Genomic DNA, 144,179 nt, shown 5'->3' with positions numbered 1-144,179 from the left:
TTGTCTGCTGGCTTAATTACAATTTGGGGATCTTTACCCAAGTTGTACATAGCCTGTCTTTCTTTCCTAGTCAAATTATCTTTTTTATTTGTTTTCATTTGTTTAATATCATTAATAGTGATGTACCGAACTGTTCGCAGGCGAATAGTTCCTGGCGAACATAGCGTGTTCGCGTTCGCCGCCGCGGGCGAACACATGGGCGGTTCGATCCGCCCCCTATTCGTCATAATTGAGCAAACTTTGACCCTGTGCCACACGGTCAGCAGACACATTCCAGCAAATCAGCAGCAGACCCTCCCTTCCACACCCTCCCACCTCCGTCCCAGCATCCATTTTAGATTCATTCTGAAGCTGCATGCTTACTGAGAGGAGGGAAAGTGTAGCTGCTTTTCATTAGATAGGGAAATTGATAGCTAGGCTAGGGTATTCAGTGTCCACTACAATCCTGAAGGACTCATCTGATCTCTGCTGTAAGGACAGCACCCCAAAAAGCCCTTTTTAGGGCTAGAACATCAGTCTGCTTTTTTTTTGTGTAATGTAATTGCAGTTGCCTGCCTGCCAGCTTCTGTGTCAGGCTCACAGTGCATACTGTGCCCATTTGCCCAGTGCCACCACTCACTCACTGCTGGTGTCACAATAGCTTAAGCTTGCATTTATAACCAAAAATGTTTTTTCACTGTAATAGATTGAAGAAGAGCAGTTAGTTGTCTGCCAGCTTCTGTGTCAGGCTCAGTGGATACTGTGCCCATTTGCCCAGTGCCACCACTCATATCTGGTGTCTCTGTAGCATGCTTTTAAAAAGAAAAAAGTTTTCCAGTGTAAGCTAATAGCAGTCAGTGTCCTTAAAGCGGGTGTGTCAGGCCTTCCTTCAGCGTGTGCCCTGCAGAACCCTGCCAGCGTACTTTGACAGTTGCCACTCATATCTGGTGTCTCTGTAGCGTGCTTTTACAAAGAAAAAAAGTTTTCCAGTGTAAGCTAATAGCAGTCAGTGTCCTTAAAGCGGGTGTGTCAGGCCTTCAGCGTGTGCCCTGCAGAACCCTGCCAGCGTACTTTGACAGTTGCCACTCATATCTGGTGTCTCTGTAGCGTGCTTTTACAAAGAAAAAAAGTTTTCCAGTGTAAGCTAATAGCAGTCAGTGTCCTTAAAGCGGGTGTTTCAGGCCTTCAGCGTGTGCCCTGCAGAACCCTGCCAGCGTACTTTGACAGTTGACACTCATATCTGGTGTCTCTGTAGCGTGCTTTTACAAAGAAAAACAGTTTTCCAGTGTAAGCTAATAGCAGTCAGTGTCCTTAAACCTAGTGTGTCAGGCCTTCCTTCAGCGTGTGCCCTGCAGAACCCTGCCAGTGTACTTTGACAGTTGCCACTCATATCTGGTGTCTCTGTAGCGTGCTTTTACAAAGAAAAACTGTTTTCCAGTGTAAGCTAATAGCAGTCAGTGTCCTTAAAGCGGGTGTTTCAGGCCTTCAGCGTGTGCCCTGCAGAACCCTGCCAGCGTACTTTGACAGTTGCCACTCATATCTGGTGTCTCTGTAGCGTGCTTTTACAAAGAAAAACAGTTTTCCAGTGTAAGCTAATAGCAGTCAGTGTCCTTAGAGCGGGTGTGTCAGGCCTTCCTTCAGCGTGTGCCCTGCAGAACCCTGCCAGCGTACTTTGACAGTTGCCACTCATATCTGGTGTCTCTGTAGCGTGCTTTTACAAAGAAAAATGTTTTCCAGTGTAAGCTAATAGCAGTCAGTGTCCTTAAAGCGGGTGTGTCAGGCCTTCCTTCAGCGTGTGCCCTGCAGAACCCTGCCAGCGTACTTTGACAGTTGCCACTCATATCTGGTGTCTCTGTAGCGTGCTTTTACAAAGAAGAAAAGTTTTCCAGTGTAAGCTAATAGCAGTCAGTGTCCTTAAAGCGGGTGTTTCAGGCCTTCAGCGTGTGCCCTGCAGAACCCTGTTAGTGTACTTTGACAGTTGCCACTCATATCTGGTGTCTCTATAGCGTGCCTTTACAAAGAAAAAACTTTTTTCACTGTTATAGATTGAATAGCAGTTAGTTGTCTTCAAGCGGGTGTGTCATGCCTACAGCGTGTACTCTGCAGACCTTTGCCACTGCACAGTGCCACTCATATCTGGTCTATGTTTCAGGCAGGCAGCATTACACACATGGACGCACGGTGTGATGATGATGATGTTGTACCCGCTGCAGGGGGAAAGTTCAGATGGGGAGACAGAGAGGAGGAGGAGACAAGTTGGAAGCAGGGGGAGGTCGTCGCAAGGAGCTAGTGGCATAGTCAGACAGCATGCATCGGCACCCGGGGTCAGCCCGACAGCACGCCAATCAACGCATGCTGTGTCCAGCACCAGAATGCCGTCATTGCAGAGCTCAGCAGTGTGGCATTTTTTTGGTGTGTCTGCCTGTGACAACAGCGATGCCATTTGCAACCTGTGCCAAAATAAACTGAGTCGTGGGAAGTCCAACACCCACTTGGGTACAACTGCTTTGCGTAGGCACATGATCGCACATCACAAACGCCTATGGGATCAACACATGAGTACAAGCAGCACACAAACTCAAAGCCGCCATCCTCCTCCTGGTCCAGCATCTTCAGCCACGTCAACCACTGCTGTCCTCCTTGCCCCCTCTCAACCATCCGCCACTCCGTCTCTCGCCTTGAGCAGTTCCCGCTCATCTGCCCACAGTCAGGTGTCTGTCAAGGACATGTTTGAGCGTAAGAAGCCAATGTCACAAAGTCACCCCCTTGCCCAGCATATGACAGTTGGCTTGTCCGAACTATTAGCCCGCCAGCATTTTTCGTTGATATGCATTTTTATTTCTTCTTAGATAACAAAAAAATTCTGAGACGGCATTGGCAGGGCTATTCACTTGTGTGATCTGTCATGAATTGTCATTTGAATGTTAATTTGAACTGTGGGGCACAAGAACTTGAATCGAAAACATCTTTAAGCCAACTATGTTTTCACTAAGCTTAGTGAATAACTAACATTAACAAGTCGGATTAAACACACTCTGCACTCGAGGTATGATCTGTTTAAATGACCCCACTCGGGCCCTAAATGGTAAAACGTTTCACATGGGCATACGAAAGGTACACACGGCAATTAAAATCAGAAAATATGTAAAACATTTTTAGATATACTGGAAATTAGTACACCAATACGATTAAGCACTGTACTTTCTGTACTTTCAGGATTCATGTTTGCACGTTTTTTTTAAGAATTTGACAGGAATCTATTTTTGAAGTTGTTCACCTCCTCTTGACACGATCAATGACCTGAGAGTCTCCGTAAGCAGGGTTGACCTGTTAGTTCCGTTGTCCATTCAAGTTGTGCATGATGTCCCGGCTAGGTTTCCATGGACAAATGTTGGAGCCTCGGCGTTGCCCCAATATGAAGGGAGCGTGGAGTTTGTTGGAGGCTTCGATGTGAGTAGCGAGTCCGGGGGGAGACCCAGTTGCCCCAGGATTTCCTCTGCCTCCTGCATGTTGCGTACGGTATGCCTGGCGTACGCATGGCGACTTCTCGCTTCAGTAGTTAGGACACGCCCCCCTAGCCCGCCAGCTTTTACCATACAAGCTGGTGGAGTCTGAGGCGTTCAAAAAATTTGTAGCTATTGGGACACCGCAGGGGAAGGTACCCGGCCGAAATTTCTTTTAAAAAAAGGCAATCCCCAACCTGTACTCGATTGTGCAAAAGGAAGTAATGGCATGTCTGGCACACAGTGTTGGGGCAAGGGTCCATCTGACCACTGATACCTGGTCTGCAAAGCATGGTCAGGGCAGTTATATCACCTACAATGTGCATTGGGTAAACCTGCTGACGGCTGCCAAGCATGGAATGCGTGGCTCTGCAGAGGAGTTGGTGACACCGCCACGACTTGCAGGCAGGCCTGCTGCCATCTCCTCTACTCCTCCTACTCCATCCTCTTCCATAACCTCCTCGACTGAGTCCTCTTCTACTGCTGCGTTTTGCTCCACATCAACGGCACCCCCCCAGCTCCCCAGGTGCTATTCCACCTCCCTATTCTGCTGTGTGTCAGTGTGTATCAAGGTCTTTGAGGACAGGTGTGAATCCATATCTGCCAAGTGACCCTATGTAGGGGGAACAGTCTTTATTCTACTCTGTGTCAGTGTGTATCATGGGCTCTGAGGACGGGGAACAGTCTCTATTCTGCTCTTTGTCAGTGTGTATCAGGGGCTTTGAGGACAGGTGTCAATCCATACCTGCCAAGTGACCCTATGTAGGGGGAACAGTCTCTATTCTGCTCTTTGTCACTGTGTATCATGGTCTCTGAGGATGGGAAACAGTCTCTATTCTGCTCTTTGTCAGTGTGTATCAGGGGCTTTGAGGACAGGTGTCAATACATACCTGCCAAGTGACCCTATGTAGGGGGAACAGTCTCAATTCTGCTCTGTGTTAGTGTGTATCATGGTCTCTGAGGACGGGGAACAGTCTCTATTCTGCTCTTTGTCAGTGTGTATCAGGGGCTTTGTGGACGGGGAACAGTCTCTATTCTGCTCTTTGTCAGTGTGTATCAGGGGCTTTGAGGACAGGTGTCAATCCATACCTGCCAAGTGACCCTATGTAGGGGGAACAGTCTCTATTCTGCTCTTTGTCAGTGTGTATCAGGGGCTTTGTGGACGGGGAACAGTCTCTATTCTGCTCTTTGTCAGTGTGTATCAGGGGCTTTGAGGACAGGTGTCAATCCATATCTGCCAAGTGACCCTATGTAGGGGGAACAGTCCCTATTCTGCTCTGTGTGAGGAGGAGGAATGGGAAATGAGTAGCTCGGCATCCAACCTTGTGCAAATGGGGTCTTTCATGCTGTCGTGCCTGTTGAGGGACCCTCGAATAAAAAGGCTGAAGGAGAACGACCTGTGCTGGGTGTCCGCGCAACTAGACCCCCGGTCTCTATTCTGCTCTGTGTCAGTGTGTATCATGGTCTATTAGGACGGGGAACAGTCTCTATTCTGCTCTTTGTCAGTATGTATCAGGGGCTTTGAGGACGGGGAACAGTCTCTATTCTGCTCTTTGTCAGTGTGTCTCAGGGGCTTTGAGCACAGGTGTCAATACATACCTGCCAAGTGACCCTATGTAGGGGGAACAGTCTCTATTCTGCTCTTTGTCAGTGTGTATCAGGGGTTTTGAGGACAGGTGTCAATCCATATCTGCCAAGTGACCCTATGTAGGGGGAACAGTCCCTATTCTGCTCTGTGTGAGGTGGAGGAACGGGAAATGAGTAGCTCGGCATCCAACCTTGTGCAAATGGGGTCTTTCATGCTGTCGTGCCTGTTGAGGGACCCTCGTATAAAAAGGCTGAAGGAGAACGACCTGTGCTGGGTGTCCACGCTACTAGACCCCCGGTCTCTATTATGCTCTGTGTCAGTGTGTATCATGGTCTATGAGGACGGGGAACCGTCTCTATTCTGCTCTTTGTCAGTGTGTATCAGGGGCTTTGAGGATGGGGAACAGTCTCTATTCTGCTCTTTGTCAGTGTGTATCAGGGGCTTTGAGGACGGGGAACAGTCTCTATTCTGCTCTTTGTCAGTGTGTATCAGGGGCTTTGAGCACAGGTGTCAATACATACCTGCCAAGTGACCCTATGTAGGGGGAACAGTCTCTATTCTGTTCTTTGTCAGTGTGTATCAGGGGCTTTGAGGATGGGGAACAGTCTCTATTCTGCACTTTGTCAGTGTGTATCAGGGGCTTTGAGGACGGGGAACAGTCTCTATTCTGCTCTGTGTCAGTGTGTATCAGGGGCTTTGAGGACAGGTGTCAATCCATATCTGCCAAGTGACCCTATGTAGGGGGAACAGTCTCTATTCTGCTCTGTGTCAGTGTGTATCAGGGGCTTTGAGGACAGGTGTCAATCCATATCTGCCAAGTGACCCTATGTAGGGTGAACAGTCCCTATTCTGCTCTGTGTCAGTGTGTTTCAGGGATCCTTAGGATAGGTGTCAATCCATATCTGCCAAGTGACCCTATGTAGGGGGAACAGTCCCTATTCTGCTCTGTGTGAGGAGGAGGAACGGGAAATGAGTAGCTCGGCATCCAACCTTGTGCAAATGGGGTCTTTCATGCTGTCGTGCCTGTTGAGGGACCCTCGTATAAAAAGGCTGAAGGAGAACGACCTGTGCTGGGTGTCCACGCTACTAGACCCCCGGTCTCTATTCTGCTCTGTGTCAGTGTGTATCATGGTCTCTGAGGACGGGGAACAGTCTCTATTCTGCTCTTTGTCAGTGTGTATCATGGTATATGAGGACGGGGAACAGTCTCTATTCCGCTCTGTGTCAGTGTGTATCAGGGGCTTTGAGGACAGGTGTCAATCCATATCTGCCAAGTGACCCTATGTAGGGGGAACAGTCTCTATTCTGCTCTGTGTCAGTGTGTATCAGGGGCTTTGAGGACAGGTGTCAATCCATATCTGCCAAGTGACCCTATGTAGGGGGAACAGTCCCTATTCTGCTCTGTGTCAGTGTGTATCAGGGATCCTTAGGATAGGTGTCAATCCATATCTGCCAAGTGACCCTATGTAGGGGGAACATTCCCTATTCTGCTCTGTGTCAGTGTGTATCAGGGTCTCTGAGGACAGGTGTCAATCCATATCTGCCAAGTGACCCTATGTAGGGGGAACAGTCCCTATTCTGCTCGGTGTCAGTGTGTATCAGGGATCCTTAGGATAGGTGTCAATCCATATCTGCCAAGTGACCCTATGTAGAGGGAACAGTCCCTATTCTGCTCTGTGTCAGTGTGTATCAGGAATCCTTAGGATAGGTGTCAATCCATATCAGCCAAGTGACCCTATGTAGGAGGAACAGTCCCTATTCTGCTCTGTGTCAGTGTGTATCAGGAATCCTTAGGATAGGTGTCAATCCATATCAGCCAAGTGACCCTATGTAAGGGGAACAGTCCCTATTCTGCTCTGTGTCAGTGTCTGGGGGGAGTATCTGCAGTAATACAGAATGTCTGGAGGGAGTATCTGCAGTAACACAGGGTGTCTGGAGGGAGTATCTGCAGTAACACCGGGTGTCTGGAGGGAGTATCTGCAATAACACAGAGTGTCTGGAGGTAGTATCTGCAGTAACACAGGGTGTCTGGAGGGAGTATCTGCAGTAACACAGAGTGTCTGGAGGGAATATCTGCAGTAACACGGAGTGTATGGAGGGAGTATCTGCAGTAACACAGGGTGTCTGGAGGGAGTATTTGCAGTAACACAGAGTGTCTGGAGCGAGTATTTGCAGTAACACAGGGTGTCTGGGGGAGTATCTGCAGTAACACAGAGTGTCTGGAAGGAGTATCTGCAGTAACACAGGGTGTCTGGAAGGAGTATCTGCAGTAATACAGGGTGTCTGGAGGGAGTCTCTGCAGTAACACAGAGTGTCTGGAGGGAGTATCTGCAGTAATACAGAGTGTCTGGAGGGAGTCTCTGCAGTAACACAGAGTGTCTGGAGGGAGTATCTGCAGTAAAACAGAGTGTCTGGAGGGAATATCTGCAGTAACACGGAGTGTCTGGAGGGAGTATCTGCAGTAACACAGGGTGTCTGGAGGGAGTATCTGCAGTAACACAGAGTGTCTGGAGGGAGTTTCTGCAGTAACACATGGTGTCTGGAGGGAGTATCTGCAGTAACACAGAGTTTCTGGAGGGAGTATCTGCATTAATACAGAGTGTCTGGAGGGAGTATCTGCAGTAATACAGAGTGTCTGGAGGGAGTATCTACAGTAACACAGGGTGTCTGGAGGGAGTATCTGCAGTAACAGTGTCTAGAGGGAGTATCTGCAGTAACACAGAGTGTCTGGAGGGAGTATCTGCAGTAACACAGGGTTTCTGGAGGGAGTATCTGCAGTAATACAGAGTGTCTGGGGGGGAGTATCTGCTTGTAACATTTATATGCAGTAAAAAAAAAAATTTGAAAAAAAAAATGGTTGCAGCTTCCGAATGAATCTAAAATGGATGCTGTCCAGTAGGTGGGAGGGTCTGCTAGGGAGGGTGTGCTGCTGATTGGCTGGAATGTGTCTGCTGACTGTGAGGTACAGGGTCAAAGTTTACTCAATGCTAAAGAATAGGGGGCGGACCGAACATCGCATGTGTTCGCCCACGGTGGCGAACGCGAACATGCTATGTTCGCCAGGAACTATTCGCTTGCGAACCGTTCGGGACATCACTATTCCTGTTGAGGGAGAAACTGATGAACATGAAGAATCATTAGCGAAAGAAGATATTCCATAAGTAGTTGGCCTTAACCCCTTAAGGAAAGATGACGGATATATTCCATCATGATTCCCTTTTATTCCAGAAGTTGTGTCCTTAAGTTGTTAAGGAGGGCATGTCTGACACAGTTGATGATAAAATGTGGTTTATCAGACCAAAATCTGAAAATTTGAATTCCTTCCTATTGTTTCATCCATGTCAACCAGTTGTCCTTTCTTTTAATTCAACAAAGTTATATCAGAGGATGGATGGAAAGAAGCGTCACTGGTTGACTTATTCACATGGACATGGTGCCTTTTTCTGCATGGTGTGTCTAGCTTTCAGCAAAAAGACAGACGACAGTGCTTTTATTGATGGTTGCTTTGATGAAAAGCACATGTACCAGAGAATTGAAGAGCATGAAAGAAGCAACCTCCACAATAATAGCTCTGAATCATTTTTGATGAGGTCAAAGAATATGGACATATCTAGTTTTTTCTTTGAGAAACAAACAACAGCCAGAAAAGAAGAAGTGAAGAGAAAACGTGCCATCCTAGAGAGGATAATTGAAACCATAAAGCTGATTGGAAAAAGAGACCTAAGCTATCGGGCAACAGCTGAAGCAGCATATACGTTAGATAATGAAAAGTTGGACCATGGAAACTTCCTTGAGATTTTGCTACTCTTAAGCAAGTTTGATCCCTTGCTGAAAAATCACCTTGATACAGTTATTAAAAAAAGTAAAAAGCAACATCAAAGTGCAACAAGTAGCAAAGGACGTGGTGGCTTTGTTACATTAATTTCAAAAACTACAGTCAACAATATCATCTGTGTAATTTCAGCACTTTTAAAAAAAAAAGGTATTGCACAAGAGATCAGAGATGCCGGCATGTTCTCAATACAGCTCGATACAACACAGGATATAAACGTCTCAAACCAGTGTTCAATAATAATTCGGTATGTCACAGATGTGGTCCATGAACGTCTGGTTGCTGTGGTAAATTGCACATCCACGACAGGGAAGGTTTTGTGTGAACTGGTTTGCAATGTATTGGAATCCATGGAAATTGATGTTACGAACTGTGTTGGGAACTCAACAGATAGAGCTTCTAATATGCAGGGTCAGTACAATGGATTCAGCACATGGCTGAGAAATAAAGCACCTGGCCAGATTCATGTGTGGTGCTATGCACATGTACTAAATTTGGTGATGATGGATGTCACAAAGATATCTGTTCAGGCAATATTGTTGTTCGGCTTGTTAAACTCCTGTGCTGTATTTATCCGTGAATCCTACCTTCGGATGATTGTATGGCATGAAAAGTCTCAGGAAGAAAGATTTCGATCTCTTTCTGTGATTGGAGAAACAAGATGGTGGTCCAGAGATGCAGCACTTACAAAGGTGTTTGGTTCGTTTAATGATCCAAGTCAAGCCTTGTATGTAGATTTGATCCAGACCATGGCAGAAATATCATGTTCTGATCATTTTAATGCTGACATCAGATACAAGTCTGGAACTTACTTAGAATCCCTCAAAAAATTCCACACACTTATAACGGCACAGCTGTACTTATTTGTTTTCAAGAATACCACTCCACTATCCTTGTACCTGCAAACACAAGGTATGGATGTATTGCAGGCATACCGAATGGTGACAGAAACGGTAAACAACTTGCAAGCACATGATCGTGATTCCCAAATGATTATAGATGCTGCAAAGAAGTTTACAGTCTGGGCAAACAGCAAGTTGGATACAACCGACTGCAAAGTTTTGATTGAGGAAGACTTTCCATCACCTCGAAGAATACCACGTAAGAAAAGAATGGCTGGTGAGCTTGCAGTAGACGAACCAATTCTGATAGCAAGTGATCAGTTCCAGGTGGAGGTGTACAATGTGACCTTGGACAAGATCATTAATAGTCTGCATAGCCGATTTACAACACATGGTCAGTTATTTGCAGATTTGGCATGTTTAGATCCCCAAAATTTTGAAGATATTTTACTAGACCTTCCCAGCAGTGCATTAGAACGACTGAGTAGCCTTGTAATTAAATTTGACTCCAATGCAACTAAAGAGAAACTGCAAAGTGAGCTACTTGATTTTGCATCAAAGTGGCAAAGATTGAAAATGTCACTTGATGAAGAATATACTGATGCTAACAATGAAGGTTAAGATGAAGACACCATCCATTCTCATCTTATCTCTGAAACTGAAGAACAGCCATACTCCAATGTTGGTGATAAAAGTGGAAAGTGCAAAACTTGTAAGAGCTGTATAGCCTGCTGCTACAATGTATTATTGTGTTACAACTTATACAGTCTAACGTATAGTTCACTTTTTAATGCATATAAATTGACACTGACACTTTCCTCTTCGCAAGTAGCATGTGAGAGGTCTTTTTCAAAACTTAAATACATCTTGAACAGACTGAGAAATTCCCTCTCTCAAACACATTTGGAGGCCTTTATGCTAATGTCCGTGGAGAAAGAGGCCTTGATTGGACTAAGCAATGAAACCATCATTGATGTTTTGGCTTCGAAAAGCAGCTTGCTACAAGGGATGTTGCATACATAACTTACAAGCATGTCAGTAAATTACAATGTTGGTCAATATTTCTATTTCTGAATTTTGACTGGATTAGTTTTGTTTTTTGTTGTTTTTTTAAGTTATAATTACTTTTAAAAGTTGTTACATATTTTATCCTCTAAAACTTTAGAAAACAGTTTACACATTGCAACCTCCTAAAGCAGGGCTGTCCAACATGCGCCCTCCCCAGATGTTACTGAACTACAACTCCCATAATTCCCTGGCCATCTGTTTCATTAAAAGAATCATGGTAGTTGTAGTTAGCAACATTTGGGGGGTCACAGGTTAGACAGGTCTGTCCTAAAGGGTAATGAGCCCTGTATTTATCAACTGTTAAAATAATTTATTTGTTTTAAAGCACTTTTTTGATTAATGCTTGTACATTACATTTTGAAAACTGTTGGGTTGCTTGCCATGGTACTGGTACAATTTTACTGTTCTAAAATTGGAATAGAAAGCTAGCCAGCAATATGTTTCAAGGTATTTAAACTTTATTGAATTCCAAAGGTTTTCGCACATTTTGTACTGTTACAGAATTAACAGCAAGTTTATTATAACTGTTAAAATATTTAATTACTGTCTAGTATAACATTTGCACTTTTTGTTACCTCTAAAAATTTATTTGCATTTACTACTGTTTTGTGTGTTTAAGTAATTTATATATGTTAAGTTAATACATTTTGGAAACCATTTGTGTTTTCTATACTTGGAAGTAAAGCTCTTTGATTATTCTTTATTTGGACAATTTTGATGGGGCAGACACAATTGCATGGGATAATGGTCTACTATGATATTTGGAACAATGGGGGTTCTACATAAAGAGCTATTGTGGGGCAAAGTTCTAAATGTAGTCTAATCACCCTAGCAATAAATGGTCTACTCTTGATGATTGCTCCATGTTTACACTTTTTTTTTTACTCTTTATGTATAAGGCTTTGTGTGCTTTTATATCTCATCTATAAATAATTCACCCTTCAGATGTGCTTTAAAATGCATGATTTTACCTTTTATGAACAAGAAAATTACGTTGTGCCGGTATAATTACGCAATGCTATGGGGCTGGTATGTAATTTTTTCCAGGGCTGATTTTCACACCCAGTCCGGCCCTGGCTGACTGCCTCAATGAACGTAAAAACCCAAGGGGTTTGATAGAGTCCTAACCTCAACATCTGAGGAAAGGGATTTAGGGGTGATTATTTCTGATGACTTAAAGGTAGGCAGACAATGTAATAGAGCAGCAGGAAAAGTACTCATGCCATTGTACAGAACACTGGTGAGACCTCACTTGGAGTATTGTACGCAGTACTGGAGACCGTATCTTCAGAAGGATATTGATACTTTAGAGAGGGTTCAGAGAAGGGCTACTAAACTGGTTCATGGATTGCAGGATAAAACCAGGAAAGGTTAAAGGATCTTAACATGTATAGCTTGGAGGAAAGACGAGACAGGGGGGATATGATAGAAACATTGAAATACATAAAGGGAATCAACACAGTAAAGAAGGAGACCATATTTAAAAGAAGAAAAACTACTACAACAAGAGGACATAGTCTTAAATTAGAGGGGCAAAGGTTTAAAAATAATATCAGGAAGTATTACTTTACTGAGAGGGTAGTGGATGCATGGAATAGCCTTCCAGCTGAAGTGGTAGAGGTTAACACAGTAAAGGAGTTTAAGCATGTGTGGGATAGGCATAAGGCCATCCTAACTATAAGATAAGGCTAATTAAAAGTATTTTGAAATATTGGGCAGACGAGATGGGCCAAATGGTTCTTATCTGCCATCACATTCTGAGACCTACGACAAGGCTCCAGGCTCCAGTGGGTGAACCTCTCTTCTTTCAGAGAGCGAAGCAGGAACAAGCTCTTAAAAGAGCTTAGTGATTATAGTCAGGGGAGTATACAGCGTATAGCAATCCCGAGTGTAGATGCAGCCTTTTCCCCCACACATGAGACGAGGCTTTATGTTTAGGGTAAAACAGGAACTCTGCTTTAATGGGGCACACTGGCCTTTTATGCAAGTTTCCCAACAAGGTTGACGCCCAGGTGGACCTTGTTGGGCACAGGACACAAAGTATGCAAGCCAATAAAACCAATGTGACAATGAATGACAATTCCACATACAGTACACAATCCCTCCCCTCTGCCTGTGATACAATTAACCCCTTAAGGACACAACTTCAGAAATAAAAAGGGAATCATGACAGAATATTTCCGTCGTGTGTCCCTAAGGGGTTAAGACAGATAATGTATTAACTCAATTAACATTAGGCAGAAAAAACACACATTTTTATAAAGTACCATAAGTACCCCAAAACACAACATATCCCCATAAATCTTACATGATATCCCAGATCTGGGTGAACAACATATCCAAAAATCACCCAGATCACATAAGGGGTGCAGAAATTTTATGGAAGTCATATTTTTTTCCCAGGCGAACCCAGGATTTTATGACCAAAACAGTTCCATAGATTCGCGGCTAAGTGCCGCTGGAGGACTGACCGGGAACCGCGAGGTTTTCATGCCGAAAATAGTTCCAATGCATTCTCAGCTAAGTCCCCCTGAAGTCTATTCGCGGTTTTAGTCCATGCGAACAAGATGGCCGCTACCACGTGTTAGAATGTTGAATGGCGGCCACTTCAACTCTTCGGGAGTATGAAGAACCAATGTCTGAAGGTTTATAGGCACTTATGTACAGGTTTTCCTACAAGGTTACCACCCATGTGGACCTTGTGGTACACAGGACACAAAGTTTCAAAAACCAATCAGGACAGTCTTGTACATTTAGGCACTCCTCTGCTTGGGAGATAATTGAGCAAGATACTGTATTAACTCAATTATCCCCAAGCAGAAAAAACTAATTTTTACACATTCCTCATAACATCAAAATTATACATTTAATTCATATAAAACTTGCCGAACAGGCATAATTATGGGAACAACATATTTAAAAATTATAGCAATCGGTTCAGGGGTTCGGAAGATAGATGGAAGTCACATTTGACCGACCGCAAGCATGGCTTTCATGCCCAAAACATTTCCACAGATTTGGGCTGTGCAACCAGTTTATTCCCCATAGTTCACATACTATTCAAATGCACAAACGGGAGCCGTTTGTGTAAATAGCCAATGTTAAAGTGGCGTTCACTGTCGAAGTGGCGAAGTTCCAAAGAAGGTAAGGTTCAGCGGTGTTTGTGCCGTCGCATGTCCGCTTTTAGTTCCATGAGCTCGACGGAAAACACCGCTGACCGCGTTCGACTAAACAAGATGGCCGCTGCCACGTGTTCGACTATACGAACAGCGACCAACCAGCCGTTCGTCTATTAGCTGGCAGTTAACCACCAGCCTGGGAAGTAAATTGGCTGCACACTCCACTTGCGTGTGGTCCAGCTGTTCGGTTGTTTGTTCGGTAAATTCCATTTACCGAATGTGGCGAAACCAACCTCACCACTGGGCACTGGAGAAGCCTGGTTGCCAGCCTCCTGCCTCATGACTACGGTCCCCTCTCATCAGCCCATGCTAAACTTAAATCCCATTGCGATTTGACTGTGTTTGTGGGATCTGAGCGCTGTTTAGATATATTGAGCGCTCAGATCCAAGCCATCTGGGGATAGGTTGAATGTGGGGGTTCTGTTCAGTATGATAGGCGTTAGGTATTTTTGTGTATTTTTGCTGTTGTTGTGAATAGAGAGATTTTCTGTATCTGGAGATTGTTGGCTTACCACACCCAGTTAAGCCAATTATCTCCAGGATAGAGGACTCTGTGGAACTGGTTTTGGGCAGAAAAGCCATGCTTCAGTCGGTCACAAAGGACTTCGACCTAACTTTTAAACCAATGGAAGGAATTGCCTGATTTTTGAGTATGTTTGTATTTGGAGTATGCCGATTCTGAAAATGTAAGTTTATGTGAATGTGATGTATAATTTTAAAGTTATGAATATTGTGTAAAACTGTGTATTTTCCTGCCTGTGATAATTACGTTATCCCATTGTGTTCAGTAATTATATCACAGGCAGAGGGGAGGATTTTGCTGGAATGAATGGGAGTGTTTATCTGTGTTGTATACCAAGTCTGATCTCACCTCGTTGGGGTGAGCCCAATCTTGCATGGTCCTCAAAGTCGTAGATGTCTCAAAATCGGGTCTTCATAGTGCTCCCAAACTATGGTTCTGTGAAAGACTCCCACAACAGGCCAGGGCCATCATAATCATACCCCTCCGGGTTGTCGTGCTCCGCCGTCTAGAGTGTATGCCGCGTTGTATACCACCAGAGCGCCTGGTAGACATCCTCTAGCCACAGCTCCTGCCAAACCCGGAGCTTGAGCTCCTTCACCCACTCCTCCAGGGGCTGCTCTCCCAGGAGGGGCATCCACAGGGCCAGTCGCATCTGCAATCACTGCTCCTCGCTGGGGAGTCCCTCGCCCCGCCGACGCTGTATGTCCTCCAGGGCCTCATACCAGATGCCTTTCTGGATTGCATCCCGCTCATCCATGTCCTCCTCCTCCTCGTATAGGAATGCTGTTCGGGGACAAGCTGGTTCCATACTGCTGTGGCCAGGCGTGCTGTACGGTGACAAGCGTTGCCCTACTTTGTAACTCCACGAAACAGTGTCTGTGAGCTACTTCTCCTCACACTAGGATGCCATCCCACCGCTGCCACCTCTGTAACAGATCACCTGGCACCCCGACTGGGTACCTCCGTTGATGGATTCTCCTAGTGCTTCCCAAGGGCTCCAAGCACTCCACTTGACACCATAAGCACTGTAGACCCCACAAACCGCCACAGCTTGGTTGGGGTCTCGCCGTCTCCTACCCACCCTGGTCCTACAACAAGGCTCCAGGCTCCAGTGGGTAAACCTCTCTTCCTTCAGAGAGCGAAGCAGGAACAAGCTCTTAAAAGAGCTTAATGATTATAGCCAGGGGAGTATACAGTGTATAGCAATCCCCAATGTAGATGCAGCCTTTCCCCCCACACATGAGACGAGGCTCTATGTTGAGTGTTTAAGAGGAACTCAGCAGTCTAAGGATTTATTGGCACTTATATACAGGTTTTCCCACAAGGTTACCACCCACGTGGACCTTGTGGTACACAGGACACAAAGTTGCAAAAACCAGGACAGACTTGTGCATTTAGACACTCCCAAATCATGCACACAAACCCTCCCCTCTGCTTGGGAGATAATTGAGCAAGATATTGTATTAAACATAGAAACATAGAAACATAGAATGTGACGGCAGATAAGAACCATTCGGCCCATCTAGTCTGCCCAGTTTTCTAAATACTTTCATTAGTCCCTGGCCTTATCTTATAGTTAGGATAGCCTTATGCCTATCCCACGCATGCTTAAACTCCTTTACTGTGTTAACCTTCTTTTTAAATATAGTCTCCTCCTTTACTGATAGAAACTCAATTATCCCCAAGTATTAACTCAATTATCCCCAAGTAGAAAAAGCATTTTTACACATTTCTCATAACATCAAAATTATACATTCAATTCACATAAAACTGAATTTTCCGAACAGGCATAATTATGGGAACAACATATTTAAAAATCATACCAATCGGTTCAGGGGTTCGGAAGATTGATGGAAGTCACATTTGACCGACCGCAAGCATGGCTTTCATACCCAAAACGGTTCCACAGATTTGGGCTGTGTGGCCGGTCTATTCCCCATAGTTCACATACTGTTCAAATGCACGAACGGGAGCCGTTCGTGTAAATAGCCAATGTTAAAGTGGTGTTCGAATTTTCAAACACCGTTCGACTACTGTCGAAGTGTCAAAGTTCCAAAGAAGGTAAGGTTCAGAGGTGTTCGTGCCGTTGCGTGTCCGATTTTAGTTCCATGAGCTCGACGGCAAAACGCAGCTGACCGCGTTCGACTAAACAAGATGGCCGCCGCCACGTGTTCGACTATACGAACGGCGACCACCCAGCCGTTCGTCTTTTAACTTGCTGTTAACCACCAGCCTGGGAGATAAATTGGCAGCACACTCCACTTGCGTATGGTCCGGCTGTTTGGTAGTTTGTTCTGTAAATTCCATTTACCGAGCCACATAGTAAAAAGACACGAACAAGCCTTTTTAACCCCTTAAGGACCAAACTTCTGGAATAAAAGGGAATCATGACATGTCACACATGTCATGTGTCTTTAAGGGGTTAAAGGGGGAAAACTAAGTTTTAACGTAGGGGCCATAATCCTGAGGCAAAAGGCGAACAAATAGGCCCCTCCAGAACCCAGCAACGAGGTTATTTTTGCCACAGTCTCAATTTCCAATTAACAGATTTCCTTGTTCATTAAGCTATGCAACATCGTACTCCATGTGGAACATGATGATCATTTGCACAAAGCAAAGACTCAGTGCTTTCCTATGGGGAAGGTCCAAAGCGTGTGCAGTGTTCGCTGTGCACTCACTTTAGGTTCCCATATCGCTATGACTTCAGAGGAGGATAAGTGCAATCCAGTGACAGTAGACCTCAGTGCTGGAATCAGATAAGTGAAAAAAGGGTTTCTTTGGGTGGCAGAGGGGCATTATAGTGTTACCGTCTTACCCTGAAAATAAGACCGGGGATTATCTTAATTTTTACCCCGAAAACGCCCTAGGACTTATTTCAGGGGGAGAAACGTGTGCTAGAAAGCAGGTCTACGTTCGGGGGAATTCCCCCGAACATAGACCAGTTCACTAGGGCATGAAATCCTGCAAATCTATGTTTAGGGAAACTTTCCCGAACATAGATTAGCTTATTTGCTAATAGAATACCGCAAATCTGTGTTCCGGGAAACTTCTCCAAACACAGATTAGTTTACTCACAAATGGAATCTTGCGTATCTATGTTCGGGGAATATTCCCCAAACATAGATTAGCTAAATAGCGACTAGGGACTAAGGCTTATTTTCGGGGTAGGGCTTATATTACAAGCATCCCATGAAAATAAGCTAGGTCTTATTTTCTGGGGATGTCTTATTTTCGGGGAAACGCGGTAGGAATACAGTTTTGTATTTCTGACACTATAGTGTTTGTTTAAACAGTGATACTTGTTCATTGCTTATTCTGTCTTCTGGCATCCTGACCTAGGCTTGTCAGGATCCTTTCCTGACAACCAAGATTATGTTTCTTTTATTCTGTTCATTGCAACAAGTTCCAGTTTTCCACCACTAGTGGCCTCCCTAACCACTAGGACTGTATCTTCCTTCTCTCTACCTCACCTGCCTGGACTGATTAATTATTAATACAGGGTTCCTGGCTCCTACAAACTTACCTACTTTGTTACCAGCCTATTGAATACAAACCTGATCTACACTACTAACCTACTTTACCTTACCAAGCTGCTTTATACCTACTTGATCTACGTTATGAACCTTTGTTACCAACCTGCTTCATTACCAACCTGATCTACACTACCAACCTGCTTTATATTACCAAGGTTCATTATACCAACCTGACTTACGCTACTAACCAGAATTGCAAAGACTAATGTACCTGCATTATCAGTGCGCTTTCCAAACAAGGGGGCTGATTCCTTAAACATCTATTTTACTTGCAATTACTGAAACCTTACTGTTCTATTATGTTTTACTTGTCTCTCTAATTAACCTATACTTTCAACTATAGGATTTCTTACTATCCAATTATATCCTGTTAATAACCTGTCTGGGGCATATTGCCTAAACCCTCTTTTCGGTTATCTTTCCTTATCCTTACCTATAATTTTGTTTATAGATACTCCTTCCTATTTCCTATGATTCAGTTTATAGGTTCACCTTCTACCTATTGCCTATAATTTCGTTTTTAGGTTTTCCTTCTACCATTGCCTATAATTTCGTTTATAGGTTTTCCTTCTACCATTGCCTATAATTACATTTGTAGGTTCTCCTATTTTCCTTCTGTTTATAATCTAATTTATAGGATTTCCTGCTACTTTACTATGTCTAAACCTTCTAATAAAGAACCAAACGTTAACCCTGTCCAAAGTCTCTTATCTGACCTGCTTAAAACCATGACAAAGCTTGTCTAGTTTGTCACTATCCAGTATTTCAAAGGTGTGTTTGCTTAAAACAGGCCACTCTATGGTCTGGTAATACAAACTTTCCATCCCTTTCCTACTTCTGCATTTAGGTATCTAACCGTATAATGGTGAATTAAATTATAAAGGAAGTTGCAGCTTTCATACCATAAATTAGTTGTTGACTTCACACTTCTTCAATGAATAACAACCACAGCTGTCCAGTGAATGGGAATTGATACCGTAAAAAAGGGGAAAAAAAGAGCATCATGAAAGATCAACCTCTCATTAGTGCATTAGATGCACTATTAACAGAACATCTAAAATTAATTAGGAAAATATAGCATATATATCTGACAATTAACAGTCATGTTGGATGGCATGTTAGAAAAGGCTAAATATCAGAAAAACTCTAAAACTTTTACAAATGTAAAAGAAAACCGTCATTTTAATCTTCAGTTAGTTTGCTCTACAGACTGTTATTTCTTCCATATTCTGAGAAATCAAAGGGGTGGCTAGATTCATCCAATGTATGTCAAGATGTCTGCACAGAAAATGTTTGCATAACTTGTTAGTAATGGAGGTATTGTGTGGTAGAAAAATATGAGTATAGCCAGGTAGAAACATATAGGAGACACATATATGTGGCCACAGTGGTATTAGACGTTAAGAACTATAGACCCTAAAAGGTATCCTGTGTAAGTCCTTCAATGCTGCTGTCACCCTAACCTCCTGTCGCTTATACAGGAGGGAAACAGTAAAAACATTATAAAAAAAAACAAGGGCAATGCTCATTGGAATGCAGAATTGTGCACTAAGGGCCACACAACTGGTTTATTTGAAGACCTAGATAAATACAAATGGTTCAGTTTTATCCCTTCATCAGTGCTAATGACCTTAAATTTATGAGGGGGTAAAACCCAAACTTTTGTATTTATTTATGTCCTTCAATAAACCAGTTGTGTAGCACTTAGAATTTAAGTACATGCTGGATAGTGTTCTAATAAGATTTCAATGCCAAGCATCTGTGTTCACATGACTGTGTGCCTGGATATCTGTATGACTGTGTCAGTGTACCTGTAATTCTGTGTCTGTATGATTAGGAGCCTGTGTGTCTGTGTCTGTATGATTGAGGGCCTGTGTTTCTGAGTCTGCGTGCATGTGTGACAGCATATAATCAATATTTGTCTGCATTTTTTTTAATTCCTGGTGAGGACCCAAAAGATATTTTAGCAACAGGGCCTCTGTTAATTAATTCCACCATTGGTGAGAGACCAAGAGGGAATAGTTAGGCTAATTCTACAATGCCAGTTCAGCCATGCTACACAAGTAATTATGTAAGATACAATTCTTTTTAAAATTAGATGATATTCAGTTAATGTGGGGGCAGGAGAAGAAGATTTTTGGGGTGGGCATGTATATGAAGCAGTAAAAGAGAGAAAGAACAGACAAGAATAATGCAATAAATGGCAACAGACAATTCTTGAAGTGTGCTTACTGGAGACTTAACGAGACTCTTCTTAATGACCCACTGGTTCTTACGGACACGAACAACACACTGACAAACTATTTTGCAGAAAATACGATGCCTGAGGTACCCGCCCCGACCATTTAGGAAGTGCACAAGTGCACCATTAGGGGCTTCTTCATGGCCAGAGGTGCCCAGATTAAACGGGAGAGGGAAGCAGGAGTACAACAGCTTACAGAGGAGATCCTCAAACTAGAACGGACCCACAAACTGAAGCCCACCCTGATCATCTTCCAAGAACTGGCGGCCATGAGAAGGGATTTAGTCACCATCCTCCCCAACCGATACCACCAATCCCTCCTACACACCAAGGCGCACTTCTACTCACACAGCGACCTACCCATACCTACTACAAGATGTTTGCGGATATTCTCTACCCACAGTTTATGAAGGCCTTTAACTCTCTCATGGAAGGACAGCGGCTCGACACACAAACGTAGGCCACCACCATCACTTTGATACCCAAAGAGGGCAACGACCTGGAGCAGTGTGCCAACTACCAACCCACATCCCTTCTGAACTTCGGCTTGAAGATGTTCGCGAAGTTATTGGCTGGCAGACTAAACCCCTATCTGTCAGATCTAGTGAGACTGGACCAGGTGGGATTCATCCCCCACAGCGAAGCCGGGGATAACATCACACGAGAGCTGTCATTGATACACCAGGCAAGGAAGACGGGTGAAGGCCTCCTCTTGCTATCCACGGACACAGCGAAGGCATTCGACAGGGTGAGCTGGGACTTTCTCTTCCACACTCTAAAAGCCCTAGGTTTGGAACCTCAGATGCGTGCCAGAATAGAGGTCCTGTATGATAACCCGACGGCCAGGGTCGGCATCAACAGGGCGTACACGGAACCCTTCCACATCCGCTGTCTGCTCTCATCGCTGCTCTTTGTCCTGGCACTTGAACCATTCATGCAGGCGGTGAGGAGGAACCCGGACATCCAAGCAATTCAGGTGGGGACTGAGATGCATAAGGTAGCTGTTTACGCGGATGACTTCCTGTTTTTTGTGGCGTCCCCGGAGATTACACTGCCTAACCTCATGCAAGTTCAGGTGCTACGGAGACCTATCTAACTTTAAAAATAATTACACTAAGTCGACATCTTGGGGCTTTCGGTCAGGGTGGCCACTGTGAGTGGGAACTTGCAATTCCAATCGTCGGAGAAAGCTGTTACGTACTTGGGGATGTGGATAACTAGGGACCTCACTCAACTGTACGAGACGAACTTTACTCCACTGCTGGCCACGTTCCAGAAAAACCTGGCAGATAGGATGCTGCCACACATCCTGGCTGGGACACAATGCGATGACCAAGATGAACATTCTACCACGCATCCTCTACTTGTTCCAGACGCTCACCTTCAGGATCCCAACTGCGTACTTCACATCCCTAAAATCACTTCTAATAAAATATATATGGGGCTCTCAGAAACCCTGGATACGTTACCATATTCTGACCAGACCAAAGGCGGAGGGGGGGACTGGCAGTCCCTTACTTTCTACTATACTTCCACTCCACCCACCTGCAAAGAGTACTAGACTGGGTCAAGGGAGGGGTAACCAAACTATGGAATAAAATTGAGCGACACCAAAGAGAAGGCTCCTTGCAAACTTTAGTTTGGATGTCACATGGAACACGTAAGGTCTTAACGAACCAACAGTCATGTGTCAAACTACTCTAGAAATCTGGCACGGACTGGCCCCCAAACTAGGCCTTTCATCCTTCCTGTCCCCTCTGCATCCCCTCACCAAAAATTCTGCCTTCCCACCGGGCTTAGGGAACAGACCACTCACATGCTTTTTCCCGCATGCTCAGGTTCAGGTCCACAACATGATTAAAGATAAAAGACATAAGACCCTAGGGGACTTACTGGGGGACATTCATGCATATGTTCAAGTATCCAGTGGAGCGCTAATCTAATTGGCTAAACTCACCCTTGAATAAAGGGGTATGCCAGACGAGAAAATCTAAAAGGAAAAATATAAAATGGATACAATGGTGCAGTATATCTGGACTGGATGTTTTTAAAAAGAGCTGTATATGTAACAAACTCACATGATTCAGAGCCAGACAAAGATAGGCTCAGATCATAAACGCAGGGGTATTATACAGCAAATACCAGGCTTCTTCAATAGCTTTGTGGTGGTCCTCAGAGAAAGGGAGAGAAAGGGAACAATGGACCAAAGTCCTAGTGTATTATCTTCAACCCAATCTGTCAATAAAACAAATACAAGTGCTTGCTCACCTTTAAGAGAGCCAATTCAAACTGGGCTCTCAGTGTGATAGGTAATGTGCCTTTAAGAGGGCACTGCTCTTCTTTGTTTAGCAGGAGAATAGATGCAGGACGTAGGCTCATGTAGACAATCTAAAATTTATTGTAGTAAAACACTTACATAAAATACAAAATAAAAGTCCCATAAAATAATGGTGAGTCCTCGTCCGAGACGCGTTTCGCCTTATAGAAAGGCTTTTTCAATCGGTATCCTGCTTGTAAAATCCCGCCGGTTTAAATAGCCCGAAAATCTTTCCCCATTGGTGCTTGTAGCCTTCCGGATCAACCAATGAAGGAGGGGGTGTGTTCGTCATCTGTTGTGAGTGTTCGTAATTACGGAAGTGACGTATCGTACTTGCCGCAACGTCACTTCCGTTTTATTCGTAGCCGCCATTTTGGTTATTGGCAATTTGCTTGTATCACGTTTACATGCCCAATATTCAATACGTAATGTGGACATGAAAAAAAAAAGGGTGAAAAGAAGGAGTCAGATATAATATGCTAGCTTCATGGACATTGTAACCCATAATAAATAAAAGAAAGAAATCGAAAGAGAGACAGAAGGTCTCACTTCAAGATGTATCCAGACCGAAGTTATATCTTTACATTCCATCAAACAACAGTGTTCTCTGTATAGGGCAACTTGCCTTATTACCCCCCTGTATAAGATACATGGATATATATGGGTGTTATCATTATCGTTTCTTCCCTTAAAGAGATACACATAGGTGTTATCATTATCGTTTCTTCCCTTAAAGAGATACACATCAAATCATTCTTTATACAGAATCTGAAAATAAACTCAAGTTCATGTGGTCCTTATATAGAAATTAACCCTATCAGCCCTGTACATGGGGTACATAAGTATAAAAAATGATCTTTAATATAGTTGTTATTTTTAAAGGGGTACATGACCAATTTTGTATATCAAAAGTATATAGATGGACTAAATTACAGGCATTTTGTTTATTCACAGTGGGAGACATGTGCAAAGGCTGAGAGGAGAAAGGATGATGGAATAAAATTATAAAAAATGGCAGAGTTCAAAATCATAATTAAGACCTCTAGGATGTAGAGTGTCTAATTGAAAAATCCATTTCATCTCAGCCTTGCCCATTTTTTTTCACCAAATCGTCTCCTCTCCAATCTGTGACAACTTTCTGAATGCCCATAAATGACATACCTTTTGGATCACTGTTGTGTACGTTTTTAAAATGGAGCGATACACTATGCTTCGCAAATCCATTTTTTACATTTCTGACATGCTCCTGTATCCTCACCTGCAAGGGGCGTATAGTCCGCCCAATATACAGGAGGCCACATGGGCACCTCAGCATGTAAATTACCCTTTTAGTATGACAAGTAATAACATCCTTTATTTTATAATTCTTATTAGGGTTATTGGGATCTGAAAATTCCCTGACTGTTCTTTTATGGTTGTTAGTATTCCTGCAGGCCCCACAGACTCCGCATCCATAAAAGCCTTTAGATTCGTTGAAGGGGTTCAAAACTTTAGTTTTAGTCGAATTGTTATTAGAAAGGCTATTTCTTAAATTGGATACTCCCCTGTAAATAATCTTAGGCCGTTCTGGTAAGAGGATATTTCATGTCTCATCGTTTTTAAGAATCGGCCAATATTTATGAATTGCCTTTTTAACTTGTTTACTCTGTACATTAAAGTCGCAAATAAAGGCCAGTTCCTTATCTGCAGAGGTGGTCGGTTTCGCCTTATATTGAAGAAGGGTTTCTCTCTCTCTAAGGCTTATCTCATCGTGAGCACTATTGAGTAGTTGGTTATTGTAGCCCTTATCTGAGAAATCCGTCATGATTTTTTGAGCCTGTTTATGAAACATGGCAATGTCGGTGCAGTTACGTCTTATTCTAAGCAGTTGCGCCTTTGGTGCATTAAGTAACCAGGGTGAGTAATGGCAACTAGTGCCTTCGATGTAACTATTTACATCGACCTTTTTAAAGAAGGTGCTAGTCTTGATGGTGTTATTTTCAATAAAGATGTTAAGGTCAAGAAATTCAACAGATTTTTTACTGCTGTTTCTGGTGAGTTTAATCCCCCAATCGTTGTTCTCAATATGTGAAAAAAACACATCTAGGGATTCACTGCTACCCTTCCAAACGAAAAAGATGTCATCAATATAGCGATGATAGGACACCAGGCCTGCACCCCATCTACTATCACCAAAGATGAAAATTTGTTCCCAGTATGACATGAACAAATTGGCGTAGCTGGGTGCAAACCTGGTGCCCATCGCCGTGCCACAGACTTGCAGATAGAATGTCTCGTTGAACCAAAAGTAATTATTGTGGAGGATCCAATTTATTCCCTCCAAAATAAAGTCAATCTGGGACTGTGGAAAAAAATTTGTCGCTTCACATCCCTTGTTGTGTTGTATGATAGTATATAATGAATTAACGTCGGCTGTAACCAGCCAACATTCATCATCCCATACAATGTCTTTAAGTACCTGAAGGACATTAATGGTGTCCTTCAGGTAGCCTGTACAGTTCTTCACTATGGGCTGTAAGCATTGGTCAATATACTGGGAAAGCCTACTGGATATGGATCCAATCCCTGAAATAATTGGGTGCCCTGGGGGCTTGGTGATGTGTTTGTGGATCTTCGGTAAATAATAGAAAACCGGGATCCTAGGATGATGGATACTCAAAAACTCTGCTTCCTTTTTATTCAGAATACCCTCTTGCTTGTCTTTATCTATCAATCTGGTATAGCTGGCCTTAATTTCGCTGGTCGGGTCCTTGTTTAAAATGGTATATGTTGTACTGTCTCCCAGTAGCCTATTGGATTCTTCAATGTAGTCACTCTTCTCAATAAGAACGATGCCCCCCCCCTTTATCAGCCGGTTTAATAACCAATGTGTCATCATTCTTGAATTTCTTTAAGCTGTCTCTCTCTTGAAAGGTGAGATTGTATTCATTTTTACCAATAGGTTTAATACGTTTAATGTCTTTCATAACCATTTTATTGTTTTTTTTTTGGTTATGAAAGACATTAAACGTATTAAACCTATTGGTAAAAATGAATACAATCTCACCTTTCAAGAGAGAGACAGCTTAAAGAAATTCAAGAATGATGACACATTGGTTATTAAACCGGCTGATAAAGGGGGGGGGCATCGTTCTTATTGAGAAGAGTGACTACATTGAAGAATCCAATAGGCTACTGGGAGACAGTACAACATATACCATTTTAAACAAGGACCCGACCAGCGAAATTAAGGCCAGCTATACCAGATTGATAGATAAAGACAAGCAAGAGGGTATTCTGAATAAAAAGGAAGCAGAGTTTTTGAGTATCCATCATCCTAGGATCCCGGTTTTCTATTATTTACCGAAGATCCACAAACACATCACCAAGCCCCCAGGGCACCCAATTATTTCAGGGATTGGATCCATATCCAGTAGGCTTTCCCAGTATATTGACCAATGCTTACAGCCCATAGTGAAGAACTGTACAGGCTACCTGAAGGACACCATTAATGTCCTTCAGGTACTTAAAGACATTGTATGGGATGATGAATGTTGGCTGGTTACAGCCGACGTTAATTCATTATATACTATCATACAACACAACAAGGGATGTGAAGCGACAAATTTTTTTCCACAGTCCCAGATTGACTTTATTTTGGAGGGAATAAATTGGATCCTCCACAATAATTACTTTTGGTTCAACGAGACATTCTATCTGCAAGTCTGTGGCACGGCGATGGGCACCAGGTTTGCACCCAGCTACGCCAATTTGTTCATGTCATACTGGGAACAAATTTTCATCTTTGGTGATAGTAGATGGGGTGCAGGCCTGGTGTCCTATCATCGCTATATTGATGACATCTTTTTCGTTTGGAAGGGTAGCAGTGAATCCCTAGATGTGTTTTTTTCACATATTGAGAACAACGATTGGGGGATTAAACTCACCAGAAACAGCAGTAAAAAATCTGTTGAATTTCTTGACCTTAACATCTTTATTGAAAATAACACCATCAAGACTAGCACCTTCTTTAAAAAGGTCGATGTAAATAGTTACATCGAAGGCACTAGTTGCCATTACTCACCCTGGTTACTTAATGCACCAAAGGCGCAACTGCTTAGAATAAGACGTAACTGCACCGACATTGCCATGTTTCATAAACAGGCTCAAAAAATCATGACGGATTTCTCAGATAAGGGCTACAATAACCAACTACTCAATAGTGCTCACGATGAGATAAGCCTTAGAGAGAGAGAAACCCTTCTTCAATTTAAGGCGAAACCGACCACCTCTGCAGATAAGGAACTGGCCTTTATTTGCGACTTTAATGTACAGAGTAAACAAGTTAAAAAGGCAATTCATAAATATTGGCTGATTCTTAAAAACGATGAGACATTAAATATCCTCTTACCAGAACGGCCTAAGATTATTTACAGGGGAGTATCCAATTTAAGAAATAGCCTTTCTAATAACAATTCGACTAAAACTAAAGTTTTGAACCCCTTCAACGAATCTAAAGGCTTTTATGGATGCGGAGTCTGTGGGGCCTGCAGGAATACTAACAACCATAAAAGAACAGTCAGGGAATTTTCAGATCCCAATAACCCTAATAAGAATTATAAAATAAAGGATGTTATTACTTGTCATACTAAAAGGGTAATTTACATGCTGAGGTGCCCATGTGGCCTCCTGTATATTGGGCGGACTATACGCCCCTTGCAGGTGAGGATACAGGAGCATGTCAGAAATGTAAAAAATGGATTTGCGAAGCATAGTGTATCGCTCCATTTTAAAAACGTACACAACAGTGATCCAAAAGGTATGTCATTTATGGGCATTCAGAAAGTTGTCACAGATTGGAGAGGAGACGATTTGGTGAAAAAAATGGGCAAGGCTGAGATGAAATTGATTTTTCAATTAGACACTCTACATCCTAGAGGTCTTAATTATGATTTTGAACTCTGCCATTTTTTATAATTTTATTCCATCATCCTTTCTCCTCTCAGCCTTTGCACATGTCTCCCACTGTGAATAAACAAAATGCCTGTAATTTAGTCCATCTATATACTTTTGATATACAAAATTGGTCATGTACCCCTTTAAAAATAACAACTATATTAAAGATCAATTTTTATACTTATGTACCCGATGTACAGGGCTGATAGGGTTAATTTCTATATAAGGACCACATGAACTTGAGTTTATTTTCAGATTCTGTATAAAGAATGATTTGATGTGTATCTCTTTAAGGGAAGAAACGTTAATGATAACACCTATGTGTATCTCTTTAAGGGAAGAAACGATAATGATAACACCCATATATATCCATGTATCTTATACAGGGGGGTAATAAGGCAAGTTGCCCTATACAGAGAACACTGTTGTTTGATGGAATGTAAAGATATAACTTCGGTCTGGATACATCTTGAAGTGAGACCTTCTGTCTCTCTTTCGATTTCTTTCTTTTATTTATTATGGGTTACAATGTCCATGAAGCTAGCATATTATATCTGACTCCTTCTTTCACCCTTTTTTTTTTTTCATGTCCACATTACGTATTGAATATTGGGCATGTAAACGTGATACAAGCAAATTGCCAATAACCAAAATGGCGGCTACGAATAAAACGGAAGTGACGTTGCGGCAAGTACGATACGTCACTTCCGTAATTACGAACACTCACAACAGATGACGAACACACCCCCTCCTTCATTGGTTGATCCGGAAGGCTACAAGCACCAATGGGGAAAGATTTTCGGGCTATTTAAACCGGCGGGATTTTACAAGCAGGATACCGATTGAAAAAGCCTTTCTATAAGGCGAAACGCGTCTCGGACGAGGACTCACCATTATTTTATGGGACTTTTATTTTGTATTTTATGTAAGTGTTTTACTACAATAAATTTTAGATTGTCTACATGAGCCTACGTCCTGCATCTATTCTCCTGCTAAACAAAGAAGAGCAGTGCCCTCTTAAAGGCACATTACCTATCACACTGAGAGCCCAGTTTGAATTGGCTCTCTTAAAGGTGAGCAAGCACTTGTATTTGTTTTATTGACAGATTGGGTTGAAGATAATACACTAGGACTTTGGTCCATTGTTCCCTTTCTCTCCCTTTCTCTGAGGACCACCACAAAGCTATTGAAGAAGCCTGGTATTTGCTGTATAATACCCCTGCGTTTATGATCTGAGCCTATCTTTGTCTGGCTCTGAATTATGTGAGTTTGTTACATATACAGCTCTTTTTAAAAACATCCAGTCCAGATATACTGCACCATTGTTTCCATTTTATATTTTTCCTTTTAGATTTTCTCGTCTGGCATACCCCTTTATTCAAGGGTGAGTTTAGCCAATTAGATTAGCGCTCCACTGGGTTCTGTTTGTTGTGACCCCTCTGTCTCACTTTCATTACCCCACTTTTTTGCATGCTATTGTGTTAAGGTTTGGAGGTACCTACACGTGTGTGAGCTGCTTAGCGGAATCAGGTTCTTCACCACACTATATTTGAAGCGCCTAAAAAGCACGGTTTATTTGTTATTACTTGTCCATATGTTCAAGTATGAACAACTGAAAAGGTACCTCACCCACATACCTCAACAACCAGATCGGCATAGGGTTCTCACCCCCTTCAAATAAAATTGCATAGACCCTGCCCCACAACCACACGCAGTCTCTTACCTGTACTCCCTACTCCAAACACAAGGGAGTAAACCGGCACCTAGCTACATGGGGAAGTGGGAAGAGGCCCTTGAGAAAACCCTCACAGACACCCAATGGGGGAAAATTTGGGGCCGTTCGTGCAAATAGTCAAAGTTAAAGTGGCGTTCGATTTGTCGAACACCGTTCAACTCCCTTCGAAGTTGCGAAGTTTGGAGAAGGTAAAGTTCAGCTCTGTTCGTGCTGTTGCGTGTCCGATTTGGGTTCCATGAACTCGACGACCAAACACAGCTGAATGCGTTCGACTGAATTAAAATGGCCTCCACCATATGTTCGTAGGTCGAATGGCGGCCACTTCGACTACTTTGGCACTTCGGCTGTATCCGAAGTGCCACTGCGAAAGTGCAGATCCTTTCCAATAGTTTTTAAAGGGCCTTGAACAGTGTCTTAAATTACAATAAGCCCACAGGACAAGAGGCTGGCAAGCAGGCCTCTCCAAAACCCAGTGGCGAAGTGCAACTCGTCACAATCCCCGTTTAGCCTGGATCTGAGTGCCCAGGTTGTCCAAATAGTGCTCAGATTCCATAAACACAGCCGAATCGCCACCGGGGCAAAGTTTTGACCGACCCGCACCCGAGGCGTCTGCTCAAATGAGTTCTAGAGATTCAGTGGTAGTGGTCGGTCACTTTCAGGCGTTGCATACGAACAAACTATCGAAGTGTTCCCCTGGCTCATAGGTAGCGTTTGTTTGCCTTGTTCGTCCGAACAAACCTACCGAACAGCACTTTCCTCGCTTGTCGAGGAAAGATGCAGGCGTTTGTATGATTTCACCAGTGTTTGTGCGGTCGAGTGTACGACTTATAGTTCCAGACCCTTGATGACCAGATCCCGCTGCCTGTGTTCATGCGACAAGATGGTCACCATTTTCTCCAACACGTGGCGTTCGGTTATACGATTGGCAGCCACACAGAGAGAGCACTTAAGTCTGTGGTTTCTTTGATGTTTAATGAGCCAGGGGGTGTTCGGTATTTGGTAGATTCATCAATGGGATTTGAGGTTTCATGAAAGAGGATGGAGAAAAGATTATTGGGAAGAAAGTAATGAGTTACAAAAATATTTATCAAACATTAAGTTAGTTTGATGATTCTTGCTATGGGCGGATGGTCTCTACATACTACAGGCCCATCTGTTGGTGGAATCATGCATCATTAATTCAGAGGGTGGATTTTATGGGTGGAAAGAAGGTTTGCATTTGCATCACTAGTCCAATCCACCACCTTGACCATATATATATTTTAGTATTAATTGTTGTCAGAGTTATAATTAAACAGTAAAATTGTATACATAGCAGGTGAGTACAATCGCAGAGATATAAATAAAGAGCATACATAAGCATAAAATAAAACTGGATATCACAAAAAGGAACAACTCATCCAATACTTACTGATGGAAAATAACAGTCCCACAGGTTAGCTCTTATGCTCTATGTGAAAGTGGCACACTCACTTACTTGCAGTATCCAGATTAAAAAGAGTTTACTCAAGCGGCTCTCAAATCTACTAAGTCCTACCATGCATATAGCTTATAAAAATCTCAATGTTATTAAGTGGGAAATTTTGACTTTTGTAGTGAAGCACATTCCCTAGGACACTGAACATGAAGTCTATGACATTATAATTGGTTTTGAAGGTAAGGAGCACCTCAAGGAGCCAGTGCATCCAACCTCATTGTGATCTCCTTAGACACTGTTTGTAACTTCCCGGAACCATGAGGTGTGTTAATCTTGTAGCTTTGAGTGTAGAATACATGTTTGCTTAGAAATGAGAAATTTTAGCAGTTTATCTCTGGGCTAGGCATGGAGGTGTCTGCTTCCGGTGCCATTATATCCTTCTTTAAGACAGCAGTCATCTTGAAAAGCAACAGGTAATTGGTGTTTTGTTTCACTGGGCTCAAGCTTTATTCAACAAAATAGTATAAAAAGAGCAACAATCTAAGAGTACATGTTAATGTCATACTTGTGGGGTGCCAATGAGCCTGTTGAGTGGGCAGGTGTCCTTGGCTGTTTCTCCTTTTTCTCTTGTGAGCGTTGTGGTGGTTGAATGTTCACAAAGTGTTGTCTATTTTCCATGGTGGTGAACTCTCTCTGCTCCTGATTTATGGTTGTGTTGGGGGGAAAGGAGGGGGAAGGGAAGGATAATTAGGGGGTTGTTAGTGAGAGTTCCGTGTTAAGGGGGACCCGGGCTCGTCCGCACATCCACCCCAGCTCCGCGAGCGTCCCTGTCCTGTTAGTGTCGGGCGATATATACAAACCACAGTTGCCACATTTCCACGTGTTTAGTTTCTCTGCCTGTTAGGGAGGCATGAAGTGCCTCCGCGCCCTGGTTGTCTTCCACTCGCCGGATCCATTCCTTTTTCGTTGGGATGTTGGTTGTTTTCCAGTAGGCCGGTATTGACGCTTTAGCCGCATTCAAGAGGTGTAGAAGTATTGATTTTTTTAATAGCTCGAGATCGTTTGTTGAGAGGGCGAGTTCTGCAGACCAGTCTGGGACATCCCCCAGCACCATAGTCACCTCAGTTTTTACCATGTCCCAATATGGGAGTATTTAAAAGAAATACAGTATTACCAGTGGAACACACATATGCTAAAATAAACCAAGAGATTCTCATACACCTTAGTGAGTACCCTTCGCCCTCACAACAAACAGAATATACATACAATATAAGGTGGAGTATCTTCTTGTTTAAAACTAATTTAAAACAACCTGGAGATAAAGCAAAATGAACACATAATAGTGCAATATTGTCTAAAATCTCCTATAAACGTCAGGGAAATATGTGGAAATAAACTCACAAGGCAGGAGCCTGTAAAGTAAGGCTCAATCTTCCAGCGTTGTGGGATTTAGGTTTCCACTCCCTTCTTTCTACTGCCCAGAGGTGATGAATAAGGTGATGTCCTCTCACAGGTAAGTTGAAATAGTAAAAAGTGCTTTATTGAATAAAGTGCACAAAAAGTATAAAAAACACAAGACCTTACGATTAAGGGAAATCTTGTAGAGATTGTCTCTGTTAGCAAAACGCGTTTCGCCTCCTATGGAGGCTTCCTCAGTTGCTGTGGGTCCTTGCTGTAAGTTTTCTTTATATGTGGTTTCAATTTCGCGCCCTTTTTCCGGCTTGAGTGCTCGATCGCGGCATTTTTCACTTCCGCGTTCCACAGGTGGAACGCATTCGTTCAGTCATTTCCGGTTTCGGCTCTTGCGTTCCAACGGTGGAACGCATACGTTAGGATTCCGATTTCTCTGTATTGGGACGTGCTTCTGCGTTCTATTTGGTTCCATTTTCGGCTGGCAATCCGTTTTGCCCTTAATGAGTCCCATAAAAAGCTGGCAGTCCATTTTAAATAATTTTCATTGTACAAATAAGTCTCTCAAAACGAAGTTTGAATGGAAAGAATAAAATATAGTAAATGTATATTCTGGATACAAAATTTACATAAATATAATATAGAAAAACTTATAAATGACCAGGAAATATAAAATTATACACTTTAAAATTACTGTATAGATCTGGTTAAAAAAGAAAACTAAATGGATAAGACATATGAATGAAAAAGTGCTGATAGTAAGGCAAGAATAAAATGAGCTTAAGAACATTCCCAAAATAGACTTAAGATCAAAAACCTTTATATAAAAAACTTGCTTTGAAAGGAATTGGATATTTAAAAGTGACAAACCTCAAAATCTAAATTGAGGCCATGGGGGATAAGGGTTTTAAAAGTATATATAAATTTCATTTCTTCTTTCCCTAATGCTTTCCCTTTAAGCAGTATGTGGATAAAGGAAAAAACTTAGGAATCCTTACAGACAAAGAGGCAGACTATCTGTGGATAGACAACCCCAAAATACCGGTCTTTTATCTATTACCTAAAATTCATAAAGACGTAATCAATCCCCCAGGAAGACCAATTATATCTGGCATAGATTCCATCTCTACTAGAATTTCCGAGTATATAGATACCATCCTCCAGCCAATTGTCAGAAAAAATCCCACATATCTTAAGGATACTATTCATGTCCTACAGATTTTAGAAAAAACAAAATGGATAGAAGGCAACAGATTAGTCACATGCGATGTAACTGCGCTATATAGTATCATACCCCATAATAAAGGAATAGCAGCAGTGAAACATTTTTTAGAAAAATCCGATTTTAAAGAAGAGCAAATACAGTACATCTTGGAAGGAATCTCACTGATTTTAACCCATAATTATTTTTGGTTTGAGAATACTTTTTACCTACAAATCTGTGGAACGGCAATGGGCACCAAATTCGCCCCAAGCTATGCCAACCTATTCATGGCATTTTGGGAAGAAGCATTTGTACTCCAAGGACATCCATGGGGGGCGAGTTTGGTGTCCTATTGCCGTTTCATAGATGATATCTTTTTTATATGGACTGTCACTTTAGAGGCTTTACAAGAATTCATTTTATATCTTAACACTAACAACTATGGAATCAATTTAACTAGCACTTATAGTGAACATAATATTAATTTTTTGGACCTTGATATCAGGATCCAAGATGCCATGATAGTTACCAAAAACTACTTTAAACCAGTGGATGCCAATAGTTATATCGACACCAATAGCTGTCACCATAAACCCTGGCTAAGCAACGCCCCTAGGAGCCAATTTTTAAGGATTCGCCGCAACTGTAAATTAGACAGTGATTATTTAGAGCAAGCCCGGTACATTAAACAGCAATTTATGGAAAAGGGATATAACGAAACATCTTTGAATCAAGACTTAGAAGATGTAGGCAAACTAAAAAGAAGCCAACTTATCCAATACAAACCAAAGAAAATACAAACCAACACTAATGAAGTTCCTTTCATTTGTAACTTTAACGGACATAACAAACGTATACATAAGACCATAAATAAACATTGGCACCTATTAAAAGACGACCCAATTTTATATAAAATTTTACCTTCAAAACCTAGGATCACATACAGAGGAGCAAAAAATTTTAAAAATATACTAGTTAAGAGTCACCTAAAACCCACAAAACCTAAGCATTTTATTCAGGATCTTAAAGGATTCTATGGTTGTGGCACATGTCTCCCATGCAGAACAACTAAACAAACAAAAAGACATCTAGAAAATTTGGAGAGTATTATTCAGAAACCGTACACTATAAAAGACCATCTCCCGTGCCACTCCAAGGGCATTTTATATATTTTAAAATGCCCTTGTAATCTGCTCTATGTAGGGAGAACCATTAGACCTCTCAAAGTTAGAATCGCCGAACACATTCGGAACATTAAAAACGGCTTGGAAACCCATAGTGTGTCGCAGCATTTTAAAGAAACTCATAATCAAAACCCAGAGAATTTATTTTTCTGTGCGATTAAGGAAGTGAAACGAGACTGGAGAGGGGGAAATTATATTAAAACATTAGGGAAAGAAGAAATGAAATTTATATATACTTTTAAAACCCTTATCCCCCATGGCCTCAATTTAGATTTTGAGGTTTGTCACTTTTAAATATCCAATTCCTTTCAAAGCAAGTTTTTTATATAAAGGTTTTTGATCTTAAGTCTATTTTGGGAATGTTCTTAAGCTCATTTTATTCTTGCCTTACTATCAGCACTTTTTCATTCATATGTCTTATCCATTTAGTTTTCTTTTTTAACCAGATCTATACAGTAATTTTAAAGTGTATAATTTTATATTTCCTGGTCATTTATAAGTTTTTCTATATTATATTTATGTAAATTTTGTATCCAGAATATACATTTACTATATTTTATTCTTTCCATTCAAACTTCGTTTTGAGAGACTTATTTGTACAATGAAAATTATTTAAAATGGACTGCCAGCTTTTTATGGGACTCATTAAGGGCAAAACGGATTGCCAGCCGAAAATGGAACCAAATAGAACGCAGAAGCACGTCCCAATACAGAGAAATCGGAATCCTAACGTATGCGTTCCACCGTTGGAACGCAAGAGCCGAAACCGGAAATGACTGAACGAATGCGTTCCACCTGTGGAACGCGGAAGTGAAAAATGCCGCGATCGAGCACTCAAGCCGGAAAAAGGGCGCGAAATTGAAACCACATATAAAGAAAACTTACAGCAAGGACCCACAGCAACTGAGGAAGCCTCCATAGGAGGCGAAACGCGTTTTGCTAACAGAGACAATCTCTACAAGATTTCCCTTAATCGTAAGGTCTTGTGTTTTTTATACTTTTTGTGCACTTTATTCAATAAAGCACTTTTTACTATTTCAACTTACCTGTGAGAGGACATCACCTTATTCATCACCTCTGGGCAGTAGAAAGAAGGGAGTGGGAACCTAAATCCCACAACGCTGGAAGATTGAGCCTTACTTTACAGGCTCCTGCCTTGTGAGTTTATTTCCACATATTTCCCTGACGTTTATAGGAGATTTTAGACAATATTGCACTATTATGTGTTCATTTTGCTTTATCTCCAGGTTGTTTTAAATTCGTTTTAAACAAGAAGATACTCCACCTTATATTGTATGTACAATATGGGAGTATGTCACGGAATTCCCACCATATATGTAGTAGTGTGCCTCTGTCCTCCTGGCATCTCCAGCATGTTGGTGGCACCGCCGGGAAAGTCTGATGTATTACGGTCGGTGTTTTATACCAGAGGGATAGCAGCTTGTAATTTATCTCCTGGTAGTAGGAGCTCATGGAGCTTTTGTGTTGCCATATCAGAGCTTTATCCCATTGTGGCATAGTGAATGTCTTACCTAGGGACTCCTCCCATTGTCTCCGGAAGGTGGTATTGTTTGTTTGAGTATCCGTTATTAGTTGTTGGTATAGCGTTGAAACGGCATGGTCCAGTCTGGTTCCTTGTTCACATAGTCCCTTGAACCATGTTAATTCCCTGTGTAGGCGCTCTTTATGTGTGAGCGTGATATAATATTGTTTCAGTTGTATGTATCTGAGAATAGTCATGATGGTCTTTGGTCTACCCTCCAGTTGCGATTCTAAGTCTCGTATTCCGCCAGCTCGTAGAGCTCTGCTTATGGGGATATATTCCCCTTCTCCCAGGAAGCTCCAAGCTCTGGCTGGCAAGCCCTCACCTATTTTACTATTGTGAGTAACTGGGAGCATTGGGCTAGGTGTGGGCGAGATGTACGACTTTTCCCTCAGCGATTTCCATCCACGTAATGTTTGTGCAACAGGTCCCTCGTTCTCCTCCCTTTTCTGGGGTTGCAGGGCTCCCCCCCAAACCATCGACTCCAAGGCCCCATCCGCGGCTTCTCTGTCTAGCGTCACCCAATGTTTGTGTGGGGGTTCATGTGCCAGTCTAGGATACGCTGTAGTACCGTGGCCTGATGATATTTTCGGAAGTCTGGTAACGCCATGAATCTAGTTAGGCACAGTATGTCGAGTCTTAGTCTAGATCATTTGCCTCGCCACGTAAAGCGTATGACTGCCGTTTTCAGTGAGGAAAAGAAGTTTGCTGGCGGCGTGAGGGGTATGGTCTGCAGGAGGTATAGAACCCTGGGGAGCACGTTCATTTTATGCACGGCTATGCGTCCATCCCATGTTACATGGGGGAAGGCCCACCTGGTTAGGTCCGCTGTTATCTTGTGCAGCAGGGGCAGGAAGTTATGTTCGTACAGCTTTCCGCGGTCTGTGGTTACCCAGATGCCCAGATATTTAATTATGCCATGGCACCACTTGAAGTCGAATTCCGATCCAAGCTCCAAGTATTCTGATGTGGGGAGCGTGAGGTTCAGCACCTCGCATTTTGATAGGTTGAGCTTGAAACCTGATATTTTGCCGTAGCGCTCGAACTCCGCTAGAAGGATCGGTATAGTTATTCTAGGGTGCTTGATAAAGAAGAGCAAGTCATCGGCGTATGCTGCAACTTTATGAGTCGATCACCGTCCGTCATGTCCCTGTATGTTTGGATTCAAGCGGACCGCTTGCAAGAGAGGTTCCAGGGACAGGGCGAATAATAGTGGGGAGAGGGAGCATCCCTGCCGCGTTCCATTGCTGATCGCGAAGTCAGCAGTACGGGCTCCGTTGACCCGCACCGAAGCCCGCGGAGTGCTATATATGGCAGATATCCAGGTGAGGAGCTTCTGTCCCATGCCCATCTCTTTTAGCTTGGTTATCATGTACTGCCAATTGACTTGGTCGAACGCCTTCTCTGCTTCAGTTGATAACAGCAGAAGGCGCTCTACCCACGGTCCCACCGCAAAAAGAATTTGCACAAGTGTAGGTAGGTTGACGCAGCTCAGGCCCCGTCCAAAGATAAGGCAACAAGCAAGGTGTAGTTCGGTCCGCTCCACCGAACCCTTCTCTGTGCATAAAATGTATTATCATGTTCTATATTTACACGTAGCTCACATATAGCCAAACTGTATAAAACATTATGAAAGAATAATAACAGGGTTTGAATCAACAGTCCCGTATCCCCCCTCCCCTTCTCTTTACACCCGCAGTACATCATATGGTATTGAAATTCCGGACCCTCTCCTCCCGTTCTGGATCACCCCGTCCTCTGAGTGTTGTGCTTTATAGTGTCCTATGTGTGTAGAGATCTATATCTGTCATGAGTTCCCTTGCCTTCTCCTGGACCTTTGTCACATTGGTCCTCTTTCGCATACCCAAACCCTAATCCTCTGGCCCCTCCGTCCGTAGGGATTCCCGTGTCATTAATGAGTCTCCATTTTAAGGTGGGCTATCGTGTTTCAGGGTGGGGCTATCTGTCTGTATGCAGCTGTGTGTTTGGCCTACGTGGGTGGGTGTCAGGGGTCCGCGGGCAGCTAGGAAGGGAGGCTGCTCGCAACTTGCAGCACTCACCCTCAGTCCATCGCCGCCCGCGGTCTCCCCTCCTCCTACCTGTCGGCGAGCGGCGTCTCCTCTCCGCCGCTCGCCGCTCGCATCCTTCACGCCTCCCAGCGGCAGCATGTATAACGCTGCACGCTGGGAGGTTGTTAATTTATGCAAACGCCGGGGTCACGTGAGTGACCCGGCGTTAAAGCAACAGTACCACAATCACAGTGGGAGGCTTAGATATCTCCCACGTGTGATTGTTAATTCTGATTGGAAGTTATCCAATCAGAATTAAACCTAGGGTATTTATACTTACCTTTCCTGTTCCTCCCTGCCCTGTTGTGGTCTTTGCTGTATAGTATTGATTCTGAACTTGTGTTTTCTGGTTACGTACTCTCTGGCTTGTTTAACTGACTTTGTGACTTTCTCCTACCCCTTTGACCTCGGCTTGTTTATCGTTATCCTGTCTTCTGGTTCCCCTGACTCCTGACTATTCTGTGTGTGCTTAGCCCGGCCACTCTAAGGTCCGGTACGGCACCTTTTCTGCGTGTGTGTGTCTGTTAGCGTGTTGGGTTCCCGGAATTCGTGACAGTGGGGGGGGGGGGGTTTCTTGCCTATCTATCTATAGTCAGGGTGGTGTCTAAGGTGACCGTGGGTCCGCGTATTGGTCCCCCCTATCTGGCTCCCCTCTGTTGATCTCATGTACTTATGCCATAGGGCAACCCTATATGGGGCTCCACTCCCTCCCAGTCAGTTTCGCTTTTCTGTAGTCAGTGTGGTCTGCCTGGTCAGGGTGGTTTCCTGTTGTTTGAGGGTAGTGCTCGATTAAGTTGGCTTGGGTTGCCCCGGTCCCCATCTATCGCTGTCAGTGTCTGATGTCTTATGGTCCCCATGCGTGTAGCGTGTTCTTTTCCATCTTCCCCCTTTCCCCTTTTCCTAGTACCCCTCCCTGTAGATCGTTGTCATATCTTAAGTTGAGCTAGTATTCAGGTAGTAGCACTTTTGTAATATTACTAACAGGTAGTAACATATCACATTAGGCTGATCAGGGACTGAGATCGGATTGAATGAAATGGTGGGGGTCGTCCTTCACCAGCAGCGTGGGGTATTTGTGTGAGAGCTATCGATGTGCCCTCCCCCTAGCTGCCCCTTAGATATTGTTTGTATACCCCTTGATGTCCAGGAGTCCCGTTTCTTGCATCATGGGGTAATATGTCATTGAGGTGAGTGTAGGTGAGTCCCGATCTCCCAAGCCCACCGTTGCCCCACCCAAGGCTTGTACCCCCCATCCTTGCCACATGGAGGGGCTATTCCTCTGCATGGTCTGCAGAATAGGAGTAAGAGAGGATTTCTGTGTAGCCTGGTATGTCCCGGTCCCCCCTCCCAAACACAGCAATTTTACCCCACCCCCCGAGCCTCCTGGGGCGTCACGAGGTCGGGCCCAGTGACATCATATGTCCTTTAGGGTGCACACGGTGTTATGTGTGCACATGTCAGGTGCGCTAGTCTTGTGGGAACCTTGGGTAGCCAGCAGGGTAAGTATAGGGTAGCGTTAGTCAATGTCCCCGGGTGTGTGTACGGCGTGGTGGCGCCGTTTGCGGTTATGGGTACTTACTCATTCCTCCGGGGCCGTCGGATTCCTGTGCCCTTGGAAAGTGCGTCCTGGTGGTGAGCGTGTTTCTTGCCTCCTAGGCGGTTTCTGGGGTCTTGGCAGTGGACCCACCGGCCCCAGGATCCAGTTGAAAACTGATGTGGGCGGTAGGCCCAACTCTTCCATGAAGCGAGGAACCTCTTCCGGCCATCTCAACGGCACCCATCTGTTTTGGTGGTGGGCGAGTAGGGCGAACGGGAATCCCCACTTGTAGGTGATATTGTGCTCTCATAGGGCAGTTGTTACCGGTCTAAGCGCTCTGCGTGCCTCCAGTGTGATGGGGATAGGTCGTTATAGAAGGAGACCTGTGCTCCCCTCCCCTGTACGGCCAAGTAGGCCTCTCACAGGCTTTTTTCATTATTGCTTTCTTCACTGGGAAGGAGTGCAGACAGCACACCAGGTCTCTTGGGCCTTCTTCCAACGATCTAGGTCTCAATGCCCTGTGTGCCCTCTCAAATTCAAAGCATTGGGGGGTCGCCACTTGCATCAGTGTGTGGAAGAGTTCTGTAAGGACTTCCTCTGTGTTTTCTTCCCCTTTTGATTCAGGTACTCCACGTATCCTTATGTTGCATCGCCGCCCTCTGTTATCTAAATCTTCGGTGTGTCTGCGCATTGCTAATAGGATTTCGACCTGTCGGGCCACTGCTGTGTCTGTCGCAGTGAGTTTGATGGCATGGGCCTCAGTGGCCTGCTCCAACGTGTGGATGCGGCCTGTGTGAGCGGCAACTTCTGTTCTGATTCCTGCCAGTTTTGAGCGCATCGTCTCTTGCAGGGTAGTGGTGAGACTATGCAGGTCTGTTTTGGTGGCCATGGAGGCAGCCAGGCTCTTCAGTTCTTCCCCTATTCGCTCCAGGATAGTGCCGTCTGATCTCACTGGGGAGGAAGGCGTCATCTTGGGGCTTCCCGTGTCGCTGCTCCCGCTGGGTTGGGGCTGTAAAAATCCATCAGAGGGGCCTTGTTGTGTCCCTCTCGGAGTCTGGGGGGCTTCCGGGCATCTATTGCGACCCATTTAATGTGCTTTGCTGACGATTAGGTGATGTAACGGGTCCGGCGGAGCGATTATGCAGCCATGTTGTTCAGCGTCCGAGCCACGCCCCCCGACTATATTATTGTTGTGATACGTTTTACTATTACATCCTGCAATACCTCCCTTCACTGCTGGGCCACCGGGTGATCGATCCCCTGGAGCGATCACTTCCAGGTTGTCCCACATGGCGCCCGGCAGTGAGGCAGAGCATTGGAAGCTATCAGGCAGGTTTCCAGTGTAATGTACGTGTTTTATGTGACAAATATCAAAGATTGAGATATTACTTTGTTGTTGAGGTCATTAATCTGCCTGAGCACTTACAGAACAACAGGAAGTATAAACTTTATATCGCAAAAGTGGTTTTCCTTTTTCCTGATATCAGTGTTAGATTGTTAACAGAGTTTGCTTTTGTTGTGTGTCTGCTTTAGTAATGATACTATAAAACATCATGTAAATGTCAGCATCGTAGGCATCTGTAAGCACAGAATTTTCAGACCCTCTTCTCAAAAACAGCATTGTATATGACAAGTCCTCATTATAGCAGAGGCTATAGGGATATAATAAGAATATTAAGGAGGTCAGAAAGTGGGAAAACTGGGATGAGAGTTGTAGGCGCATAGTGGGAACATTGGGATGAATGGTGCTAACAAAGTATAATTTAGGGGGTGCTAAGGTTTCACAAATATTTTTATAGGTTTGTGGATATATTTTCAGCTAAATCGGCCCCATGATGCCCCAAACGCCTCCTAATTTCTTAATGTATATAAAGTGCTCTATTTAAGAAGCGTTCAATAAAAAAAGAGTAGCTTACACATTCATCCTCCTGCTCAGCTACCTCGCGCGCCACTCAGTGGAGCCGGGTGACGTCAAATCCCAACTCCCAGCATCACTGCGGGGCACAAGGGAGCTGGGCAGGAAGAGCTCAGAGGGTTCTGTCGCGTTCCCCCCCGCCAGCCGCACTGGGAGCATTTCAAAGCCTTGGGGGGCCCTGCATGGGCGAAGGAACCCAAAAAAATCTGGGGGGGCTGGCATTTTTACTCGCCGGGTATATTCTTATTCCGTAAACTACGAGTTGTTTACCCCATTGTACAGCGCTACGGAATTTGCAGTCGCTATATAAATGATTAAATAATAACATTAAACGGTCACTACAGGGAATGGGGTTTTACTTACCCGGATACAGCGCCGGGATCCTCCTGATGCCGCGCCCCCTATTTCGTCAAAATGACGAAATAGGAGGGTGCGAGCAGGGAGCAATAAAATGCTTCTATTCAGAAGCGTCATTGCTCTCTGGTGCGCATGCGCAGCTTTGCCGCACATGCGCAGATACTTCATAGGGCGGCATTCATGTCTCGACTAGGAGGCACCTCTAGTGGCCATCTGAGTGCCCACTAGAGGTATTCCTCAGCATTAATGTAAATACTGCCTTTTTACGAAATGGCAGTGCTTACATTAAAAAGCCTGCAAAGACATGCTATTGACACCAGAACTACTACGTTTAGCTGTTGTGGTTCTGGTGACTATAGTGTCCCTTGAATATAGAGAGGAAAAAAGAATCATCACAAATGTAAGAAATAAAATGTCTGTATCATTACTCTAAAAATTATTTTAAAAAAATACAAAATATGCACATTCCTAGCTTAATTTTTAGCACGACATATGACACAAACATTTTGTACTTTGCAGATTACTTTTTCTATTTTTTTTATACATATACAGATTGTGTAATACTGCCCCTGACTAAGGGTGACCACATTTCCTAACTGCCATTCAATGACACTGTCAGAAATGCATTCCATACATTTAACTACCCGTCTCTACCCCTTCAATTTATATTAGAACCCCACCTACCCCTTCCATGAATATTAGAACCATCCCTACCCCTCCCATGAATATTAGAACCACCCCAACCCCTTCCATGCACAAAAGAACCCCACCTATCCCTTCCACGCATATTAACCCCCCTACCCCTTCCATGCATATTAGTACCCCCCTAACCTCTTCCATGCATATTAGTACCCCCTAACCCCTTCCATGCATATTAGAACCCACCCTGCCCCTTCCATTCATATTAATACCCCTAACCCCTTCCAATAATTTTTCTACCTCCCCCTCCTCCCATCCATACTAGTAGCCCCCCTAAACCCTTCCAATTATTTTTCTACCTACCCCTCTCCCCTATCCTTTTTAGTAGCCCCCCTAACCCTTTCCAATTATTTTTCTACCTACCCCTCCCCCCATCCATATTAGTAGCCCCCCTAAACCCTTCCAATTATTTTTCTACCTTTGTCCCCCCTTTTACCTGACATAGCAGGGGGACCTCTGGACGTCCGGCAGGCGCAGTGTCAGACTGAGCGCCGGGTAGTCACGTGACACCCGGCCAGGGCCGGTGCAAGGATTTTTGCCGACCTAGGCAGAAGTAAAGTTTGCCGCCCCCCCCCCCATGTGACATCACAATGCCCCACCAATATGATCTGCCATGTTAACTGACGCCAGTGCTGGAGTGCCGCCGTGTTTACATTAAAAGGCCTGCAGGGACAGGCTATAGACACCAGAACCACTACATTAAGCTGCAGTGGTTCTGGGGACTATAGTGTTTCTTTAATGTGAGGTAAATTAGAGATTAGTGCCACGAATAATATACTAGATTGCCTACTTACAACCAGATGAGGATGATGATGGGCTCTAGCTGCAGTCTGGCTCCACTGGTCTGGTGTAGAACAGGCTTTCTGGAGGCTGTTTGTAACTGTGGTCACAAAAATCAATGTTCTGGGAGAACGGGAAGCAGCTCCGTTTTTTGGGGGCCCTTTACACAGCTCAAGGTCTGGGTCCCAGGGTCCACCTTCATGTTCCACCAATTGTTCACAGGGGGTGGAGTGTGTAGGGGATGTCCTGATATGTGTGTAAGACATGCATTGTGTGAATCTGTGTTTGTATGTGTAAGGGCTGCATGGTGTGTTTCTGTGTATGTACGGGATTCAGTGTGTGCGTGTGTAAGGGGTGCATTGAGTGTGTGTAAGGGGTGCATTGAGTGTGTGTAGGGAATGCATTGTGTGTTTCTGTGTGTGTAAGGGATGCATTGTGTGTAAGGGTTGCATTGCTTGTGTGTGTGTGTGTGTCTAATTCATTGTGTGTTTTTCTGTGTGCAAGGGGTGCATTGTCTTTGTGTGTAAGGGGTGCATTGTGTGTGATTGTGTGTGTGTGATGGATGTCAATCTCTCCCCTCTCTCCCTCCCTTGTCACTCTCTTCTCCCCCCTCTCCCTCCCTTGTCACATTCTTCTCCCCCTCCCTCCCTTGTCACATTCTTCTCCCCCTCCCTTGTTACTCTCTTCTCCCCCTCCCTTGTCACTCTCTTCTACCCCCTCCTTGTCACTCTCTTCTACCCCCCTCCCTGTCAATTTCTTCCTCCCCCATCCCAGTCAATTTCTTCCTCCTCCCATCCCTGTCAATTTCTTCTGCCCCCCATACCTGTCAATTTCTTCATCCCCCCATCCCTGTCACTTTCTTTCTCCCACCCCCATCCCTGTCAATTTCTTCCTCCCCCCCATCCCTGTCAATTTCTTCCTCCCCCCATGCCTGTCAATTTCTTTCTCCCCCCCCCCCATCCCTGTCAATTTCTTTATCCCACCTCCATCCCTGTCAATTTCTTTCTCCCCCCTCAATTTCTTCCTCCCCCCTTCAATTTCTCCCCCCCTTCAATTTCTCCCCCTTCAATTTCTTCCTCCCCCCTTCAATTTCTTCCCCCCCCTCCCTCCCCCAGTCAAGTTCTTCCTCCCCCCCCTCAATTTCTTCCTTCCCCCCCCTCAATTTCTTCCTCCCCTCCTCAATTTCTTCCACCCCCCTCCCCTACCTCTGTTGTAGCGTGGCCGAGCTCTGTATGGTCCGCGGGTACAGGGAGCTTTTGTTTCCTGTACCCGGCCGGACTGAAAGGAAGTGCACACTGAGTGTGCACTTCCTGTTAGTCCGGCCGGGTACAGGAGACAGATGCTCCCTGTACCCGCGGACCATACAGGGCTCAGCCACGCTACAGTGAGGGAGTGACAGGAGGGAGCGCTGAGCGCTTCCCTCCTGTCAGCCCCTTTCCTCATGCTGCACCAGGGCGGCTGCAGCCTGAGGGGGGCCGGCGCTCCAGTCTGCAATGCGTGTGGTTTCCTGATGGAGCCGCACGCAGCCCGAGGGCACCCGTGGCCGGCGGAGCTGGGGGGGATTTCTTTATAACCTGCCCCCGCTTGATTTGCTGGGGGGATGCGTCCTCCCCATCCTCCCCGGTTCCTACGCCCATAGGTCCCTGAGGTGGAAGGGATTGCAGGGGTTAATTCAGTGGTTGCTGGGACTAGCAACATGTAACCAAGGGTCTGGTGCCATTAACCCTTTCACTTCCACACTCTCCCCACTGTCTCGGCTGGCCAATAGCCCACGTTTGTGACACAAGTGAAGTTTATCCTCCCCATGCACTCATTTGCAATGCAGCGAGTGTGGACATGCCTGCTAACCAGAGACCAGTGGCTGCCCAATATAACCGAAAACTAGTGTCTGGGCAGCTAGTACCATACAGGAAGGACCTGGAACATGGGTACAGGTGATGAGGGGGGGAATTGAAGTCATCCTTGTGTCCTGATATGTGTGTAAGGCATGCATTGTGTGAATCTGTGTTTGTATGTGTAAGGGCTGCAAGGTGTGTTTCTGTGTATGTACGGGATTCAGTGTGTGCGTGTGTAAGGGGTGCATTGAGTGTGTGTAAGGGGTGCATTGAGTGTGTGTAGGGAATGCATTGTGTGTTTCTGTGTGTGTAAGGGGTGCATTGTGTGTAAGGGTTGCATTGCTTGTGTGTGTGTGTGTCTAATTCATTGTGTGTATAATGAATTGTGTGTTTTTCTGTGTGCAAGGGGTGCATTGTCTTTGTGTGTAAGGGGTGCATTGTGTGTGATTGTGTGTGTGTGATGGATGTCAATCTCTCCCCTCTCTCCCTCCCTTGTCACTCTCTTCTCCCCCCTCTCCCTCCCTTGTCACATTCTTCTCCCCCTCCCTCCCTTGTCACATTCTTCTCCCACTCCCTTGTTACTCTCTTCTCCCCCCCTACCTTGTCACTCTCTTCTACTCCCCTCCTTGTCACTCTGTTCTACCCCCCTCCCTGTCAATTTCTTCCTCCCCATCCCAGTCAATTTCTTCCTCCCCCCCATCCCTGTCAATTTCTTCTCCCCCCCATCCCTGTCAATTTCTTCATCCCCCCATCTCTGTCAATTTCTTTCTCCCACCCCCATCCCTGTCAATTTCTTCCTCCCCCCATCCCTGTCAATTTCTTCCTCCCCCATGCCTATCAATTTCTTTCTCCCCCCCATCCCTGTCAATTTCTTTATCCCACCTCCATCCCTGTCAATTTCTTTCTCCCCCCTCAATTTCTTCCTCCCCCCTTCAATTTCTCCCCCCTTCAATTTCTCCCCCCTTCAATTTCTTCCTCCCCCTTCAATTTCTTCCTCCCCCTCCCTCCCCCAGTCAAGTTCTTCCTCCCCCCTCAATTTCTTCCTTCCCCCCTCAATTTCTTCCTCCCCCCTTCAATTTCTCCCCCCCTTCAATTTCTCCCCCCTTCAATTTCTTCCTCCCCCCCTTCAATTTCTTCCTCCCCCTCCCTCCCCCAGTCAAGTTCTTCCTCCCCCCCTCAATTTCTTCCTTCCCCCCCCTCAATTTCTTCCTCCCCACCTCAATTTCTTCCACCCCCCTCCCCTACCTCTGTTGTAGCGTGGCCGAGCTCTGTATGGTCCGCGGGTACAGGGAGCTTTTGTTTCCTGTACCCGGCCGGACTGAAAGGAAGTGCACACTGAGTGTGCACTTCCTGTTAGTCCGGCCGGGTACAGGAGACAGATGCTCCCTGTACCTGCGGACCATACAGGGCTCAGCCACGCTACAGTGAGGGAGTGACAGGAGGGAGCGCTGAGCGCTTCCCTCCTGTCAGCCCCTTTCCTCATGCTGCGCCAGGGCGGCTGCAGCCTGAGGGGGGCCGGCGCTCCAGTCTGCAATGCGTGTGGTTTCCTGATGGAGCCGCACGCAGCCCGAGGGCACCCGTGGCCGGCGGAGCTGGGGGGGATTTCTTTATAACCTGCCCCCGCTTGATTTGCTGGGGGGATGCGTCCTCCCCATCCTCCCCGGTTCCTACGCCCATGGGTCCCTGAGGTGGAAGGGATTGCAGGGGTTAATTCAGTGGTTGCTGGGACTAGCAACATGTAACCAAGGGTCTGGTGCCATTAACCCTTTCACTTCCACACTCTCCCCGCTGTCTCGGCTGGCCAATAGCCCACGTTTGTGACACAAGTGAAGTTTATCCTCCCCATGCACTCATTTGCAATGCAGCGAGTGTGGACATGCCTGCTAACCAGAGACCAGTGGCTGCCCAATATAACCGAAAACTAGTGTCTGGGCAGCTAGTACCATACAGGAAGGACCTGGAACATGGGTACAGGTGATGAGGGGGGGAATTGAAGTCATCCTTGTGTTACTAATTATAGCCCCTCCCCCCCCCCGACCGCTCTGAGTGGGAGCATTAAGTCCCCCCTGTGTTATTATTTATCTCCCACAAGTATAAAACCTCCTAGCTGCACAGACACTAGTTTCGGTTATATTGGGCAGCCACTGGTTCAGCTCTAATGCAAATAAATGAACGAATGGTGCAAATAAAAATTTATCTGAAAAGGCAGTGTTTACATGAAAATGCCTGAAGGGAGCTATTATACTCACCAGAGCAGCTACATTAAATTGTAGTTGTTCTGGTGATTATAGTGTCCCTTTAAGTTTTCAGATGAAATGAACCAAAACCACAATTTTCTTACATTCCCACGTTCACATTATATATAGGATATGTCTGCCAGATCTGATAAAGAATACCTTTCTACACTCCATATCTCCAACATACAGATATAAGGTCCGAGTACATATTTTCTCAATTTCTCAGGTATATTATCTTTATATTGTCTTTCTTTAGAAATCTTTATGGTCATTGCAATTAGTAACAGCTCTTAATATACACATACTCTTTGGCTAATCTGCCATTGTGAACTATTTTACCAAATCTGTCTCAATTAATCATAGATCTTTGTTTTTTCTCTACTACTGAACTTCCTAATAAATTATGAAATGGTGAAATTATTTTGAGTGTCAAGGGAAACAATCTACACATATCAAAATTAAGTTTTGTTTATTATGTGAGGAAAAACATTTTAATTTATACCTGCAAAACACACAAACTTTAAAATGTTTAATGTTGACAGAGATTTGGTAATATTTACTTCCAGATAAAATATATTTCCTGGCTATTATTCATGGCAGCATATACACAAGGGTTAGCTCCTCCCCTTACAGCCGATAGGACAGGAATAAAACAAATAAGAGTATCCCTGCAGAGATCCTTCAGTCTTTTTCCTGTCCTACAGCCCTTAGGATGTGAATATTTTTGCTCCATTTACTCATGGACATGTATGTTTTTTCTCTTCATTACTTTATTTGTTTTTTGCTATTTTAGGGTTCTTTTATTCAGTGGTTCATTTAAACTGTGGTGCATTATGCAGCTGTGTCTTATGCTGTAATGTCTGTATACTGTGGTGCATTATGCAGCTGTGACTTTACTGCCTTATGCTGTGATGCCTTTTTTTTTAATTAAGATGCCTTTAACCTTTCTTTGCACCATGTTGCCTTTTTATCACTTTGCAGGCACTTTTACTTTATGCTTCCCCTTGTTCCCAGAGATTTATTCCCGGCTCCCTGGGCGTTCAGGGGCCATGTATTCTGCAAACCAAGCTCTCTCCTCAGTCTCTAGCCAGCACATGCACTTGGAAGACGCCCGCGCATGTGCAATTTGTGCCTTAAAGGCCCAATACCGATGACTTGCATTATGGGAATACAGATTGCGGCAGCCTTCTTGGATTAGGGCAATTGCCAGAAAGTACCTAAAATAAAGGGAAAATTACTGTAAACATCCCAAACTTATTTGGAAAGTATTTGCTGGTTCTCCAGACATGGGTAAATGCTGTTTTCAGCCAGTTTAAATCTGTTAGACTGTTTTTTTGGTTATAGAATTTGACAGTGCCCTTTTGTACTTTTATACTTCGCCACATGTAATATTTTTTTTGTTTATTTTATGTCTGAATTTTTTTTATGCAAGTCTATGGATCAAAAGTGGACGAGGACCTGTACAAATTTATGCGCCTATTGATGCAGGATTTCACTGCTGTTTCTAGAACCATGAAAAGAGTGTTTAAAGATCTAAATGCTACTGTGGATAGAGATATTAAGAGCCAAAATTGGAAATGCAGTCTGGAGTCTTCAGGTTACAAACACTTCTTCACAGAAGCTTCCTTAGATGTAACTAGGATATTCTCTCGAACAAATGGCTTTATCTACAGCAGTTGGGAAAGCTTTTGATGAATCCATTAAAAAGCAGCTGAGGGCTGCAAGGTTTTTGTATCTCAAGACTGAAGATCCAAGAATTCGGTTCCTCATGATCAGACAGGAGAACCTCCAGTGACCAGCATTTCTGAGATACATGCAATTACTGACCCTGCAGGGTATACTCCAGAGGTAACTAGTGGCAGTTGGTATCCTGCCTTTCAAGGTTCTAATAGAGCTATGAAGAAGGTATAGCACTGGAGCTTCAGACAAGAGAATTCACACAGACGAGTCAAAGGTATAGCACTGAAGGAATATGTATGAAACCTTCTGGACAAAGATGTGATATCTTAGTTCCCTTAACAAGAGCGGTTCCTGGGACAATGTTCGCCTCTCTTCTGATGCTAAAACTAAAGGCACATGGAAGCCTATAGTGGACCTAAGAAGGGCCAACAATAGGCTGAATGACAGAGCCTTTGGGATGGAGTCAATCAAATTTGGGATGGAGCCTTTGGGATGGAGTCAATCTCATCCGTACTCTGTCTTCTTCTCTTTCTCCACCTCTCACTAAAATTCTCAATCTCTCTCTCTTCTCTGGTATATTTCCATCGCCCTTCAAACATGCAACTGTAACCCCAATTCTAAAGAAGCCCAATCTTGACCCTAACTCCCCATCCAACTATCGTCCTATCTCGCTACTGCCTTTTGCATCCAAGATCCTTGAAAGAATTGTGTATGCGAGATTGACAGACTTCCTTGAGTCCAACTCTCTGCTAGACCCGCTTCAGTCTGGTTTCCGCGCTAAGCACTCTGTGGAAACGGCACTGATCAAAGTATCCAATGATCTACTCACTGCAAAATCTCGTGGTCACTACTCTATCCTAATTTTCCTTGACCTGTCTGCGGCTTTTGACACTGTTGATCATCAACAGCTTCTTCTCATCCTCCGCAATATCGGTCTACAAGGTATTGCTCTATCCTGGTGCTCCTCCTACCTCTCCCAGCGCTCTTTCAGTGTTTCTTTCTCTGGCTCTGCTTCTTCTCCCCAACTCCTCTCTGTTGGTGTTCCCCAAGGTTCAGTCCGTATTCCCCTACTGTTCTCCATCTATACTGCCTCCCTTGGTAAACTCATTAGCTCCTTTGGCTTCGAATATCATTTCTATGCAGACGACATGCAAATCTACCTGTCCTCTCCTGATCTCTACCCGTCCCTCTTGACTAGTGTCTCTGACTGCCTCTCTGCTATTTCTAATTGGATGGCTGCCCACTTCCTTAAACTAAACTTGACCAAAACTGAAATTCTAGTATTTCCTCCCTCAAGTGTTGTTACTTCTATGTCTGTCTCCCTCCAAGTCAACAGTGCTACCATCAGCTCCACCATGCAGGCTCGGTGCCTAGGTGTTCTCTTTGACTCTGACCTCTCCTTCAAGCCTCATGTTCAATCTATCGCCAAATCCTGTCATTTCCATCTCAAAAACATTGCGTGCATCCGCCCCTACTTAACGCCAGATGTGACTAAGGTGTTGGTCCATTCCACTGTCCTTTCTCGCCTTGACTACTGTAATCCTCTTCTCAGTGGTCTTACGTGCTCCCAACTTGCGCCGTTACAGTCCATAATGAATGCGGCAGCTATCTTCTGTCCGTACTCCCACCTCAGATGCTCGCCTTCAAGATTTCTCGCTTCCCTCCTCCGTTAGATGCTTACCCAGTCTCCACTCCTTCAAAAAATCATTACAAACCCACTTCTTCATAAAAGCGTATCAATTAAACTGTTAATAGCTCCCGACTGATTCCTTCTTCTGCAACTGTCACTAGTCTAATACTATCCTTACCTAATACTATAAAAACCTAGTCTCAAGGGCTTCTAATTTTGCAGCTTACTAGGAAAAAAAAACTTCTTGATCCCAAAATAGCAGTCAGATGTCTCCTTGGATCAAGCAGCTATTATCCCACTAATTAGAAATTATATCCCTGTATGTTATGTTTTTGCAAGTATTTATCCAAAACATCTGTATGGACTTTCTTTGCCTTAGATGGAATCTCCTTTCTTCCAGCCTAAATGTGTGACCTCGTGTCCTATGTATGGTCCCAATACAACAGTGCATGTTAATGAGAGAGGGAGACAAAGTGGTTAATTACATGCATGTTATAATGTCTGTGCTGTGCCTTCGTGGGCACCTACAAATCTCGAATAAACTTTGTCTAACTGTCTACATGCAGCGGCAAAAATCCTCTTCGTACACCTGCAGAAAAATAACGTCTGTCCTGAGAGTAACTACTGAATTATCATAGATTTAGGTTAGGAGGGATATTGGGACCATAAATTATCTTAGCAGCAGTACTATCTAATTCAGGAGCATTGATCTGACTAACTAGGGATCAGCTGTTTATTCAGAGACTCTTTTGCAACATTGTTTCTTCAGATCACTACTAGTTTCTCACACTATAGTTACTTCCTATGAGACATGTCAGGATAGGCAGACTGTAATAAGCTCTGTACTTTTCAAGCTATAGTACCAATTAACCCTTAGTGTAAGCTACTGTTTATTGTAACATCACTACAGTTATGTGATGTTTAAATGGGAGCATCATTTAACCCTTAGTGAAAGCTCCTGCTATAATTGGCAGAGTGACAAAAACTTTGTGCTTTTCTATTGCTCCGTGCTTAGCAAGAGATAACATCACTTAACCCTTAGTGTAAGCCTCTGTCATACAGGGACTTTATACACATTCCAGTGCATATGATCCTTTTCCTGAACATCTCTGTTCAGATATACAACTGAGATTGGGAAAAATCTTTTGTATATACTTTGTTTTGGAGTGTACATTTTACTCCTTTTTCATCTTATTATTAATTTTTGTTATTTTCATTTTGGTTTGGGATTTTTACACTTTCTTATTATTCCATCCTTCTCCTACTATTGGTTTAGTGAATACTTATATATATTTTTGGTAGCACCCTCGGAGATATCTTGTCTCCGTGCATTCCCTATGCTTCAGTATCTTCTGAGGTAATTAAGTAAGCAAAGTCTATATTGTATACCAGATTTTATATTAAAATCAAATTAAAAGTAAATTTTAAATTTCCAACTAGGACTTCGACTCCTGAATTAATAATTATAAATTGGGTCCATGCCCTGTTGTCCTAGGACCCACTATATTCCTCCCATTCTCTACTATTTCTACAATGGCTGATTACCCGAGCCAAGTAACAGTGGTCAAGGTGGAATGGCAACTTTGTCCCGACATATCCTCAGGTTTGACTCAGATTTGGCTGATACCCTATGTAGATCTGATGGCCACTTCTCGCAACTACCAGATCCAGAAGCTTTTTTCTCGTTTTTAGGACCAGAATGCTCAAGGTCAGGATACTCGAACACAAATTTGGATTCTCAGTCTCATGTACATTTTTTTTTCTGTCTTCAACATTCCTAAAGGAAATTCAAACGAGACAGTGGAAGGCCACGAAGACTCTAACTCCTATGATGAGTAAGATGAATCTGGAACCTCCGAGGGAAATTCCAGTACATCCAGACCTATTATTACAAGGTCCCTTGACACACCAAGATCCTTGAGCTCTGGTGTTGATGCTGGTGTCTCTAGAAGTGTAGGCATCCCTGAGACAGTCAGTAAGATCCTCTTACAGTCCTATAAATACTTTACGGATTACAAACTTGGCATGTATTTGTCTGTTGGTCTCAAGAATAGAGGTTGGAATTACTCCTCAATCAGGCCTTGATATGGTGTAAATTACAACACTCTAGAGGAGCAAAGATTGGCACTTTCCACATGGATGGGTACCCATTGAGCAATGGAACCCCTGGTGCTTTGCTTCATGCAAGCAGCAATTAAATTCAAGCCTCCACTAAGGGTGTTGAAGTCCATAAGTGACCTACCTCTGGTCTTACAGGCTCTGACTAAACCACCATTCGAACCTCTAGCAGGAGTTTGGTGGTGTCAGCACAGAAAGTGCTGTTGCTGGTGGCTGGTACCTCAGCAAGGTCAATGTGTGAATGTGAACTCCAGGCTTGATCCTGTGTATCTCCATTCACTAATTTTCAACAGGATATGGTTGTCTTCCATTTAGCACCAGAAATCCTGCATAAGGTGTCATTCTCTACCTGTACTGAAGTGTACCCATTGAGTATTGGAGCCCCTGGTGCTTTGCTTCATGAAAGCAGCAATTAAACTCAAGCCTTCACTGAGGGTGTTGAAGTCCATATGTGACCTACCACTGGTCTTACAGGCTCTGACTAAACCACCATTCAAACCTCTAGCAGGAGCTTCCATGATGTTAGCACAGACAGTATTGTTGCTGGTGGCTGGTACCTCAGCAAGGTGAATGTGTGAACTCCAGATTTGAACCCGTGTACCTCCATACACTGAATTTAAACAGGATATGGTTGTCTTGCATTTAGCACCAGAGATCCTGCCTAAAGTGAAAACTTTTCAATGCCATTCTCTACCTGTACCAAAGGATTTCGGGGCACTCTCCACTAGTGCAGATGCAGCATTGCGGGCTTCCATGGCAATGGTCTCTGCTGAAACTTTGTAAAGTTGTCATTTGGACCTCTTTGAACTTGTTTGTCCTGCATTACATATTGGACATCACGTCCTTAACTCAGTTCCAATCTTCTAATCTTAGTAGAATTGTTCTGATTATTTGATTGCCAGTTATGTATGTTTCTGTCCCTCCCTGGTAAGCTTGGGTATTCCCATGTGTATATGCTGCCATGACTAGCCATGAAAGAGGAAAATGTATTCATACTTACCATAATTTTCTTTTCCTGGCTATTATTCATGGCAGCATATACTACCCACCCAGTGTTGGTTTTGCTTCTTCTGTGGGAGCTTGTTACTGACTGAGGGACCTATGCTGGGATACTCTTATTTGTTTTATTCCTGTCCTATCGGCTGTAAGGGGAGGAGTTAACCCATGTGTATATGCTGCCATGAATAATAGCCAGGAAATTAACATTATGGTAACTATGAATACATTTTCCTCTATTCTGATTGCAACTGAAAGTGGAATTTATATTGCATACTGTATGGCATCAGCTGGAACTTCTACAGGACTTTAATACATTAAATTCATAAGATGAAAACTGTCAACACAAAATACAAAAAACAGAGTAAAATGCATACAAGCTCAGGAAAGTGTTTTTTTTTTCTTTCTTTAATCCATATACCTGATATATCAAGGATTTTCTTTAATTCAATTTGTACCAGTGTTATTGCTAAAGTAAACAGTAGCGGTGATAGGAGACGCCCTCTGCATGAATTATTTAAAAAGACCAAGATATAAATCCTGATTCAAAACTTATAATGTTGGTTGTATGTAAAGCACTGAAACAGCTGTTATAAGGGGATACAGAAATTATGCAGTGTTACAGACATAGAACTTAGGCAATCATAAGACTTCTCTGCATTTAAGCCCAACTGTGATCCCAAGCTATTAATAAAATGTATTACATTGAGTAACCTCCCATTATCAGTGCTCTGTCGTGGTTTCCATTGTGATTATCGAGAGACCGCAATTATGGTATTGATTCTCTTGGCTTGTTTATTGACTATTCTGATTTCTGCATCCCTTGGACTTTGGCTTGTTTCCTGACTATCCTTGACCTTTAGCTTGCCTACACTTAATATGTACTCTGTATTTTTGACCTTAGCTTGTCTTGTACTTTTCTTTTTAAACGTTATATCCGGCCGTTCTAAGGTTTGGTAATATGCCTTAGGGTTTTCTTTAATTTTTTTACTTGAAGTGAAAGGAAAACCCCTTTTCCTGCCACTATAGGTCCCTATGGTGCCCCCCTCCTGCACGGCTGAAGGGGTTAAAACCACCTCAGCCACTTACCTGAATCCAGCGCCGCAGTCCCTCGGCGCTGGGTCAGGCTCCGCCCACGCAATGGCCGCGTGTGCATTAGACCTCCCCATAGGAAAGCATTATTCAATGCTTTCCCATGGGGAAAATCTGAAACTAGAGGTCCGTGAGGATGTCCAGCGTGAGGTAATGGACTAAAAGTCAGTTTGGATTCAGGAAGCTATCCGGAAGCTGTCTGGTAGACAGCCACAGCGGGCAGACTTAGAGCTGCAATGTAAACATTGCTGTTCTCTGGAACTGCAATGTTTTACATTGCAGCACTAGGTGCAAAAGGGTCACAGCACCCAGACTACTTCAATTAGCTGAAGTAGTCTGGGTGCCTACAGTGTCCCTTTAAGTTCTGCTTTCTGGGCATATTAGTGAATCCTGACACACTGTCTCTCTACTCCGGTACAGTTTCATGGTTTGCACGGCTGTGGCGCCATACACTAGGGACAGATAAAATGTTGCTGGCATTGAGGATTTCCAAAATGGCGCCAGTGGCCGTGTCACATGAGGTTGACTTAATAATAATATTGTGAAAATTTATAGGGGGTTCAGATTTGTGACTTTGTGGGAATAGAGAATTTCTTTAGGAATTCCTTTTCCTTGACACAATAATGACATAATCTAGGAATATAAGAAGTTATTTTAGTATACACTGTTAGGCCATCTTGTCTCTGAGATGTTTAGCCTTAAAGGACCACTCTAGTGCCAGGAAAACATACTCGTTTTCCTGGCACTAGAGTGCCCTGAGGGTGCCCCCACCCTCAGGGACCCACTCCCGCCAGGCTCTGGGGGGAGGAAGGGGTTAAACTTACCTCTTTCTCCAGCGCCGGGCGGGGAGCTTTCCTCCTCCTCCTCTTCTTCCTCGCGACGTCATCGGCTGAATGCGCATGCGCGGCAGGAGCCGCGCTCGCATTCAGCCGGTCGCATAGGAAAGCATTCATAATGCTTTCCTATGGACGCTTGCATGCTCTCACTGTGATTTTCACAGTGAGAAGCACGCAAGCGCCTCTAGCGGCTGTCAATGAGACAGCCACTAGAGGCTCTGGAGGCTGGCTTAACCCTCAGTATAAACATAGCAGTTTCTCTGAAACTGCTATGTTTATTAAAAAAAAGGGTAAAAGCTAGCTGGACCTGGCACCCAGACCACTTCATTAAGCTGAACTGGTCTGGGTGCCTAGAGTGGTCCTTTAATCATCTTTTGCACCAGTTTGTAAGGGAATTGCACATGTAGTTTTCCAATGTGTTTTGCACCAACAGATAATTTAGGAATTTAACAGAATTCCTAACCAAGCTTAACTGTTTTATATATGAATGTCCCACCTCTGGGTTCTTTTTACGATTAGATATTTATCCAAAGTATTTATCAAATTCTCCCACTATATTCTTTATATTTAATCTATTAAGATTTAATATTTGCTCTGCTTGGAATCAAACACAAAAGGAATTCTAGATTTGGTAGCTCTCTTTTTTCCATTGGGCTGCTAATAAAATCACCGCTCTGTTACCTTGAGAGTAATTTGTTTTTGTTTCTCATTTCTGCAAAATAAAAGTGGCGTGATCCAGCTATAAAGCATCAAGTGGACTTTGTATTCTTTGCATCTTTTGTGATAAATTTAAAGAGATATGTACTTTATTGTCACAAAGTTTGATGACATCAGGATGAACCTGTTTGTAGTTTTGTGGCCCAATTTATATGTCATTTGTACTTCTCGGAAGAAGTAGGACTTCCTCAATCTAAATCTGTTGCCTTTTAGTTCTTTCCAACTACCTCATTTTGCCCAGCATAAGATGTTTTGGTTTCTTTTTTGTTTTGTTTTTTAAATTATTTTGTGAAACCACTGTCTTCTGCTTTTATATTATTTTACAAAGTCACTCTACTGAAGTGAGTTAAAATGTAAACACCTTTTACAATACTTTCAGAAAATAATATAGAAATTGTGTAATAAACTGCACGGCATTCACAAATGTAGATCTTCATGTTCCTTCTTTCATCCACGTTGCTACTCAATATAGTGGACAGTTCCGCAATAATTAAATTTAAATATGCACGTACTTGCATCTGAAGGAAGTAAATGAACACAGTTCGCCCCCAGACGTCTCAAACGACTTTCACCCAAAATTGGGAGGCTGACCTCATCATTAGCCAACTTACAGGAGAGAGACGAGGCAGCAGTCATAAATTAATGGCACCATAATCACAACAATGAACTCTACAGCATATGGTGCTTCGAGTATAAAATATGGCAGGGGTCCTCACTAACTCCTTTTCTACTACTGCACTAGTTATTGAAATGATAAAGTATATAGCAATGGATCCCTGGATATTATAGGAGTGAGGGTGGGTGGTGAGGATGGAATGTAAACTTTTTAAAGTTTAATTACACACCATGATCTGTTGAAACAGCCAACCCTAAACGTTTCACCCTAAACATTGAGCTCCCAGTTTGATTCTGTTTTAGATTCCAAGGTTAATCAGTCCAGATGTGAAACCCATAACAAAATTATACTCACATGGCAAGTTGTATAACTCTTGCAAAACTTGGTTTCTATTGGTAGACAGATATAAAACTACTTTCTAATTTAGAGAAAGAACTATTTACAGGATATATATTTCTTTTTTTTTTTTTTGCAGTAAAGGCGCGATTTCTATCTATTCAAGACCGCTACTTGGCATCAAAACCAATAGAAATATTTATAAATTGCAAAGATACATTTACCGTGACTTCATGCCACAAAATTAAGCAACTTAAGCCAAATATCACATATTTACAAAAACAAATGTATTTTGTGGCATCTCGTCATCATCTCAACATACTTGAACAAAAAAGCTTCTGGATTTATGTTAAAAAAATACAGGACAACGGGGGAGGGGTCTGACCGCCATCTCAGAAGGTCACATTGAGTTATCACTCCTCCAAGTTTTTACTTGCCAAGCTATTCTACAGTGACTAAGCATGATTATCTTACCTTGTGGTGTAAACCCTGGCTACAGCACAACAATAGAGGCACTTCTGTCTACCTTACAACCCGAGATGGCCCCAATATTCTGGAGATTGTGTTCCCTAGAGGCCGAGGCCTAGTCTGTCATCGAGGACGGGAGGCGGCCGCTCCCTCACTCGGCCGCACACGGGACCAACAAACCTTGTATCAGTGGCCCTGTTCTCCTTCCCCCCATCCCTATGGACCGGTGGGGGTTATCCCGGTCCACACAGGAGAGCTGGTGGCTTCAGGAGACACCTGAGGGGCCTCGGAAGCAAACTCCCTACTAACCGGCCAAGATGGCTGCCCGGCTCCCTAATTAGGGGCACAGCCCACACCTTGCAGAGCTACTGGCGGCCTTTGACAAAATATGCAGTGATTTCTGGGCCTGTCTTTCACGGAGATCTGACCAGCTGAAGCGTGATTCCCTCCTCACTACACCAACCTCGATTGCAGAGGGGAAACAAGAGGCAACAATGGAGGCGCAGACATCGTACCCACTCCTCATGCAACCCCGGGTGGGGCTGGACTTAAGCATTGCTAACAGCTGAGTTCGTGGAAAAATGGTGTTGGCTTTACTTCCAACTCAGGGCTGGTGTGATCGCCTGATTGGGCCTACTCAGTGTGTCCTGCAGGACAGTCCTGGAGCGAAGATTTTGCATATACCTCAACTGAGCATAAAGAGCTCACTACCTTTTGAGTAATTCATGTCTTAGCTTTTTGTAGATTTTTGGCCTTGAGGCTCTCCTGTGTGTTTCTACTTTTTGTTTGCTACTCTATCACTACATTTAAAAAAATAAATAAAAAATGTGTTCAGTATATCTTGACATCTCGTGCTCTGTCTATACACTTGTATTTTAATGTTTTATTATGTACTGTATGTCACTATCAATATGTGCCTGTTTCATTGCACTTCTAAAATAAAGAATAAAAAAATAAAAAAAATACAGGACATGTGTCGATCGGTCCAATTATAGTTTACATGTATACTGCCACAGTACTTTGCATAAATATTACAAATGGAAATGCACACCTCAATTTATCTTTGTTGTTCTATGTGTTGGACTAACAGGTGTGGTTCTGGGAGACAACCTGCACAAGGTATAAATCCGAAAACATACCAGTGTGCAGTGTTTCACATTTGTATGTTTTCGCGATACTGATAGAAATTATGGTGTGGTAAATGTTTTGTTAGTGCTTAAGGAACATGGGATGTTGAAACAGAACTTGTCATCCCACATTAACCACACACAATTGAGACGAGTGTTTAAAGGAACACTATAGTCACCTAAATTACTTTAGCTAAATAAAGCAGTTTTAGTGTATAGATCATTCCCCTGCAATTTCACTGCTCAATTCACTGTCATTTAGGAGTTAAATCACTTTGTTTCTGTTTATGCAGCCCTAGCCACACCTCCACTGGCTATGATTGACAGAGCCTGCATTAAACAAAAACTGGTTTTACTTTCAAACAGATGTAATTTACCTTAAATAATTGTATCTCAATCTCTAAATTGAACTTTAATCACATACAGGAGGCTCTTGCAGGGTCTAGCAAGCTATTAACATAGCAGGGGATACGAAAATCTTAATTAAATAGAACTTGCAATAAAGAAAGCCTAAATAGGGCTCTCTTTACAGGAAGTGTTTATGGAAGGCTGTGCAAGTCACATGCAGGGAGGTGTGACTACGGTTCATAAACAAAGGGATTTAACTCCTAAATGGCAGAGGATTGAGCAGTGAGGATGCAGGGGCATGTTCTATACACCAAAACTGCTTCATTAAGCTAAAGTTGTTCAGGTGACTATAGTGTCCCTTAAACGTTAACATTTTTTTAATTTAATTTAACTAAAGTTGGGGAATTAATCAGAGCAGAAAAAAAATAAAAAGATTAATTTAATTCTAGGTTTGTTTGTTTGTTTTCATTAACAGTGAATGCCTCAGGAAGTTGTTATTTAGGAGGAGCTTTTGAGTTTTTTTAGGATAAGTAGACAAATGACAAGGCCAGTTCAAGTTCCTCATATGCATCACATCTAGCTGAGTTATGAGAAGTGTCAGGAAATGTACTGAGAATCTCCTTCTGTGAGAGCATTCTGCCTTAATTCAGTGAAGAACTTGTGATATTGCTTCTGTCTCTTAGTCCATACACTCTGTCATGGAGGAGATGGAGAATGCTGTCCCTCTCCGGGATTTTATCGCATCATTGTCTCTTTCCTCTCTTCCAAGGATCCTAAAGATTGCTTCTGGAGTCTACTTGCAGAGTAAGCACATGGGGTCATATAGCAATAGTTTGGGGTTAAGATATTGTGTATATGGATCACTGGACACTGTACTAAACTTTTGTATAGCATGTTGGTTTTGTGCATTGAAAGTACTAATAAGGCCTTATTTAATTTAAAATTAATGCTATTGAATCTTAGAAAGTTAATAAATAAAGCCTAGAAAGCAAATATATAAAACATACTCTATAGGAAATCTAAAAATGTACAAAAAGTGTCTATCTAGAGATGTTTACAGTTTACAGATGTTTACAGTTATTTGCAATATTATGTTCAAAATCCTTATATGCTTGTACTGGTTTGATTGTAATTTTTATCCTTTTTTTCAGCCTATTGACAGGTATCAGGCTAAGGCTGTGTTATAGTAGCTATGTACATATCGTTCTTGTATGCACTTGCACAGATATCTAACAGTCATGGTTTGCAGGGATTGGAGTGAGTGGTGAGAACATATAGGGCAGTATGTTATAGATGGCACATAAAAGGAAGAATAAAAGGTTGCATAATATTTTTATAAATGCATATTATTACCCTGTATGCCATTCTTTGAATAACTGGTGGTATGGGGATGTATTAAACATGCAGTGTGATCTAATGATACAGTCAAAGGTCAGTTTAAATAGCCCATTCTAATATTAACACTCCTGCATTGATTTTTCTGCCAGCTTGAACTGTGTTAAGCAAGAGAATGAGAAGCGAGGGGTTGCGCCCTGTGGTGTGGGATATGTCATGCATATGTCTCTGTAGAGTGCATTTCATTTGTTCATGCAAAATGTGAGTCTCTACACCATTCAATACAGATATTAAAGTGGGGACAGGGTGTTAGAAGACACAAAGTTTATATGAACTGACAATGGCAATACATACAAAGAACTACTGACACACACACACACAGCGGCACTGACGTGCATGCACAATGATATTGCACATATAAATTGTTATGCACTTACAGAGTCACTAACTGGCACTCACACCGATATTGCAAACATCAACATGCACTATCACTCAAAAAATACCCTCAAGAGTACGTAAATGCACAGTAAAACAGACATGCATTCACATGAACTCATATATGCACTGGCAAAAACATCACTCACATAGGAGCACAGGAACTTATACTCTCTTAACATGACAATCTGAAACACTTGCACATGCTCATAATAATATTGTGCAGACACATATTCACAATCAAATGACATAAATTTACATGCATGCATTCACATACTCACACACAAACATACTACAATAAAATTTATATTTTTAAAATTTTAATTTCCTTAAAGTGAACTGATGCCCTGGTCATCATTTTGCCTACAGATTGGGAGTGTTGTGAACAAGGTAATATGAATGCCTGGTGCAAGTGGTGCATAAAGCTATGTTGGTAACTAAATATAACTGGAACTGTCTTTAAGATGGATCTCACAGCTCAAACAGCATAATTTTGTGTTTGAGACCTAAATGCACGATTGGCAGTTAATGAAGGCTTACTATGTCTACTGTGGTGGTATTATAAGTATTTAGTGTTGCTTCCAGACAACAAGAGAAAAGTGATGCCATACATACCCAAGTGGCTTGCTTTATCCTAAATTATTTGATCATTTCATATCACTGGATTTCCTGACTGGTCGCACAACAGGGATCCAGCAATAGCCCTTTTAACACCTTGGATACTGGACAGGCCTACCTAGAGATTCTATGGGTACAGCAAGGATGACACTGGTACGGGACATCTAGGAAATAAAGCAATATATATGTTGTAAAATACAGCATAGCATATATAGTGCACGTAACGCCAGAATTAATTTAAAGGAAACACATTTGTTAAAAACACCTAAAAACACCTAAGGCAACAATCAATGGGAATTCATATACAGCATATGATCATACATTGTAAAAGCCCATCAATGTACAATATGTTTCAAAGGTTCTACTCTAACAATCTCAAAACCATGCACTGAAGACCAAGGCGTAAGTAGAAACCACAGGGCACCGGTGCAAAAATTGCCCTGAGCATCCCCATGTGTCCCGTTCCCCTATGTGTCTCATTCTCCTCCCCAGCCCCTCCATGTGTTTCATTCCCTCCCCCCAGCAACTCCATGTTTCTTATCCCTCCCAGTCCCTTCAAGTGTCTCAGTCTCTTCAGACCCTCCATGTGTTTCATTCCCTCTCCCCCAGCTCCCCAAGTATCTCATTTTCTCCAGCCCCTGCATGTGTCTCATTCCCCCACCAGCCACCCATGTGTATAATCCCATCCGCACAGCCCATCCATGTGTCTTATTCCCCCAGCCCACCAAGTATCTCATTCAACTTTGGCCCCTCCCTGTTTCTCATTTCCTCAGAAGCCCCACCATGTGTCTCCTCCCATGCCCCCCAGCGCCACAATGTGTCTTATTCCTCCCAGCCCCTCCAAGTGTCTCATTCCCGCCCTCCCCCCGGTATCTAATTCTCCCCAGCCCCTCTGTGTGTCTCATTCCACCATCAGTCCCTTTATAAGTCTCATCCCATCCCCCCAGCCTCTCCATATGTCTAATCCTTTCATGTATCTCATTCCCTACCCCAGCCCCTCCATGTGTCTCATTCCCTGCCCCCAGGTATCTAATTTTCCCCAGCAACTCCATGTGTCTCATACTCCCATTAGCCCCGTAATGTGTCTCATCCCATTCTTCCCAGCCCCTCCATATGTCTCATTCCTCCATGTGTCTCATTCCCCCCTGCCCCTCCATGTGTTTTATTCCCTCCCCCAACCCCTCAATGTGTGTCATTCCCCCAGCCCATCCATGGCTCTCTTGCTGGGCACTTCCTTTATTATTATAATTATTATTGCCAACAGATTCCGTAGCGCTTTACAATATTACGAGAGGGGGGATGTAACTATAAATTGGACAATTACAAGAAAACTTACAGGAACAATAGGTTGAAGAGGACCCTGCTCAAACGAACTTACAGTCTATAGGAGGTGGGGTATAAAATCATTAGGACAGGAAATATCAATTAAATAGGGTGGGACTGGGGCAGCGCTGGAGGAGTAAAGCACTGCCCTATAGGAGAGAGCAAGAGACAGGTATGTAAGATAGAGGTTACTCTGGGAGGCCATAAGCTTTCCTAAATAGATGGGTTTTAAGGCCCTTCTTAAACGATTGAAGACTAGGGCAGAGTCTGATGGGGGTAGGCAGGCTATTCCATAGGAAAGGAGCCGCCTGCGAGAAGTCCTGCAAGGGCGAGTTGGGCATACTTCCTGTCAGACTACAGTCCACTCAGCCATGCAACACCCAGCAACAGCGTGCCTCGAAGTGATGCTGGCCCACGGTCGCAGGGGTCGACAGGGAGGCTGGGCCCCCTGCTACCGTGGGAATTACGCCACTGACTACGGAGAGACCCAGGTTAAAGGATATTCCATGTAAGAAAAGGTGGCATTAGGAAATGCTTAAACTGGGGTATATTAAGATTGTGGCCAGTGCCGGCACTTCCATAAGGTGGCATAGGCAGCTGCTTTAGGGAAAAGGTCTGGGTGATGGGCGGGAGGGGAATATGCAGGGGATGCATAACCGTAATTTTTATCAGATTAGATAAATAGATGTACACAACTATACAAAGCAAGGCAGAAAGAAATACAGAAGAACATACAAGTAACGGCACCCTGGGCATAAAAGGGGTTAAAAGAGAGATATTCCCTTCCAGATATACAGGCAGCTACTGAAGACACCAATCATCCGAACAGGAAACCATATGAAAGCCGTAAACAGCCGAACCGAAACCATACGAATGCTGTAAACAGGCAAATAGGAAAAACCATACGAAAGTCGAACTGGAACAGCATACAATAAATCCCCCCAAGAACGAGACAAAGCTCCATGTTGAGGGTCAAGCAGGAACAGAACAGATCTGTGTCTTTATTGGCCTTATATACACATTCTTACTACCCACAGGGTTTTGCAGAATAACCAATCAATACACTCCCAGCAATTACACACAAAATCCTCCCCTCTGCCTGTGATATAATTACTAAACACAATGGGCTAACGTAATTATCACAGGCAGGAAAATACACAGTTTTACACAATATTCATAATTTTAAAAGTATACATCACATTCACAATTACCAAATTTCCGAAGTGCCGAGGTTGCCGAAGTGCCGAAGTGCCGAAGCACAATTTTGCCTAAGTACTAATATTACTTACCCAGTGGAGGAAGAAGAATGTTACACTTTATACAATTTTAAATAAAAAGTATACAAACGTAGCCAGGATTCCGCTGTAAGCATTTGCAACACTTACAACTATCAAGTAACACACATTCATATAAAATGTAAGTTACTTGGCCAGTCAATGTAATGACAGGAATGAATAAGTAGATAACTCCCTATTTGCCACGGTATTAGGGAGCTATCTACTAAAAGGCTGAGTAGGGGCATGCCTATTAAACAGTGAGCAGGCTGTGGCTGCTCACTGTAAAAAAAATAAAAAAAAAACACGTCCCCTCTCCCCCTCCTAACCTGAAGGGAGGACCTATTGTCCTCCCCCCGGCCCCCACCTCTGAGCGGCGGGTGGGGGCCCTAAATCATAATGAGGGGGTGGGGGCCCTATATCAGAATGAGGGGGCTCGCGGTATAGCGATTAGGGGCATAATTTACTAATACTAAGTAATCTTTACTTAGTATTAGTAAATTTGGCTGAAAGACTAATTTAGGTCTTTCAGCCTTTTGGAAGATAACTCCCTAATACCATGGGAATTAGGGAGTTATCTACCAAGCGGCTGCAAGAGAAGTTCCAAAACTCCGAAGTTCCGAAGTGTCGAAGTGCCGAATTGCCGAAGTGCCGAAGTCCCGAATTTCAGAATGCCGAACCGAAACGAACATTTTTCCCATGCACATGCCTAGTAAATGCCGGTGAAATAGCTCAGTGGGCTAATGCATCAGCAGAATCTATTCTAAGCCTTGGGTTGCAGGTTCAAATCCCAGCAGGGTTGACTCACCCCTTCATCCTTTTGAGGTAGATAAAATGAATACAATTAAATTGGGTAATAGTAACAACCCCTGGATGTACTTGGAAACCAGAGTAATCTGAATGTACCTTTCCTGGTTAAATACTTTGTTATTATTATCCATGTTGTATTGACTTAAGGAACCTGCCTTATAAGGCAGCCTCTAGATCTGTTCGAGAAAATTGCTTACTGATCGTAGTAGACTCAGGGATTGAGCTTGACCCCCACAGGGGTATTTCTTCCTCCAGACTTCTGGTTGATACCAATCTTATACTACACACTGCCTATATTATCCTACAGTAACTCAAGGGAGTATACGTGCTGTGTGCACGATTCAGATTGAACCGCACTCTTTATGCTCCCATTCACGCTATAATTTTGATCTCTTGTGTTGCCACTCAGGTAAAAGAGGTTAACATTATCAGCAACATTTTGTGGTTCTATCTGTATCTGTGGATACAGGTAGACTTATTTTCACCATCCCCGGTGTAGAGATTAATTCGCCCCTACTGTTGGACATTTAGTGGACATGCCACTCTACAAATACCCTAGCATCTAATAAAGGTCACCTGTGAGGGCATTGTCTTTTAGTTCTCTTTTTTATATGTTGTTCTTACATTTTTACTGTTATTTTGGGTTTTCTTTACATTGGAATTACTTATAGCTCTCCTATTAGACAAGGCTATCCAACATCCTTTGGGTACCTCTTTTGGGAATAACTCTCCAGATTTGCTATATGGTGGCAAACATATAGTGCATGTGTGTTATTTAGACGTAGGGTAGTTGTAATGTTGTAGGTATGTGCTATGTGGCTTTGTATGGTTCACTGTATGTGTGTGCGTGTGTGAGGTGGCAGCCTGTATGTCCATGTGTGTGGGAGGGGTGATTGGGTTGTTTAGCTGTGAGTGATGCCTGTTGCTGTGTGTAGGATTCAGTGAGGAATGTGTGTGGGTGGTAGGTGCAAGTGGCATGTCTGTCTATTTGTTGGTATCTGTGAGAGATGTGTTGCATAGCGTGGGTAGCTGTGGCTGTTGTCTGTTACTGTGTTGGTAGCTCTGATTTGACTGTCTGTGGATGATGTCTGTTGCTGTGAGTGTGTGTAGTTGTGCAGTTAGCTTTGAGTGAAGTGTGTGACTATGTGTTGAGATAAAGAATATATGTGGCTATTTGTGTAGATGAGTTTGGGCAGGCAATGTTTATTCCAGCTTCCCCACAATTCACTGTGTAATATATGTCAAAATAAAAATACCCGATTTGGCCGCCCCTGTTGTGGTTACTAAGTGGGGTAATTTTTCTGTTATCTGGTGTCTAGTTGGGTCAGTTTTCTGTTCCCTGGCAGCCCAGTGAGGTATTTTCTCTGCTCCCTGTTGGCATGGCTAAAGGAGCTCATGGTCTGTGGGAGGGGTAGTTGTTAAATTGGGGGAAGAAAGTGTATTCAATTGGGGGAGAGCAGTGTATTAAATTAGAGTGCTGGGAGGAGGGGCAGTGTATTTGTCAGGATTACAAGTTGATCCAGCACGCAGTACTGTGTCACACCTAGGACTATGGATAACGTATAACCAGACCTTAGAATGGCAGGACTTAACGTCTCCAAGAATAGTCAAAATACTAGCCGAGGTCAGGGACACAGAATCAGACACAAAGATGAGGGAAAGCCAAAAGTCAAGGATACCAGATATCAGGGAAGTCAAAACAAAGCCAAAGTCAAATACCAGAAAATCTAAATCATTAACGCACTCTCGGATATCCATAGGCATGAAACCACGACAGGGCAATGAGCAAGAGGAGAGCTGGGTTTAAATACCTCTCCTGTGGATCCAATTGGCTGTAACCGGCCTTTGACCCTAAAGGCAGGGCCGGATTAAGAGCACACTGGGCCTGGTGCTGACAATTATGATGGGCCTAATTACGGAATCTTATCGACCAAAAACACTAAAACAGTCATTCCTCCCAAGCTTCATGTATCTGATGGAGATGGTGCTGGAGGGAAACTATAAGAAATGCAGCTATAAGAAAACACATACTCTATGCTAATCTATCTCTAATTTATGATTTCATCTTTCAAGTAAATCCATAACCCCTAACAGCAGTGTCCAGTGAAGCAGGAAGTCAATGGGCGGGGTAAATGGGTGGGCCACTGGTGCGACTCACGTGACCAGACCTGCCAAAAGGGGAGAACATGCCCAAAAAGGAGGCATGTCTGTCCAAAGAATTTGAAGGACAGCCTGGCATGAATGCATGTCGGGCTGCCCGCCAATCCTGCAGGCTGTCCAACTAAGGGTATACTATGCAGGCAGCACCCTGAGCTTGACATAAATGCATCTAATGACGCGCTCAATCCATGCTTTCCAAGGACTGTCCCCTAGCACTCGCTGGTCCACTTGGTTCCTTACCTTCTTACTAGCAGGCAGAAGTTCCTGGTATATAGTCTGAGACAGAGAAAAGGTGTATGTAGTGAGTGTAGAAGAAAGGGGACATGCCACAGTGTTAGAGAGACCAACGTCTGCATTACCTAAACTAATTTTATTGTCAGCCAGTCCACACATGTTTTGTTCCCATACATCCCTCTTAAGCTTCCAAACTTAAAGGGACACTATAGTCACCAGAACAACTACAGCTTGTTGTATTTGTTCTGGTAAGTAGAATCATTCCATTCAGGCCTTTTGCAGTAAACACTGTCTTTTCAGAGAAAATAACTCCACTGGCCACTCCTTAGATGGCTGCTAGATGTGCTTCCTGGGGCAGTACTGCCTAGTGTGCAGCACTGCCATTCAGTGTCTCCACCCTCTGCATGCAGACACTGAACATTCCTCATAGAGATGCATTGATTCAATGTATCTTTATGAGGAGATGCTGATTGGCCAGGGCTATGTTGGACTTGTGCTGGCTCTGCCCCTGATCTGCCTAGTTGACAGTCTCAGCCAATCCTATGGGAAAGTATTGTAGTTTGCTCAGACCACCACTTCTGATGATGTCAGCAGACAGTCAGTTCAGAGGCAGAGCCAGCAGCTGCAGACTTGAATACAAGTTATATTTTACTATACTTAGGGAGGCAAGAAGGGGCCAGGGTGGTGGTTTTTTTTACATAATAGGGTCAGAAATACATGATTGTGTCCCTGACCCTATAGTGCTCTTTTAAGCAAGAGTATGTGAAGAGTAGTTAGGGTTGCCACCTTTCTTGGAAAAAAATACCAGCCTCATTTGTATAATCAAAAGGAGTGAATCAGAGAAAATTCTGTAAAAACACCAACAAACTACTCACAGTTTGATTCTGCTGTATAGATGGATTGCTCCCATTGTCTCAGTCTCGCAAGTCACCCAATGTCTCAGTGTCCCTATGTATCACAGTGTCAGTGTCCCCATGTCACCTAGTCCCCTAGTCTCCCAGTGTCTCAGTGTCCCCATTTCTCCCAGTGTCCCAATGTCTCAGTGTGTCCCTGAGAGACCAGGTGACACTGAGAGACATGGGGACACTGAGACATTTAGGGAAACTGGGAGACATGGGGACACTGAAACATTTGGGGACACTAAGACACTAGGGACACAGAGACATGGGAACACAGACACTGGGAGACTAGGGGACACTGGGAGACTTGGGGACACTGGCTGGGAGACAGACACTTGGGGACACTGGGAGACATGGGGACAGTTGTGGACATAAACATGGGGACACTGGGACATATAGGGACACTAGGCACACTGAGACACTAGGAACACAGACACTGGGAGACATGGGGACACTGAAACATTTGGGGACAATAATACACTAGGGACACAGAGACATGGTAACACAGACACTGGGAGACTAGGGGACACTGGGAGACTTGGGGACATTGGAAGACTAGGGGACACTGGCTGGGAGACAGACACTTGGGGACACTGGTAGACATGGGGACAGTTGTGGACATAGACACGGGGACACTGGGACATATAGGGACACTGGGACACATGGGGACACTAGGCACACTGAGAGACATGGGACACAGACACTGGGAGACTTGGGGACACTGATACCCTAGCAACACTGGATGGGGGACATGGGGACACTGGGAGAAATGGGGACATAGTGTCTCCCAATGTCCCTATGTCTCACAGCATCCCCATGTGTCTCAGCATCCCCTTTTTCCCTAGTGTCTCAGTGTCCCCATGTTTTACAGTGTTCCCAAGTGTCTCAGTGTCCCCATGTTTTCCTGTGTCCCCAAGTGTCTCAGTGTTTCCAGGTCTCCCAGTGTCTGTGTCCCCTAGTGTCTGTGTTATCATGTGTCCCCTAGTGTATGTGTCCCCAAGTGTCTGTGTCACCTAGTGTCTGTGTCCCCATATGTCCCCTAGTGTCTCAGTGTCCCAATGTGTCTCAGTGTCCACATGTGTCCCCTAGTGTCTCAGTGTCCCCATGTGTCCCTGCTGCCTTTCCCCCTATCCCTCACTTACCTGAGCTGTAGAGCTGCTGTCTGGACTCTCTGTGCTGTGTAGCTGCTCCCCCACAGATCACTGAGTAGTAGAGAGAGGCTGTATCTTCCTATCCCTGCCTCTCTCCACACACAGTGACCCCTACTGGCCGGTGCTGGTATTGCAGAGTAATCTCCATTTATTCTGAGAAAAATACCTGCCTTTGTATTGCCGGTATTACTGCAATACCGGCATGGACAGGCAACCTCAAATACCGGCTGTGCCAGTAAAATACCAGTCAGGTGGCAAACCTAAGAGTAGTGTGTAAAAAAAAAAAAAATTTTTTTTTTTTTTTTTTTTTTTTTAAATGGGCCTATTCCATGGGCCTGGGCCTGGAGCTGCAGCTCCATCAGCCCCTATGTTAATCCGGCCCTGCCTAAAGGCAATGACCAGGTTTATATGTGCTTGATTGCTGCTCAGCACAAAACCCTCGTGTGATTTTGATTAGCAATGACCGGCCTTTGACCCCAAAAGTAATTACCAGGTTTCCATGAGCATGATTGCTGCTCGGCACAACTTTTCCTGCCAGGACAGTAATGTTGCTCGACACAACTTTTCCTGTCAGGACAGTAAATGGCATTAACCACATTTTTATGTGCGGATGAATACGTGACATTACCCCCCACCTGAAGACCGCCCACCGGGCGGGCAGGACCAGGTTTGAGAGGAAACTTGGCGTAAACTAACACATTTTATGACCAGCATGGATATCAGAAGCCGAAACCCAAGAACAGTCAGCAGGCCCATACCCCCTCCAATCAACTAAATACTGTAAGTAACCACGAGAAAACTTGGAATCAATGATGGAGGCGACTTAATACTCCTTCTGTCCAGAAACAACCAAAGGAGGAGGGGGAACAATGGGACTAGTGTACCGATTGCAAACAAGCGGTTTGAGCAAGGACACATGAAAAGTTTTAGGTATACGTAAGGACGCTGGAAGGGCCAGAGAATAAGAAACAGGGTTGATTCTCCTAACCACACGAAAAGGACCAAGGAACCTCGGAGCAAACTTCATGCTGGGAACCTTCAACCTAATGTTGCGTGAGGATAACCAAACCCGATCACCCACCTGGTAAACTGGATTGGCACTCCGTTGTTTATCCGCATGAAACTTAAAGCGAGCAGCAACAGTTTCAAGAGCGGATCGAACCTTGGTCCAGGTATCACGAATAGAGGTAAGGTGATCATCCAGAGTATGGATAGCCGTATCAGAAAACACAGCAGGGAGAACAGCAGGATAACGAACTGTATTGACAAAAAACTGACTATGCCCAGATGAGTCAGCGTTATTCCTTGCAAATTCGGCCCAGGGCAATAATTCAGCCCAGTTAGACTGTGTACTATTCACGAAGCAACGTAAATACAGTTTAAGTGATTGGTTAGCTCTTTCAGCCGTACCATTCGTTTGAGGATGGTAAGCAGAGGAAAATTACAATTCAATGCCCAACTGTTTATTGAATGCCCTCCAGAACCGTGACACAAATTGGGAACACCTGTCAGACACAATATTTTGAGGAATACCATGTAACCTGACAATATCGCGTATAAATATGTGCACCAGGTCCTCAGACGATGGCAATTTTTTTAAGTGGAGTAAAGTGTGCCATTTTGGAAAAACGGTCAACTACCATGAGGATGGTAGTATATCCATTGGAACAAGGCAGTTCAACAATGAAATCCATCAATAAATGAGACCATGGGATACTGGGTATAGGAAGTGGCTGTTACAATTCACACAGATGTTTGAGGAACCTTCGAAACTGCACAGACAGAGCAGGCTTCTACATATTCTTTAATATCCCTCCTGAGTGACTCCCACCAAAATGACCTAGAAATGACAGATACAGTTTTATTAATACCCGGATGCCCAGCAGTCACATTGTCATGGAATACCTTCAGCACCTCTTTCCTGTCAGGCAATGGAATAAACAATTTATCTTGAGGTTTGTTGCCTTGGGCTGAGCCGCCATGATAGCACGGAGCAAAGGGGATGATAAAGAAAGGACAGTGGAAGCAATAATACACTCAGGAGATATAATAGGAGATGTCTCTTGTTCTAGATCTGATTCAATGTCAAATTGCCTAGACAAGGCGTCAGCTTTAACGTTCTTAGAACCGGGTGTGTAGGTGATAATAAAGTTAAAGCGAGACAAAAATAATGACCATCTAGCTTGTCTAGAAGACAGTCGTTTGGCATCCCCAATATATGCCAGGTTCTTGTGATCAGTAATAATCAGAATGGGATCCTTGGAACCCTCCAAAAGATGTCGCCATTCCTTAAGCGCTAGTATGGTGGCTAACAGTTCTCTATTACCAGTGTTATGGTTACGCTCGGCAGGAGACAACTTTCTGGAGAAGTAACCACAAGGATGCAAAGGGGCATCCTGACTCTCTCTCTGAGAAAGAACAGCCCCGACCCCTGTCTCGGAGGCGTCAACCTCAAGTAGGAAAGATTTACTAGTGTCAGGATGTCTTAATATGTCAGTAGATGTGAACGTTTGTTTAAGAAGCTCAAAAGCCTCTTAAGCTTCTTTAGGCCATATAGTGCAATTAGCCCCCTTGCGTGTCATATTGGTGATGGGGGCTATTACCGAAGAGAAACCTTTGATGAATCTCCTGTAATAGTTAGAGAAACCAATAAACCTCTGTATGGATTTTAACCCACTGGGTAATGGCCATTGTAGAATGGCCTCTAGTTTGCGAGGATCCATTTGCAAACCAGAGGCAGAAATGTTATACCCCAAAAACTGAACTTCAAGTTTGCAATAAAGACTATTTTTAAGCAAAGTTTGTAAAACTTGTTTGACATGATCATGATGAGTTTGGATGTCGGGGAAATAAATAAGGATATCATCCAGGTAAACAAGCACAAAAGAGTAAATATAGTCTCTGAGTACATCATTAATGAAGTCTTGAAATACGTCTGGAGCATTACATAACCCAAAGGGCATAATAAGATATTCGTAGTGCCCACTCCTAGTGTTAAACGCTGTCTTCCATTCATGATCCTCCATAATTCTCATTAAATTGTACGCACTCCTAAGGTCAAGCTTAGTGAAGATCTTAGCACCCTGGAGTCTATCAAACAATTTGGATATAAGGGGAATGGGATAGGCATTTTTGATAGTAATCTTGTTTAATGCCCTGTAGTCTATGCAAGGTCGTAATTCTCAATCTTTCTTAAGCGACAGCAGGTGAGGATGATTTACGTACATGGCTTTTACTTAAAGATTCCTTGATGTACTCATCCATGATTTTACTTTCTTGTGGGGATAGGGCATATACTGCTCCTTTAGAAGGCATAGCCCTGGGCAACAGATCAATGGAACAATCATAAGATCTGTGTGGAGAAAGAGCATTAGTCTGGCTTTTACTAAACACCTCTCTAACCTCCCAATACTGTATGGGAATTTCGGGTGTCGGAGACATAGCAGCGGGTAAAGAAACGATGCCCACTTTTTTAGAAATGGGGGAAGCGATTATCTGGAGAGTAATGTCTTCCTTATGCAAAGCTCCTATCGTAATGCAAATAGGCAAGGTCTCATGGGTTATAAGAGGTCAACCACTAAGCCTCAACCACTAGAGGTGATGATCTCTCCGGAAATGTCAAAGAGAAATCTGCTTCAGGAATTACTAGAGGACGTATCCATTACACCTAAGACCTGTCCCTTTAAGGTTCTTAGGTGAGGAAGTTTTCCGGACGTATAGGACAAGTATCTCTCAAATGCCCTTTCTTGCCACAATATAAGCACAGACTCTCTCTTCTCCTATACTGTTTCTCTGCCTCAGACAGTCCTGTACCCCTAACTGCATAGGTTCAGGTTCAGACCATGTCGAGAGGTCAGGGACAACAGGTTTGGAGAATCAAGGTGCTAGTGACATAGTCAAATGTCTAGTTCTGTTTCTAGTAATTTCCCTGGTCCTGAGTCAAAACAAAGCCAAAGTCAAATACCAGAAAATCAAGATCAGGAACGCACTCTCGCATATCCATAGGCATGAAACCACGACAGGGCAATGAGCAAGAGGAGAGCTGGGTTTAAATACCCCTCCTGTGGATCCAATTGTCTGTAACCGGCCTTTGACCACAAAGGCAATTACCAGGTTTACACAGGGCCAGCGCATCCATAAGGAGGCACAGGCGGCTGCCTTAGGGTGCACCGGCTCTGGGGGCGCAAAATTCCAGTGACCGGCAGGAGGGAAGTGCTCCCTCCTGCCAGGTCACCTCCTGGATCCCCGGCGCGGCGTCCGGCTGAACTGAATTGCGAGGCGGCGAGGGAGCTCTGATCTCTCTGATCTGCTCCCTCGTGCGCCTTTTGCTGATGCCGCGGGAGCCGGAATATGACGTCATATTCCGGCTCCCGCGGCATCAGAAAACAGCCTGCGAGGGAGCAGATCAGAGACATCAGAGCTCCCTCGCCGCCTTGCAATCCTATTCAGCCGCACTCCTCCCAGCAGCCCCACTGGACCACCAATGAGAGACCCACGCCAGCTCTCCAGGTAGGGAGGCTGGGTGGGAAATCTAAATTAAATGTATATTATTAATTACTGTGAGTGTGTGTGTGCATGTGAGTATGTCTGTCAGTGTGTGTGTGTGAGTATGTGTGTCTGTGAGTATGTGTGTCTGTGAGTTTGTGTGTGTCTGTCAGTGTGTGTGCATGCATGTGAGTATGTGTGTCTGTGAGTATGTGTGTCTGTGAGTTTGTGTGTGAGTATGTGTGTCTGTCAGTGTGAGTGTGTATGTGTGTCTGTGAGTTTGTGTGTGAGTATGTGTGTCTGTGAGTTTGTGTGTGAGTATGTGTGTCTGTGTGTGTGAGTGAGTGTGTATGTCAGTGTGTGTGTGTGTGTGCATGTGAGTATGTGTGTGTGTGTGTTTAAGTATTTGTGTGTGTAAGTATGTGTGTCTGTGAGTTTGTGTGTGTGTATGTGTGAGTCAGTGTGTGTGTGTGCATGTGAGTATGTGTGTGTATGTGTGGGCATGCGAGTGTGTGTGTGTCTGTCAGTATTTGTGTGTCTGTCAGTGTGCGTGTGAGTGTCTGTCAATGAATGAGTGTGTCATATAAGTGAGTCTGGCTGTCAGAGACGTCTGTTTGTCTGTTTGTCTGTATGTTTGTCATTGAGTGTGTGTGACTGTCAGTGTTTATACACCCCCGACTGTAGCGTGGCCAAGCGGAGTGTACCGTGGTACAGGAACTTCTGTTTCCTGTACCTGGCAGGACTGACAGGAAAAGCTCACTGTACCGGGATTCGCTCCGCTCAGCCTCGCTGCAAGAAAGGTAGGAGGCACACCAGGAAGGGGAGGGGACCACTATGGGGTTGGGTGGCGCACCAAGGGACAGGGAGAGGAGGGGAGAGATGAACACTAAGCGACAGGGAAAAGAGGGAGGAGGGGAGAGGAACACTAAGGGACAGAGAAAGGAGGAGAGAGGGGATAGGAACAGTAAGGGTCAGAGAAGGGAGGGGACCATTAAGGGACGGGGAGAGGGGCTGGATGTGAAAAAGCTGGGAAGAGTAAAAGACACAAAGGGGCTGGGAGAAAAGGAGTCACACAAAGGGCCTGGGAGGAGTAAGACACACAAAATGTAGGAGGATGTAAGAGTCATACAAAGAGGAGAGATAGGAGACACACAAAGGCAAAAATAGGAGATATACACTAAAGGGAGTCAGATATTTAAAGACGGGATAAGAAACACAAAAGGGAGGTTAAGAGGCACACAGGTGAAGATGTTTTGGGGGGGGCGGAAAAATGCATCTTCGCCTATGTACCCAAAATTCTTTGCACCGGCCCTGGGTTTACATGTGTTTGATTGCTGCTCAGCACAAAACCCTCCTGTGGATTTGATTAGCCATGACCGGCCTTTGACACATCCATATCTCCTTAAAATAAATTATCTCTTTTGTTTACTTTGAAGCCCTACGAGTGTGAGGACGTCCAGTGTCAGGCAACTTTTTTTTAAATACTAAAATAAACCTACGTTTCTATGAAAACTGAAGTTTTGTTTTTTGTTTTGCAACCCACATAAACTGAAACCTTGTTTATTTGGCCCATAATATTGTTCCTATATCTTGGCTGTGGCTGTTCAGTAACCCTGTTCTAAAAGAGCTCTCCTTCTCATTTTACAATGTGTAGAAGTAGGTTACCAGGCCCCAAGCAGGGAATTCCAGAAAAAAAGCCTTAACTGGGATGAGTAATATAAAAAGTACCGTTATTATTCCATCGCCTGTAATACAAAAACTGTAAACCTCAGAGGAAATGATTGTCTAATGTGCTTCATGCTTTTGAGCATTTAATCAGAGTTTGTGTATCTAAGCACAAAGTACGTTGGACAGTCGTTTCTCAATTCTGTACCATTTAAGTTTTTTTTTTTATCTAGATTGAGGCTGTTTCTGGTTTCCACTGCTTGCGGTCTGGCAGTCTACTTGTAAATGTGGAAATACAGCATGCTTGTTCAGTTGGGCTGCTGAATCCACCTCCCACAATGTATATTTTCAGGAAATGCAAAATGGTTCTGATCTTGTAAAGGAGAGCTAGATGTCGGTATAATAAAACGAAATCACAGATTAGTTTAATGGGAATTTAGGAATGGGAGCTCTGGTATCTTGTTCTGAGAGATCTTGTTCTGTTACACTGCTGGTTCCTTTTCAGCACCAGGAACCATGGCAGAAGTGCTTGTCCCAAAGGAGTAGTTACTCCAGGATATGTAGAAGCTTTTCCTCTCATTGCCAGTAGACACTAGATAGAACTTTTTGGAACAAAACAGATTTATTGAGCTGCAAACAATGTTTAAATAAAGGACAATATTTACATCATGGGGACAAACAATGACCACAATGAAGAGTCAGGACAGTGAGTTTGTACAGGACTTTTGAGGCATGCCCTGCTGTACAAACAAGTGATACAGGAAGAGGTTGGATAAAGGTGCCCCCACAATGAGCATTGAATACATTTTTATTAAAGTCCAGACACAAAACAAAAATGTAAACCCTTGTTGAAGGGGCATCACGTGATTTAGGCTCAGGGCCATTAAGATCACTTCAAGTCCATACCAAAACCTGTCCATAATCTCTTACCATTAATTATCTACGCATGCCATATGATCTTTCCCTGACTGGTGAGTGACAGGTAGGTAGTGGGGGCGCTGTCTTGGGGAACCTGGAACAGGAAGCAGTAAGAGCAACAACCAGAAGAAGAGCTTTTGCATAACCTTTGTAGGTGTATTTGTTTCCCAACTAAAACTGTAAAACAGCAGTACGTCCCCATACATTACTTATCTACAGTTTTAGTTGTCTTGCTAAGGTAGACCATTTTCTGGGGTGTTCTGATTTTAAGTAGGTCCTGTGATGGTTGTAAATTACTTATCACTACACTTATTTTCTGAAATTTTAGTATGTAAAATAGCCTCCAAATGCCAAAACCATGCCTGGTTTTGGTGTTATATTGAGAGTCCTTGGTATAAAAAATGATATCACAATCAAAAGGGAAACAGTAAAAGCTACAGGACAAACATTGTGTTGATGAGCTTCTGTGACATACTGGTATCATATTTAGGATCGATTGAGGTCAAAAAGTAATCTGCTTATATAAGGATTACTAAAATCACCAGAAACTCTGTTATCAAGGTTGCCAACTTATAGTTAGAATTCTTCAACATCGGTACTGAAATATGCTGCCTACAGTTATGAAAGTGTGCACCTGAGCACATGTGAGTTAGGACCATCTGTTCATTCATAATATAAAAAATAAATAAAAAATCATAAATAAATAATTACATGGGTAGAATCAAAGATTACATGAGAAATATCTTAAAGTTTCCAAGGATGCAGGTCACATAAGAGATCTTCAATAATGTTGATACCACATATTTATCAGTTTATTTTATCAAATACATTTGATTTGTCTGTAAAATTTCAAACATGTGGTTGTGTGTCTGTGAACTGCATGAGGTGTCTGAGAAATGCATGGTGTAGTGTCTGAGTGCATGGAGTGTGTTTGGACTGCATGGTATGTCTCTGTGTAGTACATTAAAGGTGTGTCTGTTGAGTGCATGGAGATTGTGAGCTGCATGATTTATGAATGTGTGTCTAACTACATTTATGTGTGCAGGGGCGGACTGAGAACCCTCAGGGCCCCCGGGAAAAATAAATCAAGGGCCCCCTTACAGGCCCCACCCATACTCCGCAGCAAGCGCCACCCATGTCCTGCCTCCATGCATCGCCTCCAGCCACACCCTACACAATCTTTAGACACAAGGAACAAAAGTGCAATAATCCCTTCGAGGCCCCAGTAGAGACTACAATTGAAGGCTAATGGGCCATGGAGGGGGGTCTTTCTAGCAGAGGCTATCTCAGTGTCCTTTAGAGAGTGTGTTAGAAAGAATCCCCTCCAGGCCCTATTAGAGACTACAATGGAGTCTAATAGGCTTGGAAGGCGGTCTTTCTAACAGAGGCCATCTCAGTGTCCCTGCTGGAAACAGTCGCCTCCAGGCCCCAGTAGAGACTACAATTGAGGGCTAATGGGCCATGGAGGGGGGGGGGGGGGAGCATTCTAGCAGAGGCTATCTCAGTGTCCTTTAGAGAGTGTGTTAGAAAGAATTTCCTCCAGGTCCCATTAGAGACTACAATGGAGTCTAATGGGGCCTGGAGGGGGGTCTCTCCAACACTCTGGTTCCTATTCACAATATAGCAACACAACATAGCTCGCTGATACCTAGGCCAAGTTGGCTCCTCTTACCTTAATTACTGTTGCTGGCTGGCAGTCTGTGGGCTTGCTGGAAGGCTGTGGGCTTACTGGCTGCGGCTGGCAGGCTGTGGGCTTGCTGGCTACTGCCGTCAGGCTGTGGGCTTGCTGGCTGCGGCTGGCAGGCTGTTGGCTTGCTGGCTGCGGTTGGCAGGCTGTGGGCTTGCTGGCTGTAAGCCTAACTGGTGGCCTGTGGGCTGGCTGGCTGGCTTCTGGCCAGCCTGTGGGCTGGCTGGCCGGCCTGTGGGCTGGCTGTCTGGCCGGCCTGTGGGCTGGCTGTCTGGCCGGCCTGTGGGCTGGCCGGCCTGTGGGCTGGCTGGCTTGCTGGCTACTGGGTCACTTGTAGATTATTTAAAGAAATAATCCATGCACAATAACCACTACTGCTCTGTGTAGTCGTTATGGTGCCAGGAGGGCCGGGCCCCCCTCCCAGAGTAAGTAGTCAAACCGTTTAAGAACAGTTTGACAACTTACCTGGGGTCTGCTGGGATATGAGGCTGTAGTAGGGTATAGGAGCAGTGGTGCAATGTGTAAGGGGTGCAGTGTGTGTGAAAGGTTCAGTGTGTGTGAGGGGGTGTAGTGTGTGAATGTGTAGGGTGTGTGGGGCAATGTGTGTATGAGGGGGCTGTGTATGTGTGTGGCAATGTTAGTATGGGGGGCTGTGTGTGTATGGGTGGGCAGTGTATGTGTGTGTGTGTGAGGCAATGTGTGTAAATGTGTATGGTGTGTGTGGGGCAGTGTGTGTGTGTGTATGGGGGGCAGTGTGTGAATGTGTATGGTGTGTGGGGGCAGTGTGTTTATGGGGCTAGAGTTCATTCTCACCACTGCGACCACCAGGAATCCCTGGTGGTCACAGTGTTGAGAGTGAACTCTAGCCCGTAGCTCCAGGGCTAGAGTTTACTCTCGCAAGAGCCGTAACGTTGCCGTGGTAACCGCGGCAACGATCTGTGCTCGCACAAGAAGGACCCAGAGGAGCTGCAGGCTGAGCTCCCGGGTCCTCTCTTCCTCCCTCCCCTGCCGGCTGCCCGCACAGTGCCTGCGGACAGGGGAGGGGGCAATTGCCCTCCTCTTACTCCCCCCTCCCCCTCTTCTTACCCCATCTTCCCCTCTTCTTACCCCCTCTTCTTACTCCCCCTCTTCTTACTCCCCCTTCTTACTCTCCCCCTCTTCTTACTCCCACCTCTTCTTACTCCTCCCTCTTCTTACTCCCCTCCCCCCTCTTCTTACCCCCTCCCCCCTCTACTTACCCTCTCCCCCCTCTTCTTACCCCCCTTCTTACTCCCCCCTACACCCTCTTCTTACTCCCCCTCCCCCTCTTCTTACCCCCTCTTCTTACCCCCTCCCCCTCTTCTTACTCCCCCTTCCTCTTTTTACTCCCCCCTCCCCCTCTTCTTACTCCCCCTCCCCCTCTTCTTACCCCCTTCTTACTCCCCCCTCTTCTTACTCCCCTCTCTTCTTACCCCCCTCCACCCTCTTCTTACCCCCCCTCCCCTCTTCTTACCCCCCTCCCCCTCTTCTTACTCCCGCTCCCTCTCTTCTTACTCCCCCCTCTTCTTACCCCCTCCCCCCTCTTCTTACTCTTCCCTCCCCCTCTTCTTACTCCCCCCTCCCCCTCTTCTTACTCCCCCTTCCTCTTTTTACTCCCCCCTCTTCTTACTCTTCCCTCCCCCTCTTCTTACTCCCCCGTCCCCCTCTTCTTACCCCTTCTTACTCCCTCCCTCCCTTCTTACTCCACCCTCCCCCTCTTCTTACCCCCTTCTTACTCCCCCCTCCTCTCTTCTTACCCCCTCTCTCTCTTCTTACTCCCCCTCCCTTTCTTCTTTCTCCCCCTCCCTCTCTCTTCTTACCCCCTCCCTCCCTTCTTACCACCCCTCCCTCTCTTCTTACCCCCTCTCTTCTTACCCCCCTCTCCTTACCCCCTCCCTCTTTTTACCCCCCTCCCTCTCTCTTCTTACCCCCCTCCCTCTCTTCTTACCCCCCTCCCTCTCTCTTTTTACCCCCCTCCCTCTCTCTTCTTACCCCCCTCCCTCTCTTCTTACCCCCTCCCTCTCTCTTCTTACCCACCCTCCCTCTCTCTTCTTACCCCCTCCCTCTCTCTTCTTACCCCCCTCCCTCTCTCTTCTTACCCCCCTCTCTCTTCTTACCCCCTTTCTCTTTTTACCCCCTCCCTTTCTCTTTTTACCCCCCTCCCTTTCTCTTTTTATGCCCCCTCCCTTTCTCTTTTTACCCCCCCTCTCTTTCTCTTTTTACCCCCTTTCTCTTCCCCCCTCCCTTTCTCTTTTTACCCCCCCTTTCTCTTCTTACCCCCCCCTTTCTCTTCTTACACCCCCTCCCTTTCTCTTCTTACCCCCTCCCCTGTAGCGTGGCCGAGCTGCTCTCCGGTCCGCGATGCCCGGCCGGAGTGATAGGATGGTGCACACTGAGTGTGCACCTTCCTGTCAGTCCGGCCAGGTACAGGAAACAGAAACTGCGCGCGGAACAGGAGTTTCTGTTTCCTGTACCTGGCCGGACTGACAGGAAGGTGCACACTCAGTGTGCACCTTCCTATCACTCCGGCCGGGCACCGCGGACCGGAGAGCAGCTCGGCCACGCTACAGGGGAGGGGAGGTGAGAAGCTGCAGCCGCCTCAGGCTCTTAAGAGAGCGCTCAGGCGGCTGCAGCATTTAAAGGGCAGGCCCTGAACGCGGCCGGCCCCTCAGAGTGTGCCGCCAGGCCCCCTGATGGCAGGCCCCCCTCCCGGCCGGGTCCTCGGACCATGTTCGAAGTGCCCGACCGGTCAGTCCGCCCTTGTATGTGTGTCTCTGTATCCAGGGCCGGTGCAAGGATTTTTGCCGCGGTAGGCAAAAGAAAGATTTGACGCCCCCCCAGTGACATCACAATGCCCTACCCATATGATCTGCCATATGAACTAACGCCAGTGCTGCACACAGTGTGTGTTTACATTAAAAAGCCTGCAGGGACAAACTATAGACACCAGAACCACTTCATTAAGCTGCAGTGGTTCTGGGGACAAAAGTGTCCCTTTAATGTGAGGTAAATTAGAGATTAGTGTCACTAATAATATACTAGATTGCCTACTTACAACCAGATGAGGATGGTGATGGGCTCTGGCTGCAGTCTGGCTCCACTGGTCTGGTGTAGAACAGGATCTCTGGAGGCTTTTTGTAACTGTGGTCACAAAATTCAATGTTCTGGGAGAACGGGAAGCAGCTCCATTTTTTGGGGGCCCCTTACACAGCTCAAGGTCTGGGCCCCAGGGCCTGACAGTGAGTATGCCCATAAGGTCCACCCATAAGTCCACCTATATGTTCGCTCACAAGAAGTGGAGTGTGTAGGGGATGTGTTATGATAGAGGATCTAAAGTGTGTTCTTATGGAATGTAGTGTGTAGGGATACCAGTTTGTGTAGGTGATACAGTGTGTTTGTGTGTAGTGGAAGCAGTGTGTTTTTGTGTAAGGGATTGTAATGAAAATATACCCCAACACGCATGATTCAGCTAAACAGAAGACAACACAGAGGGGAGATACGTCTACCGGACCTTAGAGTGGCCGGACTCGACGTATATAGGAGAAGTACAGAGTCAGGAACGATCCGAGGTCAAGGGCACAAAGAGACAGCGTAAACTAGGACTAGCCGGGGTCTGGTACACAGTAAACAGCAAGCCGGCAAACAGAACAGATAAGGATAAAGAAATAACGTAGTCAGAAAACAAAGCCAAGGTCAAGTACGAAGAAACACAACTGAACACAACAAGCGCTAAAGGGAACTGAAACAGAAACCACGATAGGGCAAGGAACCAAGGGAAAAAGGTGAGTATAAATAACTAAACAACTATTTTGATTGGTCCCTGTCATCTCTACGCCCCCAAAAGGTAAGTGTATGGGGAGTGTGGCATGACAGGGACCAATGGGAGGCCTTTTCCAATTTAGGCTCCCACTGTCCCTTTAAGAGCTCGCCCGAGACCCGCGACGCGCTCTTAGAGTCAGGCGGGACACGTGACCGCCCGCGGCTCGAACAGAGGACCCCGGCCAGCCCCTGGAAAGGGTAAGTACCGCTACAGGGATAGAAAGCAGTGTGTAGAAAAAAATAGGGCTACTGGTTGGCAACTCGAAATCGGATTGCCCTCCAAATAGACCTTATATCCTTATAGTACAGAAAGGCTTGTACTGCAGATACCCACTGTGGGGAGTCTTTTCATGCAGTGAGCCAAAACAAAAACTCTTTAATAATCCCTCTTAAGGAAAAGAAAACATAAACTGTGTTATATGTACAAGTGTAAGTTTAAAAGTGAGGACCTAGTGGGGTAAGGATCATAGCTACGCCTGGCTTTACTGTAATAAACACATAAACTAGGGAGATATCAGTGTGGCTTGAAACATATGCCGAATACTCCACTAGAATATTTGTGTCAAAAGGACCAAGGGTACAGAGTATGCAGTAAACAGTTGCTAAAACCTCCGGTTATAATATGTATCAACTGGTAGAAGCTACAATATGTGCACCCAGAGTACCAAAATGCACGTACAATAGTACCTAATACATGTTTAAGTGTATTCCAGATTAGATTATCCCTTATTGTGTGAAAGAAATGGATACAATTGTAGGGAATATAAAACTGGAAATAGCTTGAAGGCTGTAGACTGCAATGCAGTATAGAAATATACCTTTGAGCGCTATAAACTTATATCCAGTGCATAAAACAAATTATTCCAGTAGTATCCAGTGCTTTTTAAGTATATTCTGAGTACATATCACTTTTTATGTGAGGATACCTGGAGATAGCTAAAGAACTGTTAGGTTACAATGCAATTCAAAAATGGAGATATACCTTTAAATGCCATAAGTATATATCCAGTGCAAAAGACAAATCTTGATTTATAAGGCAAAAGGTATATAGAGACCCATATTAAATCATAAAGAAAGGCATGGTAATGAAACATGTAACCATATGTACAAAGATGCCTAAACAGCTAAATGAGATTTGGGGGTAGGAATCCCTAGCATCTTGTGCATATCATATACATATATACTTAAATGGTCTTTAAACAGTGCTCAGGATCATAGAGATGTCACAGCCCCAGAATTGTCCAAACAAAAAAGATAAATTAAAATAGGATGAACCCGCTCATAGAGAGCTGCTCAACGCGCGTTTCGGCGATACACGTCGCCTTTGTCAAGAGCCGTTTGTAGAGTGGACGGCGCCTCTTTTTAAATGAGTCTTAGGACTTCCCACAATATGACGTAAAACTCCCTGTCCAATCGGAGATTCCGTACGGACGGGAGGGGGCGGAGTAATCCCTTTACTAGGTACAAGGTCTAGCTTGCAGTTAACCCTAGTCGGGAAACAAAGTGCCGGTATAGATCACATCAAAGACTCAGACACTGCAGAGAACTGTAAAGGGATTGATTGTTCTCCTGTAGAATCCCAAACAGTAGCAATACTAAGACATTATTATGAGTCAATAGAAATAAAGGACGTCCTAAATAAACGGAACTAGTACTTAAGGGAGGCTGGAATAGTCCAGTGTATAAACCAGAGTACAACGAATCCAGTTATTATATAGGACAGTATTTTGCTATGCCATGATAAGGGACCGAACTGGAAGTTCTAAACATGTATAAAAAGAGGCGAAAATGAACATTTATAGAAAGATAGATAAAAGTTCATTATAAGTTGAAAGGAGTAATAAGCTTCAAACATACAGAGAAAAACAGAGAATTTGTTGGGATGGACGTGTTGTGTTGACATGTATTATTAAAAGGTTAATAACTTAACCTTGGGTAGGTGAAAAGGGGGGGTGGTTGGGGTTTTTTGTCGACCAAACATCTTTTAGATGTACATACGAAATATTTACATAGTATTTACAAAATAAATTTTGCAAATTTAGCAAAAATGACCTGGCAGGATATTTGAATTGGTATTGTTTAGATAAATGGGGCGAAGGAAAAACCTTCATTGAGACCTTTTGGGTGTAATGTTTTGAGTTGGAAAATCCAAAAACTTTCCCGTTGTCTCAGAAAACGGTCGTAATTGCCCCTGCGTCTATCTTTGCGGACCAATTCTAGTCCACAGAACCGAAGTCCCTGTGGATTACCAGCATGGGCCTCTTTTAAATGACGACCTATGGGGGTATCAACGAGCAGTTTAGGTGATCTGACATGCTCTTTGATACGCTCCTTAAAGGGTCTAAAGGTTTTTCCCACGTATTGCAGGTGGCAGGTGCATGTGAGGAGGTATACTATGCCTGCGGTATTGCAGTTGAAAAAAGATTTGATCTTAAACGATCTTTTTCCAGTGCTATCGAAGATGATCTTGGAGTCACGTTTGATAAATTTACAAGCCACACAGTGGCCACATTGATATGATCCCACCGTGGTATTATGTAGCCAGGTGCGTAAAGGGGGGGAGTGGAAATGACTCGGAACGAGGATGTTTCTGAGGTTTTTCCCTCTGCGAGCGGTCATTTCGACCCTAGGTCCCAAGACCCTTTTAAGGTGAGTATCATCCAAAAGGCACGGCCAAAACTTTTGAAATACAGTTCTGACGGCCTCCCAGCCTGAATCAAATGTGGCTATCAAGCGTGGGGGTTGTGGTTTAGTGGTGAACTCCACTTTCTTAGGTAATAGAAGGCTATCCCTGTCTGCCTCTAAAGCTCTTTTATAAGCCTTTTTAAGGCATTTGTTCGGATAGCCCTTATCCCTGAACTGCTGTCGTAATGCATTGGCTTGTACTTTAAAATCTTCGATATTACTGCAATTCCTGCGGGCCCTGATATACTGCCCAGTGGGAATCCCCCGTTTGAGTGGTTGGGGGTGAAAACTTTCCCATCGTAGAAGGCTATTGGAGGATGTTGGTTTTTTGTATAATGTGGTACTGATGGAATCTCCCCTTAGTGTAATCGTGAGGTCTAAAAAGTTCAGTGTATCTCCCCCAAATTCCGATGTAAAGAATAAATTCAAGTTATTAGTGTTAAGAAGTAATACAAAGCTTTTAAATAGATCCTCACTGCCTGTCCACAGGATCAAAATATCGTCAATGTAACGAGCCCAATGATGGATAAAGGGTCTATATGGTGCAAAGGCTGTGTCTGTCGCCACAACTACTTCCTCCCACCAGCCCAGATGGAGGTTGGCATACGATGGGGCACAAGCCGTCCCCATCGCAGTGCCCTGTACCTGATGGTAAAATCTCTCGTTAAAGAGGAAGTAGTTGTGGCTAAGAATAAATTCGAGCAGCTCCAGAGTGAAAAGGGAATGGTCACTAAAAGTAGGGCCCCTTTTATCCAAGAAATGTTTCACGTGTTGAATACCCCCCTTGTGTGGAATCGAGGAGTATAGGGCCTCCACATCGAGGCTACAGAGTGACACAGACTCAGGGATTTTTAAACTTGAAAGGCGGACCAATGTCTGCTTGGTATCTTGTATGTAAGACGGTAGTTTTTCCACGAAAGGGCGGAGAACCCTATCAAGGTAGATACTGCCATTTTGGGTGAGGTTGTCAACACCGGATACAATGGGGCGTCCGGGGGGATTAGTTTGATTTTTATGGACTTTGGGCAGGCAGTAGAAGGTAGCTATCCTAGGGAGTTTATTAAGAATAAAGTCGTACTCCTCCCTGGATAGCACCCCTCTACTGCGGCCCATATCCAAAATCAATCGATAGTCCTGAAGAAATGTATTCGTGGGATCTTTTTCAAGAGGTTGGTATGTGTCTCTGTTTTCAAGTATCTTGAGAGACATCTTGATATAATCAGTAGTGTTTAAAATGACAATATTCCCTCCCTTGTCGGCTGGTTTGATAGTGATTGTAGTATCACCTTTGAGTGCTTGCAGAGCTTTGTTCTCAGATCTCGTGAGGTTCATATTTGGCTGTATGTCCAAATCCTTCTGGTGAATGTTATCAATTGCAAACTTAACTGATTCAAGAAAAAATTCGATATTTTTGAAATTACCCAAATTTGGTGTAAATCGACTCGGGGGTTTCAAATTTGTCTGATAGGTAGTGGTGTCAATATCATTCTCGTCAAGGAGAGATATCAGAGTCATTAAACAATCATAATCCTTGTCGAGAATGCCTAAATCTTTCAGCTTTTTATCTAATTTGATTTGATGATACTTGCATAAAGCAAGTTTTCTAACAAATAGATGTAAATCTTTCACCCATGTAAACTTGTTAAAGGGTGGAATAGGCACAAAAGAGAGGCCCTTAGATAAGACACTTGTTTCCTGAGAGGTTAGAGGGTGCATGGAGAGGTTGATAATTTGGAGTTTATTGGTTAATACCGTCGTCTCCTTGTTGTGCTTCTCCCTCCCCGGCCCCTGTTTCGCGTGTAATATGGGGGTTGGCGTGGTATTGGGTCGTCCAAATGGCCCATCTCTAAAAAATTCACCCCTTTTTTCAAAATGCCTCTAGAACTGCCCTGGTTGGAAGTGTTGGAATCAGAATCTGATGGACAAACTTGTGTCCGTGATCTATTCTCCGAATCATTATCGGATGAGTCATAATCTGAGGTAAGCGCGTTTTCGGAGTTGGTTCTTAGGCGGCGTTTAAACGTACTGTAGATGTTACCGGTTTCATAATCTTTCAAATCCCTCAGAAATTTTTGATGTTTTCTAACTTTGATCACTTGTTGATATTTGTCTAGATTCTGTTTCAGTTTAAGTTCTAATTGGTTGAAAATGGGGTCAGATTGAAATTGATGGATATTACTCAATTCAGATTCAAGTTGTTTATCCGTAGCCTCCAATTTAAGTTTTTCAAATTTACAGATAATTTGCATAAATGTATTAGAGCAGAGTCCTGCTGCTAGTTCCCATTCCTTAACCATTTCTGGGTTTTCAGCATGGGAGGAGGGGACCGTATGAACTCTAAGCCCTCTTGGAATCATGCTTTTTTTCAAATAGAAATCAAGGGAGGAAATCTCCCAGCTGGCCCTTATTTGTTGTTTGTAGGTTTTGTTAAGTTTGTTAAAACTCTGGTGAATATCGGAGGGAACCTCCATATTTTCCAATAGTTCGTTGGAGAAAACTTTATCAGCATCTTTGCACCACATAGTGCTGTCTAGTTTGTTAGCAAGGAAACCTGCCATAGTCACTATAAATGATGGTCGAACACCCAAATTAAATAGTCAAACACACACAGTATTTACACAACCTAGGTATTGAAACCTAAACAAAGAAGATAAAGAACAAACACTAGAAGGAGATGGATAGAATCCCTCCGCCAGTGTTGTGGTGGTTATAGGATATAGTGGGGCTTGACCCCTGGAAATATATAGAAAAAAATAGGGCTACTGGTTGGCAACTCGAAATCGGATTGCCCTCCAAATAGACCTTATATCCTTATAGTACAGAAAGGCTTGTACTGCAGATACCCACTGTGGGGAGTCTTTTCATGCAGTGAGCCAAAACAAAAACTCTTTAATAATCCCTCTTAAGGAAAAGAAAACATAAACTGTGTTATATGTACAAGTGTAAGTTTAAAAGTGAGGACCTAGTGGGGTAAGGATCATAGCTACGCCTGGCTTTACTGTAATAAACACATAAACTAGGGAGATATCAGTGTGGCTTGAAACATATGCCGAATACTCCACTAGAATATTTGTGTCAAAAGGACCAAGGGTACAGAGTATGCAGTAAACAGTTGCTAAAACCTCCGGTTATAATATGTATCAACTGGTAGAAGCTACAATATGTGCACCCAGAGTACCAAAATGCACGTACAATAGTACCTAATACATGTTTAAGTGTATTCCAGATTAGATTATCCCTTATTGTGTGAAAGAAATGGATACAATTGTAGGGAATATAAAACTGGAAATAGCTTGAAGGCTGTAGACTGCAATGCAGTATAGAAATATACCTTTGAGCGCTATAAACTTATATCCAGTGCATAAAACAAATTATTCCAGTAGTATCCAGTGCTTTTTAAGTATATTCTGAGTACATATCACTTTTTATGTGAGGATACCTGGAGATAGCTAAAGAACTGTTAGGTTACAATGCAATTCAAAAATGGAGATATACCTTTAAATGCCATAAGTATATATCCAGTGCAAAAGACAAATCTTGATTTATAAGGCAAAAGGTATATAGAGACCCATATTAAATCATAAAGAAAGGCATGGTAATGAAACATGTAACCATATGTACAAAGATGCCTAAACAGCTAAATGAGATTTGGGGGTAGGAATCCCTAGCATCTTGTGCATATCATATACATATATACTTAAATGGTCTTTAAACAGTGCTCAGGATCATAGAGATGTCACAGCCCCAGAATTGTCCAAACAAAAAAGATAAATTAAAATAGGATGAACCCGCTCATAGAGAGCTGCTCAACGCGCGTTTCGGCGATACACGTCGCCTTTGTCAAGAGCCGTTTGTAGAGTGGACGGCGCCTCTTTTTAAATGAGTCTTAGGACTTCCCACAATATGACGTAAAACTCCCTGTCCAATCGGAGATTCCGTACGGACGGGAGGGGGCGGAGTAATCCCTTTACTAGGTACAAGGTCTAGCTTGCAGTTAACCCTAGTCGGGAAACAAAGTGCCGGTATAGATCACATCAAAGACTCAGACACTGCAGAGAACTGTAAAGGGATTGATTGTTCTCCTGTAGAATCCCAAACAGTAGCAATACTAAGACATTATTATGAGTCAATAGAAATAAAGGACGTCCTAAATAAACGGAACTAGTACTTAAGGGAGGCTGGAATAGTCCAGTGTATAAACCAGAGTACAACGAATCCAGTTATTATATAGGACAGTATTTTGCTATGCCATGATAAGGGACCGAACTGGAAGTTCTAAACATGTATAAAAAGAGGCGAAAATGAACATTTATAGAAAGATAGATAAAAGTTCATTATAAGTTGAAAGGAGTAATAAGCTTCAAACATACAGAGAAAAACAGAGAATTTGTTGGGATGGACGTGTTGTGTTGACATGTATTATTAAAAGGTTAATAACTTAACCTTGGGTAGGTGAAAAGGGGGGGTGGTTGGGGTTTTTTGTCGACCAAACATCTTTTAGATGTACATACGAAATATTTACATAGTATTTACAAAATAAATTTTGCAAATTTAGCAAAAATGACCTGGCAGGATATTTGAATTGGTATTGTTTAGATAAATGGGGCGAAGGAAAAACCTTCATTGAGACCTTTTGGGTGTAATGTTTTGAGTTGGAAAATCCAAAAACTTTCCCGTTGTCTCAGAAAACGGTCGTAATTGCCCCTGCGTCTATCTTTGCGGACCAATTCTAGTCCACAGAACCGAAGTCCCTGTGGATTACCAGCATGGGCCTCTTTTAAATGACGACCTATGGGGGTATCAACGAGCAGTTTAGGTGATCTGACATGCTCTTTGATACGCTCCTTAAAGGGTCTAAAGGTTTTTCCCACGTATTGCAGGTGGCAGGTGCATGTGAGGAGGTATACTATGCCTGCGGTATTGCAGTTGAAAAAAGATTTGATCTTAAACGATCTTTTTCCAGTGCTATCGAAGATGATCTTGGAGTCACGTTTGATAAATTTACAAGCCACACAGTGGCCACATTGATATGATCCCACCGTGGTATTATGTAGCCAGGTGCGTAAAGGGGGGGAGTGGAAATGACTCGGAACGAGGATGTTTCTGAGGTTTTTCCCTCTGCGAGCGGTCATTTCGACCCTAGGTCCCAAGACCCTTTTAAGGTGAGTATCATCCAAAAGGCACGGCCAAAACTTTTGAAATACAGTTCTGACGGCCTCCCAGCCTGAATCAAATGTGGCTATCAAGCGTGGGGGTTGTGGTTTAGTGGTGAACTCCACTTTCTTAGGTAATAGAAGGCTATCCCTGTCTGCCTCTAAAGCTCTTTTATAAGCCTTTTTAAGGCATTTGTTCGGATAGCCCTTATCCCTGAACTGCTGTCGTAATGCATTGGCTTGTACTTTAAAATCTTCGATATTACTGCAATTCCTGCGGGCCCTGATATACTGCCCAGTGGGAATCCCCCGTTTGAGTGGTTGGGGGTGAAAACTTTCCCATCGTAGAAGGCTATTGGAGGATGTTGGTTTTTTGTATAATGTGGTACTGATGGAATCTCCCCTTAGTGTAATCGTGAGGTCTAAAAAGTTCAGTGTATCTCCCCCAAATTCCGATGTAAAGAATAAATTCAAGTTATTAGTGTTAAGAAGTAATACAAAGCTTTTAAATAGATCCTCACTGCCTGTCCACAGGATCAAAATATCGTCAATGTAACGAGCCCAATGATGGATAAAGGGTCTATATGGTGCAAAGGCTGTGTCTGTCGCCACAACTACTTCCTCCCACCAGCCCAGATGGAGGTTGGCATACGATGGGGCACAAGCCGTCCCCATCGCAGTGCCCTGTACCTGATGGTAAAATCTCTCGTTAAAGAGGAAGTAGTTGTGGCTAAGAATAAATTCGAGCAGCTCCAGAGTGAAAAGGGAATGGTCACTAAAAGTAGGGCCCCTTTTATCCAAGAAATGTTTCACGTGTTGAATACCCCCCTTGTGTGGAATCGAGGAGTATAGGGCCTCCACATCGAGGCTACAGAGTGACACAGACTCAGGGATTTTTAAACTTGAAAGGCGGACCAATGTCTGCTTGGTATCTTGTATGTAAGACGGTAGTTTTTCCACGAAAGGGCGGAGAACCCTATCAAGGTAGATACTGCCATTTTGGGTGAGGTTGTCAACACCGGATACAATGGGGCGTCCGGGGGGATTAGTTTGATTTTTATGGACTTTGGGCAGGCAGTAGAAGGTAGCTATCCTAGGGAGTTTATTAAGAATAAAGTCGTACTCCTCCCTGGATAGCACCCCTCTACTGCGGCCCATATCCAAAATCAATCGATAGTCCTGAAGAAATGTATTCGTGGGATCTTTTTCAAGAGGTTGGTATGTGTCTCTGTTTTCAAGTATCTTGAGAGACATCTTGATATAATCAGTAGTGTTTAAAATGACAATATTCCCTCCCTTGTCGGCTGGTTTGATAGTGATTGTAGTATCACCTTTGAGTGCTTGCAGAGCTTTGTTCTCAGATCTCGTGAGGTTCATATTTGGCTGTATGTCCAAATCCTTCTGGTGAATGTTATCAATTGCAAACTTAACTGATTCAAGAAAAAATTCGATATTTTTGAAATTACCCAAATTTGGTGTAAATCGACTCGGGGGTTTCAAATTTGTCTGATAGGTAGTGGTGTCAATATCATTCTCGTCAAGGAGAGATATCAGAGTCATTAAACAATCATAATCCTTGTCGAGAATGCCTAAATCTTTCAGCTTTTTATCTAATTTGATTTGATGATACTTGCATAAAGCAAGTTTTCTAACAAATAGATGTAAATCTTTCACCCATGTAAACTTGTTAAAGGGTGGAATAGGCACAAAAGAGAGGCCCTTAGATAAGACACTTGTTTCCTGAGAGGTTAGAGGGTGCATGGAGAGGTTGATAATTTGGAGTTTATTGGTTAATACCGTCGTCTCCTTGTTGTGCTTCTCCCTCCCCGGCCCCTGTTTCGCGTGTAATATGGGGGTTGGCGTGGTATTGGGTCGTCCAAATGGCCCATCTCTAAAAAATTCACCCCTTTTTTCAAAATGCCTCTAGAACTGCCCTGGTTGGAAGTGTTGGAATCAGAATCTGATGGACAAACTTGTGTCCGTGATCTATTCTCCGAATCATTATCGGATGAGTCATAATCTGAGGTAAGCGCGTTTTCGGAGTTGGTTCTTAGGCGGCGTTTAAACGTACTGTAGATGTTACCGGTTTCATAATCTTTCAAATCCCTCAGAAATTTTTGATGTTTTCTAACTTTGATCACTTGTTGATATTTGTCTAGATTCTGTTTCAGTTTAAGTTCTAATTGGTTGAAAATGGGGTCAGATTGAAATTGATGGATATTACTCAATTCAGATTCAAGTTGTTTATCCGTAGCCTCCAATTTAAGTTTTTCAAATTTACAGATAATTTGCATAAATGTATTAGAGCAGAGTCCTGCTGCTAGTTCCCATTCCTTAACCATTTCTGGGTTTTCAGCGTTGGGAGGAGGGGACCGTATGAACTCTAAGCCCTCTTGGAATCATGCTTTTTTTCAAATAGAAATCAAGGGAGGAAATCTCCCAGCTGGCCCTTATTTGTTGTTTGTAGGTTTTGTTAAGTTTGTTAAAACTCTGGTGAATATCGGAGGGAACCTCCATATTTTCCAATAGTTCGTTGGAGAAAACTTTATCAGCATCTTTGCACCACATAGTGCTGTCTAGTTTGTTAGCAAGGAAACCTGCCATAGTCACTATAAATGATGGTCGAACACCCAAATTAAATAGTCAAACACACACAGTATTTACACAACCTAGGTATTGAAACCTAAACAAAGAAGATAAAGAACAAACACTAGAAGGAGATGGATAGAATCCCTCCGCCAGTGTTGTGGTGGTTATAGGATATAGTGGGGCTTGACCCCTGGAAATATATAGAAAAAAATAGGGCTACTAGAAAGCAGTGTGTGTTTGTGTATAAGGGATGTATTGTGTGTTTCTCGTTGTGTATAAGGGATGCATTGTGTGAACCTGTGTTTGTATGCATAAGGGATGCAAAGTGTGTTTCTGTGTATGTAAGGGATGCAGTGTGTGTGTCTGTAAGGGGTGCGTTGAGTGTGTGTAAGAGATGCATTGTGTTTCTGTGTGTGTGTAAGAAAAGCAATGTGTGTTTGCATGTGTGTGTAAGGGATGCAGTGTGTGTGTCTGTAAGGGGTGCGTTGAGTGTGTGTAAGATGCATTGTGTTTCTGTGTGTGTGTAAGAGAAGCAATGTGTGTTTGCATGTGTGTAAGGGATGCATTGTGTGTTTCTGTGTATGTGTGCAAAGGATGCATTGTCTTTATGTGTAAGGGTTGCATTGTGTGTGTGTGTGTGTGTGTAATGGATGCATTGTGTGTTTCTCTGTGTGTAAGGGAAGCATGTTGTGTTTCTGTGTGTGTAGGGATGCATTGTGTGTTTCTGAGTATGTATAGGGATGCATTGTGTGTGTGTGTGGGTAGTGTGAAAGAGCTCCCTGTCCTGCCCCCTGTCCTATAGAGCTCTCCCTTCCATCCCTTAGAGATCTCCCCTGCCCCTTAGTGGTCTCTCCTCTCCTCCCCTGTCCCTTAGTGGTCTCTACTCTCCTCCCCCCCACCTCCCTTAGTGGTCTCCTTTTCTCCCCAACTTTCCATTAGTGGTCTCTCGTCTCCCCCTTAGTGGTCTCTGCTCTCCTCTGCCCCCCCCTTTCCATTAGTGGTCTCCCCCACACCCTAAGTGGTCTCTTCTCATGCCCCCTTTCCATTAGTGGTCTCTACTCTCCCCCCTCCCTCCCTTAGTGTTCTCTGCTCTCCCCCCACCCTCCCTTAGCAGTCTCTCCTCACCCCCTCCCTCCTTTAGTGGTCTCTCCCTCCCCTAAGTTCTCCTCAATCCCCCCTCGCTGTGTTCTCATCCCCCGTTCTCCTCTTCTTCTCCCCCCGTGTTCTCCTCCCCTTCTCCTCTTGTTCTCCTCTTCTTCCCCCCGTGTTCTCCTCTTCTCCCCCTGTAATCTTCTCTTCTTCTCCCCCTCCCTCCCTGTAATCTCTTCTTCTCCCCCTGTAATCTTCTTTTCCCCCCTCCCTCCCTGTAATCTTCTCTTCTTCTCCCCCCTCCCTTCCTGTAATCTCTTCTACTCCCCCTGTAATCTTCTCTTCTTCTCCCCCCTCCCTCCCAGTAATCTCTTCTTCTCCCCCCCATCTTCTCTTCTTCTCCCCCACCCTCCCTGTAATCTTCTCTTCTTCTCCCCCCATCCCTCCCTGCAATCTCTTCTTTCCCCCTCCCTCCCTGTAACCTCTTCTTCTCCCCCCCTCCCTCCCTGTAATCTCTTCTTCTTTCCCCCTCCCTCCCTGTAATCTCTTCTTCCCTCCTCCCTCCCTGTAATCTCTTCTTCTCCCCCTCCCTCCCTGTAATCTCTTCTTCTGCCCCCTGTAATCTTCTCTTCTTTTCCTCCCTCCCTCCCTGTAATCTTTTCTTCTCCCCCCCTAATCTTCTCTTCTTCTCCCCCTCCCTCCCTGTAATCTTCCCTTCTTCTCCCCCCTCCCTCCCTGTAATCTCTTCTCCCCCCTCCCTCCCTGTAATCTCTTCTTCTTCCCTCCTCCCTCCCTGTAATCTCTTCTTCTCTCCCCTCCCTCCCTGTAATCTCTTCTTCTCCCCCCTCCCTCCCTGTAATCTCTTCTTCTCCCCCCATAATCTTTTCTTCTCCCCCCCTTGTACTCTCTTCTTCTCCCCCCGCCCCTGTTTTCCTCACCTCCCCTCCCCTGTAGCGTGGCCGAGCTCCTCCCCGGTCCGCGGTACAGGAGTTTCTGTGCACTTCCTGTCAGTCCGGCCCGGACCGTGGACCGGAGAGGAGCTCGGCTATAGAGCGCTCAGGCGGCTGCAGCATTTAAAGGCCCGGAGATTGGGGGCTGCCTAGTTCGCCTTATAGGAAGCGCCGGCCCTGTCTGTATCTGCCAAACACCATCAGTCAGGGCCAAAAGAGGTCTGCCAGGCAGTGAGTGTAGAAATATAAGGCCCAGTACTTTAGGAGCAAGAATAGGGCCGTTCCACAATGTGTAGATAGCAAGGAGAATTAGAAGATCTATTTGGGGGTGAGGGGATGGAAGGATTAATTGGAAGAGGAATGTGGACACTTTTTTTTAGGGCGGGAGGGAGTTTGTTAGCAGGGGAATGTGCCAATCTAAATTGTTAAGGAAGATGGTTAATTGGCAGGCAAATATTGCAAATTTAATATGGGAGTAGAAAGGGTTCATAGGTAGGCAAATGTAGTAAAATCTAATTTGGACAGGGTAAAGGCCAATTGTCAGGGACATGGGGCAATCTAAATTGAGAAGGGAAAGGATTAACTGGCATTGGGATGTAGACTATAGTGGTGACTATAGTAAAGGCTATTTGGCAGTGCCAAGTGGGGACATTTTAGGGGAATGAGAGGTTAATTGTCTGGTGCAGTAGTGGGCACAAAAAAACCCTCTTGCACCAGGGCGCACTGTTCATAAGCTCCACTATTGGTGTTTCTGTTCTTTGTACCCTACCATCCTTAACAGATGGAACAAAAGACCACCTAAGAATGCACATAATTAAATACAAATTAATGTAAGAGACACAGTCCTTTACTATTCTACTCCCCAGACATTATTATCAGTATTACCCTTTACTTAACCAGTTCCAAAGTGCTGGCTACATTGAGTAAAATGTACAATAATAATAATAATATAAAAAATATTATGACAGACAGAGCAAAAAAGAGTAGGAAAAAAATGGATTTCTATAGTAGTGGTGCCGCCGTAAAGACAAAAATATATATATATATATGTATATATATATATATATATATATATATATATATATATATATATATATATATATAAATACAACAGGGAACAGCGCACACACACAGTAACACGTAAAATAAATATATATATATATATTATTAGATCACCTATGTTAGCAAACAAATATAGGGATTCAGTTCCACCACATGGCCATATTGTATTAAGCCCACCACTACGTCACAGTACCCCAATATCGGTGGGTCCTACACTAATGTTAAGGCACAACATGAGCTTACACAGACTGTGATGAAACAAGGAGCAGTCTACATCAGTGGTGGTTAGTTTATTGATGTTTGCCAACATAGACATCCAAAGTTCTCTGTAGTGGCATGTGGCAGTAAAGAGAGAAAAACTCCAAAAGGCGACAGAGTGGTATGGTAATGAAGACTTAAATGCTCAACTAGAAACATTTATATTGAATATTCTTTATTTATTGCAATTGGTAAAAAAAAACTCAATAAAATAATTGCAAAAGAAACAGAATAGCAAGGGAGGGAAACAGGTGACAGTATGACAGTGAATGGGGAAAACTTAAAGGGATAATGTGGTTGTGAAGGTAGAATTCAGCAGTGATCATCCAGCAGGAGGTAGTGTGGCTAGTAGGGGAAATAAACAGTGCTTTGAGAAATGTGTTAACTCTTGGTACATCACGCCCCTAGACATGTATACACTTTATTATGTTGCCACCCATTAAAATCTTCGACAGTTCCTTATGAACCTACACCGGTGCGTTTGTCAATATTCATTGAGGGGTTCCTCCAGCACTGCAATAAGGGTCCAGGTTAAAACTGAGATCTCAAAATTGGCACCCTGGCATGGCATTCCGGTTTATCGGATACAACTGTTTTCACCACTGAAGATAACTTTCTTACGTCATGTAATGCATGTACTTATTTGTGAACATCAATATATTTAATACATTATTTATTTAGAAGCATTTTATATACATTTAGATCCTTATTGCATAAGTTGGTGTGTACTATGCTATACATGGCATCCTTCCCTGCTCATATACAGTTTAAACTTCCTACTTTAAATTCTCGATTTTTACTGTCTCTGATAATGATTAGTAGTTATAAATAAAATCAACTATTTGTTGCCAAGAGTTCCAATTTGGAAACACTCTTCATACAATAAATTGCTTAATCTCAGATAGAAAACTATTTACAAGACAACTCCTGTTTTGTTGTACCACTATTACGTGAGGTCAGTCTTTTATCTTGTACTAAAACAAAAACTATGTTCTAAATTAAGGTAATATATAGGAACAATACTTGCACTTATGTTGTAAAATTTATTTATAGACACAATCATTGTTTAGAGAGAAAAAAACAATGTAACTTGTTCATGTCAAGGGGTTAAATATGTTCTATTTATGTTAAGAACAATTAATAGAAATTCAGTTACATTGTCTGTCATTACAGACATGAATTGCTCAACTCTCCTGTGTTGCATTTTGTGTTGATTAAAGCTTCTTTTGCAAAAAAAAAATAAAAAATATAAAAATAAAACTGTTTTAAAAATATGGTTATTAACAGGCATTACAGGGTTATTTAAAAAACATATTCCTTTAAAAAGCAAAATATATTGTTTTCATCCAATGTGCAATGTATAATAATATGAATTGCTTTACTTTCAGGTTCAGTATATGATATACAAGGCACTGAATGCTGTTTATCTACTGGGGATGTGGTTAAAGTCATAAGCACGCATTTGGTGTCTGTTTCCTGCATGGATCTCAGAACAGGGGAAGACATTGATATGCCTTTAGATTTTCAAGGTAAATATAGATTCTTTGGTTTAAATTCATGTTTTTGCAGGTTTCTTGTGCTTGTACAGTAACATAAATATATTTTTAAAAAAAGTTGAACTTACTAGACAGGCCTAACATTAAAGGACCACTATAATCACCCAGACCACTTCAGCTCAATAAAGTGCCAAGTCCCCCAGAGAAACTGCTATGTTTACATTCCAGGGTTAATCCAGCCTCTAGTGGCTTCCTGACAGCTGCTAGAGACGCTTCCCCGACGCTCAATGCGAAAATCGCATTGAGCACGCAGAACGTCCATAGGAAAGCATTGAGAAATGCTTTCCTATTGGCGTTTTTAATGCACGCGCGGCTTCACTCAGGAGCTGACGTCAGAGGATGAGGAGAGGTCACCAGTGCCGAGGGAGCCCTGCGCTGGATAAAGGTAAGTGTCTGAAGGGGTTTGAACCTGCTCAGCCCAGCTAGGTGGGGGGGACCTAAGGATTATATAGTGCACAAACAAGTTTGTTTTCCTGACATTATAGTGGTCCTTTAACTCACCACTGCAAGGTTGGTGGACCCACGGCATACTCACGAGGAGCAAATTTCTACTCTCTAGGGCTATTTTTTAACCACAAATACAACAACACAAATACAACAACAAATTGTAGATATAGAGCAAAGGCACAATATAGTTCTGAAATAATCAGTGTACTGAAGACTTTTCATAACAACAGTGGGGTAATATTAATACTGACAGGGATGATTAATAAACTCAGATTTTTTTTGCACATTAAATGAAAGGAAAAACTAAGGTAAAAATTGCCGAATTGTGATTGGCTTAATCTGAGAATTTTTCCAGGACAGCTAACTTTGCTTCAGTTCTGCCTTTTTGATTTAGATGTTGGTTTTATATTTTTGGATAAGCTTTAAAAATGATTTACTATTTTTGGATCAACTTTAAAAATATTTTGAAAAATTTTAATATTTTTATATTTTTTTATATATTGCCATACTTTTTTAATATTTTGAAAAAACTATATTATAAGTGTATCCAAAAATATTAAATAATTTGCAAAGCTTATCTGAAAAAAATAAATTGAGGCCTCAATGAATTAGTTTAGTAAATAACCTAGTATAGGTGTAAGTGCTATATAAAAACATATTACACCATATGCAGGGTGCCATTAAGGGGTTACAAGCTGTACTTCAGTACAGGGTCTGCTCAATTAAGGTAGATGCCAATGTGTTGCCTTAATTTCTACTCATGGATGTCATATTACATCCTTATCATGCTCTAAGAAAGCCATGCACCAGTTCACATGAAGTTGCCCAGCTATTCCAGTCCCACTCCCACGAAACACCAGAGAAGTCATCCTCCTGTGACAAAAAGGTATGCACGCGGAGGTGTGGATAAAATCAATATGTATAGTGTATATTTTGTGTATGTTTTTTTATTTGGCTGACAATATATAGGATCCTTTCACCATTGTTTGCATTGTTAAGACTGCCCACATTGGATGCCGGTATTTTCATAGACATGTCAGGCATCCCATAAGATTGGTCAGTGGGCTGGCACCATGGGAGAAGCTTTAGGGTCTTCGGACTACACCTTTTAGGCACCAACAATTTGACAGGTACATAGCTACTCAAGTGATTGGAGGGTGGTCATAAAGCAAGCAGCTTCTCGCCTCCTAAACATATAACAGGAGCTAGATCATGTTGGGCCATCATGTAGTTGTTTTTAATGGGCACTATGTTTGACTGATAAAGGCATGTTCACTTTTCAGTTGATCTGACAGGCATGAGTAAAATATGTCGACTTGTGGTTATTGTAGGGTAAAAGAGCATCTATTCTCAATTATCGAGGTAGTTGATAACCACAGGGCTACTTAACATCTTTGGGGCGGAAGAAACTATGTTGGACTAACACTGTCTTTTTAGATCTTTTTAGAAACCTACCTAAACTTAGGTCCCGAACCCCTCCTTTTAAGAAATGATTAAATGTGTATTATACTCTGTTCCAGCTATATTCTGTGTAAATTGTAACATTTTCACTTGTGTGCGTTTATTATGCACACTCTTGGAAAACATGCAGATTCTTTGTTTTGTAACTTACTATTACTACACAGGGACATTTTATTTTCCAAATGTCTATTGTGATAAGGTAGCACAGGTGGCGCTTTAGTTTGCAAAATCCTAAATGCCCTCATCAGGACTCTGTACTCAGGGCCAGAATATCCCATCCGGCCACCACATGGGCACAAGTCATGCAGAGCTGAAGTGCTGAGGCTGAACAGGTTAAAAAAGGACAATTGAGTGCTAAGAGACTGAATGAGAAGGGAATTAAGTGAGTTGGAAGAAAACAGTGAAGAGTGTGAGGTGTGAAAGGATGAGTGTGAGGAGTGAAGGAGGAGTGTGAGGACTGAAGGAGGAGTGTGAAGAGTGTGAGGAGTGAAAGGAGGAGTGTGAAGGGGAAGAGTGAAGTGTGAAAAGTGTGAGGAGTGAAAGGAGGAGTGTGAGGAGTGAAGTGTGAAAAGTGTGAGGTGTGAAAGGAGGAGTGTGAGGAGTGAAAGGAGGAGTGTGAAGAGTGTGAGGAGTGAAAGGAGGAGTGTGAAGGGGAAGAGTGAAGCGTGAAGAGTGTGAGGAGTGAAAGGAGGAGTGTGAAGGGGAAAGAGTGAAGTGTGAAGAGTGTGAGGAGTGAAGGGAAGAGTGTGAGGAGTGAAGGGAGGAGTGTGAAGAGTGTGAGGAGTGAAAGGAAGAGTGTGAAGAGTGTGAGGAGTGAAAGGAGGAGTGTGAAGAGTGTGAGGAGTGAAAGGAGGAGTGTGAGGAGTGAAGGGGGAAGTGTGAAGAGTGTGACGTGTGGCAAACTGCATCTAGGCCTGTGTAGACAAAAATCCTTGCACCGGTTCTGCCAAGTGCCATTATATTTTGAAAAAAGTTATAATGGAATCAGTACTTTGATTCTAAAAATCTGGAAACAGTTATCCATGTCTTTGATGTAGTTAAGATATGGTTCGTAGGGCACCCCTGTTCTCATTGTTCTCATATACGTGTCACCTGTCACACCCATCGTTGTCCCCTTCATAGGCATGCGCAGCCTATTGCATTAGGGTGTGCACCCTAAAGCTCAAGCACATGGCGTGTGTATATGTATGTATGTATATATATATATATCTGTATATCTGTATATACACATATATACACACACACACACACACATACATACACTGCTGTGTGTGTGTGCTGTGTGAGGGTGGTGTTAGGGTGCTGTTAGTGTGATGTGTGTGTGAGGGTGCTGGTAGTGTGCTATGTGGGTGAGGGTGTTTGTGAGGGTGCTCTTAATGTACTGTGTGTGAGGGTGCTGTTTGTGTGCGGTGTGTGAGGATACTGGTAGTGTGCTGTGTGTGTGTTGGTTAGGGACCTGGAAGTGTGCTGTGTGAAGGTGATGTGTGTGTGCTGTGTGTGGGTGTCGTGTGCTGTGTGAGGGTGCTGTGTGAGGGTGCTGTGTGTGTGTGAGGGTGCTGTTTGTGTGCTGTGTGTGGGTATTGTGTGTTTGTGAGGGTACTGTTAGTGTGCTGTGTGTGAGTGTGCTGTTTGTGTGCTGTGTGTGTGAGTGTGCTGTTTGTGTGTTTGAGAGAGTGCGGTTAGTCGCGGCAACGCTCAGATCTTGCGAGAGGAACCCAGCGGAGCTACTGGCTTCAGCACCCTGGGTCCTCTCCTGCCTCCCTCCCTGCATGTGGGTCGGTGAGGGAGATCTTTGATCTCACCACCGGCCCATGGAGGCTTAGAGCAGAGCCAGCGATCGGATAGTGCTGGCTCTGCATGAGCCGACACGGGAGATCCTGAGATCTCCCCTGCCGGTCTCACTCCATAGGCATTACCTGTGTGCACGCCTATGGTCCCCTTACCAGCACTTCCTAACTTTTCCCTCTGCTCTCACACAGCTCTCTTTGCATTTCTCTCTCCCTTTTCATCCATCATAATAAACCCCTATTGGCCCAAATGTGATCCTATATTTGTCTCTTATCATTCATTTCTGTCCCCATCAAACTTGAACAAAATAGATTTTGCTAATGTGGAAGGGAAACTTCCATTTTAGTGATATTTTAGTGATAGCTCACATAAGAGGTCATACCAAGAGGATCCACAGATGGTGTCAAATGTTAAAATGGTTTGACACCCAGCTGTGTGATGGTGCCAAAGAACTACTGGTATTATAACCGCTATAGTTGAGGTGCTTAGAGTTTCCCTATTAAAAAAAAAGATATATTTTATAAAGTGCTATGGCACATAACTATAATTAGTGGGCCTATGCTTATTACAATGAAGAGGTTTGTTCTCTGTACATGTATTTGGCTCCAAAGCATCCAACAAAAACAACTCGAAGGCAGACACTATAACCACTTTAATGTATTGAACTGATGATGGTACCTGGAGTAAGTCAGCTTATCCCCATTACAAGAATCAAGAAAGTCTCCCCACGTGGCTCCTCCTCACTCCTCTCCAAGCAATGGACTTGAATGGGATGTGTGTGGAGGCTGTGTATGATTGTGCAAGGATAGACTGTAATTGTGCTTGTTGGTTGAGTGTGAAATTTATGTGTGGAGTTGTCTGAGTGTGATTGTGTGTAATAGTAATATAGTATTGTAATTTTAAAGTTGACCCAGGCAGGCACACACAGATATAGGCACACAGACACATAAACAGACACTGGCAAACACAGATGGGCACATACACGCATACTTTGGCATACACAGACAGACACACTCAGAGAGGCGCACAAAGACACAGGTATACATACAGACACACACACAGACTCAAATATTAACAGTCAGGCATTACATAGTAACAAGAATAAACAGACATACAGGCTTATATGCATACATAAAGTGATTCTCTATGACAGGGGTTCCCAACCTGTGGTACGCGTACCCCCCAGGGGTACAATCCAGTGTCTCCGGGGGTACACGAAAAAAAAACATAATGGCGGTTCTGCCGCTGGTGCAGACACCCTACATGGGCTGTGAAACGCAGGTCTATCGGGTGGCCCATGCTCTTAGGGCCACTCAATAGACATCTGCAATAGATAATAGAAATTGGTAACACTCGCATCTTCCCATACCTAGACATCACAATTCTTCCATCGTCTACATGCATCACTTACTAGGTCATGTACTAAAGTGTGAATTGTTGAGAATTTAAATTGAATTTTTAGGAAATTTTACATTTGAAGCTAAAATATTGATCTAAAAACATAGCAAAGTTGGAGAATTCTTCTAGTTTGTCTGTTTTGGCCTAAAGTGTGAATATCCCTAGAAGGCTCTGTCCTCCCTCAAATGTATTTCCGTACAGGTGGATACTCTAAGATTCCATCATTTTACAGTCGATTATAGAGAATGTCAAAATAATCTTGCATACTGCTCATGTCTGTGTGTTATGTGCTTCATGCTGTATAATGTCGCTGAAAATTTCATGTATTTTGCTTGCATCACAATAAAAAAAAAATTGTCAAAAAAAACACATTTTAAACGGAGCATTTGCTTTGTATATTACAGGAGTTTTTCATGTATCTGTGGATAAATGTGTGTACAACACATTTGAGGAATTACATAGAGAATTATCTTGTGGTGGACACACGCATCCATTTTGGTTTTCATCCATGACTGATTTCATCGCTGGAGGTCAAGTTATTGGGAAACAAGTTCCAATTCAATATCTTTCAACTTATAGCTCCAAGGAGAGCAGACATGCCAAATGCCAGGTGTACGAAGGTCAAGAATCACTCTGTTTCAAAATACCTTTCAAAACAGAAGGACAGTTCTGCGAGGTTCAGACTGAGGAGTCATATACACTGGAGAACGTTTTGCAGTCACCAGTCTTAATGAAACGTAGCTTAAAATGCAGTAGTATTGGAAACGGTTCTTACGTCTTAACTCCTATTTATGAAATGAAGACAATTATGCATAGTGAGTATTTAATTTATTATAAATAATTTCATTATACCAGCACTTATAAATACTTGCAATGTACCACTATTATTCCTCCCCCAAACACTAGGATGAAGAAGTAGTGGGACATGCAGACAATATGGATCATGTAGGAGATGGGCATACTTTATGCGAGACAGATTATAGATCTGTACATTTTACTTGAAACCCTTAAATGAGATGAAAACCATTAAATTGTTCTATATCAATTACTTATTCAACTGCAGTTAGAAAATGGGTGGAGATGGCAATGTAAAATGGGAAAAAAGGCTACAGAGGATAAGTAAAAGAAAAGAGGAGAGCAATGAGAAAATAAGTTTAAAGAGAGGGAATGAGCAAGCAGGAGAATGGGGAAAAAATAGGAGGGGAATTTACGACAAATGAAAAAAATTAGAGTAAGAAGGAGAGAGCATATATAGTGAGAGGGAACGAAAAAGATGGGACTGAGTCGAAAAGATGGGCAGATAAAGGCGGGATGAGGAGAGAGGAATTAGAGGGTTGAGTAGAGCAATATCGGAGAAAGGTGGAAAGAGAAAGAGCAATGAATGGGATTAGAGACTGAGGTAAAATATATTTGTACTAAGGACATGGCCAGATTTACATGTCAGATGCCTGTGCGCACATAATTTCAAGTTCAAAAATGGAAACCACTTGGAGCAAAGCTGGTCGGGTTGGGTTTCTTGTTTTTTATAATTCTTTATTTTTGTTGTGCTCAGAGTAGCAATACAGGCTTGTCCAGCCACAACAGCATCCACCAGCTCAATCATAATAAACAATGGTGGTCATTAGCATGGCATTCCGAGTAACAGCACACATTTTTGTTTTGAGAAACTAGCACAAACAGTTTGGTTAATGTATGAAAGAGTAATCAAGCATTAAGTAGCAGATAGGTTGCATTGCACTGTTTTTTTGTTTTTAAACGTATAGCATCAAGATTTTGAGATGATAGCAGGGTACAGATGAGAAAAATAGTAATTCAGAGTATGCCAGCTTGGCAACAGCATCATCATTTAAGGTTAGGCATTTGGTACTCTGAAGAAGAGAGACATCTCTTTTTTAGATTATTATGTAACACAAGCGAAGTAACAGGCTATGGATATGTATCTAGATTGGCAGTGCGTCATATTGTTACACAAGGATAGACTGTCTAGGCTAATAGAATTAAGATTATTAGGTGAAATCAGGCTAAGCATGTGCTCATCGGGTATATGTTCCATATTTAAAATGTTAACCTGAGTAGAGGTGGGGTAAAATATATAGGTAGTGTCCCACTGGAGGGGGGTGGAGGGGGGAGGTAATAGGTTTGCTGCTTGAGCTAGCAAAAGAAAAACATAATTGAGTAATCAAAAAACAAAATATAACTGGCAGAAAAATTAAACCCTATTGTGCCTCAAATACACACAACACTGCAGCACACTCTGCCCTCCGAATCATGCCAGGGATCTGAGGTAAAAGTTCCAAGCCACCGGGAGTTGTACTTGTGTCGTCAGCCTATTCCACAGATAGTTAAGTTCATATCATGCAGTTGGTATCTGCCAAGAATGAGAGCATATGAGTGCTCGGGGGTACCTTCAACCTATCCCAGACCCGTATCTGGGACGTCACCTCTGTGCCACGGACTCAGTTACTGATCAATGTTAAGTCCACCCCCTGAGAGGAGCAACGAAAGACCCGGGTGGTATCCGGCCCATATCAGGCACCGGGGCTCCGCTGGTGTGGTCGATATGGAGGGCGAAAGCCCCTCCTGGCCCCTTCTGGGTGAGTGGGAGAGGTATGCCTTGCTAGAGGTGGGTCCTCTCTTCAGCTTGCTCCGTAGTCTCCGGTCTCTCCCCAGTGGTGCAGGTTGTGGTTTCTTCACCTGCTTTGTCGAGTGTGTGTGCGAGATGGTGGCTCGTCTGACTGCTGCATGTACAGTGCTCTGTGTGCCTGTAGGTGAGGTAAGCAGTATGCGACAGCTTCTTCTGAGCTCCCCGGCTTGCTTTTGTTTAAGATTTCGTTTTAGCCAGAAGTCGGCGAAAATCTTGACCAGCAAGATGCTGGTCTTCCACCGTTCCTGTGGGGTGTGTGCATTGGAGGCGGCCGCCATTTTAGCTGGTTCAGAGTTGCGGGTTTTCGTGCGGCTTAGGTGCTGGCAGAGCTGCGGCCCCTCCAGCAGTAGGTAGGTAAAGTCGCTTTGTTGGTGCCGGGGTAACCCCCACCAGTTGCGGGGGAAATGGGGGCCCTTCCGCCTTCTTCATTTTAATCCAATATATCAGCGGGGAGGTCAGTCAAGGCTACCACAGCTTGATTCTCTGTTACTGTGCCAAATTGAAAATCCAGCCCTGATTAAGAAACCATGGTAACCAGGCACTTTGAGTTACCTTTAAAGCGTATCTATAACCACAAACTTACCTTTCTCCATTCATTTCCTCTTCCCTTCCTCCCTCTAAATATTTTCTTCTTTTTTTGATCTCTTTCTTGTCTTACTTTGTCTTATATGTTTTCCCCACACTTGACAAATCTTGAGTGGAGCTTAAGGCAAACTGCACTTTTTGGCCAAGACTTGTCAAATCCCATTTTCCCACACTACTCACCTCCCTGCTGTGTCCATCCTCTGTCCTCTGTAATCACGCGATTCATCTCTCCATTTCCAAGCATTGCTCATGCCCACTCCATATTTTACTGCGCATGCGCAAGATCAGAAACGAGGGGGAAGGAATGGCAGAAGAAGGCAATGACAACACGTAAATGCCAGACTTGGCATTTGGTGCCGTATAAGGAGAAAATTTGGCACCATACAATTTTACAAGGTAAAAAAGGGGGACCTGTGCCAAACAAAATACGACCTATAGATTCATGGGGAACAATGGAAAGAAAGAAAAGGTTGCGTATGACAAAGCCACTTTAAAGTTAGACCAAGTTAAATGTCAACTATATATATATAGAGAGAGAGAGAGGCATAAGGGAAGGGAATGCACACAATCCGAACTCTTTATGTCCTGTATTTCCCCAAGGTCGCTAAACCCCTAAATGTAATCTAAACAAGAAACATTATCTGAGCACTCCAAGTAGGGTGATACAGACCTTAATTGGACTAAACACATGAGCAAACATTTCAGCCACCCCATGTGCCTTCTGTAAAATCTTTGGAGTGCTTTTTAAGGTAAAAATAATCTTATTATTTGAATGTTGTCTGAAAAAGTATACATTGTATCAATTAGATAAGGGGGCAGCAAGATTAAGAAAATTTAAATAAAATAATACATTTAAAAATCCTTTTATTGGCATTCCAGCAAAATGAAATTATAACTGAAGATTATGCTGGTTTTAGTGTACTTTTAATCTTAATTTTAATAATGACAGGAGGAGAATATTTGCTTATCTTACTTTACTATCTCCAACAGCAGCAAAGAAAAACATATAAAACTAGTAACCAATCAGAACATAGGAATCAGCATAAAAGGTGAGGAGACACAAAGCTCCCCCTCTTTCTTGATGCAAAAGTTGACTAATACATGATAATATTAATACCATAAAGATAACATGAGTGCTAAAGCAATAGAAAGAACAACTATAAAAAGGAGCTGTAATCGTTACATAATGACGAAGTGGTGAAACAACACACAATTTAGGATCTGGAAGAAAAAATGGGCAAAAAAAAAAACAGATGAAGAGTCAGATTTCAATGAGATTTGAAAAACTACACTTTCTGGGAAAAAAGGAAAACACGTCCACATCTAAAGTGTGCACGTCTGACTGGCTACTAAAAGAAACCAAACATAATAGTAATATAAATTTTGCATTCAACTGACATAAGGAGAGATTCTCATTGTCCAGTTTTAACTCTCATTCCAACATCTCCAGAAAGCATCCAGGCCACCAGACGTAGATAGTCCTCCAGAATGGGGGGATGAGGATCACCTCTCGGATTTATGAGAAGAGTCAGAAATGTTGGAATCAAAATGGGGTTGACCTGTGACAGTTCCAGAAGATCTGGAAACCATGGCTGACTCTGCCACAATGGAGCAATCACAATGGGCACTCGGTTGTGAAGTTGGTGAATCACCCTCGCAATCATTGGAAAGGAGGGAAAGCATATGCGCAGTGAAGCGGCCATTGTGGAGAGCCGCATCCACTGCTGTATTTTCTGGACCCGGTAGCCAACTTTAGAAAGTTAGTAGTTGTCTGTTTTTGAGAGGCAAATAAATTGATAGATAGATAGAAGAGAGAATATTGTCACAACTGGCATCCAATTGCTGGACTCTTTCCAATAGCTGGAAAACCAATCTGCCATGAAATTATTCTGCTTGTAATGAGATGTTGCATTGTAGGCAAAAACTGTAATGTCTTTGGTAATGGTTGACAACAGACGAGATCGACCTCTGCCTAGCTTATTGATATAGCGAACAGACGAAATGCTGTGATGCAGCAGTTTGTCTGTCCCTTGGCCAAACAGTGATTGTCAGAGGAGCCTGCCAGAAGTTTCAGGCATTGATATGCAAGTCAGTTTTGTATTGTGATCATATATCCCCGGAGGAGGCTCCTGCACTGGCCGCTCTCCAACCCACAAGACTGGCATCTGATTCCAGAATAAAATCCGGTTGTGTGTCAAATATAGCCTGACCGTTCCAGGATTGCGTAGCCACCAGTGACACTCCATCTTTGCTTTTTTTCAATCATTTGTATGGGGTTTGGCGGAGATATGTGGCTTTTAGGCATATCATTGCCCTGTAATGAAGTTGACCCTGAAACATTATAGGGACAATGAGAGAAGACCCACAATTCTTGCCAGAAGGCGGAGTAAGGAATGGATTTCTTTTGTAACACTCTTCATAACTCTTTGTCAATCAAGGTCACTTTTGAAGGTGGAAGGAAGAGAATACATGCGGGCAAGTCAATTTTGAAAAAAGAACTGTAAATCGAGTCTGTTTTTGCAAGCTCAACTCCTCTGCGTAGAAAAACAGAATATTGTCCAGGTAAACTATGTAGCAAATCATGCATGGAGATATGAGAATTTTCATAAAGCATCATGGTGCCAAATTGAGGCCAAAAGACAGGCACATGAATTGCCAAGGGAGACCTCTGTGACAGAGCTCCAGTACTCTGAGTACCTCTGCCAAGTCTGCTTCCTTTTTGCTATCAGGAATCCTGGAGCATGTCAGACCAAGTCACCGAGGCTTGACTCAGATCACTGAAGGCCTTTTCCACCCTGTACCAAACACAAGACAACACTTGGCGAAGGTTAAAACAACAACTAACTTTACTAGACATTGCACACATATTTGAAGCCCCAACAGCCTCATTTACATACAATAGGGTGTATAGAGTACTATAGTACAAGGAAGGGAGTTGTCAGACAATAGCAAGGGCTGATGGGAGATTTAGGAGGGACAAAGAAGCTAGTTTAAACTGGTCTGGCAGGAAACAATAGGACGGGGAAAAGGGGGAGGGTGAGTGGCACAGACAAGCAATACATTCAACATACCCTGCACCGATAATGGGCACAGGGTGACCTAAACACAAAAGAAATCTGAGGACCCACACATAGTTGGTTCGGTAAACGAATGGGGGGGGGTGTTCGGACAGCCGAACAAAAGGGAATAAAAGTGTAGTTAGGGCATTCATTCCGCTACAACCTCGACATTCATGAGGTCTAGATGGGTAATCCAATCCATCAGTTTTAGTAGATCCTGGAATAAATGTATGCCTTCCATTTTGAAATGATTGTATACCATGTAAGCATTGAGGTCCCTTAGATTTATCATCGGTTGATATTCTCTGGTTTTCTTGACAGGAAATATGTTGCTGAAGAATCCCCCGCAATCTGTTGCATCTCAAATAGTTCCTTTCCATCATTGCTAGAGTAGTTCATTTGATGCAGACGCTGTTAGAGCTTGGTCTTATGACATGAATCAGCCCAATGCTGTTTTTGCATTTTGAGGAATGCTAATGTTGCGCTCTCTTTGGAGAGGCGTAAAGAAGCTCTACTGCATACAAGGTATTGTCTGCCAATTACAATATACAGGCTAAGGGCCATGTAATGTCCTGAAGCTTGTCTTGTGCTCCTTGCATACCTCTCTCTATGCCATTCCAGGGGTCACACCTGGATCCGGCCAAAAATTGGATCACAAGAGGGTCAAATTCTGGAGTATGAGTTATCTTATCCAGACCAGATGCAGACTTTTGGATCTGAGCCTATTCTGCAGCTCTTTGTCTAAGGGCTTCCTGAGCCAAAGGTCCTTAACTTTGGTCAAATGGTCAGGAGGAGTCCACTCTCCCGAATGTGGGTGACATATATGTTACAAATACCCTCTGTCTGCCGCTTTGTTACAATGTGTCTGTTCCTTTCCTCTAAATAAACCACAGAAGTAATTCACTATGTCTTTCGTATGAACGAATGACCGACCACCCGGCATATCGAGTGTGCCGCCTATTAGTCCCCCAGAAGCTGGGGTTTGCTTTGTTAACCTTTTTCGCCTCCAAAACACCGAACAAAATGGCGAACGACCGACCACCCTGCATGAGGAGTGTGCCACTTATTAGCCGCCGAAACTAGACCGACCCTATGACTAAAAATCGTGGAACTAATCCTGGGCTGAATTATGCCGAATGGCCGTTGAGAAAACTTTAACCCCATGGCGATCCAACTGAATTTGTGAGATCTGAGCTCTTTTTGGACATATTTAGCACTCAGATCCAAGCTATCCAGGGATATGCTGAACCTAGGGGTTGAATATTGTATAATATGAGTTATGTATTTTTATGTGATTTTTGTTACAGTTTCAACTTAAGAATATTTTCTGTACCTGGAGATAATTAAGTTACTACGGTCGCTTAAGCCAATTATCTCCATGATTGAGGGGAGGGTTCAGAAAGATGCACTTTATTCTGATTGGTTCCTTAATGTCCCTGTGTTCCTTTAGGTCCAGAGGGGTGTGCCCCTAGCTTGAAAATGTGTATAAAAGAAATGCAAGTTGTTCAATAAACCAGTCTTCTTACCCTCAACTCGCAGCCTTGACTCGTGTTGTAGGGAAATTCTAATCACTAGCTCTGCTCAGAGCTCCAAGCATCTTCTACACTTCCAGGGATATCGGTAGTTGCTGAAATGAAACGTTTCACCGCTCTCCAAGCTCGGGGACAAGGAAATCTAGGCGGTCCAACCCTCAGCTAGCCTGGGGCAACCGTAGCAATATATTTCTTGGGTCAAATATTTTGTGACCAGTAGAGTGCTTCTAGTGCAGTTGTTAGAAACATACAAAAAATAAATATGAACACTGTTTGTTGTTAGTATGTACAACCATAATACAATAGGAGTAGTTATACTCTGATCTGTATCCTGCTGGAGCAGCAAAGAAAGAGAAGGGTCTCTGTGTCTTATTGCCTTATATATTGATTCCTTTGTTCTGATTTATTACTTGATTCATAGATTTTTATTTGCTGCTGTTGGAGCTAGCAAAGGAAGATAAGTCAATATGAAGCATCATGTCATGCAATAAATCTACAGTATCACAATAACTTTAGTTTAGCAGTTGTGGTATATAGTTTGTACCCCTACAGTCTCAGTGGTCAATTCTCTGCCATTTAGGAGTTAAATAGCTTTTGTTTCTGTTTATGCAGCCATAGTCACACCTCACTTAACTGTGACTCACAGAGCCTCAATGAAAAAAAACCAAAATCAGATCTTACAGCACAGTGTGTTTAGAAGGTCTTATCTCCTGATCTGTTTATTTTACTTTAATCACACACACAAGAGGTTGTTGCAATGTGCAGTGATATAAGTTTAAAAAATGTAGACCCTTTTTTAAGTAGTCATAGCTAGGCTGTGTGTGTCTTAGCCAGTGGCATAGCACTGAGCAATGTGAGCCTGAATTGGCATGATCTACACCAAAACTACTTTATAAAATTTAGGTTGTTTGTAGCTTAGAATGTTCCTTTAATAGCTATTGAAGATAAAATATATCACCCAATAGTTTAATACAAAATAATGAATTGGAAAAATGTAATCACCTTCAGATTACTACTATAGTATCCTATATATAATATTTAAAGACAAAACCTCTGTGCTGATTTACAAATCACAATTTAAAGAAATTTGTTTTTTCTTAAAATATCACAATATATACATTTTGTCACTGGCCCCATTGATATACTGTTTATATATATTATATGTAAAAGTTGAAAGAGTATACATTTCCTGTCTGTGAATAAATATACATAGCATAAATCATATTAATGCAGCTAGTAATCTAAAAGGTCTAAATTGAATCATTATTTCTGTTTTATATAAAAAAAAATGGTTGGTTGCATGTTTGACAAGGGTGGTAGTTCATTTGGAAAATGGATTTTAATTCATAAATGTTTAATTTCTTATCATATTCCTACTTCTTTTAAAGTAAAAGTGAAAATATATTTAATATAGGTTTTGTATCCTTTCTTTCTTTAGCTTGCTTATTTTGCTCATGGAATACGTAAAAGGATACTTCCTTGTAATAAAATTGTCATGGGCACTATCTTACTTTAAAGGGTTAAACCGTTCATTAAAAATTAACCGTTTGTAAGCCTACATACCTTTGTTATTCAATTCTCTGAGTGGTGAGGTAGTGATAGGTAATACTCTCAGTCAATCAATGGCGCCTGGGCCATGGCTTCCGGATTGAAGCCTGGGACCATGAAAGAAAGTAGATGGGTAGAGTGATGCGGCAGTGAGTTTGAGGTTATATTGATCCTAGGCGCAATCTTAAAGTAAGATAGCGCCTGTGATCTCCCAGCACCATAACTACTTAGTTGCGATTAACTTGTTACGATCACTGGAGTGGTGCTTTAAACACAATGGACAAGCATGCTTTCAAACTATTAAAAAATCTATGTATTTGCTTTTGATCATTTAAAGTTATCCTGAAAATTGATTGACCTCGTAAGCTCTAGAGGCCCCCTTTAGAATTTTGTAGATTTGTTAATAAAAAAATGTTTACATTTGCTATAGCAATCTTTTATTTATGGGGCAGCTATTACAAGTAGTTTTACATGAATATTTGCATATTTTACAAAATGTCTTCTTTCTTGTAACAGTGAGAAAAGATCCTGTAAAAATACCATCAAATCTGGAAGTTGACGTAATAGATATCACTAATACATGTGAAGATTTACATTTTATCAAGCCATTATCCTTGTTTGAAGCTTCTCAGTGTGAAGATAAATTCCCATTTGTTGCAGAAATCTTAGAAAGTTCAAAAAGCACATCTCTTATGAAAGATGGCATATTATCTTCACTGAGGAAAGGGCAGAAGATTGTTGTTCAAAAGAAGAATCTTTCCAGAAAAATTTTAGCCACAGCCAATAAAGGAAAACTATCTAGGTTCTTCTACATTCATAATACATATCAGGGGAAGTTTCGTCAACGACCAAGAGAATTTGCAACAATTTATGATCTGTGGGCCCAAGTTACTGCAGGCTACAAATTGAAAGTTGTAGTAACTCAGGATTGTGAAACATCAGAGGGTCCTTCCCTGTACCTTGGAGACCATCTTCAAGTTCTTCATCAGACAAAAAACAGAATATCTACTGGAACGGGCTTCCAAGAAGTAGATCTTCTAGTATGTAGAAGGGACTCAGGTGATGATGAGGAAGAATCAGAGGAGGTCACACTCCCATTGTACTTGGAAGGTCGTTTTGTTGAAGAGGTGACAAATAACAAAAGATACACCCTCAGCAACTTAATTCAATCATTTAAACTTCCTTGTGAGATGAAAGTTGTAGCTAAAGATCCATCTATGAACACTGACCCCCTATCATCATTTGCTTTTCTCAGACTGGAAGAGTTAATCGAAGATCCCGTTTTATTAATTAGTGTGTTGGAAAATCCTTTTGAGTGCTTTGAACTTCCTATCAAATATTCTGACTTTTCCTTAATTCTCCTTGAGGACACTGTCCCTATTAGTAAAGAATTAAAAACTATAAATCATGTAGAAGAGTTAACAGAATGTTTTTATTATGAAGTGCAGAAGCAAGTTCCAAACAATGAACTTCCTCCACCAAGGCCCCCTAAAAGACAGGTCAAAAGTCCAAAAAAAAGTGTACCCACTGACATGAAGGTAAGTATAATAAAGTTTTAGGATGAGTATAAATTCATAACACATTGTATGATACTGGTATACGTATATTCAACCTATTCGTATATTCTATGTTGTGCGCGGTAATAATTTGTGTTTTGTAATTTCTTCCTTAAAGGGACACTATAGCCACCAAAACAACTTTACCTGAATTAAGCAGTTTAGGTGTATAGAACATGCCTCTGAAGTCTCCTTGCTCATTTCCCTTGGTCATCTTATGGTTTAAGGACCACAATAGGATGTATTTTAAAAAGTTCAGTAAATCATTAACAAAGCAATATATGATTAAATTTTTAAGTTGTAAAGGGAACCACCAGTTTTTGTACATTAGGTCCAATTTAATGTTAGGAATACTATAGCATTAGGAATTCCGTTAATATTCTGTAGGACCTACACTGAAAAACGAATTAGTCGTATATTTTTATTTATTTATTTACGGGAACCGTTCGCCGGCGAACATAGCGTGTTTGCGGTCGCGAACACGCGCGATGTTCCGTCCGCCCCCTATTCGTCATCATTGAGTAAACTTTGACCCTGTACCTCACAGTCAGCAGACACATTCCAGCCAATCAGCAGCAGACCCTCCCTCCCATACCCTCCCACCTCCATGACGAATAGGGGGCGGACCGAACATCGCGCGTGTTTGCGACCGCGAACACGCTATGTTCGCTGACGAACGGTTCCCGGCGAACTGTTCGGGACATCACTACAGAGGATCACAATTATTGATATATTTTCCATTTGCCAACGGTTCTTTTTTGACTGTTTTATTTATTTTCTTTTTTTCCATTCCTTTTGGATGTTGGTTAGTGTGTTGTATTTTAACCTTCAATATAAGTTAAGTTTTGCGATGACCATTAGTTTTACCAGTTACAAGGTTTCTACTTTTTTTTGTCAATTTCAAGTTCTGGATTATACCTATTCTTTAAAGCGGGGGACCTTAGAGCCTTATTCTTTATTGTCATAGCTTCCTACGTATGGAATGATTAGTCCTATTTTGTGCTCCCTACTTTGGTGGTAGAAGCCAGCAATTTTGCTTTATTATCAGACTGCCTCAAGAAAAAGTTCAGGGGAGAGTAAAAAATGAGGGGGTAGAGGGCAGCCCTGTGTATTTCCGCCTTTAATTCTTTATTTTTTCTTTATTTTTGCAGTGCACATATAAACATACAAGTACGTCACGCCACAACAGTGATTTGACTATTAGTTGGTTACTCGAGTGGTGGAACATTGTGGGCAAGAATAAAAAGGCACTATTTTATACTATAATGATAACATCATGGTAAACTGGCATATCGAGAGAGACATTTCTTAATCGTTTCTCACGCTAAGCATACTGTTTAAGCACTTAAATTGAGTAAAGGAAAACATAAATAATCAGGTTAAACATGCACGTTAAAGCTATCGGTCCGAGTATACATTTGAGGACCATGAGGACCCTCCAGATAATCATGACAATGATTAATACTAGTTAAAGAAACAAGTGATGAATGGTTCACCGATCTGATATTGGCACAACATCTGGGCTACAGATACTCAGAGACCCACAAGGAAACTCATGTATATATCACGCTAAGCAGCGACTCTGCCGGGCACAGTGAGTAATATGTCAGAAAAGTCGCTGGAAAGGGTGCTGAGACTAAGTATGCAAAATTAAAGACATACCCTTGGTGACTAATCTAGGTTTATGCCCAGTTGATTGCCGCCTAGCTACCTAAGGTCAGGTATAGGCATTCTTTGTAAAACGTCACCTGATGGTTGACATAGAGATGGGGTATTTAGGGAGAGCCTGCTCAACTTTTAACAATATAGTGATTGACTTAGGACCGTGCTTACAAGGCTAAAGGTAAAAGACCTTCTGTCTAGGGTCAATAATGTCAGTGGAAATAAACAACATATAAAACCGGGCTTCTTTCTAAAACATGCAGCATCCGTAAAGTTGCATTGTTGTGAGTCACCTTAGCCGATGCCCATAAGTGGGGGGTCAGCAACCCAGGAGTGCCAGAGTCTCTGATGTTATGGCCCTAGCATGGGCCAGTTTGGTGTGGTCGGTGTAGGAGCGGGACAATCGCTGGTGTACCTTGCTCCTCTGGGCCCGCAGGGTTGTGCTTGCCCGCACGGAAGTAGTTCTTCAGCCCCTTTCTTGCGCCGTCTGGTTGCCTAGGCCTCCACCGGGTCTCGACATATCGGTGGGATAGGCTCGGGTATTTTCTCTGAGTTGTATTTCCGCATTTAATGTTTATTGGCTGAGATAGCAATCAATTATCCAGAACCTGGCGTTATGAAGATGTGATTATATTGTTGACACAATCATGCTAAGCAATATATCATTGTGTTTTGGTGGGTGGCTTTATAAAGAAAATAGATAGATTGCTCATGAGGAAGTCTGTATAGAACTAAATGCATAAAGCATTTGAAACAATACAGAGAACATGCCAAAATAAGGCATGAAAGTTAAACAATTCTCTTCACAGATGACGAGTGCTGTTATGAATGGGGCAGGTTGAGAGATCCCTGGAGGTATCTAATAATGGTTGTCCACATATGCTGCACTGCTGAAGCACTCATGTGTGGAAAGAAATGCTTTGAATAGCCTTGTGCAGGGAAGCTAAAAGTGGTTCAAAATCGGGTCTGTCCTGATACATTTGGTAGAAAGTTAAGGAATTGTTTTCCAGAGCAATCTGTTTTCTTTTTATTCTTCTTTCGTGAGAATAAGGCATGTCATTAGTTTAATTCCTGGTCTCTATGTGATATAAATTTTTTGTTAATATTCCAATTTGCTGAAAACTCCAAGTAGACAATACGATTACAGCTGTAATTTTATATGATTCATTCATTTCCCCCCATGTCTTAACAAGGTTTTTTGCAGAATTAAAATGCACTAAAAATAAATCCTATAAGCTCCACATACATATCTGATTATATTTAAGTGCATCATATCATGAGGTCATAAAGGTCATGTTATTCAAAAATATTGATCCTGTAAACATGATTACTTGATTCACACTTCTTCATCATAGGCGTTTTTACCATTACAGATAAGCACAACAGACTACAATGAGAAATGGGGATTGCACAGTGATACTGAATTGCTAGAGACCAGTGCTTTACGCAAGAATAATACATATTCTCCACCCCCTCAGAAATGTTCCGCTGAAATAGGTAAGTACCGCAGTTTCAAGGTTTTCCGGCATTTATCAGAAGCAGTTATCTATATCTGGGATACAGGAATACAGATTTAACCTCTTCCCTCCTATCCAAGGAATGTTAAGAAGCCCTCTGCTCTATGACTGGTCTTCACCTAACAAAGAAAACAAAATCTCTACCAATGCTTTAGACCAGGCATAAGCAACGTTCGGAACTCCAGATGTTTTGTCAGCATTATGGGTATAAGGGCATTATGGTGGATGTAGTCCACAACATCTGGAGTGCCGAAGGTTGCCTATCTCTGCTTTAGACAATCCCTCGGTCTGGCTCAGAGGAATTTCAAATATAACCTCTTCCCATCCTTTACAATTGAGTGTATATAATGTAATTAAAATTGTGTTTGTAGCACACACAAAAAAGGAAAGAAAAATTACAAATAATACGAACATTTTTAATATTCATTATAAAGCTAAGGGGTTTAATGTTTACATATGTTTGCAGGACATTACTAAACGTGCTCAGAATATTAAAAAGCTGTAGCTGGTTGAAGATCTAAACTCACACTTTTTTTTGCCATTGTAATGCATCCTAACCACAAAAATACAAATCTATAAATCCCTGCAGGGGAAGGGTAAAACTGATTGGATTTTCATAACATGTTAGATAACATCCCATGCTAATATTATTATCATTATTATTATCATCATTTATATAGCACTAACATATATCCGGCAGAGCTTTACAAGTACAAAAAAGGGGGATATTTGACAACAATATCTTTGTTGAATTAAGCTGATAAAAGTGGTGTGGAGAAGTACCAAACAGTGGCGGGAGAGAGAGTGAGCTGGGCCATGGAGGTGAGGGTAGTGGTAAGGACAGTGAAATGAAAGAAATGTCACATAGGAAAATGGAATGCTTTCCAAAACAATGTGAATTCCTAAGAAACTGGAAAGCCGTTGAAAAACCTTGCAGATGAGAGTTGGCAATTTTTGAATGAGCAGATGTCAGGAGAAGATTATTTGCAGAGCAAAGGAAACAAAAAGGGGTATATTTGTAAAGAGGAAATATTGTGAGGAGTGGAGTTAATGAGGGCTTTGTGGGTTAATTGTGGCGAAACCAGCCTTGCCACTGTCCACTGGAGGAGCCTGGTTGCTCGCCTGCTCCCTTTAGACTATGGCCCGGCAGTTAAAACCTTTTATTTTTCCCTGCAGAAAAGCGTATTCGTGCCTTTCTGCAGACTGTTAAAGCCATGCTACCCCAGATGACATGGAGCCCAGCCGTATACTGAAAGACTGTATGAAAGACTTTGGCTCCATGGCGATTGAACTGTATGTTTGTGATCTGAGCGCCATCCGGTAATAATGTGCGCTCAGATCTAAGCTATCTGGGGATAGGTAGAATGTGTATGTTCTATGTGATAAATGTAACATAATGTAATTTTATGTCTTTTATTGTCCTTTGTCTGCCATGTGGCTAATGGAGTTTTGCCTCTGTCCTTGGAGATAATTGGATTTCTTCCCAATAGCCTCCAGGACAGAGAGGAGGGATTGTGATGCATTGTGGGAGTGTTTAAAGGTGTATGTCTGTGATTGGTCAATGTCCAATATGTTTCCCAGTTTCCCATCTGGTCCCCTAGGGGAGTGTCCACCAGGTGGGAGACCTGCATAAAAGCCGGGCAGGTAGCCCCAGTAAATCAGATTCTGCTTGACCCTCAAAACGAAGTGTCGTCTCGTTATTGGGGGAATTGGATTGTATGCTGACTGCCAGGAGTGTAAACCTTTCGTATGGTTTTTCCTGTTCGGCTGTTTCCAGTGTTCATGTGTTTTCTGTTCGGGAGTTGGCGGATTCGTGTAGTTTGCAGTTCGGGAGATTGGTGCTTGCAGTAGCTGCCTGTGCATTGGAAAGGGGAATATCGCCTAAACGTTTTTTAACCTCTGGTGAGCAAAACGGTCCGTTACATTAATTTTTGCAGTTTGAATTGGATCCCGAAGGGTACTGGAAGCAAATGTAATCAATGGCAAAAATATTATGTGTAGGAGAAGCAGTCAGTCAGGAAGATGAACCTGGCTGCAGTATTCATTGCAGACTGAGGGGAAATATGGGTATGAGGAAGGCAGATGACTAGTGAGTTGCAATAGTCAAGTCAAGAAATAATGAGTGCATGAACAAGTGCCTTAGTTGTATCTTCAGTTAGAAAAGGGCGAAAGCGGGCAATATTTTTAAGGTGGAAGTTACAGGATCTGGAGACAGACTGGATATAAGCAGAAAAGACACGAGTTAAAAATAACACCAAAGTAGTGAGGTAAAGGGGTTGGGGTAATAGTTGTCCCATTAGCGTGCAGGGAGTCTAATGGAGGATGATTATAAGAGGGGGTAAGATGAGGAGTTCAGTTTTAGAAAGATTAAAGGGACATAATACCACCAAAACAAATTTAGCTTAGCAAAGTAGTTTGGGAATATATATAAATTTCCTAGTCCCATTGTTCAATTATCCACCATTTAGGAGTTAAATCACTTTGTTTTATGCAACCTTAGTCACACCTCCTGGCATGTGACTTACATGGCCTGCCTAAACACTTCCCGTAGAGTCATCTAATGTTTTCACTTCTTCAACTGCAAATTCTGTTTCATTTAGAATGTCTTATCTCCTGCTCTGATAATAGCTTGCAAGACCCTGCAGATAGAAAAATGTTCAAGTAAGTTAATATCTGATTGAAAATGAAACCATTTTGTTTTCATGCAGGCTGTGTCAGTGATGGCCAGGGAATTGTGGCTAGGGCTGCATAAACAGAAACAAAACTGATTTAACTCCTAAATGGCAGAGAATTAAGCAGTGAGCTAAAGTTATTTTGGTGACTATAGTGTCCCTTTAAGTTTTTAAAAAAACAGGAAGACATCTCGTTATAGATGGAAGAGTGGCAGTTTGTGACACATTCCATGAGAGCAGGAGGAGGTCAGGGGAGGAGAGGTAAATTTGTCTACCATCAAATGGTATTGAAATCCAAAGAAGTTAATAAGGTTACAGAGAGAGGCAGTTTAGATGGAAAATAAAAGAAGATGAAGAACAGAGCCTTGGGGAATATCAACTGAGACAGACAAGCAAAGTAACACACTTTGATACAATGTATTTTCTTTCAACTATCTATTTAAAATAAAGAATAGAGAGAAGAAACAAAATGTAACTTAATTAATATAGTGTAAAAAATTGATGTAATAAAAAAAAATATGAATAAGCAGAGTAAATATAGCTTATGCTTAGATGGGAGTAAATAAAAACTCCTAAATCACAAAAGGAAAACATTAATAAAGTAATAAAGGAATATAGCCCTATTATTTGGATAACAGAAAGAGATAACAGAAAGAAATAAATAATAAGAATTCAATAATATCACTCTGTGAGTCAATGGTAGTTAGAAGTAAGAGGAAATACTGCAAAAAGTAGATACAGAATAACAGCAAATGTACCTGCTAGCAAAAGTAACAAATGTTGCTGGTCTTAAAAATAGAGAGGAGGGAAAAAGATAAATGCGGTTTGAATACTAGCAGGACACAAGCCCTGCAGAAGATTGTATTTATAGGCAGGAGAGAAAGCTAAAAGTAGAGAGACTAGCTTTCCTACTCTGCTGTGCCTTCAAGGGCACCCCTTAAAAAGTACTAGTAACCACCTCCCCTCCTCTAAGTAGAGTAAATATAGTATGTTTACTAGAAATCACAGAACGAAAACTGGAATAAAAAATAGAAGAAAATGTGCAAATGAAATAAATAAATAAATATAAAATAAAATAATAAATCTTGTATGGGTGGTCTAGTCTGAATATATTAAAGCATGTCCCTCATCATAGAAGCCACACCATACAAATAACATCCCAATGCGCGTTTCGCTGTTAAGGCTCTTCCAAGGGTCTATTTAAAATGTAGCATTGTTTGCAAGCCAGGACTGTCCTAAACTAGTATAAATTTACTTTATACTCATTCCTATAGCAACACACCACAGCAAACAAAATAGAAACACAAGTAGAATCTCTGCGTATTTAGTGTGGTCTCTAAAATGATAAAATAACAGCAAAAATAATATATATGTACAATATTAAGAAGTGGCTAAGCATTGTAATAATTAGTCTAAATACCCAATATAAATAGTTCACTTTATCTGCTATGATTCCATACAGCATTCCAGCACGTTTCTGACAACAAAATAATAAAATAAAATAAAAATTATTGAAAATATTTTGTTTAATATTGTAAATATATATATTTTTTAAATCTCCAAATCAACGAAAGATCAGGGTAAAACAAACTCTATAAAAACTCTTGAACCATGAAACTTGGTGATCCCAGAAATGTCCACACCATATTGGACAATTCAATAATGTATTTAACCCCTTAGTGACCAGACCGCTTTTCTATTTTCTTACCGTTTGGGACCAGGGCTGTTTTTACATTTCTGCAGTATTTATGTTTAGCTGTACATTTCTTTCCTACTCTTTTACTGTACCCACACATATTATATACAGTTTTTCTCGCCATTAAATGGTCTTTCTAAAGATATCATTATTTTTATCATATCATATAATTTACTATAAACAAATTATAAAATATGTTGAAAAAAATTAAAAACACACACTATTTCGAACTTTAACCCCCAAAATCTGTTACACATCTACAACCGCCAAAAAACAACCGTACTAAATTGTTTCTAAATTTTGTCCCGAGTTTAGAAATACCCAATGTTAACATGTTCTTATTTCCAAACCATTTTTTTTTCAAAATTAATCAAAGTTACATTGTAACACTGATATCTGTCAGAAATCCCTGAATAACAATTCACATGTATATATATTGTTTTTAAAAGAAGAAAACCTAAGGTATTAAACTTGGTGTATTTTTACTCTTTTCATGCAACCATTGTACCACCAATCTATGACAAATTAAAAAAAAAAAAAAATTGGTGATTTTTTTTTGACACAGATAGCAATTTAAGAATACATGTACTGAGAACTTTAAGGGTTACTGCCAAAGAACACCCCAATATGTGTTCAGCAACATCTCCTTCGTAGAGTGATACCCCCCATGTATAGGTGTGTCGGGTTCTCTGGGGGCTAAAAGACCTAATTTGGAGGGTGCGCATTCCAGTTTTCCAACTTGGAGTTTTCACATTTTCACTTGGAATTTTCCTATTTGGGACATTTTTAAAGCCGGCCAATGTAATTTACCCCCATCAAACCATATATTTTTGAAAAGTAGACAACCCAGGGTATTCAATATGAGGTATTTCTAGTCTTTTTTTAGTAGCCATTTAGTCACAAACACTGGCCAAAGGTAGCATTTATATTTGTTTGTCTGTTAAAAATGCAAAAAACAATTCTGAATGCTAACTTTGGCCAGTGTTTGTGACTAAGTGGCTACTAAAAAAGACTGAACATACCCCATTTGCAATACCTTGGGTTATCTTCTTTTGCAAATGGTATGCTATTATGGGGGTAATTCTTATTCCTGGGCTACCATACACTCTCAAAGGCAACATAACCAATCTGGCAAATTTCAATGTGAAAAAGACAGCCTTATACTTGACCCTGTAACTCTCAAAAACACTATAAAAGCTGTACATGGGGCATACTGTTATACTCGGGAGACTTCACTGAACAGACATATTAGTGTTTCAAAACTGTAAAATGTATCGCAATAATGATATCATCAGTGAAAGTGCTGTTTGTGTGTGAAAAATGCAAAAAACTTCACTTTCACTGACAATGTCAATGCTCTGATATGTTTTACTGTTTTGAAACACTAATATTTTAGTTGCAAAATTGCAATCAATAAAATTACTTAATTATGTAAAAATATTACATAAATATGCATGTAGAATTTAAATATATATACATATTTATATATTTGAAGTCTACATGTATATTTGTGAAATTATTTATGTAATTATGTATATGGACATATGTATATTTCGTATTATTTTTATTTATTTATATATACATAGATAGATATATATAATTTTATTCTAAGTATTTTTTTATATATTAATATCAAAATACAGTTAGAAGAAAATTACATATATATATTTTTTGTAATTTTTTTTGAATTTTTACCTTTTGCTATTTATTTTTAATTGATTATTATTTATTTTTATAATAATATATATATACAATATATATAGTTATTATTTGTACATGCGTAATTTTACTCTGTGTATTTTTATATTACTATATGCATATGTTAATAAAAAAATACACTTAGTATGACATTATATAAAAGATATATATATATATATATATATACACATACATATCTCATATATATACATATATATTTTATTATTTATTTATTAACATAATTTTTTTTTTACTTTTTTCACCAGCAGTGGGACTGCCTGTCAGTTCAGGCAGTCCCGCTGCTGGCAGCACTATGGACACCCATTGCGGCCATGTGACCGCTCTTTCAGGGGGTCCTGATTTGCGAGGGGGGAATGTCTGGGCTATCAGACAGTCCCCCCAGATGGAGAAGATCGATCGCCGGCAGCGGAACTGCGGTGATCGGGTAACTGAATGGGAGGGGATTAATATTGGGGAGGGGTTTGGTATTGGGGAGTTAATACTTTATTTATTTGAGGGGGCTTCCGATGTTCTGCATCACACTGCCGGGCTCCACGTGGGGAAATCCAGGGGAGCAATCACTTGGGGGACTGGCAGTCAGGGGGGGATATTGCAGGATGCCTCAACATCGAGGCATTGCTGCAATACCTTTAGAGCAGCAGGAGGCGATCATGATCGCTTCCAGTGCTCATATTGGCCGCGGATGCACAGGGTACATGAGCGGTCTTTAACCCCTTAAGGACCAAACTTCTGGAATAAAAGGGAATCATGACATGTCACACATGTCATGTGTCCTTAAGGGGTTAAGGACCGTTTTTTTCTTAAGTACCCTGTACGTCCGTGGTCACTAAGGGGTCAGTAATCTGTTAAGACTAATTAGAACATGGATAAGCCACTTCTTAATATTGTACATACTCTAAGAACCAAAAACTATTTTAGCTTAAAGGGACACTATAGTCACCAAAACAACTTTGGCTTAATGAGACAGTTTTGGTGTATAGATCATGCAGTCTCACTGCTCAATTCTCTGCCATTTAGGAGTTAAATCACTTTGTTTATGAACCCTAGTCACACCTCCCTGCATGTGACTTGCACAGCCTTCATAAACACATCCTGTAAAGAGTCATCTAATGTTTATCCTTCCTTTATTGCAAGTTCTGTTTAATTTAGATTTTCTTATCCCATGCTATGTTAATAGCTTGTTAAACCCTGCAAGAGCCTCTTGTATGTGATTAAAGTTCAATTTACAGAGCAAGAGATAAAAATTTTAAGGTAAATTACATCTTATGTAAAGTGAAACCAGTTTTTGGTTTTTTTTAATGCAGGCTATGTCAGAGCCAGGGGAGGTGTGGCAATGGCTGCATAAACAGAAACAAAGTGATTTAACTCCTAAATGGCAGTAAATTGAGCAGTGAAACATGAGAGGCATGATATATACACTAAAATGGCTTCATTAAGCTGAAGTTGTTTAGGTGTTTTACAGTGTCCCATTTTACAGTGTCCCTTTAATCAATCTGCTTTTATGTACAGATCATGCTGCTGTCAGTTCGGAGTTAAATTACTTTGTTTATGCAGCCCTAGTCACCACAAATGTGACTTACACAGCCACCCTACACACTTCCTGCAGAGAGAGCTAATGTTTAAACTTCCATTTTTCTGCAGTGTGTTTAATTTAGAATTTCTTAACTCCTCATCTGTTTGTTAATTACAACTTTTATTATTCATGGAGGCTGTGTGAGTCACAGCAAATGAGGTGTGGCTAGGCTTCATTAACAGAAACAAAGGTGATTTAACTCCTACATGGCAAATAATTTAGCAGTGACTATCTACAGGGATATGCAATATATATTAAAGATGATTTATTAAGCTAAAGTTGTGTTTGGTGCTAAGAGTATCCCTTTCATCTCAAGGTTGTAAAATGAATCCCTGATTATGAAATCCACATACTGGAGGGTCCAAAATGTTAAAACTTCCTGGATGGTGTGTGATTACTGTGCCAGGAGTGCATTAACACTCCCCCTTTTTTGTAGATTTTGTTAGGGAGCTGGCACCAGGGCACCTCTGCCACCATAGCAACTATGATGCACTGGAGTGTACTTACATCATAAATTGGTATTTATTTTGTACACAGATTATAAACAAGACCATGACTATGAAGATATGGAGACTGAGCTGAAGATGCTACGTGTGACAAATAAGAAAGCTTTTTAAAACTTGCAAAGGTAAGTCGCTTTGTTTTAATCATTCCTAGCTTCAGGCAGAAGTCCATTTTGACAGATTTATGTACTTCATTTCTGGCATTTATTTACTCTTACCTTATTGCTCAGAACTATGTTATGCTTACCTCATTCACAGTTAAGGTTTTCAAGGACAAATACATTCTACTTTCAGACACTTCCACACCAAATGCATATTTGCACCGCTGTGGCCGTGTGCCCATGATCTGCTTGTTCTGAGGAATTGGTTTTACCACTTCCATGCCTGTGCTAATGTGACCACTCAGCTGATTCACAGCAAATATATATGTGGTTTGTCTAATCTAATGAAACATAAGAACAGGCATGCAGACACTGAACTTTACTCATAGAGATTCATTGATCCAATTAATCTCTATGAGGAGATGCTGATTGGCCAGGGCTGTGTTTGAATAATGCTGGCTCTGCCCCGATCTGCCTCTTTGTCAGTCTCAGCCAATCCTATGGGGGAGCATTGTGGTTGGATCAGGCTACCACTTCTGATGATGTCAGCAGACTGCTTGTTTTTCTGAGTCAAACAGCATGCAGAGTTACAGCTTCTGGCTTGAATACAGTAAGATTTTGCTACTTTTAGGGAGGCATGAGGGGCCCAGGGGGGCTAGATGGTGGTTTTAACCCTGTAGGGTCAGGAATACATGTTTGTGTTCCTGACCCTATAGTGATCCTCTAATTAATTCGGTCATTGTGTGTATATAATGCAAGCAAGCCTTATACATTGCTCAATATACCATTTTTAATTCTACAAATTTGATCTATTCAAGCAATTCTTCCATAATCATATCAATATTTTCTTTTATCTTTTCCCCTTTTCTAGATGAATTCTCACCTGGAGAAAAGAACATTCTTTACTGTAACCATTGTCCTATTCTTGATCTTCAGTTGCTAGAGTGCTTCAAATCTATATGTATATATACATTGAAACAGAAAATGACAAATGTTACGCCTCAATGTCTCAATTCTCAATCACAATTAGAATCTGCTGATTCATTAACAAAATGTGCTTTTTTTTCTCCTTGGCTTGCTGACTCTAATCAGCTGTTTGCAAGTCAAGCTTGATAGTCTGACGCTAAAATAAATATAGTTTTAATATGCCGAAGACTTAAATGGCCCAGTGAATAGGCTTATAAACTATTCCAATTACATAAGTCCTGCATTGCCAATGTAGCTCAGAGAAGAGAGCTTATATCTCTCCTGGAGGAAGTGACCCAAGTAAGTTGTCAAACCATATGCATGCTGCAGTGGTTATTGTGCTTGAAGGCTTCCTTTAAAAACTTGCATCCTACAAGGGACAAGACTGCTCATGGGAAACCTGGTTCTACATTGGTTTGTTATACTTTTTTTATTGAAAGCTCATATGTTGAAATAAAAATCTGAAAATTAAAAAGATAGAAATGTGAAAACAGATAAAAAAATAAACTTTTTTTTTACTTTTATATAGAAAAGTTTAACTGAATAATCATATTCAAATAATATTATATGAAAAATATGTTAATTCTCTGACGAAAATACCTGTACTTTTTGTTAAGTAAATAAATATGCTTATATTGTATTGGTAGAATGTTTATTCATCTGATCAAATCAAAGATTTCTGGAATCCAAGGGTCCCATGTCAATGATCATAAAGACAGGGAAAAAAAAAGTTTATGTGTACTTTAACTGTAACTATTGTCTATTAATAGTGATGTCACAAACAAAAAACGAACCGGCGAACCGGGTGAACCGCCATAGACTTGGGCAGGTGAATTTTAAAACCCACGGGGACTCTTTCTGGCCACAATAGTGATGGAAAAGTTGTTTCAAGGGCACTAACACCTGGACCGTGGCATGCCGAAGGGGGATCCATGGCAAAACTCCCATGGAAAATTACACAGTTGATGCAGAGTCTGGTTTTAATCCATAAAGGGCATAAATCACCTAACATTCCTAAATCACAATGGATATGGATTGACACCTGACATATGACATATTGACACCTTGACATATGGATTGACACCTGTCCTCAGAGACCCTGATACACACTGACACATAGCAGAATAGGGACTGTTCCCCCTACATAGGGTCACTTGGCAGATATGGATTGACACCTATCCTAAGGATCCCTGATACACACTGGGGGGGGACCTACTGTCCTCCCCCCGCCCCCACCCCTGAGTGGTGAGTGGGGGCCATAAAAATAATGAGGGGGGGGACCTACTGTCCTCCCCCGGCCCCCACCCCTGCACGGTGGGTGGGGGCCATAAATCACAATGTCCTCCCTCCACCCCCACCGGTGGGGGCCATAAAAATAATGAGGGGGGGACCTACTGTCCTCCCCCCCGGCCCCCACCCCTGCGCGGTTGTTGGGGGCCATAAAAATAATGAGGGGGGACCTGTCCTCCCCCCGGCCCCCACCACCGCGCGGTTGGTGGGGGCCATAAATCACAATGAGGGGAGGACCTACTGTACTCCCCCCGCCCCCGCCCCTGCGCGGTGGGTGGGGGCTATAAAAATAATGAGGGGGGGACCTACTGTCCTCCCCCCAGCCCCCACCCCTGCACGGTGGGTGGGGGCCATAAAAATAATGAGGGGGCCTACTGTCCTCCTCCCTGGCCCCCACCCCTGAGCGGTGGGTGGGGGCCCTAAAAAAACAATAAGGGGGGGATCTACTGTCCCCCCCAGCCCCCACCCCTTAGTGGTCGGTGGGGGCCCTAAATAAAAATCCCCCCCCAATCAAAGGTGACTAGGGGTCCCCAAGCCCCTAGTCACCCACCCCCCACCCCCAAAAAAGTTACCCCCTACCTAACCTCCTCACCCTAAAAAATAGTGAAGGGGGAATAAAATAACTAACCTAAAAAATAAGTGCTCTGTGTCATTTTACACAGCGTGGGAAAGTTCTTTGGAATTTTCCCACGCTGTGTAAAATGACAAAGAGAACTCTGATTGGTGGGCTTGGAATCTAACCAATCAGAGTGTTCTGTGTCATTTTACACAGCGTGGGGAAGTTCTTTGGAATTTTCCCACGCTGTGTAAAACGACAAAGAGCACTCTGATTGGCTTAAACCAGCCAATCAGAGTGTTCTTAGCCTAATTGCAGGGCATGGCAAAGCTCAGTCTGCGCGGAGCCCTCCATGTGTCTGGAGGGAGTATGTGCAGTAACACAGGGTGTCTGGAGGGAGTATCTGCAGTAACACAGGGTATCTGGAGGGAGTATCTGCAGTAACACAGAGTGTCTAGAGGGAACATCTGCAGTAACACAGGGTGTCTGGAGGGAGTATCTGCAGTAACACAGGGTGTCTAGAGGGAGCATCTGCAGTAACACAGAGTGTCTGGAGGGAGTATCTGCAGTAACACAGAGTGTCTGGGGGGAGTATCTGCAGTAATACAGAGTGTCTGGAGGGAGTATCTGCAGTAACACAGGGTGTCTGGAGGGAGTATCTGCAGTAACACAGAGTGTCTAGACAGGGCCGCCATCAGGGGGTGACAACCATAACGGTTGTCACGGGCCCGGCGGCCCTGGGGGGCCCGGACTGCTCTGGCAGTCCCGGGCCCCACTTTCCCTCTCTGCACACATAGATAGCAAATATCGCGATCTATTACCGCAGAGGGGGCCCAGGCAGCACACAGCCTCTTCTCGTCTCTGCTAATAACTCTCGCGAGACCCGGTTGCCATGGCAACGCTCCGCGGGTCTCGCGAGAGTTATTGGAGGAGAGAAGAGGAGAAGCTGTGTGCTGCCTGGGTCCCCTCTGCGGTAACAGGGAGCCGGGGGGCCCCCCACCGGACCACCAGGGATGGAATCTCCCCCGCACCGGACCACCAGGGATCATGGAATCTCCCCCCCCACCCTGGACAAAGGTAAGCAGGGAGGGGGGAGAAACCATTTAATTAAATAATTTTTTTTTTTTTTTTAATGTTTGTGAAAATGCCCCTTCCTCCACCTCCCCTTTCCCCTCCCCCCCAGATTACACATTTACACACACACTGCATACACTGACACAACACACACACACACTGCATACACTGACACAACACACACACACACTGCATGCACTGACACAACACACACACACTGCATACACTGACACAACACACACACTGCATACACTGACACAACACACACACACACTGCATACACGGACACAACACACACACACACTGCATACACTGACACAACACACACACTGCATACACTTACACAACACACACACTGCATACACCAATACACTAATGCAATACACACACTGCATTCACTAATACAACATGCACTCTGCATCCACTATACTGACACACACTCTGCATTCGCTACACATTAACACACTCTGCATTCACTACACTAACACACACTCTGCATCCACTACACACTAACACACTCTCTGCATTCACTACACATTAACACTCTGCATTTACCACACTAACACACACTCTGCATCCGCTACACGCTAACACACTCTGCATTCACTACACATTAACAAACTCTCTGCATTCACTACACTAACACACTCTCTGCATTCACTACACATTAACACACACTCTGCATTCACTACATATTTACACACCCACTACATTCATTACACTGACACACTCTGCATTCACTACACCCTAACACACACTCTGCATTTATTACACACTAACACACACTCTGCATTTACTAAACTATGCACACACTCTGGATTCACTATACTGACACACACTCTGCATTTACTACACTAACATACACTCTGCACCAACTGTACACACAGCATCCACTACACAAACATCCTGTATTCACAGTACACACACTACATCCACCACAAATTGAAACACTCTGCATTCACTATACACAGACACTGCGCCTAATACACACACTACATCCACTACAGACACTGCATCCACTAAACACATTTCATCTAGTACATACAAACACTACATCCACTACACAAACACACACTACATCACTGTACACACACTACATCCACTACTCAAACACTCTCTGCATTCACTACACATTAACACTCTGCATCCGCTACACACCAACACACACTCTGCATCCGCTACACACTAACACACCCTCTGCATTCACTACACATTAACACACTGCATTCACTACACTAACACACACTCTGCATCCGCTACACACTAACACACTCTCTGCATTCACTACACATTAACACACACTCTGCATTCACTAAACATTTACACACACTCTGCATTCACTAAACATTTACACACACTCTGCATTCACTACACATTTACACACACTCTGCATTCACTGCACTAACACACACACTACATTCATTACACTGACACTCTGCATTCACTACACACTAAAACACACTCTGCATTCATTACACACTAACACACACTCTGCATTCACTAAACTATGCACACACTCTGGATTGTGTACACACAGCATCCACTACACAAACATCCTGTATTCACAGTACACACACTACATCCACCACAAATTGAAACACTCTGCATTCACTATACACAGACACTGCGTCTAATACACACACTGCATCCTCTACAGACACTGCATCCACTAAACACATTTAATCTAGTACATACAAACACTACATCCACTACACAAACACACACTACATCCACTACACAAACACACACTACATCCACTACTCAAACACACTCTGCGTTCACTATACACACTGCATCCGCTACACAAACACACACTCTGCATTCACTGCACAAACAGTATCTAATACACACAAACACTACATCCAATACACACATTCTAATTCACTTCCACTATACACACCACATTCAGTCCTGCATCATTGTCAGCGGACTAGGTAGGGTGTGGGCGGGCCCGGGAGGGAGGGGGCGGGAGGGGGGCCCAGACCTTGTGCTTTGTCAGGGGCCCCAAAATTTCTGATGGCAGCCCTGTGTCTAGAGGGAGTATCTGCAGTAACACAGAGTGTCTGGAGGGAGTATCTGCAGTAACACAGAGTGTCTGGGGGAGTATCTGCAGTAACACAGAGTGTCTGGAGAGAGTATCTGCAGTAACACAGAGTGTCTGGAGGGAGTATCTGCAGTAACACAGAGTGTCTGGGGGGAGTATCTGCAGTAACACAGAGTGTCTGGGGGGAGTATCTGTAGTAATACAGAATGTCTGGGGGGGGTATCTGTTTGTAACATTTATATGCACTAAAAAATAAAAAATAAAAATTGAAAAAAAAATGGTTGCAGCAATCTAAAATGGATGCTGTCCAGTAGGTGGGAGGGTCTGCTAGGGAGGGTGTGCTGCTGATTGGCTGGAATGTGTCTCCTGACTGTGAGGTACAGGGTCAAAGTTTACTGAATGATAAAGAATAGGGGGCGGACCGAACATCTCATGTGTTCGCCCGCGGCGGCGAACGCGAACATGCTATGTTCGCCAGGAACTATTCGCCAGCGAACCGTTCGGGACATCACTATCTATTAACTTTAGCTCTGCTAGTTACATTTTAACATGTGCAATCAGTACCTATAATTATGATTTTACTTTACAGTTACCATTTTTACTTATCGTCTGATAGTTTGTTTAGCATTTTTTTCTCGATAGATGATCATTGTAATTACTGCTCTATGTTTATTTCATCCAATAAGTCTTTTATACATAGATATTTCTTATTGGGTCAAAGGCTCTCTATATTAATATATTAAGGAAAAGTACTAATATGCAATCTGACGTTCTTTATAAAAAATATGCATTTATTCTACTTCAAAAGCAAACAATAATATACTTAACAGACAGGGCCAAGAGCCCAGTGGGCCTGGTGCTGACAATTATGATGGGCCTAATTACAGAAGCTTATTGACCAAAAACACTAAAACAATCATACCTAGCAAGCGTCATGTATCTGATGGAGATGGTGTTGGAGGGAAACTCAAAGGATGCAGCTATACGAAAAAACACATATTCTATGCTAATCTCTTTCTAATTTATGCTTTCATCTTTCAAGTAAATCCATACCCCCTAACAGCAGTGTCAAGTGAAGCACTCACATGTCCACTTGTCTCCTTACCTTCTTACTTGCAGGCAGAAGTTCCTGGTATACAGTCTGAGACAGAGAAAAGGTGTAGTGTAGAAGAAATGGGACATGCCACAGTGTTAGAGAGACCAAAGTCTGCATTACTTAAACTAATTTTATTGTCAGCCAGTCCACACAAGTTTTGTTCCCATACATCCCTCTTAAGCTTCCAAACTTAAAGGGACACTATAGTCACCAGAACAACTACAGCCTATTGTATTTGTTCTGGTAAGTAGAATCATTCCCTTCAGTTTTTTTTGCAGTAAACACTGTATTTTCAGAGAAAATAACTCTGATGGCCACTCTTTAGATGGCTGCTACAGGTGCTTCCTGGAGTAGTACTGCCTAGTGTGCAGCACTGCCATCCAGTGTCTCCACCCTCTGCATGCAGATACTGAACTTTCCTCATAGAGATGCATTGATTCAATTTATCTTTATGAGGAGATGCTGATGGGCCAGGGCTATGTTTGACTTGTGTTGGCTCTGCCCCTGATCTGCCTAGTTGACAGTCTCAGACAATCCTATGGGGAAGCATTGTAAATTGCTCAGACCACCACTTCTGATGATGTCAGCAGACCGAGTCAGTTCAGAGGCAAAGCCAGCAGCTGCAGACTTGAATACAAGTTCTTACCCAATATGTTAAAACCACCATCTGGCCCCCAAGAGGGGCCAGATGGTGGTTTTAACATAATAGGGTCAGAAATACATGATTGTGGTCCTGACCCTATAGTGTTCCTTTAAGCAAGAGTATGTGAAGAGTAGTTAGGGTTGCCACCTTCCTTGGAAAAAAATACAAGCCTTAATCATTTGTATAATTAATTAGTTATGCGTGACATCACATGATGCAAATCACAAGGAGTGACATAAGAGAAAATTCTGTAAAATCACCAACAAACTACTCACTACTCAGTTTGATTCTGCTGTATAGATGGATTGCTCCCATTGTCTCTCTGTCTCCCAGTGTCTCAGTCTCCCAAGTCACCCAGTGTCTGTGTCCCTATGTATCACAATGTCAGTGTCCCCATGACACACAGACCCCTAGTCTCTCAGTGTCCCCATGTCTTAGTGTGTCCCCATGCCACTAGGATACTAGGGGACACAGTGAGACATGGGAACACTGAGAGACCGGGGGACACTGAGACACTTGGGGATACTGGGAGACATCGGGGCACTTGTGGATACAGACATGGGGACACTGGGAGACATGGAGACACTGAGACATTTGGGGACACTGGGAGAAATGAGGAGAATGAGAGACATCGGAACACAGACTCTGGGAGACTAGGGGACATTGGGAGACATGGGGACACTGAGACACTAGGGACACTGGCTGGGAGACAGACACTTGGAGACATGGGGACACTTGTGGACATAGACATGGGGACACTGGGAGACATGGGGACACAGACATTTGGGGACACTAGATACACAGAGACATGGGGACACAGACACTGGGAGACTTGGGGACACTGGGAGACATTGGGACACTGAGGACACTGGCTGGGAGACATGGGGACACTGAGACACTAGGGACACTGGCTGGGGACATGGGGAGACATGGGGACACTGTGTCCCAAGTGTCTCCGAGTCCCAATATCTAAGAGTCTCCCAATGTCCCTATGTCTCACAACATCCCCATGTGTCTCAGTGTCCCCATGTCTCACAGTGTCCCTTAGAGTCTCAGTGTCCCCATGTTATCCAGTGTCCCCAAGTGTCTCAGTGTCCCCAGGTCTCCCAGTGCCCCCTAGTGTCTGTGTCCCCATGTGTCCCATAGTGTCTCAGTGTCCTCGTGTCTCCCTGCTGCCTTTCCCCCCATACCTCACTTACCTGAGCTGTAGAGCTGCTGTCTGAACCCTCTGTGTAGCTGCTCCCCCGTGGATCAATGAGTACTGGAGAGAGGCAGGGATATGCTGTAACTTCCTATCCCTGCCACTCTCCACACACAGTGACCCCTACTGGCCGGTGCTGTTTATACTGAGAAAAATACTTGCAATTGTATTGCCGAGTTTTACTGCAATACCGGCTGTGCCAGTAAAATACCAGTCAGGTGGCAAACCTCAGAGTAGTGTGTAAAAAAAAAAAAAAAATGTTTTAGTTTTTTTAAATGGGCCTATTCCATGGGCCTGTGCCTGGAGCTGCAGCTCCATCAGCCCCTATGTTAATCCGGCTCTGTTAACAGATGGTATTTCTTAACAATGTTACAGAGAGTGATCATAAAGGGACACTCCAGTGCCAGGAAAACAAACCCACCTCCCATCCCAGGTTGCTGAAGGGGTTAAAACCCCTTCAGTGACTTACCAGAGTCCAGCGGCGATGTCCCTCGGGGCGCGTCCATGGTCCGCCCATGCTCCTCCCCCGCCAACGTCGGGGGAGACCGATTGCGCATGCGCGGCAGCCGGCAGGGTGAAACCTAATGCGCATGCAATGCAATGTTGTGCACCCGCATTAGACCTCCCCATAAGAAAGCATTGAAAAATGCTTTCAATGCTTCCCTATGGGGATTTTAGCAACGCTTGAGGTCCTCACATAGCGTGAGGACGTCCAGTGACGCCATAGCACAGAAAATCTGTGCTATGAACCAGGAAGTGCCCTCTAGTGGCTGTCTAGTAGACAGCCACTAAAGGAGGAGTTTTCCCTCCAAGGTAAATATTGCAGTTTATGAAAACAGCAACCATCTGTTCTTTTTAACCCTTTAGACAGCCACACCTTAATATGTATTTGAATAGGAACATATAGAATATGTAATATTCTACAACTATTTAAAGCAGCTATGTCACTTCTGAATATTGCATAAAGGAATTTCAAGGAAATCCTCACGCAATCCAAAGATACCAAAAATTACAAAAATGTAAGTACAACCATGTCTTATGGTAAAGTCTGAGGCTCCTTCTCTATTGTGGGATCCTCCACTCAAACTGCTCCTGGCAAATAGAACTATTTTCCATGATTGCAATGCCACCAAGTGACACTCTTGTGTTTGTTATGAATGGCATGAGTACTGTCTCTTCTCACCCTGAGGCAGGACGAGATTACCCACATGGCAGCTCCCTATTGCATGGTCTCAGACAGAGGCCTGGAGGTCTGGCTCTGGCTGTGGGGTCACTCTTTGAGTCGGTAGAGATAAAAGAAATCTCCCTACTCTACTATTTACTCCCTCATTATGCTCGAGGGAACATTGTGATCTACATCAATATCAGGTGCTGTGAGTATATATTTTTTATTTTTTTTTTTAATTTGTATTTTATTGAGTTTTCTCACACAAAACACACTTCAACAATTTATGAGAGAAATATAATTTGAAAGACAACGGTTCAACAATTTCTTATTCCAGGCTGTCTGTGTAGGTTTACATCTTTATTGTACAACATTTGGGGCTGCTTCTTGTGGGGGCCCTCCCATGGACCAGTGTGCGTGTAGGCTGCCCTGGACTTGGGGACGCCCTTTCCTTCATATGTTAACTAGGTGCTGATGCCCACTCGTGCAGCTGTGGTAAATTGGTAACTATATTTTAACTATATACATAACCTCTGAGTGTTCCCTGTTATTAAGCTGTGTATCATGTGCTTGTCCTCTGGTCATAAGGGGTCTTAAATTCTCCTGTTGGGGCAAGCATGGCAATGTCATGCGAGCAGTCTCCTCTAGGCTTGCGTGGGCCCAGTGGGGGACTTGTAACGGCCGTGTGATGGCCTTAGGTATGCAGTGTGTGAGGGTTTAGTGGTGTGCACCGGCTTTGGCTCTATGGGCTCGCTCTAGGTCCTTCCGAATTACCTGCAGGCTTCTTAGAATTGCTGCTAGGTCTCCCTGGGGGGTTAGTGTAAATGTTTCCCCTTCCCTCTGAGCCACTAATTATCCCTCTATATTTGATATCTGCCTCCCTCAGTTGTTTTGCCACGGGTGTGAGGTGCCTCTTTGCCATTATCGCGGCAAACAGGAGATCCCCGTATATAGCTATTGTTGAGCCCTCAAATCTGATACTCTTAATCTCTCTGGAACAGGACTTTATGGTGGACCTAGCTGTAATGTCCCTAGTGACAGCAATAATGTCTTTTGGTGCTTCCTCTGGAGCAGCTGCCGCCTTTCGGATCCGGAATGCTGCGGTCACTAGTTCCGTGCCAGCACCCCTTGTGGCTCCCATATGGTGCAGTAGGCGGTGTAGGAAGGGCAGGAGGTCTTCTCCCGAGATTCCTTCTGGCACTCCTCGAAGGCGTATGTTCTTCCTTCTATTTGTGGACTCACCGTCACACTTCTGGCAAGTGTCTGGACTTGGTGGGTGAGTTCCTGGATCTCTTTCTGTGCGGTTTGTAGCTTTTGGTTCCTGGCTCCTTCTCTGGCTTCTCCATCCGCAATCCGTGTGCGCAGAGTTCCCAGCTCGGCTTGTGTTGCCCGTAGGTCCGCCTTCCACACTTGTCTCATTTCCAGCAACAGGTTCTTTATGTCCCGTTTGGTAGCCAGTGAGGAGTCCTCGTTGGATCCGGACTCGCTTTTGTTACCGCTCGCAAAGCCAGTCCTGGTATGTTGCTCTGTCTCATGTGTTCCCTTAGAGGCTTCACTATCACTCAGCTCTGCCGGCGCCATTTTAGGAGCGGCCCGCGGGGTAGGCCTTTCAAATGAGAGCCTGATGTCGGGCATTTGACGAGTCACCTGCATTTGGGGTTTCTTATTTTTACGCCCCATTATGTCGTCTGGGTGGGGGTTTCCGTTTTTCTTTGCTTTTGGAGCTATTTTAAGGCTGACTAGACAACTTTTTTGTGGTTTCTTTAGCGGAGCTCCTTTCAAACACGTCTTGCCTGCAGCTCGATCAGCCACACCCCCATGCTGTGAGTATATTAATGGTTTAATAAATATTAAAAAATTATATTTATTAAAAATCAAAAATTAATTTAATAACTTTTTTTAAGATCAAAAATTTTTATATTGGCACTTTTTCCCCCTTTGATTGATTTAAAGCGAAACGTTATCCACTATTTTAACTCTTGGAGTACGTTTATGATAGTATTTGTATTTCACACATTAATCACAACTGATTATAAAAATATAATTTATTGTGACAAATAATTAATAATAATAATAATAATATGTAACATGTGTGACAATTAGTGAATATTTAGCTATATCATCAAGTATACAATATGGCAACAGTTATGACACAAAGATAGCTTAATAACAACAAATCAAGCACATGAGTTAAATTACCTTGTAAAGGAGTTACATGCAAAATTACAAATAATCCCTCTAGAATTTAATTAACAATTTTATATAGATGCAATTTTAATAAGATTTCAGAAATCTCTCAGCTTTGGAATTCCTTAACACAGAATTTAACAAAGAGCAGTGCGGCACAGAAGTTGTAAAACTTTTGCTATCAGTTTGAATCACACTGAGTTAACTCCTTCAGTGCTGGTTAAAATTCTAACAGAAAAAAACACCTTAATATTGTAACTAACAGATACAATATTCCTCACACAAAAAGTCAATTAACTATTTATTCCATCCAGTAAGTCAAAAGAATTATTCTACCCACATTTTTACACTGCAGATGATTAACTTTTCTGATTAAAGATTAACTATCCCAAATCAGGGCTTGACAAATTTGTTTGGAATCTAGGAGCCAGCTAAAAAAGTTAGGAGCCAGTCATTTACAACAAGAAAATGCAATTCTTAAACGGACACTATAGTCACCAGAACCACTACAGCTTGATGTAGTTGTTCTGGTGTCTAAAGCCTGTCCCTGCAGGATTTTCTGTTTAAACACTGCTTTTTTAGCGCAAAGGCAGGGTTTACTTTGCTGTTTAGTAACACCTCTAGTGACAGTCGCTCAGATGGCCACTAGAGAGTCATTACTGCACAGGGCCGGCACCACCATAAGGCAAATAAGGCATTTGCCTGGGGCGCCGACCTGAGGGGGCGCCCACCGGAAAGTTTCCTGGTGGGTTGGGGCTGGAACACAGGGTGAGCGGCTCTATAGCCAGCCCCCAGCACAACCGTGTCACATGCAGGGCTCCCTCGATGTTACTGAGAGCCCAGCTCCCATACTGCAGGCTGCCCCCTGCCAGTAAACAGTGGACACAGGCTGGAGGGAGCAGGAAGCAGACTGTGCAGGGCTCCCTGCTTCCCCAGCAGAAACAAGTGCAGCTTCATGCACTGCAGGCTGGAGAATTGTTTCCTCCTACACAACAAAGGAATGGAGTCTAAAGGGCTGATTATTTTGTGTATCTTTGTGTGTGTGTAAATAAAGTATGACTGTAAACTGGTGTGAGTGACATTTTGTGTATATTTCATTAAGAGTGTGTTAGTGAGAGTGAGTGACATTGTGTGTGTACTTCAGTAAGAGTGTATGTGTGTAAGTGACATTGATTGTATACTTCAGTAAGTAGTGTATACTTCAGTAACAGTGTGTGAGTGACCATGTATCTAATTATATTTATTATTATCTTATATATTCATATAATTATATATTGAAACAAAATGTTTTACTTACAGTGAACCTCTTAGACAGATTCACTTTAACATAAATTAAATACCACCATTATTATAAATTAAATACCACCAAAGCAATTTAATGCATCATTTATCACAGCTATAAATGATGTATTCAATCTAAAATGTATGTATTTATTCAGTATGTGTGTGTATGGGTGTACACTAGTGATGTCGTGAACACGAAATTTTCGGTTCGCGAACGGTGAGAGGGAACTTCCGCAAACGTTCACGAACCGGCGAACCGGGCGAACCGCTATTGACTTCAATGGGCAGGCGAATTTTAAAACCCACAGGGACTCTTTCTGGACACAAAAGTGATGGAAAAGTTGTTTCAAGGGGACTAACACCTGGACTGTGGCATGCCGGAGGGGGATCCATGGCAAAACTCCCATGGAAAATTACACAGTTGATGCAGAGTCTGGTTTTAATCCATAAAGGGCATAAATCACCTAACATTCCTAAATCACAATGGATATGGATTGACACCTGACATATGACATATTGACACCTTGACATATGGATTGACACCTGTCCTCAGAGACCCTGATACACACTGACACAGAGCAAAATAGGGACTATTCCCCTTACATAGGGTCACTTGGCAGATATGGATTGACACATATCCTAAGGATCCCTGATACACACTGACACAGAGCAGAATAGGGACTGTTCCCCCTACATAGGGTCACTTGGCAGATATGGATTGACATCTGTCCTAAGGATCCCTGATACACACTGACACAGAGCAGAATAGGGATAGTTCCCCCTACATAGGGTCACTTGGCAGATATGGATTGACACCTAGCCTAAGGATCCCTGATACACACTGACACAGAGCAGAATAGGGACTGTTTCCCCTACATAGGGTCACTTGGCAGATATGGATTGACACCTATCCTAAGGATCCCTGATACACACTTACACAGAGCAGAATAGGGACTGTCCCCCTTACATAGGGTCACTTGGCAGATATGGATTGACATCTGTCCTAAGGATCCCTGATACACACTGACACAGAGCAGAATAGGGACTGTTCCCAATACATAGGGTCACTTGGCAGATATGGATTGACACCTATCCTAAGGATCCCTGATACACACTGACACAGAGCAGAATAGGGACTGTTCCCCCTACATAGGGTCACTTGGCAGATATGGATTGACACCTATCCTAAGGATCCCTGATACACACTGACACAGAGCAGAATAGGGACTGTTCCCCCTACATATGGTCACTAGGCAGATATGGATTGACACCTATCCTAAGGATCCCTGATACACACTGACACAGAGCAGAATAGAGACTGTTCCCCCTACATAGGGTCACTTGGCAGATATGGATTGACACCTGTCCTCAGATACCATGATACACACTGACACAGAGCAGAATAGGGTCTGTTCCTCCTACACACTGACACAGAGCAGAATAGGGACTGTTCCCCCTACATAGGGTCACTTGGCAGATATGGAATGACACCTATCCTAAGGATCCCTGATACACACTGACACAGAGCAGAATAGGGACTGTGCCCCCTACATAGGGTCACTAGGCAGATATGGATTGACACCTATCCTAAGGATCCCTGATACACACTGACACAGAGCAGAATAGAGACTGTTCCCCCTACATAGGGTCACTTGGCAGATATGGATTGACACCTATCCTCAGATACCATGATACACACTGACACAGAGCAGAATAGGGTCTGTTCCTCCTACATAGGGTCACTTGGCAGATATGGATTGACACCTATCCTAAGGATCCCTGATACACACTGACACAGAGAAGAATAGGGACTGTTCCCCCTACAAAGGGTCACTTGGCAGATATGGATTGACACCTATCCTAAGGATCCCTGATACACACTGACACAGAGCAGAATAGGGACTGTTCCCCCTACATAGGGTCACTTGGCAGATATGGATTGACACCTATCCTAACGATCTCAGATACACACTGACAAAGAGCAGAATAGGGACTGTTCCCCCTACATAGGGTCACTTGGCAGATATGGATTGACACCTATCCTAACGATCCCTGATACACACTGACACAGAGCAGAATAGGGACTGTTCCCCCTACATAGGGTAACTTGGCAGATATGGATTGACACCTATCCTAAGGATCCCTGATACACACTGACACAGAGCAGAATAGGGACTTTTCCCCCTACATAGGGTCACTTGGCAGATATGGATTGACACCTATCCTAAGGATCCCTGATACACACTGACACCGAGCAGAATAGGGACTGTTCCCCCTACATAGGGTCACTTGGCAGATATGGATTGACACCTATCCTAAGGATCCCTGATACACACTGACACAGAGCAGAATAGGGACTGTTCCCCCTACATAGGGTCACTAGGCAGATATGGATTGACACCTGTCCTCAAAACCCCCGATACACACTGACACAGAGCAGAATAGGGACTGTTCCCCCTACATAGGGTCACTTGGCAGATATGGATTGACACCTATCCTAAGGATCCCTGACACACACTGACACAGAGCAGAATAGGGACAGTTCCCCCTACATAGGGTCACTTGGCAGATATGGATTGACACCTATCCTAAGGATCCCTGATATACACTGACACAGAGCAGAATAGAGACTGTTCCCCCTACATAGGGTCACTTGGCAGATATGGATTGACACCTATCCTCAGAGACCATGATACACACTGACACAGAGCAGAATAGGGTCTGTTCCTTCTACATAGGGTCACTTGGCAGATATGGATTGACACCTATCCTAAGGACCCCTGATACACACTGACACAGAGAAGAATAGGGACTCTTACCCCTACATAGGGTCACTTGGCAGATATGGATTGACACCTATCCTAAGGATCCCTGATACACACTGACACAGAGCAGAATAGGGACTGTTCCCCCTACATAGGGTCACTTGGCAGATATGGATTGACACCTATCCTAAGGATCCCTGATACACACTGACACAGAGCAGAATAGGGACTGTTCCCCCTACATAGGGTCACTTGGGAGATATGGATTGACACCTATACTAAGGATCCCTGATACACACTGACACAGAGCAGAATAGGGACTGTTCCAAAGAACTTTCCCACGCTGTGTAAAATGACACAGAGCACTCTGATTGGTTAGATTCCAAGCCCACCAATCAGAGTGCTCTTTGTCATTTTACACAGCGTGGGAAAATTCCAAAGAACTTTCCCACGCTGTGTAAAATGACACAGAACACTCTGATTGGTTAGATTCCAAGCCCACCAATCAGAGTGCTCTTTGTCATTTTGCACAGCGTGGGAAAATTCCAAAGAACTTTAACACGCTGTGTAAAATGACACAAAGCACTATTATTGGTGGGCTTGGAATCTAACCAATCAGATTGCTCTGTGTCGTTTTAATCAGCGTGGGAAAGTTCTTTGGAATTTCCCCACGCTGTGTAAAATGACAAAGAGCACTCTGATTGGCTTAAACCAGCCAATCAGAGTGTTCTTAGCCAAATTGCAGGGCGTGGCAAGGCTTTATAAGCCTTCCCCCGTCCTGCAGAGCTGAGTCTGCGCGGAACCCTCCATGGGTGAAGATGGATTATTTATTTAGTGCTCGTTTTTTTCTTTTTTTTTATTGCGTCGGTTCTTATGGCTTTTTATTTGGCCTTCTTTAGGGCTGAAAAAAAAAGATTTTAGAAAAAAGAAGACGTCAAATGGTAAGTTGAATTTTTCTTTACAGGTTAGTTATTTTATTCCCCCTTCACTATTTTTTAGGGTGAGGGGGGTAGGTAGGGGGTTAACTTTTTTGGGGTGGGGGGGGTGGGTGACTAGGGGCTTGGGGACCCCTAGTCACCTTTGATTGAGGGTGGGGGATTTTTATTTAGGGCCCCCACCCACCACTAAGGGGTGGGGGCTGGGGGGGGGACAGTAGGTCCCCGCCTTATTGTTTATTTAGGGCCCCCACCCACCGCTCAGGGGTGGGGGCCAGGGGGGAGGACAGTAGGTCCCCCCCTCATTATTTTTATGGCCCCCACCCACCGCGCAGGGGTGGGGGCCGGGGGGAGGACAGTAGGTCCCCCCTCCTCATTATTTTTATGGCCCCCACCCACCGCGCAGAGGTGGGGGGGAGGACAGTAGTTCCCCCCTCCTCATTATTTTTATGGCCCCCACCCACCGCGCAGGGGTGGGGGCCGGGGGGGAGGACAGTAGGTCCCCCCCTCATTATTTTTATGGCCCCCACCCACCGTGCAGGGGTGGAGGCAGGGGGGGAGGACAGTAGGTCCCCCCCCCTCAATATTTTTATGGCCCCCACCCACCGCGCAGGGGTGGAGGCAGGGGTAGGACAGAAGGTCCTCCCCCATTGTGATTTATGGCCCCCACCCACCGTGCAGGGGTGGGGGTCGGGGGGAGGACAGTAGGTCCCCCCCCTCATAATGTTTATGGCCCCCAACTGCCATGCAGGGTTTGGGGGCAGGGGAGGACAGTAGGTCCCCCCCCCCCAGTGTGTATCAGGGTCCCTGAGGACAGGTGTCAATCCATATCTGCCAAGTGACCCTATGTAGGGGGAATAGTCCCTATTCTGCTCTGTGTCAGTGTGTATCAGGGATCCTTAGGAAAGGTGTCAATCCATATCTGCCAAGTGACCCTATGTAGGGGGAACAGTCCCTATTCTGCTCTGTGTCAGTGTGTATCAGGGATCCTTAGGATAGGTGTCAATCCATATCTGCCAAGTGACCCTATGTAGGGGGAACAGTCCCTATTCTGCTCTGTGTCACTGTCTGGGGGGAGTATCTGCAGTAATACAGAGTGTCTGGAGGGAGTATCTACAGTAACACAGAGTGTCTGGAGGGAGTATCTGCAGTAACACAGGGTGTCTGGAGGGAGTATCTGCAGTAACACAGAGTGTCTGGAGGGAGTATCTGCAGTAACACAGGGTGTCTGGGGGGAGTATCTGCAGTAACACAGGGTGTCTGGAGGGAGTATCTGGAGTAACACAGAGTGTCTGTAGGAAGTATGTGCAGTAACACAGAGTGTCTGGAGGGAGTATGTGCATTAACACAGAGTGTCTGGAGGGAGTATGTGCAGTAACACAGAGTGTCTGGAGGGAGTATCTGCAGTAACACAGGGTGTCTGGAGGGAGTATCTGGAGTAACACAGAGTGTCTGTAGGGAGTATGTGCAGTAACACAGAGTGTCTGGAGGGAGTATGTGCAGTAACACAGAGTGTCTGGAGGGAGTATGTGCATTAACACAGAGTGTCTGGAGGGAGTATGTGCATTAACACAGAGTGTCTGGAGGGAGTATCTACAGTAACACAGAGTGTCTGGAGGGAGTATGTGCAGTAACACAGAGTGTCTGGGGGGAGTATCTGCAGTAATACAGAGTGTATGGGGGGAGTATCTGCAGTAATACAGAGTGTCTGGGGGGAGTATCTGCTTGTAACATTTATATGCACAGAAAAAAAAATAATAATAATAAATTGAAAAAAATTAAATAAAATGGTTGCAGCTTCCGAATGAATCTAAAATGGATGCAGTCCAGTTGGTGGGAGGGTCTGCTAGGGAGGGTGTGTTGCTGATTGGCTGGAATGTGTCTGCTGACTGTGAGGTACAGGGTCAAAGTT

At 43.2% G+C, this 144,179-nt stretch overlaps 1 protein-coding gene and 1 long non-coding RNA gene across 2 annotated transcripts; both read left to right on the top strand.

Annotated features, from left to right (window-relative positions):
• The first annotated feature begins 60,032 nt into the window (after nucleotides 1-60,032).
• Nucleotides 60,033-114,901, top strand: LOC134609293 (protein THEMIS2-like). Its single transcript, XM_063452989.1, has 5 exons — nucleotides 60,033-60,231; nucleotides 97,433-97,573; nucleotides 103,099-103,509; nucleotides 112,579-113,600; nucleotides 114,770-114,901. The coding sequence occupies exons 1-5, from the start codon at nucleotides 60,126-60,128 to the stop codon at nucleotides 114,899-114,901; spliced, it is 1,812 nt and encodes a 603-aa protein (XP_063309059.1). The 5' UTR covers nucleotides 60,033-60,125.
• A 1,775-nt stretch (nucleotides 114,902-116,676) lies between these two features.
• On the top strand, nucleotides 116,677-126,103 carry LOC134591439 (uncharacterized). Its single transcript, XR_010088224.1, has 3 exons — nucleotides 116,677-116,777; nucleotides 124,995-125,085; nucleotides 125,933-126,103. It is a non-coding gene; the product is annotated as an uncharacterized LOC134591439 (long non-coding RNA).
• The last annotated feature ends 18,076 nt before the right edge of the window (nucleotides 126,104-144,179 follow it).

Source organism: Pelobates fuscus, chromosome 1, assembly GCF_036172605.1.
Source record: "Pelobates fuscus isolate aPelFus1 chromosome 1, aPelFus1.pri, whole genome shotgun sequence".
In the NCBI taxonomy this organism is placed as follows: domain Eukaryota; kingdom Metazoa; phylum Chordata; class Amphibia; order Anura; family Pelobatidae; genus Pelobates; species Pelobates fuscus.
The sequence above is the reverse complement of the archived record's forward strand: the minus strand, read 5'-3'. Positions and strand labels throughout refer to the sequence as shown.

Bases quoted from the DNA above. Each gene is read 5' to 3' on its own strand.
- LOC134609293 (XM_063452989.1), top strand. From the start codon at position 60,126: ATGGAGGAGATGGAGAATGCTGTCCCTCTCCGGGATTTTATCGCATCA. The intron at 60,232-97,432 runs GTAAGCACATGG...CTTTACTTTCAG, and splicing joins TTCTGGAGTCTACTTGCAGA to GTTCAGTATATGATATACAA. The intron at 113,601-114,769 runs GTAAGTATAATA...TTATTTTTGCAG, and splicing joins GTGTACCCACTGACATGAAG to TGCACATATAAACATACAAG.